A 144179-nucleotide genomic window follows, 5' to 3' on the forward strand; every position below is an offset into this window, starting at 1 on the left:
TGATGAGCAGTGTGATCTAGGCTATAAGCCTTCCTGCAAGTGCAGGCCCATCATATATTGTAATATCTCTTCATATGGCCAATGAATTGATATTGTGGGTCACAAATACCATCGTGGTTTTTCTTCATTGATGTTTTCCATGTATAAATCTGTGTGTTATGTTTCTCATTTATGTGTTTGGCTTATTGGTTGCATTACTTCTTTCAATTTTGTTTATATCGATATACCGGTTGGTGTATGAATGTTTTGTTAAGGATAAAATCTTCTATTCCGGTATAACACCGATTCACCCCCCACCCCCTCAGTGTTATTTGTTTCCAACACATAGATCCAGAGGTGGCGACACATGTCGTGAACAAAGAAGAGCTGATGAAATAGCTAGATGCAAACATGAAGGAGTCTCAACTCCTCAAAACATTGGTTGAACATGGAATAACAATAGGGCTACTTTTTGTACCTCAAGCTTCAATCACACCTATTCTACCAATAATTGGTATTGTTTCAAGAGAAGGCACATCACAAGCAAAAGGTACTAAACAACAAGATCCTCCCACTCAAGCCTCGACATCAACTGTAGATCCTTCTCATGAGTAGGTGACAATTCATAACATTGAGTCAAACTTTGAAGAAGATGATGAGCCCATCTCAATAGTTACACACAAAAAGAGAGGGGGAACAATGCAGAGATAAGCCACCTCCAAATTAGCTCAAGGATCTAAGTACTATTACAACAAGTGCACAATGTCCCTCATCATGAAGAACGAGTAGATTAACCAAAGGATCAAGAGGTGGACATCACCCAAATATAGGAATATAGAGGATACAAAGAAACCATAGATGTTGATGAATAAGATGGTGCTCACTCCGCAGGACCAAGAATTGCTCCTTAAGCAATTAGAAGGAGATCAACAAAAATAACAAGAAAAGGTTGATAAAGAGGCTTTTGAACATGAGGTGGATGAGAAGTTATAAGAGTTTGTTAAACAACAACAACAAAGTTATGAATAGGTGCTTCAAACAAACCTTGCTCAATAAATCTCACAACCTCCACCACACCATGAAGATCTTGCGCAACAACAATCACATTAGCAACTTGTGAACAAGGAGAAATAGGAAGAAGAAGGGCATGAAAAAAAAATGGAAACTCACATTGTAATCACTGAAGTCACCACTCAAGGGGAACAACAGGATTCTAGCATGTTGCATTGGTTGAATTTCAATTTTCAAAGGAAGAAGAAGATCGTTCTCCCAAGCATTACCTTGCAAGATGCAATAGTCGAGTCTCCAAGGAGAACCAAAAGGGCCAAAACTCTTCACCATCTTTTGACGATTGATTCAGGTGATGTAATAGCCAACATCGTTTCTCCAGTGCTTGAAGAACAAGAAGGTGACCAAGCCTCTCTGAAATATTAGATCTCTCAGGTTAACCTTGGTAAGCAAACCAAATGGGGAGAAATGGCCTCCCTTAATGCTGCTACATCTACAATAAAAACAATAATAGAAAAGGATCACAGGTCTAAAAGGAAGGTCAAGGCACAACTGCAACAATATAAATAATTTCTCATTGAAATGTCAAGGCCATTCAATTCAAGATTTGGTGATACTTTGCCTTCCACCTCATAGCTCCCAGAAGAAGAAGTTAAGGCAATACATGAAATGAGAAAAGTGGCGACCGTGGCCAAAAATTGGACTGGGGATCAACTGAGTAAGGTCAGGGCATTCTTAAAAAACATAATGGAAATATATGAAGATACTCATCTCCTCGAAAAGGGTCTCGTCTACCACTCTACATAATGGGAAACTTAGTCAAACAGGTTCTTAAAAGAAGCCAAATTGCTCAATAAAATCAAAGGATTAGGTGAAGATGTGATAAAGAACCGAGATTTCTTAGGAGGAGAGGACTTCAACAATCTATAATCATGTATTGATATCTTGGAGCTGAAGGTGGAAATGATTGATCAATGTACAACTAAAGTACTCAAGCAACACCCGCCTTTCTCAAATTTATTGAAACAATATATAATAAAGATGTTGAGTAAGTATGGGACAAATTTAATGTGGTTTGGTGCACTTTACTCAGAGGTGGTCCTGAAACAATGGGATGTATATGTAGTTGATTACTTCTCACTGACAGTTAAGTTTGATGTAGTAACAATAGATAGATATAGTCGCCTGCTTCTTTAGTGTTACCAAGCTACACAAATGGTAGATGAACTGATAGACAAGCTAGAGGAGGTGAAGGAAGTGCTAAGGGTTTCAGAATTCTAGATCAAATACATACCCAACCCACCTTCTGCTTCAATAGATTGCTACTTGGGGTACTACCACAACTATAGGAAGAGAAAGCAACAAATGGGAGGTTGACTCCTAGTGCACCCCCCTTGATAGTTGGAGTTTTTTAGAACACCTATCTTGCATGAGTACCACTACCTAGAAGGCATAGCATGCGTGGAGATTGCAGATACATTCACACTTTGAGAAGACTCACTGTTCTATAGCATGTAGTAGTAGTTAAGTGGAGTTCCAAGGCAACAAATTGCATGCTGAGTGTGACTCTCATCATTTTGTAAAGGGCTTATAGGCATGTTTTGTTCCTAGGAAATAGGGGGCATAGTACTATAAATGCAACTAATCAGGCCATTTCAAGGGTCCGAAAATTGAATATTAGAGGCCCTAGTTTAGGATTTTAATTGCAATATTTTTATTTTACAACATTATTTTCTTAGTTTCAACCTTTGTTAAACCCTTTTAGTATCAGTGCTCGTTGGTACCACTCTTTTCATGATTAATCAATGCAAGTTACTTTGTGGATCGCATGTTCCATGATCGTTGTTGAATGAAATTTGTATTTCTTTAGTCTAATATCTTCTCTCATTCTAGATAGCATAATTATTCTGAATGTTGTTAATTATGTTATTATGACAAGTTGATGATCAACTCTCTTTCCATGTAAGATCATAGACCTTGCATGTAGATAGAAATTCTGCCCTTTGCTACCTAGTTTGTTATCAATAATATCTGATTGTTTGAACTACTTACTTTCAAATTCAACAATCTTGCATGATTATGTTTATTTCCAACTTTCTCCCCTATATATTTTGCATTTTATTTCAAGCGATTCATGTGAGTATCTTTTGTAACCAGTTATACCACCTTGATTGAACAAGCCATTTAAACCTTGAGCTACTCGAGCACCATTGTGACCCAACAAATAGGACCTTGGGGAGCACAAATTTTGTAATCCAAGCTCTTTTTAGGAGAGGCTCTACCCTTCTGAAGCCTGCATGTAGGTGAGTATAGAAGGCCCATCAACATGAGTCTATAGAGAACTATAGATCCTATTAGATTTGGAAAGGTGGAACTAGAAAGTACAAGTTCTAAGTGATAAACAACCTAGAAAGTGCCCCCTAAGGGAGCAAATGACAACTGAGTGTTCAAAAATTAAGGAGTTTATAGACCTATGGAGAGTAGAGAATGTGTTGATGTAAGAGAGACAACTTATTCAATCCTTAAAGAGTGAGGGGATCGAGTGACAAATATAAAAGGCAAATTTGCATTGAATGGCAAGGATAATAGTAGGTTTGCCTATGTGTTTACAAGTGCTCAAAGTAAAGGTGGAAAAGATGGAGATAAGGTAGCGGCGATAGATGATATAATAAAATCTCGAGGAAGATGCAGGGCCTTTCATGATAGAAATGTCTATTGGGGAGAAGGTGAGCGAGCAATAGTTAGAATCTAGAGATTTAAATAAAGAGGAGCTTACTCAACTAAGGAATGAAGCTAAGGCTCTTAGCCAGGAAATTAATCAACAATTGTCATTAATCAAACTAGTAGAGAGTCAATTGGAAAGACTTTATGCAGATATTCTAGATATTATGTCTACTGAAGGAGTTTCTCTCTACAAAGATGTTGACAATAGAGAGGCATTAATAGATCCTTTTTTAGTTAAAGAATGAAATAAGTAAAAGGGGGGAGATAAGGATTTGATGTCACGAATCATATTTATCAATAAATATTTTATTAAGAAAATAATGTTTTCTTTTCGTTTATGCAATGAAATTGAAATGGAAATGAAATTTTCCTTTTAGTGAAATGAGATGACCAAAAAACAAAAAAAAGAAATTCAAATGCAATGAAATGATTTATATTAGGTTATATATGAAAATGCAATAGATTGATCAATATTATTTTTATTATGAAATTGGGAATTGTCATGGCTAATGAGCAATTGAGTGCAAGTGAATGCAAGAACATGAGAACGTGGATGAAGGCGATAACATGGTTCAAGTAGAGTTGTCTTAGCTCATGGACTTCTCTAGAATAGATGGAATCTCACACACCACTATTAGAACATATAAATTTATATATGATGGTTGTATGATTTGATCTTGTGATTGATTTAAAATTTGAATTGCATGAGTGCTTGCAAATGAGATACTTTATTTAAAGAAATATTTGTTGTTAAAAGAAGATTAACTATGGATATTGATCATAGATTTATACGTTCTTTGTATGCAGATACATGTAATTGATGAAATATCCTACTTATGTGTTCACTCTTGTGTTATGATAATAGTATACATATATATAACTATTATATATGTATATGTGTATGAGTTTGAATATCAATTTGATCATATATATGTATATATGTATATAATTATAATATATATATATATATCTTATTATCATTAAATTTAATCATTATTTTTTGAAATTATGTATATGTATACATATACATAATCATGCATATTATGTATATATATACACATACATAATCATGATGTATGTATTTACATATACATTATCTCTATGTTCATATTTTTATATATGTAATACACCGTTGTGTGTGAGGAGGTACATGGAAATTTCGATTGAAATAAGCCCCTTGGAGCTAAGTTGATTGTTAGAGATGCTGTGAGGTGGCGTAAGAAACCTTAACAATATAGTTTGTCAGCCCAAAACGATAGCCCGAGTTTAGCATAAAATAGAAACTTAGCTCATGATACAGGGGGGAAAAAATACGAGAAATCAGAGAATTCGTACACAGGCAACGACATTCTTGTAAACTTGGAAGAGATAGAAGAAGTTTTCAGAGCATTTGAAAAGAGAGGGAATGCAGTAAGAAGACTTCCATATATTTTTTTACATCTAGTATTTCAAATCTGAAGCTTGAATTCACAGGTAGGCTCTTAATCAAGCAATAGTTTATATATATCGAGAAGAAAAGAATGGTATTATTTTGAAATTTGCTTGTTTAGATCAATATAAAAGAAAATAATCAAACTTAGATTTAGTTTCATGCATTAGAATTCATAATGATTTTATTTAAAATTTCATTTCAAAAATCCATATAGGTATATGCATTATGAAATATCATCTTATTTAATACTCGTTGAAGGAAATTATTGAATTTAGATAGCTAAGTATGAAAATCATTGAAAACATAGATTAAGATCGAATTAAATATGTTATTTAAAAGAATGTGTACTCTTTTTTTTAAATCAATTATATATAAAAATACATACATGTGTTACACCTTCTTACTTTAATACTTGTCTTTGATTTACTTTTCAAAATAGAAGTGAAAGATTGTCTTTTTATATATATATATTTGTTTATCCATGAAAGATTGCTTTCCTGTCAGATATAATTGGTTGTAACGAAAGATTGATTCTTTCTATTTCTATTCAACAAAAGATTTGTTAGACAGTTCAGATAATCGAAAGACAACTAAGAGGGGTTGGGGGGGTGAATCAGTTGTCACAGATTACCAGAAGCATTAGCAATTTAAAACAACAATACCAGAACCTAAAATAATAATACTAGAATAACAGTTAATCTAATTAAGCATAAACAATAATCATAGAATAAAAGCTATCGACACAACAACAAGATTTGTACGTGGAAAACCCGGTAAAGGGAAAAACCACTGTGGGAAGCCTACCCACAATCAGATAATACTTCTGCAGTAAGTATGTGAATTTACAATGAAGGGGCCAGCATTTGCAAGAAGGCCAACAACCTAGAGCACATTGCTCATAAAAAAAGGAGCCTCGTTGACTACATACAAATCCAGACTACAATCCGGAGAAGTGTTGAACTGCAAAAGATAGCATCTCCTATGCCTGAGTACAATTTTGGTTAAGCTCAATACCGTAGGACTAAATCCTCTTACCCAAACCCAATTTTATCTCCAATGATTGACCAACTCCTCTACCTAAATGATATTACATTATTTGCACATTACATTCCTTGACCATGACCTCTTACATTAACCATGATGATATACAATGAGATCTTACATCTTATTTATACAAACCCTCGACCATAAACAATCAGGTTGGCCACTAGACAATAAACCAATTACATAATTACAAACTATGTCGGCCTTAGACCAAAACAAATAATATCCACACATAAGACATCTCAGAAATACAATAATAGGTCCTATCCACACGTTACATTAATGCCGGTCCATAACCTAGATCAACCGGGACCAAGTATAGGTCCACACGCTTCAGCAATGATCTCCAAATGCCAAGTCTCGAACATGATCACCAACAACATCCTGAAACTCCTTCAAAAGATGCACCAACACCAATTATGCAATGCATAAAAGATCTCCATGAAAAGCTCTGTCGGTGAAACCTTTACCGAAACCAGAAACCAATCTTCATAGCAAGCAAGATAGCATCCAATCACCAGACCAAAACCAATTGACCAAATATGAGTATAAGCATTATGAACAAGCCAATTCCATCACCCGATTATACCGGAGTCAACTAGATCATGCCAGATCCAAGTTAAGCAAAAACCACTCAACCAATCGGGACCAGAAGGGTGCTAGTAAAGTATCCAAACAACTAGTGTTGACATCAATGACAAAACATCAATGAAACACATAATCAATTCCACCAAATGGCCAACAAGATTGTCTTCTTTAACATTGTATTTTTATCATGCGAGAAATAGGAAGCTAGAATTGAAAAATGAAAGATTTTCTTCTATATATATTTATTTTAGATTCATATGAACAAAGCTAGATAGGCTTGTGTTTGTGGAAAGTTACCTTCCAGAACGAGTGTCGAATGTGGGTTATAGAGAGAGAGTTTTATTTTTCCAAACTATATTTTATTGATATGCATGGCATTATACTCGGCTGAGTAACCAATTGACCATTGAAATAGATGGATTTATTATTTATCCACTCTACCATATCCTTGATTGATATTGCTTGTTTCTTTATTGAATTAGAAAATTGAAAATGCATGTATCATTCTAGGCATGCACCAGATTCCATCTTGTCTATCGAATTCTTTTTGCTAAGCAATTTGTGCAGGGTCGGGTATTCTTGATTGACCAAGAATTCTAGGGAAGTGTAAACTTCAAGGTTGGGTGGAAAAAGCACCTGAATCTTTTTCTCGTCTTCATTCTAAAGATTGTATTGAAGATAGCTTGGATCACAGATCAATGGACGTATCTCATCCTTTACTTTATATTTAATTTTGTAATTTGAACTTAAGGCATTAGAAAGGCCTAAATATTGTATGTAGATATGAATAGGATACTACTACATTTTCTTATTGAATAAAGAATCTTTATCTCTTCATAGAAATTTCACGATTATTATGATATCATTGGAAACATCATTTATAGCTTAGAATGGAAAAGTGTATCAAAATAGACTTATTATAGGAATTATGAGTTTATTTAAGAATAAAGAGCATTTCATTTTATTATTGAATTTAGAATGAATTACGTCTTTACATTTTGGTATCAGAGCTATAGGTTATATAACACTAGGGCCTATGAGCCACTTCACAAATTAAACATTAAGGGTAACAACCTTTTGTGTAAACTTACATAAATGGTGTGAACAAAGCAAATAGCTCGTAAATCTGTAGAAGGATACGCACAATATCTGAGAGTCAAAAAGGATCCCATATCTTTTTCTAGACCTGTTGATGATAACCACCCGAGAGGAGGAGGATGGTTAAGTGAAGAAGAAATTGTCCCTTATGCTGAGAAACAAGTTCATGACCTTCTAGATGAAGGGAAAAAGGAATCAACTCCTGAACCAAATAGGAAATAAATACCTAATCATGTTGAGCTAGGAAAGGGAAGTTTACCTACCAAACCTCTTGGAAATAAGACTAGTATGACTATCCCTGTCAAGGAGAAAGAAGAAGAAGAATGTCTATCTGAGTATCTTCATTTTGAGTCGATTGTAATCAGTTCTGATGATTCAGAAGGATATACCCCACTTAGTTCTGATGAGTCAGAAGGATATACCCCCTTGACTCCATGACTAGAGTGATATAATTATGTAATGTCACTTATTACTATCAATAAATAAAGTTGCTATTTTATAATCAGTTTGGTGTCATATTATTAAGTGGAGATGAGCACTTTTAAGTATGTTTCTTATGATGAATAATTGTAGTTTAGACCTTAGTTTATATAACAATGATAATCATCATAAGAACCTAGAGTCAATGGATGTTTGATTTATTTAACTATGTCCTTTACTAACAATTATTCTATCTTGTTCCTTGCGAAAGATATAGATATTATTCTATTGTACTCTATGACCGTAGTGTATAAGGTAGATTTTATAGGATATTTTGTTTGGATAGAGACTATGGATATTGTAGCCCTTGCCGACATATTTCACTAAAGAAACATTCCTTGGTGCAGGAATTATTGAATTGCAATGGGTTCTATAACTACAAGAGCTGGATCAAGCAACGAAAATGAAAGAATTGATCAAATTCTTGATCTTTTGAATCAACAGAATGCTAGGATGGATGGGATCGAACAAGAAGTTCGAAGGGTTGGTGAGGTTCGAAATGAAATTCCTAGAGCTGAGGAACAACCTGATTATCGAGAAAGGATTGAAGGGGAGTTAGCCAAATATTTGAAAAGGATATCCCCACCTAAGTTCGATGGTAGGACCATTGGTGATGGTGCTGAAGCTTGGGTAATTGAGATAGAGAAGTATTTTGAGCTTCGTAACATGTCCAATGAAACTAAAGCAGTATGGGCTGCTTATCAGCTTATTGGAGAAGCTGTGACATGGTGGGACAATGAGAAATCTGAGAAGAAGTTACAACATGGTGACATTACTTGGGAAATATTTCTACAATCATTTAGAAAGAGGTGGCTTCCTCAGTTATTCTTCGAGAAGAAGATGACTGAATTCCATAATCTGACACAAGGTAGTATGACAGTTACTCAATACTGGGAAAAGTTTACCAATCTCCTAAAATATGTTCCACAGTACTAGATGGATGAACGATTCCACAATTGAAAGTTCATCTTGGGTTTAAGGACTCACATTGGAGAAAAAGTGGATATTCATAATCCATTAACTATGGATGAAGTTTTTGAGAAAGTAATTAAACAGGAACAGAAGTTGCAACAACTAGTGACTTTCCGAAAGCACGTGAATACCAAACCAAGTTTTGAAAATAGGATTTTTCAAGGCAATAAAAAACAAAAGGGAAACAACAACAAAAACCGATAGATAAGGAATATGAAAAGAGGGCCTAACACTCAAGAGAAAGGAAGAGTGAACCAGGATGGAAACAACAAAGTGAATATAACACCAACTTCACTAATCTCAATACTAGGCAGAACTTTGACAGGAATAGATCAGGTGGACACCCAGAACCTAAAGATGGATGTTACAATTGTGGGGGAAATAATCATGCTTCAAGTTGTCCACATCGTACCACTGCACAAAGAGGAGGAAATAAAAAAGGGGCTTCATAACATTAGATTCATGCAGCGGTTGACAACCGGCAGGCTAATTTTCAGCCTTCACTTATCCAGAAGATGGGTAAGATTTTTGGTCAATCAGTTTCTATTTTGATAGATATAGGAGCTACTGAATGCTTTATTGATCCTAAAGTAGTTTCTAGATTATCTATTAGACCTGGTTATATGTTAAATGCATGGATGGTTCAATATGGAAATCGAGCAGAGAAGAGGGTAGATTCATGTCTATTTTGCAGTGATTTAGAGCTTCCTATTTTCCAAACTCAAGTTAATTTATATGTGGCACCACTAGGATCGTATGATGTGATCTTAGGTATCAATTGGTTAATTGAGCACAAAGTTGTAGTAAACTGCGAGGATAAGGTTGTTAGTTGTATAGATGATTTTGGAAATCTAGTTGAGATTCTTAGATCTCAAAAGCCTCTTGAATTGAGACACATCTCAACAATGCAATTCAAGAAAGCCCAAAGGAAGGGATGTTACATCTTTGCTGTCATAGTAAGTGACTTGGATAATGCCAAAAAGAGCCCTAAGGATTATCCAGTTCTCAGAGAATTCTTGGATGTTTTTCCAAAAGACCTTACAAAGTTACCACCTAAAAGGGAATTTGATTCCTCTATAAAACTCTTACCTGGAACTGAGCCACAATCTAAGGCTCCATATATAATGACAATCACAAAATTGTATGAGCTTAAGGCTCAATTGCAGGAATTACTTATGCAAGGTTTCATAAGACCTAGTGTATCCTCGTGGGGTGTACCGGTGATCTTCGTAAAGAAGAAGGATGGTACTTTGAGGTTATGTATTGACTACAGGATGTTAAACCAGGTAACCATTAAGAATAGATATCCTTTGCCAAGGATAGATGAAATTTTTAACCAAATGAAGGGTGCAACAGTATTCTCTAAGATTGATCTTCGATCAGGTTACCACCAGCTGAGGATTAAGGATGAGGATATTCCTAAGACAACATTTTGAACTCGGTAAGGAAACTATGAATTCACAGTCGTACCTTTTGGTTTAACCAATGCCCCTGCAACATTCATGAACCATATGAACAACATTTTTAGAGAGTACGTAGATGATTTTGTGCTTATATTCATTGATGATATATTGATCTATTCCAAGAATGAAGAGGAACACAAGAAGCACTTAAGGACAGTCTTGCAACGATTAAGAGATCGAAAGATTTTTGGAAAGTTTTCAAAGTGTGCTTTCTTTCAAGAAAAGGTGTACTACTTAGGTCATGTTATATCTGCTGAAGGAATTTCAATTGATCCTGCAAAGATAGAGGTAATTTTGGATTGGCCAACACCTCAGAGTGTTACAAAGGTCAAAAGTTTTATGGGTCTTGCAGGATATTACATGAAGTATGTGGAAGTTTTTTTAAAGATAGCGGCACCTATTGCTTCACTTCAGAAGAAGGAAAATAAATTTGAGTGGACTAAGAAGTGCAAAGAAGCATTTCACCTTTTGAAGCAGAAGTTGACAACAACACCGGTATTGACTATACCAGATCCTAATGGACACTTCACAGTGATTATAGATGCTTCAAGTGAAGGTGTAGGAGTAGTGTTAATGCAGAAAGGAAAGGTGGTTGCTTTTGAGTCTTGGAAACTGAAACAATATGAATTGAATTATGCACCACATGACTTGGAGATTTTAGCTATAGTTCATGCATTACAAATGTGGAGGCATTACCTTCTAGGGAAGCCATTTGAGTTGAAGACAAACCACTTAGGACTGAAATATATCTTTACATAGCCTAACCTTAATGCAAGACAGAGAAGGTGGCTTGAATTCCTAAGTGAGTATGATTTTGGTATTGAATATATCAGAGGAAAGGAAAATAGGGTAGTAGATGCTCTCCGCAGAAGAAGACATCTATATGCTATGGTTACTACAAGGTCAAACTTGAAGCAACAAGTGTTGCAGGATATTTTTGAAGATGAGCATTACCTAAGGGTTAAGTAAGCCTTGGAAGTAGATCCTTCATATCATCGTTTTGACGGATATGAGTTGGAACCTGATGGAATTTTGAGATATCAAAGAAGGATGTATATTCCTGAAGGTGGAGACTTAAGGAAGTTAATATTGCATGAGGTGCATGATACACCTTATTCAGGACATCCTGGAGTGACAAAGATGGTAGCTGAATTGAGATATTTGTATTTTTGGCCTAAACTCAGGAAAGAGGTGATTGAGTATATGGCACAGTGTTTGGAATGTCAGCAAGTGAAAGCTGAGCATGTGCATCCGACAAGAATTTTATTTCAACATGTTATACCAGAGTATAAGTGGCAAATAATCAGTGTGGATCTTATTGAAGGATTACCTATGAGCAAAAACAAGCATGATACCATCTTAGTAGTTGTTGATAAGTTGACAAAAGTTGCACATTTCATACCTGGAAATCTCAAGGATGGATCATTTGTTCTTGCAAAGAAATTTGTGCAATAAATATTTCGATTGCATGGTGTACCAAAAACCATTATTTCGAATAGTGATATCAGGATGACATCTAGGTTTTGGACAACAATGAATGTAACTTTGGGAACCAGATTGAACTTTAGTTCAACATATCATCCTCAGATTGGTGGCCAAACAGAAAGGGTTAATCAGGTCATGGAAGATATTTTATGGATGTATTGCATGGATCAACAATACAAGTGGGAGGAGTATTTGCCTTTGGTTGAGTTTGCATATAACAACTCTTTTCACGCATCCTTAGGGATGACACCTTTTGAGGCACTCTATGGACGAAAGTGTCGCACACCCATTACTTGGGATAGAATGGAAGATAGGATCATTATTGGTCCCGATTTTCTCAAAGAAATGGATGAGCAGATGAAGTTGATCAGAACAAGATTAAAAGAGTCAGCCAATAGAGAGAAAAGCTATGCCGATAGAAACAAGACTTTCAGACAGTTTGTTGTAGGAGAAAGTCTTTTTGAGGGTCAAACCTCATAAGAGCTCTATCTCGTTTGGGAAATCATCAAAGTTGGCACCAAGATATGTGGGACCCTTTGATGTGCTGGAATTTATTAATCCAGTTGCTTATAGATTAGCTTTACCACTTGCTCTAGTTCCGATTCATAATGTGTTCCATGTTTCTTTGTTGAAACCTTATCACCCTGATGCATCTCATATTCTTGATTGGCGATCTTTATAGGTACATGATCCAGGGGTGGTTCTAGTGGAGCCCATCTGAATCCTAGATCAACATAGCGTGAAGCTACGTAGAAGAGATTTGACTCAATATAAGGTCCAATGGAACCAATATTCAGAGGATAGTGCTACATGGGAAGATCCTGAGATGATTGACCGTCATTTTCCTCATTTTCTTTCTTAGAGTAGTATTTATTTATTATATGAGATACCTTGATACTCTGATTTTGATTTACATGTTGTGAACTTGGATAGCATGGATGCTATTGTTATTGTTTATGTTTTGATTAAGACTATGATTTATGGTTCTGACTAATTAGAAAAATAGGTTTTCAGGACCCAAAACCTTTAACAAAGGAGATTAAAATAAGACACCAAAAAGTCCATACTATGTGCTTAATTTAATCTCCTTTGTTAAAGGTTTATGTTTTGATTAAGACTACGATTTATGGTTAATATTATATGATGTTGAGATACTATGTGCTTATTGATAGATAATAAGACATCGAGACAATAATGTTTACTTTTCGTTTATTCAATGAAATTGAAATGGAAATGAAAATTTTCTTTTAGTGAAATGAGATGACCAAAAAACAAAAATAGAAATTCAAATATAATGAAATGATTTAAATTATGTTATATATGAAAATGCAATAGATTGATCAATATTATTTTTATTGTGAAATTGGGAATTGTCATTGCTAATGAGCAATTGAGTGCAAGTGAATGCAGGAACAGGAGAACGTGGATGAAGGCGAGAACATGGTTCAGGTAGAGTTGTCCTAGCTCATGGACTTCGCTAGAATAGATGGAATCTCACACACCACTATTAGAACATATAAATTTATATATGATGGCTATATAATTTGATCTTGTGATTGATTTAAAATTAGAATTACATGAGTGCTTGCAAATGAGATACTTTATTTAAAGAAATATTTGTTGTTAAAAGAAGATTAACTATGGATATTGATCGTAGATTTATACATTCTTTGTATGGAGATACGTGTAATTGATGAAATATCCTACTTATGTGTTCACTCTTGTGTTACGATAATATTATACATATACATATATATATAACTATTATATATGTATGTATGAGTTTGAATATCAATTCGATCATATATATGTATATATATATATATAATTATAATGTATATATATCTTATTATCATGAAATTTAATTTCACTGCTTTTTGAAATTATGTATATGTATACATATACATAATCATGCATATTATGTATATATATACACATACATAATCATGACGTATGTATTTACATATACATTATCTCTATGTTCATATTTTCATATATGTAATCATTTGTTTTACCTATATATATATAGAGAGAGAGAGAGGTGGCAGATTTTTAGTAACAATCTTATTGCATGTCATATGGAAGTCGATAAAGAGAAGTCGATTTGGCATGAAGTTAATGCCACTATTAATTGGAAACTACTTGCTAAGGAAATGGTATTGTGACTCATAGAAAGCTATGCGTTAACAAGGAGTCGATAATAATATCTACCATGCAGCAAACAGACTTGTAGTGTTTGAAATAATCACGGACTCTCCAAGGAATAAAGCACAACGTGGAGTTTAGTTTAACTTAAACACTCTGCATGTAATACACCGCTGTGTGTGAGGAGATACATGGAAATTTTGGTTGAAATAAGTCCCTCGTGGCTAAGTTGACTGTTAGAGATGTTGCAAGGTGGCATAAGAAACCTTAACAATATAGTTTGTCAGCCCAAAAAGATAGGAGACAAAATAGCTCGAGTTTAGCATAAAATGGAAACTTAGCTCACGATACAGGGGGGGGGATACCAGAAATCAGAGAATTTGTACACAAGCATTGAAATTCTTGTGAACTTGGAAGAGATAGAAGAAGTTTTTAGAGCATTTGAAAAGAGAGGGAACACAGTAAGAAGACTTCCATAGGTGGTTTTGCATCTAGTATTTCAAATTTGAAGCTTGAATTCACAGGTAGGCTCTTAATCGAGCAATAGTTTATATATATTGAGAAGAAAAGAATGGTATTATTTTGAAATTTGCTTGTTTAGATCAATATAAAAGAAAATAATCAAACTTAGATTTAGTTCCATGCATTAGAAGTCATAATAATTTTATTTGAAATTTCATTTCAAAAATCCATATAGGTATATGCAATATGAAATATCATCTTATTTAATACTTGTTGAAGGAAATTATTGAATTTAGATAGCTAAGTATGAAAATCATTGAAAACATAGATTAAGATTGAATTAAATATGTTATTTAAAAGAATGTGTACTCATTTTTTTTAATCAATTATATATAAAAATACATACATGCATTACACCTTCTTACTTTAATACTTGTCTTTGATTTACTTTTCAAAATAGAAGTGAAAGATTGTCTTTTTTCAGATATATATTTGTTTATCCATGAAAGATTGCTTTCCTGTCAGATATAATTGGTTGTAACGAAAGATTGATTCTTTCTATTTCTATTCAACGAAAGTTTGTCTTCTTTAACATTGTATTTTTATCATGCGAGAAATAGGAAGCTAGAATTGAAAAATGAAATATTGTATTCTATATATATTTATTTTAGATTCATATGAACAAAGCTAAATAGGTTTGTGTTTGTGGAAAGTTACCTTCCAGGATGGGTGCCGAATGTGGGTTATAGAGAGAGAGTTTACTTTTTCCAAACTATATTTTATTGCTATGCATGGCATTATACTCGGCCGAGTCACTGATTGACCATTGAAATAGATGGATTTATTTATTTATCCACTCTACCATATCCTTTATTGACCTTTCTTGTTTCTTTATAAAATTAGAAAATTGAAAATGCATGTATCATTCTAGGCACGCACCAGATTCCATCTTGTCTATTGAATTCTTTTTGCTAAGCAATACGTGCAGGGTCGGGTATTCTTGATTGACCAAGAATTCCGAGGAAGTGTAAACTTCAAGGTTGGGTGGAAAAAGCACCCGAATCTTGTTCTCGTCTTCATTCTAAATAATGTATTGAAGATAGCTTGGATTGCAGATCAATGGACATATCTCATCATTTACTTTATATTTAATTTCGTAATTTGAACTTAAGGCATTGGAAAGGCCTAAATATTGTATGTAGATATGAATAGGATACTACTACATTTTCTTATTGAATAAATAATCTTTATCTCTTTATAGAAATTTTGCGATTATTATGATATCATTGGAAACATCATTTAGAGCTTAGAATGGAAAAGTGTATAAAAATAGACTTATTATAGGAATTATGAGTTTATTTAAGATTAAAGAGAATTTCATTTTATTATTGAATTTAGAATGAATTACGTCTTTACATTTGAATGATGGAGAGAATTCCAATCTTTCCCCAGAAATTGAAATAATTTCTGACCTTTTTAGGCATATCTCAACCCCAAACAGAGAAAAATAAGGATAAGTTGAAAGAAAAACAATTGCTAATTCACAAAATCTTGGAACTAGAGAAGGATGAGGAGGTCAATCAAGAAATGATTTTTGGAGAAGAATTTAATTAGGAATCTGAGGAAAGGGTCAAAGGGGAAGAAATATTGGAAATTTGCCAATGCTACACTAATAAGGACCAAATAGACTGTGGGAAATCCACAGGCAAGAGGAGAGGTAAGAAATATTTAGCATAGCTTAGACTGATGGATGGATTTACAATGGATCAAACCAAGATTACTAGTTTATTAAATGAAAGGAAGGGTAAGTTCCTTCCCAAGGGGACATGAGGCTCCTATCATGGAATGTTAGGGGCTTGAATGCTCCTAAAAAAAAGTGATTGGTCAAGCGTGGAATTTCTTTGGCCAAAGCAAAGGTAATTTTGTTGTAGGAAATAAAATTGACCAAAGAGGAATTGATTGGTTTTTAGAAAATTATTGGGATGTGGGTAGTAGCAGATGTTCAAGAAAAGGGAGCTTTAGGTGGGCTAGCTATCATTTGGAATCAAACTAGGGTTTCCTTTGAACCCCTTGTAGAGAGTAAGCATTGGTTGGGGGGTGGGGGGCGGAAGATTAGAAGTTCGGTTACCAATATAAGATTTGTATTAATTAATGTATATGGTCCTATTGCCACTAGCGAGAAAAAAGAGGTGTGGTTAGAATTAAAAGGATTTTTGAATTAGTCTCTTTCATCACACAAAATAATTTGGGGAGACTTCAATGATATTCTTCATTTGTTAAAGAAAAGAGGGGATATTTAGAGGGAATTGCAACCTTAGAAAGATTTTAAGGAATGGATCCATAGAAACAAACTACTGGAGGTGGCCTCAGATAATGGCATTTTTACTTGGCATAACAGAAGATTGGGCATCAGCCATATCACAGATAAGCTGGATAGATTTTTCTTTAAAGGAGATTTGACAACCTTCACCTTTGAGATGAAGTCTTCTATTTTAGCCTTTTAAAGATTGGACCATCATCTGATGGAGTTAACTTTGGTAGGGGATAAAAAACCTTTGAATTGCCCTTTCAAATTTGAAAAGATGTGGATGAAGGACAAACAATTCTTTGAGCTAATAGAGTATTAGTGGAAGGAGGAGCAATTTGAGGATTCAAAGCTCTTTTGCTTTGTTGCTAAATTAAAATCAATCAAGCAAAAACTTTAAAAATGGAATAGGTAACATTTCAAGAATATTTTTGAAATGAAGAATAACATTGAGGTAGCTTTGGAAGAATTGAATTCAGACCTATAAGAATCAAAGCTCATGAAAAATAAGGGTTATGCTTTCAACCAAACATACAAAGATGTAAAACATTTGTGAAATGGAGGGAATATGTTAGATCTATATTAGGCTTAGTTATATTTTTAGCTCTATACGCCAACAAATCCTAATACCAAAGCAATCAGACAGAGGAATAGGTATACTATTGATGATGGATCACAGAGTGTGATCATAACGTTGATGAAAAACATTCATGCAATCTAATTTGTAGGCAACAATAGATAAGTTTCATGGATTGTGGAAATCTACTAATATTGATTCTAGTTATTGACAAAATAAAATTTTAAAATGGAGAGTAGAAGTAAAAAATGGTTAATATTTAAAAGAAAAAATTCAATGATATGGGTATAATTATTACCCTCACTTTTGATGAAAATGGAGCCTAGGAAAATGAGGACATGATGGATATATAAAATGTTCATGCTACTCAATCCAAGATAATTGGCAACTTTTCCTTTCTAGTGGTGATTTTAACACTAATCTACATAACCACAATGGTTTCATTATCCCAAGTCTTAGCCTCTCACCATATAACTATCTTGGTTTAGCTTGTTGGGCATCAATTTTCACAATTTAACTTATATTTGGTGTATTTATAGATCCGATTTTGTGAGTTTTTCTCTCACCGATGTTTCCAATCATATTTCATGATCCATCATTAAGATGAGATAGCAAGAAAAGAGAAATGAAAGATATAATAATAGACCAATATTATTAAATATATCAAGCTAAATTATCATGGATTGTAAAAAATTAATGTATTTATAAAACTTTTATCCAAATCAAATATATAATCAAAATAAAGATAACATTTAAACTTAATTCCTAATTAGTTTCATTTTCCAACTCACATCAATAAGATTTTATTAGACCACAATTTAGTGAGTAGAAAGATAATTATTAAATGAAGTAAGTCAAAGAAGAAACAAGCCCAGGAGAATGTCTATAAATATTGATGCTACTATATTGAATAAAACAAGCATCTTATCAAATATAAAAAAAGAAAAAGAAAAAGTAAGCAAACATCTAGCTTCTTGAAAATTAAGCATAATAATGACAATCAAAAATATATTTCTAAAGTTTGCTGCACAACATGAATAATTTTTCAAAAGAAAATATGAAACTTTAATATTTTTGTAAAATAATTATTGGAATCGATACCTTGTAAGCCTAGAACTACCTTTACACCATAAAATCCATGTCAAATGAAATGGTACATTATTTGAAGTGTGGTAAGGTGACTCCTAATTGTCATGGTACAAAGAGAGATTTATTAAAGCAAATGATGTTTCTATTATAAAAAATATTGGGCAGAAATATAGAACACATAAAGATTTTACACACAGAATCATATTATTTCATTTCACATTACTCATTTAATAAACTATTATATATTTATAGGATTCTAATATCCTATTTTGTAGGAAACAACTCCTTAATATACTGAGTTGTTTTAACAACTCAACAAACGTACAAACAAACACTCCTTAAATATTTATTTTGTCACCTAGAATAGTTTCATGAGTTGTTACTACAACTCACTTTTATGTTCACTTCAAACACATTATTATACTTATAATGTGAACACTAACATGATTTCTAACATCCCCCCTAGTGTGAACATGATAAGAATTCACACCCTACATCTGTAGTAAGCCCAACTCTTGTAGGTCATGATCTTGATTCAAAATGAAAGGCACTTCCTTTCAACCTTTCATGGTTTTCACACAGGTTTATCACAAATCTGGACATGAACATGAACCCATCAACTATCCACCTCATGTGGTTTTCTAGATCCTCCCACAAACCCTTTGAAGATCCATGAACTGACTTACTCTGGTGCTGTTGTTCGCCACTATGCTTGTACATCAAGGAATTTATATAGAAATCAACATACATATCACAAATATGAAAAACCCATACTAGAAAATCACATTATAGTACATAAGAACATAATGTTCTTAATTGTAGTCATTGTTATAGATTGTTGCCACTTGATCTCGAACATCATAGACAACCGCCATTGTCATTGGAAGTTGCCCTTGACTTTAGTCATTTTGGCAGGAAATGGGAATGGAACATTGATTATTATCCCTCCCCCCCACCCCCACAATGTGAAATTTCCACTTATTCACACAACCAATAACACTGAAAAGTGAATCATATCATGTTGCATACTACTATCAAGATCTTGTTGCACATGATCACCATTGTCAATGAACTCATTCAATGAATGATCATCTTCCAACAAAGTATGTAACTTAGAGGATCACCGCAATCATAGGACCTCTGCAATCATTTGCTTTAATACAATTATTTTTAGCATTCACACCAAACTTAAAAGCTAAAAAAAAAACACATTACATATTGTACATTTGTCACCAGAGTTGATTAGCGGCCCCGTCATTGGTGATTGATGAGAGGTCACTAATTAACCTCCAACCTCTGATGCCTTCGTTTGCTACTTAACAAATTTGTCTTTGAGGCTCAAATTTACAATGCCCCCCTCAATATGGATGTTGCATACAAGCGATAGTGTGTCCAATTACAATTGAAGTAATTTTTATTTTTGATCATTTTGATACATCAATTAAAGAAATATTATTTAACCCCCTAGTAATCTAAAAGGTGTTGGATTCCATCGATAAGGCACCTTAACACTTTACAAATTTAACACAACAATCAAAATCATGAAAAAAAAACATGTTCTTCAACATACTATTACCACCACATGTTTTTGACTATTAGCGATAAGATCCTCCATGTCAGTTTTTGGAAGTACGGACTAGGGTTTGTAAAGGAGATGAAGTGATGAAACAAGGATAATGACCACTAAAACACACACTACCACGTCTCGGGGAGAACACAGAGAAGAGGGCAATCAATCTGGCAAAATGATCTAATTGTAGATCAATTTGAATAATTATGGCTACACAAATCATAAGCCAAGCTGTAAATATCATCTCGCCAAAGGTGTTTTGATAAGCTCAGACACTACAACCTGATTCAAAAAGAAGGAAGCCTTTCATCAACAAAATAATGAAACTACCCTTGACATGCAAAGACCAAACCAAAATATTGAAACTCCCCAAATCTAATATAAACCTCCTCATTGGGGGGGGGGAATCTAATATAAACCTCCTCACTGGGGGAGGGGGGGGCGCTCCAAGTCGCAACATGCAAAGCCTACCATACCGGTTCATCAAAATCCTTGAAGAGAATCTTGCGTCAGGCGAATAATCTTGGGCCATTTGACGAAGTGATATAGATCCTTCTTGTGTGGCAAATCAAACCTTTGTTATATCTACCATCAAATGGTTTATGAATTGACGTGACTAGAAGCTCGATGTGTATGAACACCATCCAGTGCAAAATTAATTAACTAAGACATATTAGAAGCATTAAACCCTGATTCACTTTTCATAAGATTCGACTTCACTTTTGACAAGATTATAAACCTTCTAAATATGTATCGATCATAGCTTCATACCCTGGAAGCAACAGAAATCTCTTCATTGTCGTTCACAAAAGTGTCCAAGTCATTTACGACCTCTGCCATGCCTTCCTTAAATACTTGCCACTATATATATATATATCTTATGTTGCAAGTTCTGATCATAATTTAACAAGCGTCTAGGAATAGCAATGTTCTAACGCCAACTCCCAACGCACAGGCTCCTAACATCAACTCTCCAACATCATCAATTACATCATCATCTATATTATATGTGAATTTCATATCAAAGATTTGGCTCTGATACCATATCAAAATTATTGGGCAGAAATATAGAAACAGAGAATATTTTATCCATAATCATATTCTTTTATTTCACACTGTTCATTCAATAAACTATTACATATTTATAGGATTCTAATATCCTATTTTGTAGGAAACAACTCCTTAATATGTTGAGTTGTTTTAACAACTCAATAAACTTACAAACAAACACTCCTTAAATAATTATTTTCTCCCCTAGAATAGTTTGGTGAGTTGTTACTACAACTCAATTTCATTTTCACTTCAAACACATTATTATACTTACCAATGTGAACACTAATATGATTTCTAACATCTATAATTTTCTTTCAAGATCTTAGCATTCTTTGAAATTTTAGATTGAAGAATTTTACTCCCATTGTTCTTCCGAATTTTTCAAATATTTAAGTTTCTAGTCCTCTCCATCATGATCTTTTCATTCCTTTTTGTTGAATTGATTTTCAATTTTCCATCTTCAAAATTTTAATTTTTTTTAGCATACAATCTTAAATTACCATTTTATTTTCCATCCAAAAAGTTGTATGGTCCTATATTCTCTTTATTTTATTGCATACAAGTTTTGTCATTTGTTTTTTTTGTTTGTTTGTATGTTGTAGCCTATTTTACTATTTTGTGCAAATTTGTCTTCATGTAGCTTCATGTTCTCACTTCATATTAGATAAAAGGATTTTATGGTTCTCCATTTTTGTTTATTTGTGTATTTTTTCTATTTTTATTTTTGAATTATGAGATTGCATACATACAATTCTGATTAAATTGTCGCTTCGCATATCTGTTATGTGGAAATTATAATTCACCAGTTCCATAATCTATCTCCTTTCCTTTTCCAATTTTTGTGCTCGAGGTTGTTTTATGGATTAGTTTTTTTGGCTCTCTGTGAGGGGAAGAGATTCAACCAAGCTATGGAGAAGTGGTCGAGGCTTCAAATGAATATCTTGACATGTGTTCACAAATGCTTCTCAAATTACATAAAATATGATCAACTATTTGTGGTTTAGAATTAAATGCATATTGAGTTTTCTATTGTGACTCTTAAATGCATATTGAGTTTTCTATTGTGACTCTTACATGTTTAGTCCACTTTTAAAGTTATAGAAAATTTAATCTAAATTAATAGATCAATTTTGTGTGGAATTTTTTATACCATATGGAGTTCAAGGTGACCTTTTTCTTTGAGCCATTATTTCAATTAAACTATATGAATTGCTACAATAAATAAAATTTGATCATCAATATAAAGTTAGAGTTTGGTATCAAATGGATCTTAAAAAGACATCCCCTCATTAAAATTGAAATGAATTCATTTCAATTAGTCTAGGGACATCTAACAATGAAACTAGTTTGTTGAATAACATCTTTGTATTGACTCTAGACAATATAGTTTTTGGGTCAAATTAGGGCTTATCAATTATATGAAAACTTTGTTCCATTTGTTTGGTTTGAACTTCATTTTAGGTTGGGAATCATAATCTTAGTGCAAAGTATTAGAATTATGTAGAATTGTTGTAGGTAAATTGGAAATGGTTGTACCATGATATTATATGCTTATTTCTTAAGGTCACAATAGTTATCAAACAAATTTTAAATATGCAATCAAGTTGTAGACACCTAAATTTGATTAATCTAATTAATTGAATTTATCTATCCTGAATGCTCTCAAATTAAATAACTATGCATTATTTAATTAATTAGTGTCCTTCCTTCTAGCTAATTAATTTTATTAATTATGCTTTAGTCCTCTTCTAATTAATTATTTGACAATCATAAATCATTTAATTAATTAAATTCACCCCCTTCTTCTATTAAATAAATAAAATTTGCATAATTTGACTATTTAATTCATTTTTTGTCCCTTTGCTCCTACTATCCCTTATGGAATTACTTAATTAAATTAATTAATTCTATTTCCTCACATGTCTCCTATCTCTAACCCTCATCTAACCCTTCCTCTAGCTCAACCCATTAACTAACCTTGGGTTTTAGTCAACCTTATCCCTTCTAACCTCTTTCCCTCCCCATATGTGTGCATTCCTAGACAATCCTAATTTTTGGAAATGAATCCTTTTATTTGGGTGTTTCTCTCCCAAATAGGAATATGTCTTCTAGGACACTTGTCATTCCTCTCCATGACACTTTCCCTTCTCAAGGACACTTGTCATTCGTCTCCATGACATTTTCCCTTCTCAAGGACAAGCGTCTCATTTTCAAGCCTCCTCTTCTCCTAGCCTATCCTATTTAATCCCCTCCATTTTCCTTGCAATTCATCCACTTTCATGCTATCATACCATTGTAATGCCGAATTATTCACTCATCCTTTTCATAACCATATAATTTGAGCATCCATTTTGCATCCCATTTTAGCATGATCTACATCTTGCATCAACCATTGTGGAGTGAAATTGAGCATCTGCAACATAGCGAGCACACATCAAACTAAAAGACAACCAAATTAAGGGTTTCAAGAGAGTTTTCAATTTTATTATTTATCATATACTTTTGAAATTCCCTTCTATCATCTTTATCATGAGTGTTGTCAAATTTTGTGTTTGCTTAGGTGGTTAGCTTAGCATTTCAATCTTCTTAGTTTTGTGAGCACAATTTTTTTCATACATTTCTAGGATGCCTGGGACTCACTTCATGGGCCAAATCTCATTTTGTTGTTGTTTTAATGTCTTACATTTCACATTTTGGAAACTTGCAGGCAAAAACGCAAGAATACAAGTGGATTTATGCCTTGGCAGAAGTTAGTTTTTACCTTTCCCTCAATTTCAAGAAATGGTGGGTTCGCTACATGAAACAATAGGATTGACATAAGAAACGACAAGAATGCATTCCTGCTAACCTGTTACAGGTATAAGTTTCAAATTTTTATTTTTGGGTTTCTATCTCCGTTAATTTCTTCTTTTTCAACAGTAGATGAACGAGATTGAGGGTAGAAATAGTAGGTTTTCTAGGAGAAATGGTGAGTTCCCTTTATTGTTTATGTTTTCTAGTTTTCTATCCTCTGTCAAATTTAATTTTGCCAGTAAAGTAGCGAGTTCATGGGTATGTAGTAGAAATAGTAGGTTTGCTTTGTAAAATGGAGAGAATGCTCTGTGTTTTATTTTCTTATCATTTCTCTAAATCTAAAATTTATCTATTGCTAACCTGCTAACATTTGTTGTTTGATTGGGTTTTACTAACGTTTGTGTAGTTACGTCGATTATCGAAGACCCCACAACTTAAACACCAACTTGTTTGTTATGGGACCACTAAAGAGGGGTGCTTTTGAAACAATCTTTGGGTTTAAAATTTCCATCATGTCCCCCTTTTAGTTAGTTACACACTTCAATTTTATAAGCAAAAGAACAAGTATTTTTTATGTTTGATGTGCTTGCATATTGTAAGGTTGACCCACCGTTACACTAATTATCCTCTTCCCTTGCCTTTGGGATCTTGGGTGGAAGAGAAAGGTGATTAACAACACCTAAATTTTTATTTTTAGAAAGGGACCAGCTCTCAGTGATATATGTCAGTGAGAGGGAACAAATCAAGTGGTACTTTCTTTTGGTCCACTATATAAATATTTGTGATTTCGGCGAAAGCCATAATTACCTGGTGTAGTTTTGTTATACCAACTGTTTCCCTTAGTATTTACATGTAAATACCTTCATGGTCTTGATGAAAGTCAAAATCCCTCGGTGCTTGTGTGATGAATGCATAAAAATCTATGTTCTATTGGTTGGGATACATCTTAAATGAGATAGCTGTCAAAGGTATAGCCACTAGATCTACCTCAAAAGTTCCCAACTACAAACAAATGTTTTTAGTAGCCCAAAATCTTTTATACTTGTTGGTGTAGGGATTGGACCTTTGAAGCTGCCCAAATTCATACTACTCATTGTAGAGATAGAAAATTCCTTAGTTCATAAGATCTTTAGGTCTTCGAGGTAAGAGATTTGGTATGCCTGTGTTGTGGTGGGTTAGCTAGTGCTACCAATATCTCTAGTTGTTCACTTGGTTTTAGTATATTAATTTATAACAAGTGGGGACTCAACAAGTAGTATCCGTATTCCAAGCCTAAGATTGTTTTGTTTGAATTGTCTTCATGTTTCGACCAGTAATTGCAAACACAGGCTAATTTTGGCCCTCATCATCTCCGTTGAGTCAGACACTTTGTGTTTATGCTTGATGTGCTTTTGTGCCACTCAAATCTTTTTCCAAAAGTCAAGTCCAAAGTTACCAAAAAACAACGAGTTTGCAGTATGAAATCCTCATTTTGACCATCTCACTCAGTTAGAATCTGCAACTTCATTGTCTTCCAACTGCGAGATTGCATCTTGAAGTGTTGAGAACACTATTTCCCCAATTCTATCTATCCTATTCATAAAATAGTGTGTTTGCACCTTGAAACGATAGAAACACTGTTGTATTACCAATGACCATTTACGAAGTCTAAAAATAGTGGGAACGCTTTTGTTTTTCCATAGTCTATTATCCAGTCTTGAAATAGTGGGATCACACTAATAAACAATGGGAAAATTGTTCTTTGTCCTTAGCCTTACCAAGTTTTGTCAAAACTGTGGGTTCGCTGTTGGAAACCATGGGATCGCCTTAATAGAGCAACGAGTTTGCACCCAAAAATGGTCAGAATGTTGTAAATGTCGCATTATTTTGCCCAAGTTTCTCTAGTATCAAGTCTATTTATCGGTTACAATGGGTTTACTTCTTACCCAAACTTGGTTCTGGTCCATTTACATCATCATTATCACCTACCAAGGTCTTGATTTGTGTCATCACCTTGATCATCCTATCTTTTGAGTTGTTATTTTGGTCATCATTTCAATCTTGCGTCATTATTATCACCAATTTTTGCCCTTCATTATCTTGCATCTTCATAATTTCATCATCATTATATTTTTATTAGGTTAGGGATGAATCTTGCAGCCAAATCAATCTTTTAATCCAATTAATTATGTCATCAATCAATCTACCCAATATCAATTGGAATCAGTCATCCAGTATAATTGAATTGAGTCATTCAATCATTCATTGTCAAGTCTTCTTGGCTAGTCATTTCATTGAATCGGTTATCCTTTTTCAATTGATCATTCAGTCCCTCCATCTAGTTCATCAAATCAATTGAATAAAAAACCAATCCCTCTTTTCATCTTCGGTCTCATATTCCAAAATTGCAATATAATCTACATCCTTTTTTAGCGACTATTATCACTAGCTCTTTGACATAGATATCATGTCTAGAGTTTAGTCTTATGCATCATTGTGGCCTTATCACCTCGAGCCAAAGCTTTGGTTCACATTAGTCCATATTGTTGCTTGAGTGTGTCCTCTTGAGTAGCTCCAGTGTCACATTGCTCAATTAGACTTTTCCATTTATAATTTGAGTACCAAATCTCTCAATCAATCTTTTTGTGGTTTAGTTGTTTCCTTCACCTCATCTATCATTTCATGAATTTGATTGAATCAATAAATTAATCCAATCCTTAACTTTAGTGTTGCTTTTTCATCATCATATCTCTTTGTTTAATGCCCATCACCACTCGGTCCCGATCTAGACAAGCAATGGAATAACAACCTTCTCTCAATTTTCACACTTTTATCGGTACAGTTTCCCCCCAAGTTATTCAACAGGGCTTTGGGGGTAGCACCCTCAAGACAAGGTCAAGGGGAAACATCCCTTATGGGGTACTTTTATTATTTTATAAATTTGTTGAGAGTTATTTTTCTATTGGCTGACATGTTCTAACCCTAATTTTGTAACTGATATTTTTTTTGATAAAACGTTTTGTAGCATTTTGCAGTATTATTGAGTTGCAAGGGTTTGCTGGTTGTAATCGGTTTGATTTACTGGATAATAATATTCGACTCTTTGTTTGGTGGATATAGCCCGAGTTTGGGTGAATCACATTAAAATTGTTTCCTATCTATTATTATCTTCGTGTTTTACATTCCTTTGTTTAATATCTATTTGCATAGAATTGATATTTTTTGCATGCAATTTCTAACAAGGTTTTCTAACTCACGATTGAATCCCGACTTGGGTGCCAATCCCATTATGTCAAAAAGTGTTCCTATCAGTTTTGATCCACTCAATCTGATTGTCTCTAAGGAGAATATGGTCAACCAACTTGATGAGACAAATGTCCAAGTCAATCTCGTCAATCAGTTCCTCTCAAATCCAGATAATGCTCAAATGGTAGATAAAATCATTGAAAGTTGCAAGAATCTCATCTTTGTGAATATGGTTGCCAAGGTATGATCATTGCATCACTGATACACCTATGCCTGCTAATCCACATGAACCTCCTCAACAACAAGTACCTCCATAACAATTCTCGATGATATCATTTCCAATTCAACAACAAATCCAAACTTCAATATCGCCACCACAATAGAGTACCCAATTTGCATCTATGGGTTTACCACCTCTAGGCACACTGGGAAAGCATTATCAACCTTTCTATGCCACCTTTTTAGGGCGTGTGCCACCTCCATATTCAGTGGGAGTTATCTACAATACACCAATCGTTGCACCATCTACACAACTTATAACTTCGATCCCCATGATGGTTCAAATTCCCATGACTTCCAGCATAGTGCATGTTAACCCTTTTGTCAATCTGGTCATGTGACTATTGAACTTACTTCTTGCACAAACACCAGCTTGGACATGAGAATTCCCAGCTACCCGCCACCTCCTAGTACACAAGATATGACCCGAGCATGAGTTATGTAGTGCTTACATCATCCATGCCTCCACCTGTACAATCCATGCCACAAGTTGTTAATGTACCTCAATATCAACCACAAGTGACTTTACCACCTGTCGTTTTGAGACCATGAATTAGTTACTTGCAAGTGCCACCTTCATCCTACATTGTTTTGAACATTCATAAATTGTCAGGTGATGCTAATCAAAATCCCTTGCTATACAAGGCACAACCAAACATATCTCATCCTAATTATAATAGGGGTTGTTATTTGGCAGGTGGTACTCCTCAAGTTCAACGACCTCAAAATGTGTCATATCAATAACAATACATTTCTCCATAATGGAATGTTGTAACCTACTCATGACCACCTTAATATCAACAACCACTGCTTGTCCAACAATAAATTCCTATCTATCAGAAGACGATAGGCTATCAATACCCACCATGTAACAATCAAACTATGTTCATCCATCTCAAGTGGCACATCAAACACCACGTTATCAGTTGGCTACACCGTCTCTTGATCTATTTTTGGTCAAAACTGAAAGGGAGGAAATGAAGGCAGCTCTCAAAACTTTACAAGATAGCAACTCCGAGTGAGTTTTAAAGTTTGATGAGCTTTGATCTTATCCATTCAACAAGTCAATAATGACAATGCCATTCCCCAAGCACTTTGAAATGCCAAAATTTAATAAATACAAGAGCAAGGGAGATCCAGGTTATCACATCAAGGAGATTTATATGCCTTTTCAAGAGGTACCATATTGTGATAACTATCTTCTACATTTGTTTCCCAAAAGTGTTAGCGAACCATTTCTAGAATGTTTTTCCAAGATGCCATTCGACTCTATCACTATGTTCATAAACTTATTAGAGAGATTTGTGGTTCATTATCATTACAATGTGAAAAATGGTATTTCCATGCTTGATCTTTGTCAGACCAAACAAAAAGGAGGATAAAGTCTCTAAGACTATATCCAAAGACGGAGAGCCCTTGCTAGTTGCCTCCCTTGCATAGTGCCCGATACTCAATTGCTCATAATAGTTATTAGTAATCTCCACCCAAAGTTTGCATATTATATACACTTAAATTGCATAGGCACATTTTGAGATATCATGTCTAACGGACCATTGGTAGAAAAGGCTTTGATTGATGAGAAATAATCAAACTCTACAAAGAATCTTGACAAGCCAAGTAGTGACAAACAAAGGCATTGGAACAAGAACAAGAATGTGGTAAGAGATGGGGTCACTGAATCTAAGATGATTCAAATGATTGTGGCTACAAAACCACCACTCTCGCAGACATATGTCGATTTCCTACATCAATCATATGCCAATTATCCTTCACCGACAATACATGTTAATTTTCCACTTTAGGCCTATCATAATCCTCAAATGCAGATGCCAAATGCACAGGCTAATCAGATAAATACCATCACCGTTTCTCAAGCTCCTCCTTGATAGATGAGCTATAATAACCCAAGACGTCAATTTACACCCATGGGGGAGCCCTTTGATATGATTTTAAAATGCATGAAGCTATTAGGGTTTAGGCAGATCCTGAGAAAATACAAATTAACAATTATAGGCAAATAAAAACACAAAAGATGAAGAAAAATGAATAACATAGAGATTTAACGTGGTTCACCCAAGATGGGATACATCCATAGAACACAGTCGTCCAATATTTTCTTATTATCTAATAAATCAGTACAACACCATTACAATACCTTTTTACATTCTAGCCGCTTATAACAAGCAATTTTAGGGCAATACTCAAAAATTGGTTATTTTTAGGGTTTTTTCAATGTTTTTTTTTCAACAAAAAAATGGAGTATCATAACGAGTGTACAATACTTGCATGATTAGTCACCACATATCAACATGGAGAAGCATAATATGGTTGTGTATCCAAAAACACAACCGTTTGATGAGTCCAAATCTAATCTTGATTGGTATAAGGAAAATGAGTATTGTGCTTATCATCATTAAAAGGGTCGTTATACAAACAAGTGCATGAAGGTAAAGCATCTAGTTTAGGATCTCATTGATTCGGGGAAAATTGATGTTGATGTCGTCACAAGAAAGTCACCCAATGAGAACCTAGCTATGTATAAAGATGCTCTTCCCAAGCATCAAGGGAAAACTAGTACGTCTAATGCTGATCAAATTAGATGACCAATAATATTAAATATAACAATGCCCCATTTGATTTTGGTAGTGTTGTCACAAGGAATTGCACCTGATGCAAAGATTAAAATTCTGCAATCCTGTGCAACATGGGGCTACTCTCAAGCTGTGGGTATCCTATGATGAGAGTAGACCTCCAGATTATGGGTTGGCTCCCTTTATATATTCTAAAACTAATGACATTGACAAGGAAAAGGGTAAAAAAAAATTAACTTGAAAATGAAACTAATGCTTAACCAACAGGTGATACACCAAAGATAAAACTTGTTAATGCTACTGAAAATCACAAAACCAGTCAATTAAAGAAACCACAATATCTCACAACTTAGTTGCACATGCCTACAAAGATGATTCTTATGAAAGGTTTAAGCCTTCTGATTTTCATAAAAAGGAAAACAATCATGCCTTCACAATTTTAATGCAACAAAATACAAAACACATTCATAGACTTGCACTATAACATGTTGTTCCTAAATCAAGCATTGAAGGAATGAAATAAAAATTAAGGATTTCAAGATGAAATCATTATATCCTTAACAAATTACTTACGTACAATACTGAAACAAAAATAATTGAGGAGGACCCAAGCTTCTTCTATTCAAAATCAAGATCTTTCTGCATTACCAATCTAAAAAATACTCATAAGCAAATGAGTTACAAAAGTATGAAAAATATGCTAGAGCAGATACAATACTTAGAACTAGAGAGAACTGAGAGAAGAAGAAAGACTTATACAAAAGGATCCAAAAATTCAAGTTTTGAATTTTGGGTCCAAAAGATGATGTGTTGTCAAAACTCCATCCTCCCCATAAATCAGGCATGCGACTGAAAGAAAACTCCTCCAAGAATACATTTAAAGATTTGTCAAATTGAAAACAACTTCAAGGGGTCTAATGCAACTGAAAATCCCTCCAAAATAAGGATGTAACTGCAAGAAACAAAGAGTCAAATACCTAAAAATCCTCCTTGACTCATACTGCATCCATTTGGGACTCTTAATTGAAGATGAATTGTCAATTAGGTGACCAAATCACCTATTTTTACTCCACATGTTGGCAAATCTCGTCAACTGCAAGCTAAGCTTTAAAGCTTAACACTATTCCTTTGTCCATGCTTTTCAATTTCAACGTAGCATCTAGTCTTGCATTAACAAATAGCATTTATCAAAGTGATTTATTTTATCACTTTAATAAAGTTTTGCAATTTTGAAGTGGATGCAAAAAACAAAAGAGTTTTTTGAAAAAACCATATAGTGCTTATTTGACTAAGTCTTTTAAAAGTGTAGCAACACTTAAAAGAATTAAAAAGTATAGAAATGCCACGACATAAACAGGTGAATGAAGCTTTTTAGAAAATAAAAGGGCAAAAGGCATTTCTTCTATCAGACCTCTTTAGAGTTTTCAAACACTATAACAAAAGTAAACAAAACACTTTGTATTCATTTAGTTTGCTTCTCTTTTCCCGTTTCTCTACACTGCCATGAGGATGCTTAGGTTTTTCTGCTGAAATGTACTTCATTTTCCATTGTGATTGATGATTTGTTGAAGATTAACATAGGGAAGAGACTGGTAAGTTTGCCCTGTTACATTTTTGCTCCTCTTGTCTTATTGCTGTAACATGCCCAAAGTTTTTTTTTATCACAACAACTCCATTGCTACTTTGTTTGATGATGAAGATCACTGTGAGTTTGACTTTAGAGATTGGACCCTATTTTTGTCTCTTTGTTGGCTATTATCTTCTAAGCACTATTTTGCTAGGGGGCTTTTGGACTGTATTATTGCTTTTGTATTTCAGTCATTGTGTTGTCTTATCTCACTTGACTATTTATGAACCTTTACACTGACCTTATTTGTTTTGAATACTCAACTGAGAACTCACATCATTGTTTTTTTGGGTGTTGCTACATACTTTATACTTTACTTCGAAGGTTAAAGGAGATGACTACTTTTTAAGATCTATGATTGACCTCTTTGTATGGAAATTTTGATCTCAAAATTGCATAATGAACCTACTTTATTCAAGGACTCAGTGTCTTCTTCTGATGATTCACTGCTATTGCTTGTCTCACTACTGTCATGGCCACCTCTATCGTGACTAATTTGTTGGTTGTGACTATATATTTCCATGGGGACTGAATCTTGGCATTGAAGTTGTCGTTGATGTCAACATGTGTGTGTGCATGGCTAAGTTGATGAAGTTTCAGAGAGACATACTAGATACCCACTGGATGAAGATGCAGCTGGCATGTAGAGTTGATTGATGTCATCAGTTAAGAAGTTGTAATGGTTACAGTGATGCAGGATGATGAGTTCTCAGAGGAATATTAGATTGGATCATATGGTGTTGCATTGGATGGTAGAGTTATGTAGGTCGAATGTATATGCATGGAGTTAATGAACTCAAATAATATTGAGAGGACAATGGAGTATGCTACTGGACCTATAGGTGATTAGAGGACCAAGGCCATAGAGTTGTAATGTCATGTCACAAAAATGATTGACCAAGAGCATAAGTGTTGTTGTAGCATCATATAACATACTATGTTATACAGACAAGAACATATAAAAGGAATGCATGAAGTTTGTCATTGGGACATAAAAATGGACAAGGTGAAAATAGGCAATTGTGTTGGAAATGTATTATGAAATATGGTCCGACTCAGAAAAAGTTAACTAAAGTTGTGTATAACACACCATGTTAGTCACATGCAGTTACAAGAAGTATCATTTGTAGTTTTCAATAACATGCAGTTTATCAAAAAGAAGATTAGAGTACAATGAGTGTGGAGCGGCAAGGAGAGCGGTGAGCGGGAATCCCAAATTTCAATCTGGGAATGGTGGATTTCCTGGGGAAGGCAGTCTTTCTGGGGGTGGAACTGACAATCAAGCTGGTTTCCAGGCATCCCAAGGTACATAAGAGGACAAGGAGACAGTCAAATCGATGGAAGACAAAGATTCCAAAACTAGGGACCCACACGATAGAGGTAAGAAAATAAAATGGTCTTCGCTTTTTGGAGTGAAGCCATAGGTAAAATCAAGACTTTTGGAAGTTACAAACATCTCTGATCTAGTTTCAAGGTTGGTTGCTATTTCTGTTCCGGATAAGCTGGTGGATCTCACTGTCGTTGGTTTAGCCATGACATTAATCGGACGATTTGTTGGTTTTAGGCCTAACATTGATGTTGTTAGGAATTTTATAAGGAGGAAATGGGTTCTCAAGGGTCAGGTGCATGTGGCGGCGTTGCCTAGGGGCTTTTTTTCCTTTGCTTTTAATTCTGAAGAAGAAATGAATAAGGCTCTATGTGAAGGCCCATGGATGTTCGGCAAGTCAACTTTGGGTCTACAGAAATGGGCTCTCAACCTCTCTCTTGATGAGTCTTTTTTTGTATTGACGCTTGTTTGGACGCGCCTCCCGGGCCTTCCTCTGGAATTCTGGAATGAAGAAGTCTTTAAGGGGATAGCGATATCTTTTGGAGAACTTCTCTCGATCGACCCAATGACTGTAGCTAAATCAAGGTTAGTCTTTGCTCGCATCTGTGTAAATGTTAATCAAATGACGGACATGCCCCAATCTATTGAGATTATTTCTAAATTAGGGAAATGGACCCAAGCGATTGAATATGAATCGCTCCCATTTGCTTGCTTCCATTGCAAAAAATTGGGCCATTGGGCAAAATCCTGTCCGCTTAAGAAGGGTAAGGAAAGCAAGACTGATAGCAGTGTGCAATAGAAGTAGAAATGGAAAACTAAAGAGAAAAAAGGACACCCATTAGTAGGGTGTGATCTTGATAAGGAAGTGATGGAGCCAAAAAAGGAGGTGAAGAAGGATGTGAATAGTAATAATGAAAAACCTGCTTGTGCTTGTGTATGTTCTAATAATCAAATAGAAAGTACTAAAGAAGATGAGCAAAGAAGAGAGTTAAATAATAAAAATGATCCAGAGGACCAGGAGGTTGGATCAGTCAGTCAGGAGAAAGTAGAGGAAAGTCCCGATGATGATGTGTCTGCATCATCTTACTCAAAAGCAATTGAGGAAGACTTTAATGAAGCGTAGGATTTTAACCTTTCTGATTTTGAGCCTTTGTTGCTTCTAACCAATGGAAGCCCAAAGCCGTCCCAATGCAAAACCCCATCACATAGTTTGGAAATGGAAATCCTGGAAGGAAATATTAGGATTAATGGCACAAAAGAGGGAAAATCGAATAAGGAGGGACCCAATGGAGGTATTGCAACTAGAAGCAAGAATAAGAAAAAGGCAGATGTTGGAAGCCAAAACAAAAAGCAGGGGAGACCATCTCTAAAACATCAGAGGGAACAAGAAAGTTGGAAGAACCGTGCTGATGGAACACAATGTTCCATTGAGTCAACCCTATCTCTGGTTAAAGTATGAAGATAATTTCCTGGAATATAAGAGGGTTGAATGCCCCTCACAAGCAGGATGTGTTACGTAACATTATAAGAGATCATAAACTAGATGTGGTCCTTGTTCGGGATACCAAGATGTGTAAGGATAAAGTTGAAAAGATCAGAATATTAAAAAATAATGGAGTAATAGGATCTAGCTCGGAGGGAGCCTCCGGAGGAACTGCCATTTTTTGGAACCAAAAAACTATAAAAGGGAAGGAAATCATCTCTGAATTTAATAGGATCTCTATGCAGATTGAGCATATCAAGGATAACTTTGTCTGGGTTTTATCCAATGTCTATGCGCCTAATACCAAAACTGGGAGAGCTAAATATTGGAGAAGCCTTGCTGAAGACAGACTTAATTTTGCTGATCAAAGTTGGATTATAATAGGAGATTTCAATACTCTGCTAAAAGAGGATGAGAAGATGGGAGGCCTTCCCTTGTAGCTTGATGGTAAACAAGATCTTATTGATTTCATTAATGATCAAGCTCTTATGGATGTGGATCTCCAAGGGATTAACTATACCTGGACTAATAGAAGAACTGGAGTTGATCTTATTCAAGTTAAGTTAGATAGCACTTTAATTTCTCTTGAGTGGTTATCTAAGTATAGTTGTTCTCTAGCATCTGTTATCAAGATTGGTTCTGATCATTACCCTATTTCTTTTACTGCCAATTCTTTTTCTGCTAAGAGAAACTTCCCTTTTAGATTTGAAAAAGTTTGGTTATCCCATCCTTCCCTGGAAGCTTGTGTTGCTGATTGGTGGAATTTTGAGGTTGAGGGAATGACTCTTTTCAGAATAGCTAAAAAGCTCAATATTATAAAGGCTAAAATCAAAATCTGGAACGATATCTTCAAGAGTAAAATTCAAATAAAATCTGAAATAAAAGAAGTTCAAGATAAAATCCAAGAGGAGGGGCTTTCTGAAGAGATGAGATCTGTGAAAAATGGTTTGTTATCTAAATACCACACTATTATTTCCAATGAAGAGACATTCTGGAGACAAAGATCAAGAGCCTTGTACTTGAAGGAAGGTGATAAAAATACCCGGTTTTTCCACTTAACTGCTCTTAAGCATAGGGCGGCTAAGAGGATATCTAGGTCATCCTGTAAAAAAGGGATTTTAACGGAGGATAATGATATAATAAAGGAAGCTCTGGATTATTTTGGTACCCTTCTGGGAGAAGTGGATAACCTTGACGCTAGTAACCAAAATCTCATGTTGCAAGCTATTCCTCCTACCTTGACTGAGGAAGACAATAAACATCTGTCTAGAATTGCTAATAATCAGGAAATCAAAAAGGCAGTGTTCTCTTTTCAAGGAGATAAGTCTACTGGACCGAATGGTTTCCCTATGTTTTTTTTCCAATCTTTTTGGCATATTGTGGAGATTGATATTTGTAAAGGTGTTAAAGAATTCTTTGGCTCTAGAAGGCTTCTCAAAGAACTGAATGCTACCTTCATTGTCCTTATTCCGAAGATCCCTGGAGCTGATTCTCTTAATAAGTTTAGACCCATTATTCTCTGCAACTCTGTTTACAAGATCTTGTCTAAGGTTCTTACCTCCAGACTGCTAGATATTCTTCCAAGAATTATCTTAGCCTAGCAGAATGGTTTTGTCCCCGGTAGATAGATTCTGGATTCCATTATTTCAGTTCATGAAAATATTCATCCTCTAAAGGCGGCTAACAATCAGGGTTTCTTTCTAAAGTTAGATATGGATAAAGCTTATGATAGAGTGAAATGCTAGTTTCTCTTAAGGATTATGAAAGCGTTTGGATTTGGAGAAAAATTTATTCAGCTTTGCTCTCAATTGATGGAAACTTCCTCTTCTGCTGTTATTGTCAATGGATCTTCTTCTAGTTTTTTCAAAAGTACCAGAGGTCTTAGACAGGGGGATCCCATTTCCCCTATCTTGTTTACCATTTTAGCTGAAAGTTTGGGTAGATTCATCTTTAAAAATGTGGAAGAAGGCAATCTCAGAGGACTAAAACCTTCCTCAGCCAATTTTACCTATACCCACGAATAGTTTGTTGATGATTCAATTACTATGGGGGAAGCTACCATTAGGGAAGCTAAAAATATGAAGAACATTTTGAATATTTATGAATATGCCTCTAGTCAAAAAATTAATTGGGATAAGAGCTCTTTGTTCTTCATCAATACCCCTGTTCAAAGATAATTAAGGATTGAAAGAATTCTTGGCTATAAAATTGATGAGCTTCCCTCTACTTATTTGGGTTTCCCCTTTGTATCAAGCCTATGGATAATTTTTGGATTAAGTTGGTTGATATATTCAACTCCAAACTGGCTAGTTGGAAAGGGGTTGTCCTTAGCCAAGCGGGCAAAGTTACTTTGCTCAAAGCTTCTCTCCAAAACCTGCTTGTTTATGCTCTCGGTTTGTTTAAAATTCCTAGAAAGTTTGCGGAAGCAATTGAAAGAATCGAAAAAAATTTTCTATGGTAGGGAGTGGAAGTCAAGAACATAATTCCCCTTATTGCCTGGAATAAAATATGTTCTCCTAAGGCCTCTAGAGGGTTGGGTTTAAGGAATATTATTTCTATGAACAATGCCTTATTAGCTAAACAAATTTGGAGAATGAAAGAGGAGGAAAGAGAGTGGAATTTAATTTGGAGAAACAAATATCTTCACATGCAACCCTTTGAGGAAGAATTCTTAAATAATTCTTTTATTGTTTAAGGTTTTGCAATATGGAATGCAGTTCAATCGACAAAAAGTTTGGCTACAACTGGCAGAATGTGGAATATGGGAAATGGTAGAAGTATAAGATTTGGGGAAGACAGATGGATAATGGATAAACCTCTGGAGGAAATTACAATCCTTTATGATTGGAAAGATTGGTTCAAAAGCAGGTTTGGGGGTCTGGTCATAGATTACTGGAGAAATGGGAAATGGATTGATTTTAGCCAGCAGAGTCCAGAGTTAAAGTTTCTCGAGGTTGTGATTTCTTCTAAAATTCTTAGAGACAACAAAGAGGATAGTTTGATATGGAAGGAAACCCCAGATGGGAAGTATTCTGTGTCCTCGGTCATGGCTATCCAAAACAAAGTGGAAGAAACTCCTATTTGGGCTAAAGATTGGAACAAAAAGTTAGTTCCTAAAGTTAATATTTTTTTGTGGATCTTTATCCAAAACAAGGTATTAACTTTGGACAACCTTCAAAAGCGAGGATTTGTTTTTCATAACAGGTGTTCTGTTTGTTGCAGGGAAGAAGAGTCTGCTTGCCATATCCTCCATCAATGTACCTTCAGTTAGGAAGTTTGGAAAATTATTTTAAGTAGGTGGAAGCTGAGTTGGGTCTTTCCGAACTCTCTTGGGGAATCTTGGCAGCAATGGCAATGCCCCAATTCCAACCCAAAGATAGTGGAGCTTTGGAAACTTATCTTCCCGAATGTTATCTAGAATATCTGGAAAGAGCATAATAATAGGATCTTTAGGGATAAAAGTGTCATCCCTGAAGTGGTGGTGGATAAAATTTACAGGAGTATCTTCGAATGCATCAATGGTATTGATGATGGACCAACTGCTAAAGAAGACTTCAATGACAGGTGGAACCTCTCAACTGCCAAACCTAGTAAGAAGAAGGGCAGAGAAGGTCTTGTTTGGTGTTTTCCACCTTAGGGATGGCTAAAGGCCAACTTTGATGGGGCTTCTAAGGGGAATCCGGGTAAAGCTGGTTACAGGGGCATTGTTAGGAATTTTGCTGGAAGTTGCCTAGTGGCGGTTGCTGGTCCTTTAGGGAGTCAAACTAGTCATTTTGTTGAAGCCTCAGCTACGCTGAACACTCTTATTATAGCTAAGGACCTAAATCATGATAAATTATAGCTTGAGGGAGACTCACTTAATATCATTAAGTGTTTGAAGGGGGAAACTGAGCCATCGTGGTCTATTGAAAACATTATTTTTAAAGCTAGAGAAATCATTGCTAGTTTTAAAGCTATTATCATTGAACATGCCTTTAGAGAGAAAAATATGGTGGCAGACTATCTGGCGAACCTAGGCGTTAACTCCGATTCTCAAATAATTTGGCACGGGGTTGATATTAATATGAGTATTAAAGAGCTCCTCAAAAAGGATAGATTTACGGGGAAAGAAGGACCGCATAATCATGATAGCTTATATGAGTAATTTATGCTTTGATGGAAAGGTTATGATTACCTTGCAAAGTGGCAGAATTCCGATCAAATATAATATCACTTTGCACACTTTGTGGGTCATCTTTTTCAAAATCTTGAGTGACAATGGGAAGAAAGTTTTGAATTTGCAGAAGAATAGAGGTGAAAGTTTGAAATTGAATATTGGAGGATATTTAAGGAGGGAAGAACTGGACAACACATCCAGATGGAAGGACATGCCGAAAGTCTGGGCAAAGCTAGAAAAAGGTTCCCTTACTAGTTTCATGGAGAAGCTGGTTGATTACGACAAAGGTAGGGTTAATCTCGTTGTCTCCAAAATCTCTGAAAATTGATGTAATGGGTCCTTTAAAATCTACGGTGTTAGGTTCAAATTGGACACGAGCCTCATCGCGACTGTGACAGGCATGCCCCACTCTGGGCTTAATTTCTTTAGAGATCTCAAGGTTTCCAATAATGTGGTAAATTTGTTCCCGCGTAAGGAAAAGGAGAGGGCTAAAATTGGAAAAGCCACAAGGGGTTATTACGAAGCCTCCAACATCAAGAAAATATGGGGTTGGGTTTTGAATGCCATAATGGAATATATAACTATTGAGGGTCACTTTTCCAGGGCCCACACTTATCACTTTATGTTATTAAACCACTTTAGACATGAGAAACGGGTATCCCTGCCCTACTATCTCTTCAGGTCCCTTTCTAGGTCTCTCAATAAACACAACAAGAATCCCTCGAATCCGGTACTCCATTGTGGGCTTTTGCTACTTATTTATGAGCACTATAAAACCCTTGCCATGCTGGAAAATAAGAGGTTATCCGCTTCTCCAGGGAAAGGTAAGAGGATGTAGGAGGAAGGGGAATCTAGCAAGGAGGAGGCTACTTCCAGGAAAAAAAGCAAGAGTGCCATTGGGATGAAAGTCCATGAAGATAAGAATGACACAGAGGAAATTGGAAAAGAGGGCAGTGAAATGGAAACGGATGAGTCAAAGGGTGAGGATAGCTGGAAAGATGAGGATACAAGAGCAGAGCATGAAGAAGGTGAGAACGAGTCTGACAATGATAGCCCAATTCACAGTGCTAGCCCTGGTAACGACAATAACCAACCCATGGTGGATGTGGATGACAAGAATAATAAGGAAAAAGATTTGAATTATAAGAGGGAGAAGAATAAGGAACCTAAGAAGGATATGGAAAAGGATAGTTTGAGTGAGGAAAAGGAAAGCGTTGGAGAAGGGTTATTCTTTGATAACCTTAAAAAACTTACTGAGGCCAGATTAGGTTATGACAAATGGACTTATGAACTATTGAAGAACCTGGAGAAAAATGGGAAACAAATGGATGAAAAAAGGAAGGAAGATGACATGGATCAGAAGCAGTGGAAGAAGGAAATGGAGGAGAAAGTTAATAAAATGGCTACTCAGATTAACTTGCTAGAAGAAGGGAAAGTAGCGATGAAAAACCTGCTGGGTATTATCCCGAATATCTTGTCTGTTGTCACTAAAAACCTTGAGGATATCTTGAAGGTCCTTGATAATTCCAATTCTCCCAAACCGGTGGTGGACCTCAACATGGATGAAGATGCTATCGAGATTGGAAGTGGTGAAGCTAATCTGGGTGGAGCTGGTAAGAGAGCCAGAGCGAGTGTTAAGAAAGCTGCTGCTGCGTCTACTAAGGAGATCCCTAATCTTAGGGAAACTATCAAAAACCTGTATGGGATTAGAAATAACTTGGCTAATGCCCTGAAAAATATTAATTAGTTTCTTTTGTCGGGTCTGGCCGGTTTTTGCTGGTTTTTTTGGGGCTTTAGCTAGTTTTCTCTAGTTATTTCACTGGCTTTTTTTGGGTTTGTTCCTCCTGGTTGCTTAATGCTTTTACCTTGTAAGGTCCTTTTGTAAAGGGTTTCGGGGTCCCTTCAAAACCTATTTTTACCTTAATAAAAAACATGCAGGTTATCACTATGAAGTTACAAGTCGATAAATGTTAAAAATCCTTTGTTTGGCAATTTTTCGGCATGACTGTGTTTTTGTCTCAACAACGTCATCTATTTCAGTGTGACTTAATCTATCATTGCGACTCATTTCAGGCTATGTAATCATTTTATATGCTATATTGATAGAGTCTCTTTTTTCGGTGAGATAGAGTGGATGTTTGGCCGACATGTCTTGATTTCAGTGTAACTTTGCCTTTCGGGAAGACCCTTTTTCCCTTTGGCTACCCCTTTGTGTTACATCAAAATATCTTATTTAAATGAGATGGTTTTTTGGTCTTGGCGAGAAGCTAAATGAGAGCCAGAAGTTCTTGTGGGGTAACACCAAACTGCGATAGAGAAGTCAATAACACGACAAATTATGTGCCCCCGCTATCTCATGCCCAAGGAGCTTAATAGAAGACTGGCTTATGGGATAACAAGAAGGTAGAAGAATGAGGTTACCCCTCCATCTTGCGGCATTTCATTCACAAGTAATATAACCCTATGAAGTGACACTTAACAAAGACAAACAATGCACCCTGCTATCCCGCATCATGTAGGTTTGAAGAAATATAGTCCTGCAGAGCAACATAAAATGGAGAAAGGTAATGCATCCCGCCAACCTGCATGGGTAAGATGGTCTAAGAGGAAACAATGCAGGATAATCAAAATAGTAGATGATGCATTCTCTCGCCAGCTTGCATGAAGGAAGAGTTATTGTTTCACAACGCGTATAACACACACGTTATTCGATCTGCGGAACACATTTGCACAACCCACGAATACAATGTGGATTTCTTTGTCATGTGAACCTTTTGTATGCAGATGTTATGTAGATGGGTCCCATCATTCATCAAGTGACAGAGTGACATGTGGATGCTTTATGAGCAAAATGTTTGATTAATCTTTGAAGCTAAGAGCACATGTATCGAAAGAAAATCTTTCAGTCAAGATGTTGAATAAATGTTGAATAGAATTAAAACTAAAAAATATATATTTCAAAATGGGGTTGTGTGCTCAAGACAAAGAGTTGTTAAAAGAATGTAGAGATTGTTGAAAGAAGGCATTTAATTTAGACAACTGCCAGACAAAATGAATAGACAAGGTGAATCATTTAGCAGCTCGAGAAGCTCAGAAAGAAGATATCACCACCATGAAAAAGATTTGAAATACTTCTAGTTGACAAGACAACACAACTACAGTTAGGTGAAGATTACTAAATATGGTAATCTGAACTAAAAGATTATTCTAAAGATGGAAGATGGTGCAATGAATGATGGCATCCAATCAGCCTGTAGGATAGATTTGTTAGGAGCTCGAAAAGATTTTTTTGAATATATGTTTTGGAGGGAAATTTTTTGAAGGATATGATGACCGCCAAGAAAAAAGATTAAGGTGTACGAGTTGCAGCTGTAGAGTGATGAGTTGTGTGAGCTGCAAAGTGTGTAGGTGTAGAAGCTTTGCAAAAATAGAGGCTGCAAAAAAGTATTTTTCCCAAGTGTTAATAACACGAAGCCCAAGTAGTCAATAACATCACATAAAAATTTTACTCAAAAAAATATGAAAGTGAAGAGGAGATTAGAGGCAGCGAGAAGCAGAAGTAGAGAGCAAGAAAAACAGAGAAAAGAGAGAGGTGTGAAGTAGAGAGTGTGTGATTGGAGTGCATAAGTTAAGAAGCTTTGAAAATATAGGTAATAGATCAGATGAAAGTGTAGAGGGCAATAGGTGTGCATAACACAAAGCCGATGCAAGTATAACACTACAAAAGAGACTGTATGCAGTACAATCAGAAGATGAAGAGGAGTTAAGTGGCAGAAGATATAGCATAATGCAACTATGAAGAGCAGAGACTGACAACTAGAGAGTGTAGAGCTGAGGTAGATAACACAGTGGTTATTTACATTGTGAGAGGCAAAGAAAAAGAAGTGATTAGAGAAGAAATTAGAGAGTTGGTTGCAGAGATAAGAAGGCAGAGAGAAAGGATTGACAATAGAGATAAGAGAGTAAAGAGAAGATATTGACAACAAAAGAGTCAAGTCAATCTCAAGTGCTAAAAGTATTGTGAGTTACAAAACCTCATTATAACAAGGTGCTTATTTGTATTTGAATACTTACTCATTGTAATCATCTGAGTGGGTGCTCAGATTAGGGGTTGTGTCTCCTTTGGGTTGGTGCCCATAAACTCTAGGGGTTGGTGCTCCTTTGGGTTGGTGCCCATAAACTACAAGGGTTGGTGCTCCTTGGGTTGGTGCCCTAAAATTTGTAATCAAATTTCATTGTGAGGCTGGATTGGAGTAGTAGACTGTAGCAACATTTCTCACTGAGGTTTTTCCCCACCGTGGGTTTTCCTCGTATATCTTGTGTTATAGGCTTGTCTCTATGTGTATGTGTGTTAATGTTTTTTATATCTCTTCTCATAGCATTATGATTATTGTGATTAGAGTTAGATCTTCTAAAAGTTAAAGTTTTTGATTACCATTGATTCAACCCTCTCTCAAAGATCCATTGCGTTCCTTCACTGCATTTGAATCTTATGTCACAGACATATATTTTATGGCTTTGTGGACTTGCAATCAAAGTGCTTTCTTTCAAGGGTGGTTCTCTGAGAATGATTCATAAAACTTGTTCAAGGTAGGTCACTATTTTGAAGTGGTATTTGTGCCAAATGAAAGGTTGACTGCATTCACCTTCATCATCTTATTCACTATATTTACCTTTGGACTATCCCCATGACTATATTTTGAAGATAATATAGTGTGACTGTGTTATGAAGCTTTCTCTGAACCATACTCTTCTCTTTCTGTCTTTTTGAACTATTCATTGCTCTATCATTTAGCTTTCAAATGTCATGCTTGATTTCCCCGTACAAGTTGTGTATGAAGATCTAACTATGATATTTTTTGTGATTGCTATCACTGTGTTTTTAGGAATGTACCTATCTTGAGACCTTCTCACACTTGCAAAGTATACTCATTGTAATATGAAGCTTACTATTTTTGAATGGCTTTAGAAGAATATATTACACCTTTCAAAATTGTCTCTGCAACCCTTAAGATGTCACTGTCCATCTTGCTTTGATCACTGTCTTCATACTATTCTAGACTATGAACACCCTTATGGATTGGGACCAATATGTTGCTCATTGTTATTTGTTGGCTCTTTGATTGTCAATGGTGACTATGCATACTTTAATCATTGCTCCTTGTCCTATGACCCTTGAAGTCCTTCCTTTCACAGTGCTCATTAGCTGCTTGAGGTTAGAAGCCATTATTGCCCTCATGACTGTTAGTTGTCAATGTCATTATGCCTTGTAGACTGCCTTTGGTTGTGGATTTTTGAAACACTGTCAAAATATAGTCATTATATTTCTCTTTGGGCATTGATTGTCACTAATGTGACCTTGTTTAATCTTCAAAATAACCAATATGATTGTTTAATAACCACTACTCTATCACCATAATCTTGGAGTGCTGCTACAGGGATGTTCATTTTTTTTTTATGTGAATGCTTCATTGATTGATTTTTCTAAGTTAGTGATATTATTTTGAAGCTCCTCTATGCCTTTCTTTTTAAATACCCATTTTAAAAATATAATTACTTTTCTTGAATCTTTGGCTATTGTAACAAAGCATGCTGGGGTCAACTATTAATGTTGTGTAGCTTTGGTCAGATAATTCTGATCGTCGAAATCAAATGCTTAAGTGGCCAATTGGCCTTAAGCATTTGATAGTTGCTTTATCCTTGAAAGTTATGTTAAATTAGCTTATATTTATTATCATCGAAGTATTTGTAATTGATGATTGGATTTAATACTCATGTATTAACATATATTAATGTGATGCTAAAAATGTGGTTAGTATAAGAGGCATACACATATAATGAGACAATAAAAACATAATTGAAAGGCTTAATTTCAAAACTAAATCAAAGATGCAAACCATAAGCCTTCCTTGAAATGTCCCATTTTCCTCTATTCTTGAGGACCTTGAAGGTGTTGGATTGATGGGCTCTCAGCAAAGAAATGACCTCCAAAGTGACAACTCAAGAGTTGAGTAGCTAATTGATCATGATTAACTATGAAGATGATATGAAATGCATGATTCAAGAAACTAGATTAACATGCTATGATAAATCCAAATGCTAATTACTAGATAATTGAAATGCAAATGCCTATAGTAACAATGCCTAAATTGATATGAGATGGGATCGATATGCCTATAATAAAAATGCATAAATTGATATGAGATGGGCCCCATATTGCTCCAAAATGAGGGGTATTTATAGGATTTCCAAGGCCAAAGCTGAGGTGGCAGGAATCGACGGTCCAGATTTGATCTGAAGATATCAAGGGCCAAGATTGAGGAAGTTGGAGAAGAGGTTGGAGGAAGGGACACTTGTCATCTATGTGGTGACAAGTGTCAAGGAGCCTTGCTCATGAGAGGGCAAGTGTCCAAGGCAGGAGACATGTGGGAAAAGTGCCATGTGTCTCAAGGAGAGAATATCCACACCATGAGAGGTTAGGATAAGGAGGTTAGAATGTGCAAGAGAGGATAGGGTTAGTTAGACCCAAGATTAGATTGAATGGGTTAAGTTAGGGGATGGTTAGGTTGGGTGGTTAAAGTTAGGAGCCATGTGCTCATTTGAAATTAGAAATTCAAATAATTGGAAAATGGTAATTAATCTCAACAAACTTGAGTTTGTTAATCTTAATTAGGGAGTAGAAGAATTGATTAATATGGGGAGACATTAATTAATTTAGAATTAATTAATCAAAGGGGGATGTGAGATGAATTATATAAATAAATCATTTAGATTTATTTACTAGTAGATGAATAGAGAAATTAATTAAATTGCTTGTGAATTCAATTAATTAGGAAGGTGAATTAATCAAATATCTACATATTTAATTAACTATCTTCAGACCATTTTTAGGTGTATACAATTACAAATGTATATATGTATCTATATATATATATATACAATAATGTTTTTCATTTACATTATTGATATATATGTATATATAATATATACATACATTTTTGTAATAAAGAAAAAGCTGATTATTAAATATGTTTATTAAAACCAATAGTCGATATAATCGACTTGTTACATTTAATCACTTGACACACATTAGTCGACTTAAAGTCAAATTGGTTAATTATACCATCTTGCATCTTAGCATATTGTCTTTAATGTTTATCGGTCTAACCCCCATGGTACGTGGATGCTATTACACGTAGAGGCATGCCTCTACGTAGACATGCCTCCACACCATTGTATATATGGTGTATAGTTGCGGCTAAGGGACAATATAAAAATCGGAAATATTGAACCAACTAGACTGCATAAAAAATGAACATTGCTGTTACATATTCATTGAAATACAAATCATAAAATTCTGATTGTTGTTTCTTACTTGCTTATATTCAAAAGAGATCAAATCAATATATGATAAAATAAGTACTTTGATAAATAAAATAACCCTTAGCATTCTCAAATTTGATCAAATTAACATGGTATTAGAGCGAGTCTAAGAAAAGATCATATCAGATTTAAAATCAAGGATGCAGCAGATGGCAGTATTGAAAAATATAAGGCAAGATTTGTTGCCAGAGGATTCTCTTAGAAAGAGGGAATAGACTATGAAGAGACTTTTGCCCCTATTTCTAGATATACCTCTGTGAGAACCATCATTGCCATAGCAACATCTAAAGGATGGAAAATTCACCAGATGGATGTGAAAACAACATTTCTAAATGAGATTATTGAAGAAGAAGTTTACCTAGAACAACCTGAAGGGTTCATTATACATGATGAAAAATCATATCTATGTAAATTGAAGAAAGCCTTATATGGGCTCAAACAAGCTCCCCAAGCCTGGTATGAAAGGATTGACAAATATCTCTTGGGTCTAAACTTCTTCGAGAATGATGTAGATCCAAACATATTGAGATTCCTTATCACTATGTTAGAGACATGGTTGAAAGGAATGCTATGTAGCTAAAATATGTGAGTACATGCAAGCAGACTACAAACATTGTCACGAAACCTTTGTCTAAAGAAAAGGTTGAGTACTTTCATAAGAAACTTGGCATGGTTGAAAATGTAAGTTAAATTGAGAATGTAATTTTTGATCTGTTGTACTATTTCTTATTTTCCATGTGTGAAACTATATGACTATTTAATCTTTGTGTGACTTTGAAAGATGACAATTTTTCAAGGTTTCACTTATTTTGGTTAATACCATAGAGTGATGACTTCACAGTACTGTAACCTCACTATAATGAATAGATATCATGAGACTTGATATCTGCAACTTTGTCATGATAGTTTGCATCTTTGTAGGCATTATGATTGATATCATGAGACTTGATATCTTGAGAAATCATAATGATTGAGATGATCATGGCAAATATTATCAGACGTAATATTCATGGATAGGCCATGATTTATATCCCCATGATAGGTATCATGCGACTTGATACCAATGCACATATCATGGATCTTGGATACTCTTTGAGAACCATGACAAAATATCATGAGACGTGATATTTGTGGCTATGTCATGATTCTTTGATATCACGAGAAGGTGATGTCATTTGTTTGGGATATAATTAATCCTCCCTCGCTAAGAGGGAGTGTTAATTTTGTGTAGCTTCGGTTGGATAATTCTGATCGTCGAAATCAAATGCTTTAGTGGCCAATTGGCCTTAAGCATTTGATAGTTGCTTTATCCTTGCAAGTTATTAAATTAGCTTATATTTATTGTCACCAAAGTATTTGTAATTGATGATTGGATTTAATACTCATATATTAATATATATTACAAATGTATATATGTATCTATATATCTATATATACAATAATGTTTGTGATTTACATTATTGATATATATGTATATATAATATACACATACATTTTTGTAATAAAGAAAAAGTTGATTATTAAATATGTTTATTAAAACCAATAGTCGATATAATTGACTTGTTACAATTTACTCACTTGACAAACATTAGTCGACTTAAAGTCGAATTGGTTAATTATACCATCTTGCATCTTAGCATATTGTCTTTAATGTTTATCGGTCTAACCCTCATAGGTTCATGGAGACATGTCTTCATAGAGACATGTCTCTACGTGGATGTTATTACATGTAGAGGCATGCCTCCACACCATTGTATATATGGTGTATAGTTGTGGCTAAGGGACAATATAAAAATCGGAAATATTGAACCAACTAGACTGCATAAAAAATGAACATTGTTGTTACATATTCATTGAAATACAAATCATAAAATTTTGATTGCTGTTTCTTATTTGCTTATATTCAAAAGAGATCAAATCAATATATGATAAAAGAAGTACTTTGATAAATAAAATAACCCTTAGCATTCTCAAATCTGATAAAATTAACATCAACCCTTGTGGGAGACACATTTTAACCCATATGCTATAATTTGATGAACAACATTAATTTCCCTGTACTTGCACAATGAAAAAACAAGTTAGATAAAAACAATGCATTTAATTATTTTTTCTTGATGATTTGATCTGATATTTGTTCTCCTAGAGTTATATGACATGCTAGCTGTTATAATGCATATGAGGATCCATTTGTTTGTTTATAGATGCATGTGCATATAATGAATGATAACCCTTAATGCTCTAACAACATTTTCTCTCTCAGATACGGACAAGGAGTAGCGAGGAAGAAACAACTAGATGCTGGGTGGGTGGAAAGTTAAAGATGATTCAAGGCAACTCAGTCAAGACACGTCATTCAGGAAATGACGAGTCACCCTTCCTTATGTGTGCCTTTATTTTTCCTTGCATCTACAAATATATAATTCTCTTTATCATTTCTATTATAAGAGTTAGTCTCAGGGGCTTGTGTGAGATATTATCCATTCATATTATCAATAGAAATAGAATTACTTTTCTTGAAACTTTGGCTATCGTAACAAAGCATGCTGGGGTCAACCCTTGTGGGAGCCACATTTTAACCCACAAGCTATAATTTGATGAACAAAAACATTAATTTACCTGTACCTACACAATGAAAAAACAAGTTAGATAAAAATAATGCATTTGATTATTTTTTCTTGATGATTTGATCTGACATTTGTTCTCCTAGAGTTATATGGCATGCTAGCTGTTATAATGAATATGAGGATCCGATTGTGTGCTTATAGATGCATGTGCATATAATGAATGATGACCCTTAATGCTCTAACAACATTTTCTCTCTCAGATGTAGACAAGGAGTGGCAAGGAAGAAACAACTAGATACTAGATGGGCAAAAAGTTAAATATGATTCAAGGCAACTCAGTCAGGATGTGTCATTCTGGAAATGACGAGTCAAGACACACCATTTAGGAAATGACGATTCACCCTTCCTTATGTGTGCATTTATTTTTCCTTGTATCTACAAATATATAATTCTCTCCATCATTTCCATTATAAGAGTTAGTCTCATGGCTTGTGTGAGACATTATCCATTCATATTATCAATAAAGATTACTTTTTCTCAGAAATGTGCACTCTCTCCTATGTCATATGCATCTACATAATGCAAGGTGATAGTGTAATCTTCTGTTCTTTATTTCTATGCATATGAATGTGATACAACATAATTAAAATGTACCTTACTATTCGTTCAAAAACATAAAATATCTACTTGATTGATCTTATTAGCGAAAATAGGTAACAGGCAGTATAGTAGGCTGCATTACCCATTTTGAGGATCATGTCAATATGATTTGTATCAAAGGAGTTGATACTCAATGTGCAAAAACCACCAGAAGGGCTCACATGACATTTCTTTGGGCCCAGATCCTACCACACCTCAAGTCCCTATGTCTATGTAGTACAACATTCTTGAGCACCTAGGAAAGACCCCTACACAGATCTCCATTCTAGACTTGATAAAAGCTTCACCTACTCATTAGAATATTCTCACCCATACGCTGCAAGAGGCTCATGTTCTTAGTAACATAGACCCTATGCAATTCCAAGCCATGGTAGCACACCTATCTTCCAAATACCATCTCAACTTCAACTAATCCGATGCTATGGTTCCCGATCCTAATCACATCCACCTGCTCAATATCAAGGCCATTATCAAATACTACAAGGTAAAGTGAGTCCTAATCGATAATGGTTATGTCCTAAATATTTGTACATTAAAGTTTGTTACACAAGTGGGGTACAATATCATGGATATGCACAATCAATGCATCACCATTAAGGCATATGATAATGTTGAGAGAAACTCGGTGGGGATGATCAACCTCCCTATTCAGGTGGGCCCGATAACACAAGACACTTTGTGCCACATCATTGATCTTGAACTTCCATTTATTATCCTCCTTGGTTACCCATAGATCCATGCCATGTAGGTAGTATCATCCACTTATCAATGCCTCAAATTTCCATATCAAGGTTGCAAAATCACTATTCATGGTGATGCTCAACCATTCAACTATTGTCGTGCTCTCAAGGATTCCTAACCATAATTACACCACTGCCCAAGTATCAACATTGGAATCCCTCATGCCACCTCATTGTCATATGTTGACCCCGATTCCATACTCACTACTGTTAAAGAGAAAACTTCTATCTCATCCACTTTTTACCAACTTAAGATCAATGACGTCAACTGTGGTGAGTATGCTCTAAAAGGAACCTTTGCAGTGGGTGCACTACCCCTAGATCCTCATTCTCATGGTGAACTCAATCACGAGGTTATAGGAGGTATCAACTAGTGGCTTTTCAGAGATGTTTTTGTGGATAATGATACCTTCCTTAATCACTTCAAAGAGAAATATTAAATGGCCCAAAAATTGGCTACCTAGAAATGGGATTATCAAGGCGGAGGATTGGGACAAGAAGAACATGGAATTAGAAGACCTGTTGATCATGTTCCTAATGTTCACCATCAAGGGCTTGGTTTTGGACGTCCCTATCATGAAGCTTCAACTTTGACAGGAACTTTCAAAAACAATGAAAATGTTCTGGTCAATATCAAAGACATGCTTAAGGAGGTTGTCAAATAAGCGTATGACGATATGGATAACTCCTTGACCTTTGGAACATCCACCCTCTTTGACACATCTGTTCTACTAATTGACCTCCCACTTTTCCACCCCAAACTCATCGATTGGGGCTGAACTGTTTCACACCTTGATACTTTCCAAAGTTATACAATGTTCTTACAATTCCTAGGGGCAACTGTGTGTGCACCATACTATCATCCAACTCATACCATAATATATAAGTTGGATCCTCAAGGCTACTTCAGGGAAGAGGGGATCCTTAACTCCAAAAATGAAAAAGAATTAAAAGATCAAGTGTCTACTGGTGAAAACCTTTCTGAGGCACCTCTTTTGGTGAAAACCTCTTTGAGACATGAAAAGATGAGAACTCTCATCTTCCTCTTATTGATATATAGGCCCCCGATAGATCACTATTACTTATTAATGAGACAAGAGAAAATAATTTGGGTATGACAGAAAATCCCCATATCACTTATGTGGCTACCTCACTATTTGACGAAAAGTTCTAGGCTTTTTTCCAAATTCTATACAAGTGGCCCATCAACTTCCCATGGTCTTATGCAGATATGCCATGACTCGATCCCGAGATTGTAGTGCATCACTTGGCCATTGATATAAATGCCAAACCTGTCAAGAAAAATCTCTACAAAGATGCATCCCTAGATTGCATTATTGGTCAAAACAGGGTTGGAAAAATTATTAGAAGTCAAGTTCATTCGACCAATTGATTATTCAGAATGTATATCCAACATGGTACCTATTTCCAAACCTAATAGGGCTATCTACATGTGTACAGATTTAAAAGATCTTAACACATCCTATTCAAAAGACGACTTTCCACTTCCCAACATTGACATTCTTATCGACTTGACAATAGGACATGAAATGATTTCCTTCATGGATGGTTTTTTGAGGTACAATCAGATAAAAAATACATAAGATGATCAAGGCAAAACAAGGTTTACCACTTTGAGGGAAACCTTTTGTTATCAAGTCATGCCATTTGGTCTAAAGAATGCAGACGTTACATATCAACATGCCATGAAAGTAATATTCCATGACCTCATGCATAAAATATTGGAGGATTATGTAGATGGCATACCAGTCAAATAAAAAACAAGAGAAAAACATCTAGCTATTCTTGAACGAATCTTTGAACGCTTGGCTAAGTATAAGTTCCGTCTCAATCCTAAAAAGTGTGTGTTTGGAGTTACATCAGGTAAGCTCCTAGGATTCATAATTTCTAGGTGTGGCATAGAGGTTAATCCCAAGAAGGTCAAAGAGATCCTAGAAATCCCTCCTCCTAAAACACTAAAGAATTTGTGCAACTTCCAAGGAAAGTTACAATCTGTCAGGCGCTTTATTGCTCAACTTGCAAATAAATGTCATCCATTTACACATCTTCTTAGAAAGGGTAAAAAATTTAAGTGGGATGTTCAATGCCAACAAGCATTTGATAAGATAAAGGAATATCTGACCCATTCCCTAGTATTAATGCCACCAATTCTAGGGTGACCTTTCCTTCTATATATCTCAACTACTCCAGTTGCAGTGGGGGCACTCCTTGCCCAACATAATGATCAGGTAAAAGAATGCGCCATTTACTATATTTTTCAAACCTTAGTGGGATATGAGCTCAATCACTCACCTATGGAAAAAGCATGTTTAGCTATTGTCTTTTATTTGCAAAAGCTCTGACATTGTATGCTAAGTCATACCATTAAGCTCATATATAAGATTGATCCACTGAAATACTTATTATCAAAGACAACCCTTGTCGGTCGTATGGCTAAATGGGTCATGTTGCTTAACGAATTTGATATTCAATATATAGACAAAAAGACCATCAAAGGATAGGTTATTGTAGATCGACTAGTAGAAACACCCTTGATGGATACTCATCCATTGATCTCCAATTGGAGTGTTCTCAATATACAATTTAACAATAATTATAATGCTTATAGAAAATTGCATTCTTTTTACATCTTGTAAAGAAGAAGGTTTAAGAAGGTCAAATGTTGAGGAAGGTGAAGAATCTCTCTAAGGTTCTCATGAACAAGTCAACCAATCCATAATGGTGGTGTTGAATGTCACTCAACCATGTGGTACCTGTAGGTCTACCCCACCATGATCATGGAGATAGTCACAAGGCCCAAACACTCAAGCAATTCAAACAATGATACATGATCTTACACTAACACCATACAAGGAATACACTATCAACCATATGAAATGCGATATCATGAGGGTTGATGCCAATCCATGACACCATCAAGAGTCTGTACTCAATCCACTCAATGAACTAGTTACTAAATTATAATCAAGAGAGTGTCATCTTGTATGCATGAAGGTATGGCATCACACAAAACCATGCATTCTCTCATATATATAAGAATGACGGTCATGCAAGATCCGACACCACATGTGCAGGCAAACCACTCTAGGTAAGGTTTGATGCCAAATGTATGAGCATGAATTCTTAATACATCATTGGCCTCATACTAGTGCTCAAGGTATGATTGAGGAATCCAATTATCTTATTTTATGTTTTTACCCCAATTCATTATTATGTTTTCACTTGTTAAGAGACTCCCCAAACATGATTGCCATTGTGCCACTTATGGGTTGGGGAACATTGGGAGCCACTCCCTACACCTAGTCTAGGACCTAATCATATGATCGTGCCACAAAATGGAATTCCAAACATCTCAATGCATATCAAAAGGGTCATATTTTCAATGCCAATATCATATAAAACTATGGCATACTTGTTTGGTCATAATACCAAGGAAATAGATCCAAATTGATCCAATAGTGAAAGTTTCATATATAAAATAATGATTACACATTATAATTTCACATTTTAAGCATCAAATTCTCATTTTCTCAAAAAACCTATTTACACCAAAACTAGTCTTGGACGCCATCCACCATTGATGGGCCTCCAAAAAGCTTGAATTTTCAAACATGCCCAATCAAAAATATAGAAAAACCCATTAGTCTATTACTAAAAAACACCCCAAAAATGAAATAAAAATAACATTTTGTGCATCCACAAAAATTTGGGCAAAGTTTCCCCTTATAAATCATGATTTTCAAGATTTAAACAACATATATAAATAATTAAAATAAAGATCAAATAAAAGCAATGTGAATGATCTAAATCATCCCATGAATCATTCCAAACTAGTTTTAATAATTCAAATTGACAAACAAGAGAGAAATCAAGAAAAAATACCTTCAACTTGATGAAACCTTCAAAATAAAAAAGCAAGCCAAATACAATGAGAGAGCTCACAAAATTGGACAGCCCAAAGAGTTTCCCCACACAATTATTTTAAGCTCTTACCCACAAAATTCCAAACCTCCAATCCTCCAATCTCAACAAATCAAATTTTCCATGTAGGGTTTGAGAGAAAAATGTAGGAGAAAAATAATACTAAGTGTCATGCATGTGAAGTGTGACACCTGCAACTGCAATACAAACACTCAATAGATCATTACAAACATGGTTAGCAAATAATAAGCAAATGAAAGATGAACCATGACAAAGTGACCTATCGCCTCCTAAGAGATGTGAGTATGGATTTGCTCTCGAATCTGGATAAGCAATCCCAGTGATTTGACTACACCTAGATGGAGGATTTATAATTATATGCAAAGATGAGATTGATTATGCTAGATTGATCCAAGAGACTAGTTAAGCTAATGATATGCATGATTAAGCTATGATGATGCAATTAAGCTAGAAAAGAGATTGATTAAGCTACATGATTCAACAATTATACTAGAAAATGATCAAATTAAGCTAATGCAATTGCCTGTAATAACAATGCTCAAAAATGATATGCCTATAGTAAAAATGCCTAAATTGATAATGAGATGGGATCCTTTGTGCACCAAAATAGGGGATATTTATAGGATTTCCAAGGCCAGGGGTGAGGTGGTAGGAATCGACAGTAAAGATTAAGTCTGAAGATATCAAGGGTGAAATTGGAGGAGGTTGGAGAAGAGGTTGGAGGAAGGGATACTTGTCATCTTTGTGGTGACAAGTGCCAAGGAGCTTTTCTCATAAAAGGGCAAGTGTCCAAGAGAGGAGACATGTGGCCAAAGTGCCATGTGTCTCAAGAAGAAAATATCCACACCATAGGAGGTTAGGATAAGGAGGTTAGAATGTGCAAGATAGGATAGGGTTAGGAAAACCCAACGTTAGGTGGAATGGGTCAGGCTAGAGGGATGGTTAGGTTAGGTGGTTAAAAGTTAGGAGGCATGTGGGTATTTGAATTTAAAAATTCAAATAATAGGAAAAGACATTAATTCTCAACAACTCATAAATTGATTTGTTTTAATTAATTAGAGGATTAGAAGAATTGATTTAAATGTGGGGGGGGGGGGGGGTGGAGGATTAATTAATTTGAATTAATTAATCAAAGGGGACTATTGAAATGAACCTAGTAAATAAATCCTTAGATTTATTAATAAGTAGATGAAAGGGAGAATTTAATCAAATTTCCTAATGAATTCAATTAAATTAGGAAGGGGAATTAATTAAATAATTGCTTATTTAATTAATTATCTACAAACCATTTTTAGGTGTATACACTAAGCGTTGAAAAATAAGCTCCAAGTACAAATTATATTTCACTTTTTGGAGTGAAAATATAAAAATAATAAAATTGAATTAAAATTATAAATCTATTAAACTCCCAAATGACAAATCATTTAAATCTCATTAAATTAAATACATATAAGACATAGTTCACATTTAAATGTTAAATTACCACTATATAAATAAAATATTATTAATAAACATATTTTAATAATGATAGTTAACAATTAACTGACTGTGCACATACAATATTTAAGTTAGTCATTCACAAACATGGATAAGGATAACTAGAAATTACCAAAATGGTAATTGGAGGTATAATCATAAAAAAATATGGGAAAATAATACAAATTAGGAATAATGGCTTAAGGATAGGTAATATATTTAGCCATTGTTCTATCTCCTATTACCATTGTTGGGGATATGGGTGGGCATGCTCACACTAGTGAAGCTAGGTGGAGTCGATGCCCTATACCTACATCAACCAAAATATACAAACACCTGTGCATACATATACATATAATATAATATAACATAAAGCATAATTAATCATTCCCCAATTAGGGTCATGTAATAATCATGGTTAGCAATATCATATCTCACTGAATCAACATCACATCAACAAATCATCATTAAGTGACCACATCATAATCAATATAACCAAAATATCCTCATAATATAATTTAGACATCATCATATAATATCATGTCATGTTATCGTAGAGTCATCATGCATATATAATCATCACTAAAACTACAAGTGTAACCTACTAACCACACCAACAGTGATACCATGAATAAAAGAATACAACTTTAAGTGTGTTGCACCCCATGGCGTCAATACAAAAGAATGATATATGCACAGTCATGATATAACATACAAAGAGTCAATATAAAATTGAAATAATCAAATGACATAATGAAAATGCTTGGGGAATTACACAAATCACAAGGACTAACACTAAATAAAGACACAATTAATATTGGTAAAACTAAAAGACGTGCCCTCACATTTACAACAATCTTTGGAGTCAAAACCATAGAAGTCCTTCGCAGAGAGCCTGCATTCTCTTTTGAGAACTATTCAAAAATGAAAAGGAATCCATGCAACATTATTAGAAAGAAAGAAGAAGATCACCTACAATTGCTCTCACAGTAGCAAGTTCAAGTATATACAATTACTTACACACTCATAAATTTATAGACTTCTAATTATAATTGTTAACATTTTTTTTTGTCAACACTTAGCCATGAAAATAATTGATTTGAGATAACCTAATGACTAAAACGTTGCATTCTTCCCCAAGGCCTAAAACCTTGAACCCTGGAGGCTTCTTGCCTTAATCATCTTTTCGACCTAGCTTCTAATCTTGCATTGACCAGCTCGATCAGTCATTTTTATTTTAAGTACCATCGACTAGAGTGTCCCTTATTTATCCCGAAACTGATCCTGCCCTATCTTACCCGCTATTGTGTCAGGTAGGACCGGTGAATAAGGTCAATTGTTACATTGATTGTTGGATCGTAGGTTTGCAGCGGTCAAGGTTAACTGCCACTTAACCTTGCAATACCACAATGAATCGATGGAGGTTATTGTCACATGTTAGTCACATCATTGCATCGGTCAGGAACAAATGCTATTTCAAATTCGTGATCTTGTGACTAACGGCTTACGGTTAAATGAAATGTTAATCGCACCTTCGTAGGTTTGATGTAACTATTTTGGCTAACCTACGATCCTGTGATATCTTGACATGTGTCCAGCCTAGTTGTTATAATGGTGGGGCCGATAGGGTTTCACATGCATGGGATAGCCATCCGATTTTGTGCATGGTGAAATATCTAGAGGTCGAAATTCAAACTTGGGATGAACGTTAGTTTTCAAATGGTTGTCTGGTTGCCCACCTATCAATTCGAATTGAATGAAGGTCTTGTCGACATGCTATTTTTTATCAAAATATGTTCCAACCACCCCTAGTTGACACAAAACAAGTGTCATTACGCCTTATAAGCTCTGAAGACATTTCCCAAGGCCACCCATGCCCATTTATGGCACATAGAAGACTTGGTTTGACAGAGGACATCAGACACCATTTCATGGACTGTGCAACCATATTTTCAAGTGATTGTTGGTCTTTCTCAGGTGCAGGCACATCTCAGAACTCCTCCCCAATTTTCCCCTCTTCCCAAGAAATTTTTAATTCCTTTTTCCTTTATTCTCTCCACACATCCCTTATTCTTGGAATTTTTAATTCCTCTCCTCATTCCCCAATGAATTTTATATTCCTTTTTCTCTTCCCAATGTACCTGGGGATCTCTTCCTCACGTACCTTGTGGGATGTGGAGACAAGAAATGCCTTTATGACTATCTCTTGAACCCCACACCTTGTCATATCAATATTCACCCACCTTCTTTCAATCTTCACCCTCCATTCCAAATCAATCTTGGCCCTTTATTTGGACCTCCTCCAATCTATAAAATGGAGTCTCCTCCCTTTACAATTCATCTCATCTCTTGTGCAGGTTTATGTTGTCCAAATAAGCCTTAGAATCATCCATAGCACCATTATGCTACCAAAATCACTTCACACTTAGACAACTACATATATCATCACATCCAACCATCAAGTTATCTTGTTGTTGCTGTAGTGGAGAGAAATCCACACCCTAATCTAATAACCAATCCAATCAAGTGAGGAAGGGGCACATTCCTTGCTTCACCAAAGGTTCAGTCTGAAGGAGAAGAGAAGGTATAAACATTTCATTTGCATGTTTGATGTTTATTTATGTTTTTGGTTTATTATATGCATTTGAATCATCTAACACCCTTTCCTCATCTCTAGGAAGGGTCAAAGCTTTAATCTTGGTGCATCACCTTTTTTTTTTACATTTTTCATCTCTTTCTCCCTTTTCCTCTACAAGTGATTATAGGTTTAGGAGTAGGTTTTACAAGTGTTGAGTTGGTTCAATGATGCATCCTGATTGAAAAGGAAGCTGACCTTCTCTTGAGACTTACCCTCACTTGTCAAGTCCCACACTTGGGAGGTTGTTTCCATGTTTCACAAGGTTGTTGGAAACTATTGTTCAACAAGGGTGAAAACTTTGGTGACAACAATAATCTTCTTTAATAGAGAAAAATTACTTGCTATTCCAAGTTTAGGTATGTGCAATTACTTGTACACTCTCATAAAGTTATAGACGTCTTATACTCTCTTCCTTGATAGAGGTTGTATTCTCTTTGGATAATTATTTCATGTTTTATTCTCGTTGGAAAACTATTCCTAAATTAAAAAGAATTCATACAACATTATTATAAATAAAGAATAAGCCCACCTACAATTTCTCTCACAATATCAAGTTTATTCCAATCTCTTCCAAAATAACCCCCTTCCATCGCAAGAGCAAAGCATCCTTCCTAATATCATTCATAGTCCACTCCCTTAGCAAGATCATGGTATACCTTCCACTTTATCCAATCATCCCATTAAAGATAAAAGAACCCTTAAAATGGACTCCAACAATCCTCTCCCATGTCAAGATAAAACTAATCCTTCACCCCTCTATCCACCTAAAGATCTCATTTCTCTATATTATCTTGTAGTCCCTCCCACTTTCCCTCATGACCCATTTCCTCGTATTTCCCTACATGATACCATTGTCCCTCTTAATCCTCCTCATGATCCTAATCCTTCCCATGATCCCATTACTTCTACCCAAGTTGTTTATGAACCCCTTACATACCAAATAAGTTCCTTTACTTTCATCAAATCTAATCTACTTCATGATATTGTCATTCCTTCCATACAATATCCTCCTCAAATTGGACTCGTGTCTTGTTTCAAAACTAGTCAGTATCCACTTGGTAAAAATATTTCATAAACCATGCATTATCAAGCCAAAGGGTTAATCCTCCATGAATAAGGTGTATTAGAACCCCTTCATATCAAAGCAAAGTATATTGATTGGCTACATAACTCACTCCCAAGATGTTGGTATCCTTTCTAAATCCCATATCCTTCATTTTAAACTGAAAAATAAACATCCCCCTTCATCCCTTGGATCCATTTTGGGTCCTTATATTAAAAAAAAAAAGCCTCTATTCCTTCCATCTATCCTAGGTCCTTATATCCCTTAACCAACTACATCTCCTCATCCACTTCATTCTCCTTTACCATTACACTACCAACATCTTTTAGCATACCTTCATAGTCATAGTTTATTGCAATACACATATTTCAAGGCTACTATCTAAAGAACAAGACACTTGAGTCCTTCCTCCATCTCCTATCATGCATCCATTATCTTCAAAAAAAGTTAAAAAAAAATCTTAAAAAAAATGAAAATAGGAAAGAAAAATAATCCATCCACTAGTGAAACCACCCCTTTTGGCACCTTGGGCAAGTACAGTGATGAAAACCTGACAAATAGGTGTCATGCATAATCCATTATACTTTTGCACTCTACACTTGGGGATAAGTGTCATCCATGATATCCTACCTACCACATCCTTCGTTATCCCATGTCATCCCGTATCCACTATCCTATCTACATCAATTATCCCTTTTTTGCAAATTTTTACCTTGACAAGGCTAAGGATCTCTATAAGCATCATTCATCCAATGTGCTTCACCTTATCCACACCCTTTAGTCCATATCCCTTATCCTATCCAATACTTACTTCCATCATCCATAAAAGGTATTCGCATAGAACTTGCATCCTCTTTTGAGCACTATTCAAAAATGAAAAAAATTCCACACAACATTATAAGAAAGAAGAAGATCACCTACAATTGCTCTCACAATAGAAAGTTCATGTATTTACAAGTATATGCCATTACTTCTAATTATTCTCTTCTTTGAAGAACACAAATGGACACTAAGAGGGGGGTGAATCAGTGTATTTTTTAAAATTTAACTATGTGTGCTAATAATGAGATTGTAAATGAATTAAGAACACACACACACACACACAAAACAAAGCACAACACCCAATTTATGAGGAAAACCCAAAGTGGGAAAAAACTCGATGAGAATAGCTGTTGGAGTCTACTGCTCCAATCCAACCTCACAATGAATAACAATTTTACAATGTTTAGGGCACCAACCCAAGGAGCACCAACCCCTTATTTTATGAGAACCTACTCAAAGGAGCACCTACCCCTACTCGTGAGAATGAATTTCTCTGCTTGTTGAATTTCCTTCTCTGTTTCTCCTTCTTTCTCTGTCTCTTTTTCTTCCTTTGTCTAGATTTTTTCTTCTCTTTTCTATTTGCTTACTCTCCCTATTTTTGGTGGATGTCTCCATTTTCTCTCTGGAACAACACTCTCTCTACTCTCAACAACAACACTCTTTTCTTCAGCACACACTCTCAACCTTGTTGACACACTCAAAGTTGAGATATTTTTACTTCCACTTCTATCTCTGTGTCAACAACCACACCTACCAATATTGAATCACATTTATAGCTTTGCTAGATTAGATCAACTATATATACATCATATTTTGTTCTACCACAATCCTGAATATTTTATTCAAGTTCATTTTCTTGGAGATCTGCACCTCTGGAGATTTTATTATTTGTCGTGAATTTGATCTCATATTTGCCGCCTGTAGTAAATGCATCCAATCTTTCTTCTGATCATTCTTTTTACTTAGATTACTAAGTTTAGTAATCTTTCTCTGCCCAAAACGATCTAGAATCCTTCCTTGAGCCACACAACCTGCCTACAACTTGGTCACCATTAATGCATTCTCCATCCTCTGTCAACCTACTCTGAAAAGATCGACAACTACTTCAATCATCATTGACTTTTGCATATTTGATTTGTTCTTTGTTCACCAGGGAGCCACATGTCTTTATATTTTTTTGTCCAGATTACTTTGTCAAGGTCAGTTGGCCCCCACATAAATCCCTTGTGCCAATCGACATGCGTAGGTATCGTCAAAAGTCTTCATAATCGACATCCAAGTCATCTGGTCAACCATAGTCAACCGCCACGTGGACTATTGTCCTTATCAGGTTGCCAACGTGTCGACATAAACACCTCAAATGGTCATGATGATCTTAAACTCTGTCACTGCAAGATGGCGGGATGCACACCATTTTACCTTTTAACTTGCCCCTCATCATTGTTCATACATCCATTTTTCTCATGGGGGTTGGCAGGATGCATCATCTTTTTGCCTTAACTTATCCCATGAGTTCCTTTTTACATCCATTTGCAGGTGCAGGATAGCGGGATCCTTCTCTCGCTTCATTGTCTTGTCCTGCTCGACCATCTCCCATCCATCTTGAATGGTGTGGGATAGCGGGAACCTTCTAGCACTATCATCATGTTTCCCCACGTGACCATCATCTTGTCTTACTTAGTATTGCGGGATATCGAGATACATATCTCGCACCTCCTTGTGTTGCCTCGCAAGACCATCGCTTCTCAATGCGGGATAGCGGGAAGCCAGATTCCTTCCTTTGTCCTTTTAACCCCGCTTGGTCACCTTTCACATGTCCAACATGTCGCGGGATAGCAGGAAGCAACTCTTGCTTCTCCTTGTGTTACCCCACAAGACCTCCAGTCTCAACGCAAACAAGCTGCGAGATAGAGGGGGGTCTTTGACCTCTATGAAACATTTATTCTGCACGACTCGTGCATCATTGTTTTCAACATTGCGGGGAGATGCAGATAGACTTTTCTTCGTTCAAGTGTTATCCCGCAAGGTCTCTTCCCTATATTTGAACACACCGCGGGACCCACGGATAATTGTGCACCAAACAACTGTTGCCACATAGAAATCATGGCTTAGAAACCCCAACTCAAGACTCGTTAACTGCTGTCGACATGTGGAGATGATGAATCTAATTGAAACCTCTACAACATAACGTGACATGTTATGCGTAATTGCATAGCATAATCTGCATGTTATGCACGACTACTATCTACTTCTCTGCAACCTCCTGGCAGCCCTTGACATCATGACTGCTACCTGCTTTTCTACCTACTTTTCTGCAACCATTTGACATCCCTTGACATCAATGACAATAATGCCGACATTCTTTAATAGAGAGAAATTACTTACAATAGCAACTTCAAGTATATGCAATTACTTGTACACTCTCATAAAGTTATAAACTTCCATTTATTCTCTTCGTTGATAACGGTTGCGTTCTCTTCGGAGTAGTATTTTAAAATTAAAAAGAACCCATACAACATTAGTAGAAAGAAAGAACAAGTTCACCTAGAATTGCTCTCCAATATCATGTTTAGGTATGTGAAATTAGCTGTCATAAAGTTCTAGACTTCTAATTATTCTTTTCATAAATAGAGAAAAAATATTTACAATAGCAAGTTGAAGTACATGCAACTAGTTGCAAACTCATAATGTTATCTAGACTTCTAATTGAATATTTAGAAATAATGGATTCCTAATTTGTTTCGATGCATTTGAATGTCAACATTTTTAAAAAGGAGCTACAAAAAAGACAAGAAGACATATGTATATGACCTTCATTCAACCACATTTGATGTTAATAGTTCAAAAGAATAAAGTTCTATCGAGCCAATAAGAAATTGAGCAAAAACTATGTACCTAATTGTATTACAACTGATACATATGTATAGCCATATATGTTAATATAATTCATTATGTAATGTTAAATTTCATTTATATCTTATGTTATTTACCTATTTGCTTATCCCTTGCACCTTCTATAAATATAAGTGTTAGTTTTATTTCAATCAATTATATCCCAAATTTACTTTCTTTGAAACATGGGAGGTTCAAACTAACTTTACCACCATTTTTATTATTTTCCATGTGGATGGAAGGTGGGAGCAGGAAGGAGTACCCATAAGGCTCTTTAAATTGCTGGGATAATTTGCTCGAAAAATAACTATATATTCGGACTAATGAAGCAGAAGAAGCAAAGAAATACCCATCACAGATAATGTGATCAAGAACCAGTTTTAATGCAAAAAGATGTGGAAACCGTGTATATAACCCTTGTCAGTGTATGTGTTGACCCTATGCTAATATCAGCCGGCTTGTGATGAAGTGATGATGAATGTGGAAACCATGTATATAACCCTTGTCAGCGTATGTGTTGACCCTATGCTAATATCAGACGGCTTGTGATGACGTGATGATGAATGTGGAAACTGTGTATATAACCCTTGTCAGCATATGTGTTGACCCTATGCTAATATCAGATGGCTTGTGATGAAGTGATGATGAATGTGGAAACCGTGTATATAACCCTTGTCAGCGTATGTGTTGACCCTATGCTAATATCAGACGGCTTGTGATGAAGTGATGATGAATGTGGAAACTATGTATATAACCCTTGTCAGCGTATGTGTTGACACTATGCTAATATCAGACGGCTTGTGATGAAGTGATGATGAATGTGGAAACCGTGTATATAACCCTTGTCAGCATATGTGTTGACCCTATGCTAATATCAGACAACTTGTGATGAAGTGATGATGAAGTTCCAACAAAGAGGAGCCACATTGCCTGCTACCTGATTATCCAGAGCTTTATAAGAACACCCAACTCAATTTCTATGCATTTTGCAGAGAAAGGTGGAGGAAAGCCAACGATAGGAGGTGGAGTTAATGGCAGATTTGGAGAAGATGCGGATGAGATTGTTAAAGCGTAGGAGTGGGGCTTGAGCAAGGGCTAAAATTTCTCCAATAATATCTAGTCGAATGTTGTCATGTGCAAGTGCAACCTCAAGATAGGTTTATATCTAACTCATCTAAAACTTGCAACCTAGTTACACCAACAATGCTGATATATTTTCCTATGCCCAAATCACATGCTTGATTAAAATTTAATTTTACAAATATCTAGCATATAACTCAAAAATTTGAGGCATTTCATGTGAAGATTCACAATCTTCATATTGCCTATTTATTTTTGTCCTTCTATACAAGATTTTTGGTAAGAAAATGTTTAATCATTTATTCTTCTTCTTCACCTTGTAGGCCAACAACTTCATCTACTTGAGAACACACAACACTAGCATTATCATGCTCAACTTAATATAAAAACTACACCCTCAACACAATCTTTATCAACAAAAAATGTTTCTCTAAGCCAAGCTTTAAAAATTTGTACATATCAAAATAATTAGTGTTGAAAGTAGTAGACTCTTGCACACTTTCATATTCATCTTTCTTACTTGCAACAAGGAAGGTGTGAGCTTCGTCAAGCTCTTGGATAGCAACTGGCCACCATATATTACCATCATATGTGTTGATGCATTCTTCATCAACACAAAAGTCACCATCATGAGACACTTCAATTGAAGATCCATGACCTTCAAATTGCCTCTTTGTTTCATGTTAAATCTGGTAATATTTTGTGTCGTGTGTGGTATTGGGATAAAACCCATGACACATATCTTTAAATTACAAACAAATAAAAATTAGTAGTTTTAATATTAGAAATATGAATAAAAGACTAGTCTCTTGTGCATATTTTACATCTTCTACATGTAAAGGTTGATTCATTTGACTATTCTTTTGTACACACATCTTCTTCATTGTTCATAAAATTGTTGGAAATATTAAGATCATTTACCTAATTATCAAACTATAGATCATCATCCATTTCTTCATTGCAATCACTCATAGATGAACATATCTAGCTATATATTAGTGCAAACACTAATTTCATCATTTGTATTGCTAACATATGATGCACTAACACCTTCTTCTACCTATTAACATATATAATCCACACAATTTTATGTGTCACTCACTCTATTTGGTACATCCATTTCAATAGTGCTAACAACCGGTTATTCTAAAATCTTCTCACACAACTCAAACTAGCCTCGTAGGCTTCAAATAAAATGTTCGTGAAAACAATTATAATAGGTCCGGAATCATTTAGAAATTTGGAAAGAATAATAGAGAAACTATGTGCAAGGTCCATTCTTTACTCTCCATCATGCCTTTTGATAGTTTCCAAGTCTCAAACAGAACTAATATGGTTAATATTAAGTGCAATTGCATCTTCAAATGCAATCATGAGATCATTCCAAGAAACAAAGGAATGTTCTAGAAAGAATTGATAGCATTTATATTCATTTCCATAAAAAAGAACTAACTAAGAATCTCATCCACATGTCCTTATCTTTGAACTAAAGCTTATCCATAAAATAATGAAATGCAAAAATATTAGCATCCCCTCTATGAATATCAAATCACCAAATTGAGGCATTTCATTGTAGATCTTGGGATTCATGACTTTCCTTTTATAATCAACCTAAGAGAGGTATAGCAATTTATAAATTGGGTCTAGCAAAAATGTAAGGGAAGGAAGGACCTATTTTTTTAACAATAGAGTAAGCATTGGATTACAATTGATTTGTTCTTCATATTCTCTTATCATTATTACAAGATCACTATATTTAATTTTCTCTTTTGTATGGATGCTTGTAAATTGTAGCAATGTTTTTATTTAATGTAAGGATGTATGAACAACATGAAGAAGCATCACAAATGTAGTCAAGGGTGGTCGGTTTACAATTGTAGACACCAAAAATGTCCACGACCTGTGAATGACATTTTTACTAATATTCTTCTCAATTAATTAAAGAATTTTAATTGTTTAATTAAACTAACTTTATTCTTTTGAGTTGAAAATTCAAATGCCAATTTTACCCTTTCTCATTATTTAATATTTTTAATTATTTAATTATTCTTATATTCTTCCAACATTAATTAAAAGACATATTATTTAATTAATTTCTTTTTCCACAAATGATTAAAAATGTTTATTATTTAATCATTTTAAGCATTATTCTCTCATGCATATTAATTGAATAATTTTAGTTATTTAATTAAATCTTTTTCTTCCACTTTCTTGCAATTAAATAATTATCTGGATAATTTAATTAGCTACATCTTCTATAATTAAATGAATTTTTTAATTTATTTAATTATTCACCACATGATTAAATTATTTTTAATTATTGAATACTAATTAAGTCTTCACTTCCACCTCTCAACTAACACTCACTTCGAGTTCAATGGATTAATCAATTCACTTAATTGATCAATCAATTTTGTCTATCTCCATCATGCAATCAGTTATCTCTCAATCAAGTCTTCCCATAAAATATCATCCATTGTCCTTCAATCTTTTTCATATGATCACCATTGTTGATTGATATCAATAAATCTATAAAAGCAACCTTCATCATCAATCATGGGCAATCACACTCTTCAAGCTTTCATGTGATCATGTTGTTGAAATAGTGCTAAGATACAATTCTAAGAGCAACATGCTATTCTACTTGAAAGTGAAGAAGAGCAACATAGGTAATAGTGCATGCTCGAAGGTATAATTGCTTCTTTTCATATGATTTCTTGCATTCATACATATATTCTCTATTGTTTGAGATCTAAAATAATAGTGTGTTTCCTATGGTTTGTTGTTGCCCATTGATGTTACACATTGATTTCCATTTTTTATCTCTACAACAATAACTCTTAGGATCATGATTTTGAAGGAGCACTAAAAAGGGCGTTGAAACTATACCAATCAATTATGATTAATCATGTACCATGCAAGATAGAAAAAAAGAGGCATCATAAACTATTATGCCTCATTTATAAAAGAAAAACTTTCTACCTTATAACCAATGGTTGTAGACTTTATATGTGTTATTGAAACACCAAGAGAAGTACAATATAAACAAATATTTTCTTTTGGATAGCATATTAATCACCTCTCTAAAATAGGAATCTTAAATCACCTTTATTCTAAGGCGATGAATTAATTTTGGGTTTAGCCCACCAATAGAGTTTTCAATTTTGTTCAACCTATTAATGTCAACAAGATCTATGTCCCTAGCAACATAGCCATTGTTAAGTTCCAAAATTTTGTGGGTCCATAATATTAGAACTTCTTCCTACCAAAAAGGCCCAGGATATGTCATTAATAATTTTAAATATGGGGTCATTAATAAATTAAGGATTGTTAAAGGCTTATTTTGTAAGTGGATAATATCTCCTACACTTTGGGCTTATCGTAAATTTGGGAGGGTGTTGCTAGAGGTATACCTTAACATATATTTAAATAATTTTTATATAATCATAATTGTAACAAATAGTGGCTATAACCATATGCAAATTAGAACCATATTTGTTACCAAGTCAAGATCAAATAGCTATATGTAACACCTCTATATAGTTGGTAACACACCTTGCACATTCACCAACATAAATAAACTTCATTAATATTCATTATATAACTATTATTATATATTTTCCTTCATTATATTTATGCCAAAAAGTGTGAAAAGAGAAAACATAAAACTACACTTCTATTTTGGATGAAAATGGAATCAGGTAGATTTAGGACCTAAAACCACTTTCAATATACATTGGAATAGGAAAGCGCCTAGAGGAGTGATCGTCCTTTACTAACTCTTGTGAAAGAGAGTCAAGGGATACTTCTAGGGTTTTTATTCCTTTTCTACTATGGAAATGGGTATGCAAAGTATAGGAGGGTGCAAAACTATGATGAAGGTACAAATAAAAGTGAATGTAAAGGTATTGTAGCATACTAACAGATAACAACATTGAGACAAAATGTATAGAAATGAAAGGATAATCTAAGTGTGCACCTATGATCAAAATATGGAGTAGAATTGACAAGACCAGGGGGTTGGACATCCTGGTCTATTGAGCTATGAACTAGGAATTTGAATCCTGGTAGAGTCTAAATAGGAACCCTAAAATTTGAGACTGAACCGGGAGGACTAGGGCGTTGGGCACCCTGCTCCTTGAGAACTAGGCCGAAACTTTGATTGAGAACATGTACCGACTACCTGAGAATTGTTGAAAACTTCCCACTCCGTCGGATACCTGTAACTATACCTGCAAATGTAAAATGCTAGGGTTATGGCTATATAGGCGCTTTCCTTAGTCAACTCCCTTGTTTTGGTGATTTCCACCTCCACAAATAATTGGTAGTGTAACTAAAAATGTGTGTGCGCTCATGAATCTTATGTGTATGTAAGATTTCTATGAGCTAAATACAAATTGGAGTTCTACCCAATTGTATTAGAGAAAACCCTAAATGATTGTAATGAAATTGGTTTAAACTACAATTAGGATACAAATCTAAAGCAATAATGTAAGTCTAAAAACTAATGTGATGTAGATATGAAGCTCAATGTAGAGGCATAAGAAAAACATGAAATCATATCAAATCCTTAGGAAGAGGTACAAGCCAAATTGACCAAAACATTTAAAGAAGGAGATAAATCCAGTAGATCTAGCCATAATTTGATTAGAAAAAGAGCTAAGAATACTGATCAAATTTATCAATTTTGGTGGGGTGTGAGTCTCCTTCTTTCTAAGTTGAATTTGGAATGTATTTGTAAAATTAGGGTAAAATGAGGTATTATTAAAGTAATTTGACAGAAACTGTAAGCTACAGATGTCCCATGGAGCAACCAACTAAGATCTAGGCAAAATGTGATGTTCATAACCTATCCTTACAAGTTTGACATGATTTTTTGGGACCAGGTAGCTTAGATCCGTCTTGGTCCTTTGAATTTTCCGTTGTCGAAAGCTGACCTATTTGTCACTATTGACCCTATCAAATTTCCTAGGTAAACTCTACATGTGTTTCTAGCACACCGAGAGAAAGGGAAAGATGTTGTGGATAGGGGTTTGCCTTAGGTGAAACCCTGGTTTTGGAATTAATCATGAATGTAATAATGAAAATACTAAAATAAATGTTAGGGAGATATACTTCAGATCTACAATTGTTGATAATGATGCAATGCTCTTTAAATGTAATCATGTCATTTATTTTCTTACTATTAAAATTTAGACATCAATTTGTTGTGGCTCCCAAAAATATCATAATAACAATTTTTTCACCTTGATTTAGGCAAATGTTGATATAACAACTAAAAATATTAGTCATTCAAAATATGAGTTAAGAAAATAAATTATTGGTCATTTTTAATATTATTTGTTAAAAATTGCATATAGACTTTTCTAAAAGATAAATATGGGTTTTATCTTACAATAACTTTTTCTTCTTCTTGATTTATGTGAAGTTTGATATAACAATTAAAAATATTAGCCAATCAAAATATGAGTTAAGAGATATTACAATTACATTATTGGAAGTTTTTTTTAATATTATTTGTTAAGATATATAATATTTCTAAAGGTAAATATTTGTTTGTCTTATAGTAACTACTTTTTCTCCTCAATTTATGTGAAGTTTGATATAACAACTAAAAATATTAGCCAATCACAATAAGAGTTAAGAGATATTAGCCAATCATAATTTATTTTTTAATATTATTTATTACAAATGTCAAGGTATAATTTATTCCTATATATAATTGAAAATAACTAATTAAATAAATATGATTACACTTACAAAATACTAATAATAATTTTGTTAAGAAATTACAATATTTTTGACTAAATATTTGATACCACCATGAATACTTTCATTAATAATTACTAATATTTTTAACAAATTAATTATCAACTATACTTTCTATATCACAACACTTAGTACAATATAGATAGAATTCCTAAAATACAATCATTATCTTTGAAAAGATTGTGTTACAAAGATAAACTTTAAACAATAAGAATTTAAATTTGATGGTTGTATGAGAGACTTTAAAAAAACACAATAGAATAGAATAGAAGACTTTTAACGTGTATGAGGGCAAGGATAGCCTGTGAGACAACAAAAACCATTGTTTTAGCATTGTGAAGTGTTGACGTTCAATTTAGTTTAGTAATGAGCTCTCTCATTCTCTCCACCAATCTTTGTTAAATTAATATTGAAAAGAAGTCACTATTAAACTATTTCTATAGATAATTTTGATGTCAATGTACATTTTGCAGTCTAACATAAAGTATTTTTATGTTTCTATAGCTACTACTGTGCACAATAACAAGCTCTCTCTTCCCAAAATTCTTTTGGTCTTTTCCACCGACTTGTTTTACACCAATGACAAAGCAAATCAATCCTCAACTTCGCCATAAAATCTTTGATCTCCATTGTATATTGACCTCTATAGAGACCTTTTGCTAATTATCCATTGGGGTTAAATACTTCTCAATAATAGTTTTTATTTCTCCCTATCATTTTTCCCACATAACCTTGCAAACTTTCTCAACAACAAAACCTTAATTTGTTTAATATTGTTAGTGTGAGGTAGGAATTAGGCATAAGGAGTCATAACATAAATTAAGCCAACCACAAAAGCCTAAATGCCATGAATTGCAATCCTAACACATTGAATGAAAGCATGAAGACAAGATTCTAAAACTAAAATTAAAACTAAGATGTTGGAATCTCCTTCATTGTTCTTCTTTCTGTTTCAAATTTGTGTTTTTTGATATCAAGTACAAAATGCAAGTATGTTTGCAAGCAAAATGATGGAAAAGGCAAATTGAAAATGATAGTGTAAGGATACTCGAAATATGGTTGAAAAACAATAAGAAAAGTGTTCAATTTATAAGACAAAAGACTCCAAAATTGATGAGCAATTGAAAAGGGAAATTTCATTCGAAATTGGCATGATAGGGAGACAAGACATGGCAAATGCTATGAAAAAATTCTAACAACTTGATATGCAAGGATATGACAAATTGCTATGCAAATTTCATGACCAATTGAGAGAGATTTATGCTCCATGATTATGCCAAAATTGAGCACAAAAAGAGGAGAAATTAGGGGAGAGAAAAGGGAAAATTTAATAATTTTCATTTATTAATTTCTTACAAAAAGGGATAAATTAGTCAATTATATATATAATTTAATCATGACTCAAAAAGACACTTAAGACAAATGAATAAACACATTTAACCTAAAATGGATGTTAGTATGATTTAATGATGAAATCATAAAAACCCTAGGAGATGACTTAGGAAATGAATTAGGTCATGATGCAATTAAGGCAATAAATACATGATGATGATCACAATCAAAAGGATAACTGACATGAATGTAACATTGATTGACAAAGATCGACGACGAATCAATCAAAGATAAAGGGACTGAATTGATTAATGACAATTGATGAGGGACCAATGACTGATTGATCCAAAATGATGAGGGTTTGATAATTGATTAAGATTGATGACAAAATGATCAAAGATTGACAAAAAGGTTGATTTGATGAAGATATATTTGATAAATATTGACAAAGATTGATGACAAATCGATCAAAATTGATAAAAAAGATTGATATTTGAAGATCCAAAATGATGAAAATTCATAGTTAATTGATCAAAGATGATTGATGTCACAAATGATAAGAGATTAGGACACAACCCTCATTGAAATTGATTAGGGTTACAATGATGTCGAATTGATATGATAGGTTGATCATGACCACTGATTGAGATTCAAAATTTATATTGAAAAGACCTAATTCAAATGCGAGGAATTGGAATCGAATAGGAATAGAATGCAGAAGAATGACACAATGTTGACAAATGATAAAGATTAAATGTGCAACATAGAGGAAAATGTTAGTAAGTGTGAAAACCCTAAAATAATGTCACATAGACATGTTAAAGTATGACACCATGAGTGTTGACCATTTTTAGATGCCTACATTTTGCCCCTCTTTGAGACTATACAATTTTGAGCGTTGTTTCAAAGAATAATCAAGAAATATGCGCTAGAAAACAACAAGGTATAGGTATGCCCCCCCCAAAAATTGGCCAAAAAAATTAGAAAAAGAAGCCAATTGATCGACAATGATGATGTTGAGAAAGTATACCTCAATCTTATTGGTTGAAACCTCTCATAAAGCACCAGCTTTAGAAAGATCAGTGTGACCTATTTAGTGTCTTGGCGAAGTCATGCAGAGTAGTGATTTCGATGTAACATTTGGGTTTGGTAAGACTCTTCAAGCAGTTCGCAGAAGTCACTCATCTTACCGATTTCGTCGAGATAGTTGATGGGTCTTGGCAACATCAATGAGTTCAGTGTGACATTTAAATTCACTAAGATACTTCTAGCTGGGGGTTGAAGTCACATTGTTTGGGCAATAAGCTGGTTTCAAGGAGATGTTGTCGAAGTCTTGGCAATGAGTAGTCTTTTTTGGTGTGACTTAAGAGTTCGGTAAGATGCTTCAGGGTTGGTAGCCAAAAGTCACACCTCATGCCGATAAGACCATGTCGGTGAGACTTTGTTAAGTCTTGGCGACTAGTTAAGAGTTTGATGAGAGTTCACCGAGACTTGGTCTCCCCCGCCATCCTGCAAGGCTCTTAGGAGCATAAAGAAAGACATGTGGGATATCAGGGAGAGAGGGATCTTTCTCTTCCCTGCTACCTCATGAGGAAGTTAGAAAGAAGAAAAATCATTGCGGGCCAGTGGGGGGAGGAGAGGGAAGGCTCTCCTTTCCATCTCGCAAGTAGATTAGAACCTCTTGTCGATAAGCCATGGAATGTGGTTGGAGCATGATGGACTCTGTAGCATCGTAAATTGTACGCACTTGCTAGGATGGTACAATTTCACACCTAGTTTAGCACCCGCCTTGGCGCATTTTGCATTTTGCACTGCATTTCCCCTTTAGCACTTAAATTAATCAAATTAATTAGGTCTAAGGTCCTATTTCATCATCTTCCACATCATAAAGTTGGGCCCTTTCATTAAAGTGTGCCCCTTTCATTTTATTCCTCTAATACATCATTTAATCAAAAACCCTAATTAGGTCCTATTTTGAACTTGGGGGCTTGATTTCGGGGTTCAAAACATCTCGAAATCACCTGTAACTTCGGGATTCTCTCTAAAATCATCATATCCGACGGCCCTGAAAATTTGGTGAAAAGTTGTCCGGACCATGGCGCCCGGAGTGCACACGGTCCCGGACATTTTTCCCAAAATTTTAGGAGCGCAATATAATCATAAAATAAAGCTTAACCCCGAGATATTGGTGGGAGATTCAATCTCTAGGTCGGCCAAAAGTTGAAATTAAGACCTAGGGTTTCATATATAAGAGCTCTCTTTCTTCATTTGAAAGGATCCAGATTTTGGTTTGAGGGACCTTCCATGTAGTGAAAAGAGCAGATCTTTGAAGACTTCAACAACATTCAACATTCATCCATGAGGCATTCATCAATTTCATTCATCCATTTAGGGCTTTGAAGATATTGAAAAGCAATAAGGGATCACCGATTGAAGATTGGCTTGTACCCCTCCCTTGGGGTTGGGTATGATTTCATGTTGTTTTCATGTGTTTGCATAAGCCTCATTATATCATTTGTATTCATGCTTTAGATCACTTTGCATCTTGATTTGGAGCATTTACATTATCATTTACAAGCAATTAGGGTTTACTTTCTAGGTTGCTCTAGTTTGCTTACTTGCATTTTAGGATCTTGCACACACACAGGGTCTGCACACACAATACTTTTACAATACAACTTGGCTATTCGTGGAGGTGGAAATCACTGAAGTAGGGGTTTGACTAAGGCAAAACCCTATATAGCCGCCCACCATACCTTTTCAGATATAAGTGCAGGTTTCGGGATTCGAACGACGTTGCAAGTTGCAGATTCGATGGAAGCGGACCGAGACAGAGCTTCACACCAAATTTCAGAGCAAAAGACTAGGACAGGGGCGTGGGGCACCCTGGTCCTACCAGGATAGGGGCACTAGGCGCCCTAGTCCCTGGGACAGGGGCACTGGGCACCCTGGTCCCTCTGTTAGACAACAATTTTTAGCATTTTCGACAGTTTTCCAGGTTGTAAAACAACAGTCTTAGGTGCAGTTTTAGGAGTAGAATCAGGACAGTGGCGCCCGCGCCCCCGTCCCGAACATTTTCACTCAGATTTTAACTCTGGGTACGCATCTGCATTCTTGTCTTGTACTTGTGTTTACAGCTTTCCATTGTTTAACTTCAATTCTGCAATTTTGTTAGTAGTTCATACTTGCACTTTGAGGTTAGGAATTGAACTTGCATCATTTTATCTTTCAATTACAACAAAGGAATAGAAACCCTAATAGGTAGCCCGTGGCTCTCTCTTTCACAAAAAATAAGTAGCCAATTGTGTGATACCTCTAGGCTCTTTTGTATTCCGCAATGTGTGTCAAAAGGTAGGATTAGGACATGTTAGCCTAGTCTCACTTTTTCCCCTACACATTTTGGTGAACCCGACGTGAACCTTATTATTGCTTTCTCTTGCATTGCATTTGTTAGATCTAGATCTAGATTTAGTGCATTTCATTTAAGTTCATTTTCAAAAAAGAAAAAAGAAAAAAAAGAAAGAAAAGAAAAAAAAAAGAGAGTATGTTTCTTTGTTTCTTTGCATTGTGTGTTTAAGTTTTATGCAACTTTTATTTCAAAATGTCGGATTTTTATTTGCAAGATGTTCATATTTATGATGATGTATGCAATTATGTTGATTATGAGTATAGCCAAGATGAATTATATGAAGCCTTAGATGAGTTTTTGAATCCTAAAGATGCCAAACCTTCATTTTACCAAAGACTCATGAACATTGTTACTATGCCATTTCGTTGTGATGAGAAAGATAAGTCAAATGGTTCCTCTCAAGGGTACATTCCTATCAACTCTTCCACTAAATCTAGTAACATGGTTGTTTTCAATGATCCCCTTTATGAAGAAATGTCTCCTTTTGAATCGAAAGATAAACCTTTTAATATATATGATCATGCTTTGTTGGATGATGCTCTTGATGACTTTGTGGCTTTATCGAAATCTTTAAACAAGAACAAAACTTCTAAATTAGTTAACATGATAAACCTCAAAGAGCATAATAAGCCTCTCTTTGAAGTCCAAGGTGCTTATCCTTCTCCCACCTTTCAAGTTCCTAAATCACCTCTCCTTACTGTCCAAGGAGGGTGTGGTCATGATTCCTTTCTTACTCCGAATAAACCTATCATCACTGTGCAAGGAAGAAAACCTATGAGTCCTTATAGTTACGCCAAGCAATTAACTAGAGAGAGTTATCATGCGGTTGCCCATACTTATCATACTAGAAATAATAGGCAGCCTAATCCTCCTCTTGTTACTCCAGTTTCTCTTCCTAATCCTCAACCAATTCTTCCGCAAGCTCCACGTATTTCACAGGTTCTTGGTAAGGAATATGATCTCATAGAACAACTTAAGGCTACCCCTGCTAAGATATCCCTTTGGGATTTGATCCAAACTTCTTCTGCTCATCATGGAATGTTACAAGATGCCTTGAAAGATTTGAATGTTCCTCCACCTAATGCATCTAGTAATATAGTGTCTTTGGTTAACTCTGTGATGAATCCTAAAGATCAAATTGTGTTTACTCAAGATGAATTGCCTACTAGTGAAATTCAACATCAATATGATCCCTTGATGATTGTGGTTATCATAAATGACACCGCTATAAGATGAACATTGGTAGATAATGGCTCTAGCCTTAATGTGTGTAGCATTAATCTATTGCATAAGATGAATGTGGATACATCCCTTATTGAGCCTGACTCTCGTCCCATTCGAGGCTTCGATAATGTGGCTAAATCTTCATTAGGTATTATCACCTTACCTCTCATAGTGGGACCTATTACTTTGCCTACTCCTATTCATGTTATGTCGGGAAATCTAACATACAACTTGTTATTAGGGAGACCTTGGATTCACAGTATCCAAGCTGTCCCCTCGACATTGCATAGACAAGTTAAATTTATTTATAACAATAAGACATATACCTTGATAGGTGATACTAATTTTCAAGCTTGTTTGCAAACATCTACTTCCAAAGGGGGTTCTCCTAAACCTTCCTCTTCTAGTGATGACTCTTTACCTATGGATGAATCATCACCCTCTGATAATCAAAATTCTTTGGATGAGTCTGAAGTTCTTGAAAAAGATTCTTCTAAGCTTGAATGTACACATGAAAAGGCTTTTGATCCTGAAGAAGTTCTTGCAGAAGATGACTGGGGATCTCTTGATTTTAATCCCACCTTTGTAGGTGAGTATAGGGTTCCTCCTAGAGAGCTTAAAGTGGAAAAGAAGGAAGAAACTAAAAATCAATCAATCTTACCTAAACCTATGAGCAATAATTTTGTGGCCGCTTCTCAAACTTCTTCTCCTCACACCTCTAATTCTGAAGGATTTGATTCTTTGTCTTATGAAAAACCACCTTCTCTTTCTGAAATGGCTGATCGTTATGGTCGTGGCTTTCATATTTTAGCTAAGCATGGGTATAATGGAAATGGTTGTGGCGCTCACGAACAAGGGATAAAGGTTCCTCTAGAGAATAATCTTTATGTTGTGACCTTTGGACTTGGTTATAATCCCTACAAACGCACTAAAGCTTCTAAGAGACCATGTATTAGTGTTAATGTTATTTCTACATCTCTACCAGTGAGACACCTTGAGTATATTGATGGGGATCCTTCGTGTGCCTATGCTTTGGATGTCTTTCCTACTGATGATGCTTTAGCTGAATTTTTGGGAGCATATGACACTCTTCCTCATTATCATCACAATAGGGGATTTCCTTATTGTTTGAACACTGAAGCTTATTTTGGAAGAGAGATTGATAATGATGAGATTGAAGGATACTCCTCAACAAAGTAATCTTCTCATAAGTGACACCATTGATGTTAAGATGGATCCTTGCAATGAAGAAAAAGTTATTAAAATTGGAAAATGTTTGGATGAAGAAGAACAAAAACAATATGCAGATTTATTGCATGAATTCCCTGAGATCTTTGCTTGGACATATTCTAATATGCCTGGTATAGATCCTAAGATTGTTACTCATAATATTGTCTTAGTCCCTGATGCTAAGCCTATGAAACAAAAGATTTGAAAAATGAATCCTAAGGTAGCTTTGCTTGTTAAGGCTGAGATTGAAAAATTATTGGAGGCTGGATTTATCCGCCCTATTGATTATTCCCCGTGGATTTCAAATATTGTTGCTGTGGCTAAATCAAATAATAAAATAAGAATGTGTACCGACTTTCAGGATTTAAATAAGGCTTCTTTAAAAGATGATTTCCCTCTCCCAAACATTGATATGATAGTTGATTCTACAGCAAGACATGCTTTGTTATCCTTCATGGATGGTTTTTCAGGATACAATCGAATTTTCATTAATCCTCAAGATCAATTCAAAACTGCTTTCACCACTCCTTGGGGTACGTTTTGTTGGGTGATGATGCCTTTTGGACTTAAAAATGCCGGTGCCACTTATCAACGAGCGATGACCCTTATCTTTCATGATTATATGCATAAGATTTTAGAAGATTATGTTGATGATATTTTAGCCAAATCCATTCTCTGTATAGATCATATTAAGATCCTTCGTCAAATCTTTGAAAGAATTCATAAATATCACATGCGCTTGAATCCCCAAAAATGTGTTTTTGGTGTGGATAGTGGAAAACTATTAGTATTCATAGTTTCACATCGTGGGATTGAGGTGGACACTAAGAAAATAGATGCTATTGTCAACATGCCACCTCCTAGAAATGTGTCTCAACTCAAAAGCTTACAAGGAAAGATTCAAGCTATTCGTAGGTTTGTATCTCAACTTGCGGATCATACTTTTCCTTTTACTCAACTTCTCAAAAAGAATATCACTTTTCAATGGAATGAAGATTGTCAGCAAGCATTTGAAGATTTAAAAGTATATTTGGCTAATCCTCCTATCCTTCAACCTGTCGAACCTTCTAAACCCTTTCTTCTTTATACAACTGCTTCCTCTCATGCTCTCGCAACATTATTGGCACAACATGATAAAGATGGTAAGGAGAGTCCGGTTTATTACATAAGTCGTACCTTACTCGATTATGAGACCCGATATTCTGCGATAGAAAGACAATGCTTGGCCTTGGTGTTTGAGACTCAGAAATTGAGACATTATCTTTTAAATTCAGAAGTCCACGTCATGGTAAAGTTTGATCCTTTGAAGCATCTTTTCTCTAAAACTGATTTATCAGGACGCCTAGCTAAGTGGGTTATGATGTTAACTGAATTTGACCTTAAATTTGTTTCACAAAGAGCAATTAAAGGGCAAGCGTTGAATGATCACTTAGTTGAGGCCCCTTCACCTTTCTCCTTCCCTAACCCTGAGTCTTTTCCTGATGACTTCATTCTTTGTACAGAGAAAGATGAAACTTGGGAGTTGTACTTTGATGGCTCTAAGTGTCGTACGGGATCGGGGGCAGGTGTTGTTCTGATTTCTCCTACAAAGAAATCCATTCCCTTATCTTATCATCTCAATTTCCTATGTACCAATAACATTGTTGAGTATGAGGCTCTTATAGCAGGAATAAAGGCAGCCTTGGCTCTGAATGTAAAGCACATACATATTTATGGAGATTCTCAATTGATTATAAGACAAGTAACAGGACCGTATCAATCAAAACAAGATAAATTATCACAATATAAAGACCTCACTATCTCTTTGTTACAAAAATTCAATTCTTATACCATGGAACCTGTTCCTCGAAAAGATAATTGACATGCGGACGCAATGGCATGTGTGGCTTCTCTTGTATCTTTAGAGGACCCTGTGGTTGATCTTAAATTTGTTATTCACAACCTTATTTCTCCAGCTATTGTAGATGATTCTAGCTTGATGACATGTTGTGACTTTATAGACTCAGATGAATGGTATTCGCATATCGTAAGATACTTGACCGATGGTACCTTTCTTGATTCCGCCAATAGGAACACTAGGGCTAGAATTCGCAAGCTATCTGCTAGATATATCATTCTTTCTAATGTTCTTTACCGAAGGGGTTTTAATGGTCTTCTCCTTCGCTATCTTAACAAATCGGAAATCCCTATTGCTCTTGAAGAGGCACATTCAGGTGCCTGTGGGGGGCATTTTGGAGGCAAATCCTTGGTTCAAAGGTTGCTTTGTATGGGATATTATTGACAAACTATGCAGAAGGATTCTTTTTCATTTGTTAAGAAATGTCATCAATGTCAACAACACAATAATCTGATTCATGCTCTTGCCCAAGAACTTTGTTCTCATGTAGCTTCTTGGCCTTTCTCTGCATGGGGGTTGGATCTCATCGGTAAAATCTCTCCTCCTTCATCTCAAGGACACACTTTCATTATAACCACAACAGATTACTTTACAAAGTGGGTAGAATTTGTTCCCCTTCGCTCTACTACTGCTGAAGTGATTTGTCGATTTCTTCTAGAAAACATTATTTCTCGATTCGGGATACCTTCCACTATAATCTCAGATAATGGGACATCATTTAAGAACAAGGACGTGAAGAAATTCCTCGAGAAATATCATATCAAACATCGATTTTCTACACCATACTATCCTCAATCAAATGGTCAAGCCGAATCATCCAATAAGATAATTGAACAAATTCTTTGCAAAACTGTGAATAAGCATGGTAAGGATTGGAGTACTCAGCTAATTTATGCTCTTTGGGCCTACTGAACGAGTGTACAAATTGCTACAGGAACCACCCCTTATAATCTTGTTTATGGTGCTGATGCTATTATGCCTTTAGAGTTAGAGATTCCATCACTTAGAGTTTCTCTCAAAGGTATAGTAGATGATGACTCTTATAGAGAACAAAGACTTCAATAGCTTGAGATGCTTGATGAACAGCGTATAAATGCTCTTGAGCATATTCAAGCGTATCACAAAACTCTACAACGAAGCTATAATGATAAGGTTATTCAACGTTCTTTCTCAGTAGGTGACTTAGTTCTCTATGAGAATCAACGCAATGTGAATGCCTTACCTAAAGAAAAGGGAAAATTTAGTCCTAATTGGCTTGGACCGTATATTGTTATTGAAGATTATGGATCAGGTGCTTACAAAATAGCAGATGTAGATGGTACGCCTCTTAAAGAACCTATAAATGCTATGCACTTGCGTAGATACTATGCTTAATTCCTCGTCCCTTATCTTTCATTTCATCTATCTTCTTTTTAGTTCTTCAAAATTGGATAATATGTTAGCATATCTTTGTTAGAGAAAATAGAATTAAATGATGTTTTGTTTAATCTATATTGCTTTATTCTTGACAATCGTGTTTCTTTACTCTATGGTTTGTCTTGAATTCATCTATGTAAATTGCAAAAGATTTACATTTTCATTATGCTGGCATATTATACAATGTCTTTATGTGTTCAGTAGAATTGTATCATGTTGTGTTTAAATTAAATCACATTACTTATATGATTCTTAGGCTTAACACATATTTCTTCTCTATCATCAATGTAGTACTTGATTAATTAAGTCACACATGTATCAATTTAATCATGGAGCATTGAAAAATCAATCACATGGAGTTTAAAATTCAGAACATACATGTACATCTACCAAATGTATTAACTTTAATCAAAATACACATTGTTTTAGGCATTAAAGATAACACATTTGAGATAAAGAGAAGCATGTATATATATATATGTGGATCAATATACAAAATTAGGTCACTATACATCCCAAAATGTGACATATCCTACATCATGAGATCATCTCCTATCCCTAGGGCTAGTGGCTGGAGAGTAACGACTAGACGCTCCCTCCTGATCTGGCTATGAAGGTGGACCCATAGGTGTATAGCGTGATATAGACCGTGAATGACTCCGAGAGGAACTCCTACGATCCCTATCCATAAGGATCACGCGATACGAGGTAGCCTCGGCCTGAGCTGCTGCTAGGTCACATTGTGCCCATTGAAGGTCCTTTGATAGAAATCTCTCTCTCTCCCTCCATATTTCCACCTGTGTTCGAAATGGGGAAAATAGGTCATCATGCCGACCCGCGTTCCCCTGAGGCCTATAAGCAACCTGTGAGGAACTAGGGATCTGTGCCATCATGGAAATATCTGTCACTGCTTGCTGGATCAAGGAACACCACTCCTACACATTAGCTGTAGCAGTAGAATAGATTTTGTATTAGTACCATTCTATGCCATCAAAACATTAATCAATCAATATAAACCTACTATACCTGGATCTCCCTCGCGCTAGTAGGGATCGTGATATGGTAGCATCTGTGATCGGGAACTACTAGGCTCCCCACGCTCAAATGATTTGTGCACGATGGGTACTGGTCTCCGTATCGCCTCGTGTTCCCCCTTTTGGGGAATATGAGGAGGATCCAAGGCTACGGTATCATCTCCTGAATGGTAAGGAGCTGCATCTGACTCCTCCTCATCATCTCTATCTTCCTCCTTCTCATCATCCTCATCCTCATCCGCATCCTCATTCTCCTCATCATCATCTCTATCTGTGTCATCCTCCTCTCCTTCCTCCTCCTCCTCAACACTAGGCTGATCTCCTATGGGTGGATCAGGATCTCCTGCCTCCTCATGACCCTCTCCCTCCTCTGGCTCCTCCGATCTAGATCCCTGATCCTCATCTCGGTCTCCATGTCTCCATGGACCTAGATGGCCTGTTGGGTAATTTGGTGGAAAGATAGGCCCTGGGTATGTCCTCACAAACCATGAGAGATACCTGCGCTATGCTCCGGGATCTGCGGCGTAATCAGTGACCACATCCTGATTGGACCCCTCTATATCTGTAATCTCAATATCATCTATCGTAGGTCTCGCTACTGCTCTGGGTCTGGGAAGGACTCGTGAGTGTCGAGTATAGATGGGTACATCGGCTGGAACACACTGCTCTAGCCCAAACTGCCTCCGTACTCGGTCAAAGTAGAATGGGACTATGATATGTGAGTATCATCCTCTCAGTAGGCGGTTCCTCTGTAAGCATGCTAGCTGCCTCTCCATTCCATCCCATCTGTGCATCCGCAGATATGGTCTCCATACTGTCACCTCAGCTATCAATCTATCAAATGTCACTCTCCAATATAGTAGATCCCCAAATCTCCACTCGCTAGTAAGTGGATAGGCAAACACCCTAGGTCACTTGCTAGCCGCACTCATCAGATAGCCGACAGGCCTGGTGCATGTGAAGTGCTCAAATATCCACACTTGCAGAAGTGTGCATGTCATCAAGCTACAACCCTGTCCAAAAATATACTCCTCGAGGTCATGATAGAGATGTGCAAGCATACTCTGACCCCAGGCATATACTCTCCTATGTCTCTCCATAGCCTGATGCACCATGTGAGACCCCCATGCATGTGCGTACCTCGCCCATTAGGGTAGACGGCTAGTGCAATGATGGCAATCATAAGACGTCTCACGAGGGGCACCTCTCCTGTAGGATGTAAGAGCCAACTGACCATGATGCGACCTCTCATCTCACTCGGCATGACTCTCCCTATGCAGTATATCTACTCCCTCTGATGGTCCTCCACTGACCGATCAGTCACGTATGTCACGGTAGCTCCTCTGATAGGTAGGCGAAGTATGCGGTACACATCCTCGAGTGTAACCATCATCTCTCCTACTGGGAGAAGGAATGTACATGCGTCAGGATCCCATCGCTCCATAAGTGCCATCAACATCGCAGGATGGAATCGAATGGCCGACATAAGGATAGTATACCACAAACCTACTATCAATAGTGTGTCCCTCTCTGCTTGAGTCAGCTGGGGAATTTGATCTCGCAGACTGCGAAGAATCTGCCCCGCAGTGTGCTCTCTCATGTATGGGAGACCATGCGATGCAAAAACATTAGTGTAATCAATACTCAATCATCAAAATCATCTATGCGAAAAATGAAAACTGTCGAACATCGAAAGCTAACCCTGACACCCCTTGCCAAATCCTGATTGGGACCATGGCGCCCTCAGAGGACAATGGCGCCCTTCAGGGACCATGGAGCCCTGAGAGGACCATGGCGCCCTGATAGGACCATGGCGCCCTGGGTGGGACCCAGGGTCAGATTCTAGGGCCCACATTCGATCACAGAAACTCAAAGTCAACATAAATGTAGAAAGTCAAAGTTTAGTCAACTCACCTCGTCGAGTGGCTTGTTGCCAATCATGACCTGTCACATGATCTCCATCCTCGTGGGATGCTCCGATCATCGTGAAGGCATGATGATGGCTATGTGGGCTCTGCTGCAATGAACAATACTCAGAAATCAACAAAGTGACAAATGCAATAGTCACTTTCAAGGTATATACTTTCATTCCTTTACCTTTGATTTCAAAACCCTAATTTTCCTCTATCACTCATTTCATCATAACTTGAGTTTGGGAGATGCTATTTTCGAACCATTTGTTGTGTAGGAATCGTATTTTTGTTCCCTTACTCCTTGGATGTTTCAAAATGTGCTCTGATGAAGCCTTTTCAGTGAACATCTCTCATCAATAATCTCTCACATAATTTGTCATAAGTAAACATGCTACCCTGTTTCACCTCCCTAATAAGCAAGCCAAAACAGGGGGGACATATAGCTACTTGCAAATTTCATCACTTTCCTTAGTAAGCATTAGGTTATTTTGTGATCTAACGTGTGTTTTGTAGGGTGCGGTTCCTAACTGTGTACTGCAGATACCGCTGGGGGCTTCATTCGACGGACTTATGGATATATCCTTTTTGAAATAATGTTTACTTTCCTATACTTTAACTTGCATCTGCACGTAGTACTCATATGACCGCTAAAGTGGGGGCTGAATGTAGCGTCGTAAATTGTATGCACTTGCTAGGATGGTACAATTTCACACCTAGTTTAGCACCCGCCTTGGCGCATTTTGCATTTTGCACTGCATTTCCCCTTTAGCACTTAATTAATCAAATTAATTAGGTCTAAGGTCCTATTTCATCATCTTCCACATCATAAAGTTGGGCCCTTTCATTAAAGTGTGCCCCTTTCATTTTATTCCTCTAATACATCATTTAATCAAAAACCCTAATTAGGTCCTATTTTGAACTTGGGGGCTTGATTTCGGGGGTCAAAACATCTCGAAATCACCTGTAACTTCGGGATTCTCTCTAAAATCATCATATCCGACGGCCCTGAAAATTTGGTGAAAAGTTGTCAGGACCATGGCACCCGGAGTGCACACGGTCCCGGACATTTTTCCCAAAATTTTAGGAGCGCAATCCAATCATAAAATAAAGCTTAACCCCGAGATATTGGCGGGAGATTCAATCTCTAGGTCGGCCAAAAGTTGAAATTAAGACCTAGGGTTTCATATATAAGAGCTCTCTTTCTTCATTTGAAAGGATCCGGATTTTGGTTTGAGGGACCTTCTATGCAGTGAAAAGAGCAGATCTTTGAAGACTTCAACAACATTCAACATTCATCCATGAGGCATACATCAATTTCATTCATCCATTTAGGGCTTTGAAGATATTGAAGAGCAATAAGGGATCACCGACTGAAGATTGGCTTGTACCCCTCCCTTGGGGTTGGGTATGATTTCATGTCGTTTTCATGTCTTTGCATAAGCCTCATTATATCATTTGTATTCATGCTTTAGATCACTTTGCATCTTGATTTGGAGCATTTACATTATCATTTACAAGCAATTAGGGTTTACTTTCTAGGTTGCTCTAGTTTGCTTATTTGCATTTTAGGATCTTGCACACACACAAGGTCTGCACACACAATACTTTTACAATACAACTTGGCTATTCGTGGAGGTGGAAATCACTGAAGCGGGGGTTTGACTAAGGCAAAACTCTATATAGCCGCCCACCATACCTTTTCAGATATAAGTGCAGGTTTCGAGATTCGGACAACGCCGCAAGTTGCAGATCTGACGGAAGCGGACCGAGACAGAGCTTCACACCAAATTTTAGAGAAAAAGACCAGGACAGGGGCGTGGGGTGCCCTGGTCCTACCAGGACAGGGGCACTCGGTGCCCTGGTCCCTGGGACAGGGGGGCTGGGCGCCTTGGTCCCTCTGTTAGATAGCAATTTTTAGCATTTCCGACAGTTTTCCAGGTTGTAAAACAGCAGTCTCAGGTGCAGTTTCAGGAGCAGAATCAGGACAGTGGCGCCTGCGCCCCCATCCCAAACATTTTCACTCAGATTTTAACTCTGGGTATGCATCTGCATTCTTGTCTTGTCCTTATGTTTACAGCTTTCCATTGTTTAACTTCAATTTTGCAATTTTGTTAGTAGTTCATACTTGCACTTTGAGGTTAGGAATTGAGCTTGCATCATTTTATCTTTCAATTACAACAAAGGAATAGAAACCCTAATAGGTAGCCCGTGGCTCTCTCTTTCACAAAAAAGAAGTAGCCAATTGTGTGATACCTCTAGGCTCTTTCGTATTCCGCAATGTGTGTCAAAAGGTAGGATTAGGACATGTTAGCCTAGTCTCACTTTTTCCCCTACACAGACTCATGTTGACCTATTGAGTTGTCTATCAATGATTGGTCCAAGCTAGAGCATTGGGAATTTATTGAGAGTTCTCTATATCTATTTGATAGCTCGTGGGTCAGATGGTTGGAAGCCATGGAAACTGAATCAAACTAGTTTGGAGAAGAGAGATATAAACTTTTGAAGAAATAACTATAGATGATGGTGGTCGATTGATGGTTCTATTGGATGTCGAAGTGCAAACCGATTGTGTTTGTAATCCATGTGTTTTGAAACTATTCTATAATTTGTATTGTTTTCTGAATAGGGGCTAGGTCAGAGCATGAAATCTTATATCTTGTATGTAATTACTTTTTACTACAATACAAGTGGGTAGTGCTTTGTTGTGTGGGTTTTTCACCCGTAAGGGTTTTGCCACATGAAAATATTGTGTTCATTCTGTGTTTGAAAATTCTTTATGTTGCTTTGTTTCCTACATTGTACATCTTAATGACTGTAATTGGATTAAAAGTAATCCCTATTGGATATTGTTGCTACTAGGATATGTTGTTGTCATTGATGTCAACATATTATTGTGTTTTGGTGCTTCGGTGATTGCAGAAAGTTGATCTGGTTGGTTTATTTGTTTGATATGCTAGAGATACTTGATTCAGTGTTGATTTCATGATGATATATGGTGATTTGATCAAGTTATGGATTCCAGTATGATGATTGTTTTTTTAGTGTTTAGTGTTGCAATTGTGTGAGCTTGAATTTCATCCTCAGAATGTTACTTGCAATAAGTTAGTTTCACAAAATACAAATAGAAATGCATACAGGAAATCCAAATTCAACCAATGAAACTACATGAAGTACATATGAAATAAAAATGCTATTTTTACCTTCATGGTTTATGTCTCATTGTGTCCTAACTCCATTGTTCCTGGTTGCAGATGGTGTCCTCTCAGACAATGCACTGTTGGCTTCTAAGATGGCATATGAAGAATGGACTGATAACTTGTAGTTAACTGATACTATGATATGCAATGCTACATGATTATGCTAAATGATTATGCTATAATGCTATATGATATTTTCTATTTTGCTATTTGCTTCAAAACTAAAAACTCACGGATCCATATGATTAGCTTGGAAAATGCACTTGAAGTCTAACTTGAAGATTTACTTGAAGATTAACTCTCTCAACTGAAGCTCTGGATTTTATAAACTTTGAGAGGATTAGATGATGTGGCTTAGATCAGCAGTCATGATTAAATCTACAGATTTGGATGGTTGTGAGCAAAGGTGAAGGTTGAGAGAAAGGGGGAAGGAGAAGACAAGTGTCACTCATCTCACCTTGACCGGGTTGCTGACTGAGAGAATCTAGGAATGGTTGGAGGAAATTTAGGCATGAGAGGACAAGTGGACTCAAGTCCTTCCTAAGATGTAGAGGGTGTTAGAGAGAATATAGGAAATGGTTATGAAATATGTGTACGTACGCAATTTTCATTAATTTTGGAAGTTGAAGATAAATGATGAATTAATATTTAATAAATATTAAATTCTTTAGCCACATGTTTGATGAGTTGGCAAAGGGAAGATGAAGTGGAGATGGAGGGTGAGTTGGAAAAGAAATTAAATAATTTAAGAAATTATTTAATATTTGAGACTATAGGATAGGAGAATAACTATTATAAATTAGATATTTAATTGCTTGGAGAAGATAATTAAATATTAGATATTTAATTAACTTGGTTAGAGGATTAATTAAATATTAGATATTTAATTAATTAGAAGAATAGGATAGATGAATTAATTAATACAATAGTAATTAATAGAAAGACATGAAAATGAATTAAATAAATTAATCTTTTCAAATTAATTATTTAATAGAAGAATAATTATTAAATAAATATAAAATATTTATTTAATTGCTCATAGCAAATTTTTATGTATATACATTTTGCCCCTCTTTGAAATGATGTCGAGACAACATTGTTTCAAAGATTAAATCAAGTCTCGATAATGTCTGATAGAGATTGAAAATCCTGATTGTGTGCCCCCTCAGGAGATTGATCGTGAATTTATTGAAAATTTTGGTTTGAACGATTAATCTCATGATAATTGATTAAAATTTAGTCAATTAAATTCATTTGGAAAAAACAAACTAAATTGCCCCATTGAAATTAATTACTCTTCAAAATAGTAAATATAAAATTAACCAAGGCTAATTTTAACTTCATTGTTATCCTTGTCAGCTTTTGGAGAAAATATTCTTGCTGAGGTGGCGAAATGTTGATTTCGATGGAGTGTCATCGATTTGAGCGTGTTTGGCGTTATCAGCGACCTGTCGAGTATGGGTATCCGGTATGTATTGTATCTCGAGCCTTGTTTTCAAGTTTTCGTTCAAAGTTTCATGTTTTTAGGCGCTTTTTGGGATTTTTTTGATTTTTTTCATTTTTTCAGCATTATTTTAGCGCTTTTGCAATTTGTTTTAGCGTATATGCAATTAGGTTTAGCGCAGATGCCTAGATTAGCGCATATGCTTTATATGTTAGCGCATATGTTCAAGATGTTAGCGCATATGCATAGGGTAGTGCAAATGCGTTGTTTGTTAGCGCTTTTGCATGGGTTAGCATGTATGCTTGTAGATTTGACGCTTTTGTTAAAAAGGATAGTGCATATGCACTAAGTTAGCGCATTTGCATTTAGTTTTAGTGCATTTGTTGTAGTTTAGCGCAAATGTTCAATAGGATAGCGCTTTTGCTTAAATTTGATATTTTTGATAAATGCAAAAGCTAAAAATCACTTTGATAAGTAGATTTAACATGTGTAATACGTAGTGATGATGAAATTGAGACTTGATTGAGTGATTGTATGCCTGATAGGTGGATAGATAGGTTGATTGATTGATTTGATTGCTTTGATTGATAGATTTGATTAATAGATTGGATCGATATATTTGATTGCTTTGATTAACTTGATTGATAGATTTGATTGTTTTGATTGATTTGATTGAGTAGCTCTAAGAAATCAATTTAGTTTCTGATGTAAGAGCTTAGTAGAGTTTTTGAGTAAATCTAGTGTTTGATAGAAAACCATGATTGATAGGTTTTTAAAAATGATGTGATAGCTTAAGTTGCTTCAATTTGATTTGATAGATTTGATGATTCAGTTTTGATTTGATAGATAGATAGATTTGATGATTTGATTAATAGATAACATAGATTGCTTCAGTTTGATTTGATAGATAGATTTAATTGTTGATCGATTTGATAGATTGATTGGTAATTGATTGCTTCAATTTGATTTTGATAAATAGATAGCATAGATTGCTTCAGTTTGATTTGATAGATGGATAGATTTGATGGATAGCTTTGATTTGATGATTGATTTGATAGATTGATTGATTGATTTCTCTTGATAAAATAGGAGAAACTTGATGTTCTCCAGTGTCGGGAGAAATTACCAGTGGTGCGTCATTTAGTTCCAAAGCTTACCTAGGCTGAGATTAGACACATAGATGCCTGTGGTTTATGCCATTTGTTATATATGCCTGAGATTACACATAACAGAGGTTTGTTGACAACATTGGCTGAGAGATGGCACAATGAGCATAACACTTTCCACCTACTGATGGGTGAGATTAGTGTGACTCTTGAGGATGTCTACAGGATTCTGCATATCCCAGTGACTGGAGAGCTAGTGCAGTATGATTATCAGGATCGGGTTGGTACAGAGGCTTGCAGAGTTGTATTTGTTGATGAGAGCATTGGTAGAGGAGAGATCCGATGGGTAGATATGGTGATGTATTACGAGGCTCTTCCTGTTATGCTTGTAGATTTAGCGCTTTTGTTAAAAAGGATAGTGCATATGCACTAAGTTAGCGCATTTGCATTTAGTTTTAGCGCATTTGTTGTAATTTAGCGCAAATGCTCAATAGGATAGCGCTTTTGCTTAAATTTGATATTTTTGATAAGTGCAAAAGCTAAAAATCACTTTGATAAGTAGATTTAACATGTGTAATACATAGTGATGATGAAATTAAGACTTGATTGAGTGATTGCATGCCTGATAGATGGATAGATAGGTTGATTAATTGATTTGATTGCTTTGATTGATATATTTGATTGATATATTGGATCGATATATTTGATTGCTTTGATTAGCTTGATTGATAGATTTGATTGCTTTGATTGATTTGATTGAGTATCTCTAAGAAACTGATTTAGTTTCTGATGTAAGAGCTTAGCAGAGTTTTTGAGTAAACCCAGTGTTTGATAGAAAACCATGATTGATAGGTTTTTAAAAATGATTTGATAGCTTAAGTTGCTTCAATTTGATTTGATAGATTTGATGATTCAGTTTTGATTTGATAGATAGATAGATTTGATGATTTGATTGATAGATAGCATAGATTGCTTCAGTTTGATTTGATAGATAGATTGATAATTGATTGCTTCAATTTGATTTTGATAGATAGATAGCATAGATTGCTTCAGTTTGATTTGATAGATAGATAGATTTGATGGATAGCTTTGATTTGATAAATTGATTGATTGATTTCTCCTGACAAAATAGGAGAAACTTGATGTTCTCTAGTGTCAGGAGAAATTATCGGCGGTGTGTTATTTAGTTCTAGAGCTTACCTAGGTTGAGATTAGACACATAGATGCCTGTGGTTTATGCCATTTATTATATATGCCTAAGATTACGCATAACAGAGGTTTGTTGACAACATTGGCCGAGAGATAGCACAACAAGCATAACACTTTCTACCTACTGACGGGTGAGATTAGTGTGACTCTTGAGGATGTCTACAGGATTCTACATATCCTAGTGATCGGCGATCTAGTGCAATATGATTATCAGGATCGGGTTGGTACATAGGCTTGCAGAGTTGTGTTTGCTGATGAGAGCATTGGTAGAGGAGAGATCCGATGGGTAGATATGGTGATGTATTACGAGGCTCTTCCTATTATTCTTGCTGGTTTGATTGGAGGATTTATATGTCCTGATAGGAGATCATGAGGTTTTTCCGTTGGATGGGGTGAGATTCTCCTTAGTATGATGCAACATCGTACTCAATATGCATGGGGTGTTTGCATGTTGGCACACTTATACCATGATCTTCATCAGGTAGTGTATGATGAGAGTGTGAGTTTATCTACTAGATGCACTTTTTTGCAGATCTGGTGCTGGGAGCACATTGCTATTACTCAGCCTATCCATCATAGAGTTTGTGGAGAGAGGCAGCCATATGTATATTTCTATGCAGGTATCCTTACTCAGCATAAGCTGGGTAAGTTGGAGTATTGGTGTTGGGTGCTTGATTCATTGGATAACATCACTTGGAGACCATATCTTGATTGTGAGCCATGGATGGATGACGCACAGACATTACCATGTATTATGCAGAGTAGATATCTCATTGGGCGGACACCTTTTACTGTTGAGCGACAATTGATTGGTCAGATTTTGAGACAATTTGGTATCATCCAGCCTATGCCTACTGGTGTGACGATATATGCTCAGCGGTACAGAGATAGGCGAGATTGGGGACCGTTGTTGTCATTTGAGATTGCTCGTGCAAAGTTTGTTGCTACTCCAAGAGTGGCTTATGATATGAGATTACACATTATTGATCCCGGGGTTACTGCAGATTATGCTCAGTATATATTAGCTCATCCTTTTCCTCACATTACTAATCCAGCAGATCCTCCTCCTAGTTCAGGAGATGATGATGATAATTTAGATGATCCAGTTACTAGGAGACACAGATGGAGATGAGAGCTTAGAGCTTCTCATGAGGCTGGGGGAGGTGGAGATGATGGTGGGGATGGATGTGGTGGTGGTAGGAGACCTGGACAAAGGGGAGGTCGATTGAGAGTCTGTGGAGGACCATTTGGACCAGCTAGCAAGATTGAGAGACCACATCCTATGGGTGGGAGAGATGTTGGATGGATTGGGAGAGAGCATGGTAGGACTGGTATGAGATCACCAAGAGGGTTACCATTGATAGGAGGCAGGGTGATTGGACTGGATGGGGGTTGCAGAAGAGGCATTGATTTTGGATAGATTCAGCCAGATCCTTGAGTTATTCCAGCGCATGGTGGAGATGATGAGGATTATGAGGATCATGTTCCCCTGATTAGATGATGGGTTTGAAGAGTTACTCGGACCAAGATTCCAGCAGTTGGACAGGTTGGTGGTGAGGGGATTGGGATTCATGCACCACAACAGGATGTACCAGAGCAGGTTGCACTAGTGCATGATATGTCAAATGTGGTTATACCAGAGCATGATGTGCCAGGGCAAGATACTATTAACAATATGAGAGCACAAATTGATCAGCTTTGAGCACATGTGCAGACTCTTATTACTGAGCGGGATAGAGCTGTTAGGAGACAACAGGATACTCAGGGCCTTCTTGATCACATTTAGCAGGTTGGATCAAGTACTCTCTCAGCGGACACTATTAGAGAATTATTTTGGGCTGGGAAGGAGACTTCCTACTGGCGATGACATGAGGAGGCAGTTGCAGAGAGCCAGAGAGCGGGTATTTATCATACCACCGTGTTGATGGATACTAGCAGTGGTGGGGTCATGGGACCTCCTCAGAGGAGTGGGGATCATGGGAGACAGGCATTTGGAGGATCTTCTCGCCCACAACCATAGAGATGGACAGAGTCAGGTGGTAGTGGTACAGGACAACCTTGACTTGATTTGTATTTGATGAGGCATTTGTATTGTTTATTTGATATCATTGTATACTTGGACTTTTATTGTTTTATGATGATGTATATGCAAACATGGATTCTATATGATGATGATATTTATTATTATGCTTATGTGTTACTTTATTTGATGATGATGCAATGATAAATGCTTTTGTTGATTTTCAATGATCATGAATGCAAATGGAAATGATTTCTAACTTAAATGATATGAATGCAATGATCTACATGGAATGTTTTTTATTTCATATGTAATGTTTATGATGATTATGAATCTAAGTGCAAAGATGCAACTAAATGATCATTATAAAATGATAATGCAAATAATAATGATGATACACTACATGATAAATGAAATGCACTTAATTGAATGCAAATTAATGTAATGATAAAATGCAACTAAATGAAATGGATAAAGATTAAAATGATTCTTAAAAAATGAATGCACCTATAATGATTAAATGCAAATTGTTTTTGTTTGTCGAAGTATACTCAATCTTTATTTATGACCGTTGATCTGTTAATGAAATGATATGCTTATAATGCAATTGACCATGAATGCTTATAATGCAGATGATTAATGAGCTAATCCAAAATCATCTAACTAAAAATTGTACTGCCATTCTTCATATGCTATCTTTGTAACAGTGCTTGATTTCATCATTGAGCTTTAAAATGTTGTAAGAAAATACAAGCAACTCGACATAATGATTCAAGATGACCTGAGCATTCCTTACATGGATTTTGATATAGAAAGTTAATACAAGCAACGTGATATAATGGATCAAGTTGACTTGATTATTGCTTGCAGAACATACAAGGAGTATCTCCTTTCACGCATGACTTGGAACGTCCTCCTTGATCTTTTGTTGATCATATCCTAAAACAAGTTCATACCGTAGTAAGAGATAAACCACAGACAACAATCAAAGAAAATAATCATGCCCCATCATAGCTTATCTAGTCATGGACATCCTTGAGTCACATAGAGTACATGATTAACAATAAAATCAAGATATAAACACTGAATCTTGTATGTCATTCACATGTTCTAAAGGTCATTAATTGATATAATCATCTTAATGAATGATCTTTGATAATCCTTTATATCTTGCTGGTTGATTCTTCATTTTCTAAGTTTGACGATTCAGTTGTTATGAAATGCCTTGATTTTCGTTGCTTTGTTGCTCGTTATCTGTTTCAAAATCCTAGGTGTTTTTGGATTTTCTAAGTGTTTCGAATGTTTTGGGATTTTTAAAGATTCAAAAGATCACCTTAGCAAAAAGGAATTAGGATTTTGCTCCCAATGGAAACAAAAATTTATTATGGATGTATGACTTGATCAAGATCCAAACCATGACAGGAATATAAATGCAGATTGATTGATTTTGATAAGATTTAAGATAGTGACTACGACAAGTATGTCAAAGATTAGTTAACTGTTGGTAAGCTGCATATTTCTTGCTAAATGGTTCAGAGCAATGGATGCGAAAGACGAAATGGATAAGCTAGTGATAGATAGCAATGATAGATGCGATAGGATGGAGTGGATAGGTGCACAAAGCGATCTCATAGAGGGAGGAACTCATGTTTTAGATAGCGACTGTTTACTAGGTTTTCACCATCTAAATTTATTGCATTTTTTTTGGATTTTATATGCTTTTTTTTTTTAGGACTTTATATGCTTTTTATTGATTTTTTTTTCTTCAAGACTTTATATCTCAAGCATAGAATTTCTTGAGATGGATAGAATTGATAGGTTCATCAAACCAATCACCTTCAGGGGTAGATAACTTGTATGCTCATGATCCATATGTTGCTACTATGACGAAAGGTCCTAGCCAATTTGGTTCAAATTTTCCCTTCTTTTCTCGGTCTTGCTGATTTATTGGATTCTCCCTTAGAACTATATCCCCAATCTGGAAAATACGCGGCTTGACTTTGTGATTATAGCTTCTTTCCATTCTTTGTTGGTATACTTTCAAATATTCTGTTGCATTTTGACGACGTTCCTGAATCAGTTCTAGTTCTTGGAGTCGAGAGACTCGTTGTTCTTCTTCAGGTATAAGACCTTGCAAGGACACACATAGGGAAGGTATCTCTACTTCTATAGGTAATATAGCTTCTGATCCATAGACTAAACAATATGGAGTTGCTCTTGTTGGAGTGCAGACGCTAGTTCGATATGCCCAAAGAGCAGGATTTAGCTGAATGTGCCAATCTTTTCCAGCTTCATTGACTGTTTTCCTCAAGATTTTTAAGATAGTTTTGTTTGATGCCTCAGCTTGACCATTACCTTGTGGATAATATGGATTAGAGAACCTATGTTGCATATGAAACCGTTCACATAGCTCTTTCACATCTTGATTTTTGAATGGTCTTCCATTATCAGTGATAATGGTCATAGGAACACCATAGCGGCAGATTATATAATTCAAGATGAATGATGATATTTGTTTTCCTATCACTATTGTTAAAGGCACTGCTTCAATCCACTTAGTAAAATATTCAGTAGCTATCAGAATGAACTTATGTCCATTAGAAGATGAGGGATTGATCTTTCCTACCAAATCAAGGCCCCACTATGAAAATGGCCATGATCTCATCATAGGATATAACTCTTGTGCTAGTGCATGGATTAGATTTCCATGGATCTGACATTGTTTACATTTTCTAGCATAGGTGAATGAATCTCTTTCCAAAGTAGGGCAAAAGTAACCCATACGAATAAGTTTCTTAGCCAATGTTAAACAACTTGAGTGTGTACTGCAAATACCCGCATGAATGTCATTAAGAACTCTCTTAGATTCATCTTTTTCAAAACATCTCAACAAAGTACCATCTAGACCACGCCTATATAGGATATCAGCAATAATGGTATATCGAGAGGACTGACAGATAAATTTTCTTCATTGATTATGAGATAATTCAAGAGGAAGGATATGATCTTTCAAATATTGGTAAATTTGATCGTACAAGGATTGACTGGTTCCTGATATATGGCAAATTCGATAGGTATGCTGGGATTGGATGGTAGGGGTTAAGATATCTTCCATGAGAAATTCATAACGCTGTTGATTCTCTTTATTTTTCAAGAGAGATTCTATTGTAGCCATTGCATCTGCTGCTTTATTCTCATTTCCGGAATCTAGGTGAAAGTTATTTCTTTAAAATGTCCTTTAAATTCCTCTATCAACTATTTGTATGGCATAAGCTTATCATCCTTTGTTTGATATTCATCATTTATTTGATTGATGACAAGTTGTGAATCACCATAGACATGTAGTTCTTTTACATTCCACTCAATGGTCATTTTTAGCCCTATAGCCAATGCTTCGTACTTTGCAGTATTATTTCTGCATGAAAATCACAGTCTATACGATTTTAGAATTATGTGTCCTTGAGGTGTGATGAAAAAGATTCCTATGCCTGAACCATATCGGGTATAAGAACCATCAAAGTACAATTCCCAAAAGTTTGTACCTACTGTCAAGATACCTGCATCAGGAAATTCGATGTGCAAAGGCATGTTATTTTGTAAAGGTGCATCAGCCAATTGATCAACGATGACTTTCCCCTTGATAGATTTTTGATCAACATATTCTATGTCAAATTCACTCAATATCATAACCCATTTGGCTAGTCTCCCTGTCAATGTTGACTTGCTCAATAGATATTTGAGAGGATATATCTTTGCTATTAGTTTTACAAAATGAATCAACATATAATGTCGTAGCTTCTGAGTTGCAAATACAACTGCTAGACATATCTTTTCAATTGAGGAATAATTTAATTCATAGCCAACAAGTGTTCTGCTGATATAATAAACTGCTCTTTCTTTTCCTTCATCATCGTGTTGAGCTAGGAGAGCGCCTAATGATACACTTGTTGCTGAGACATAGAGTAACAATGGTTTCCCCTTGGTTGGTGATATCAGTACAGGAGGACTCATAAGATATTCTTTTATTTGCAAGAAAGCTTCTTCACATTTTGTATCCCATTTGAATGGAACATTTTTTATGTAAAAGATGGGTAAATGGAAGACATTTATCGGCCAATTGAGAAACAAATCTCCTAATTGATTGCAACCTTCCTTGTAAAGATCGCAATTGACTTATGTTCTTAGGTGACTCCATCTCCATGATAGCTTTAACTTTTCCAGGATCTACTTCAATGCCACGAGCTGATATAATGTACCCAAGGAGCTTTCCAGAGGTTACTCCAAATGCACATTTATTTGGATTTAATCTCAATTGATATCTTTCTAGCCTGTCAAAAATCTTTCTTAAAATGTTCAAATGTTCTTTTCTTGTGTGAGATTTTGTAAGTATGTCATCGACATAGTCTTCCATGAATGTATGCATCATATCATGGAAAATTATCATCATAGCCCTTTGATAAGTTGCTCCTGCATTCTTAAGCCCAAATGGCATAACATTCTAGCAATATTTTGCCCATGCACAAGTGAAAGTTGTCTTCTCTTGATCTTCAGGTGCGATTCTTATTTGATTATATCCTGAGAAGCCATCCATTAATGAAAACATCTCATGGCTTGCTGATAAGTCCACTATGATATCAATGTTTGGTAGCAAGAAATCATCTTTTGGACATGCTTTATTCAGATCTCTGAAATCTATGTAGACTCTTATGCTCTTATCTGGCTTTGATACCAGTACAATACTTGAGACCCATTCTGGATAAGCAACTGGTCTTATGAAACCCACTTCTAATAGTTTCTTGAGCTCGGTTTTGACAAGAAGAGCAATATGCAGATGCATCTTTCTTAGCTTCTACTTAACAGGTTTTTCTTTTAAATCCACATTAAGATGATGCATGATAAGATCTGGGTTAAATCCCAGCATATCTGCATAAGACCAAGCAAATTTTATTTGTCTTTGCTTAAAGAATTCCATGTATTCTTTCCTCTCTCTTTCTGATAATGAGGTAGCAAAATGAAGTATTTTAGGATCTTTTGATGTATCAATGTTTACTACTTCTGTTGGTTCTATCAGGATAGTAGATCTCTCTTGAAAATATGCAAGAAGAATGTCAAACTTTCCATCTTCTGGTGCCTCAAGGAGGTTTTCACCATCAGATACGCCCTTTGTTTTCTCTTTTGATTGATCTAATGTTGCCATGTAATGGTTTTCAACAATAGGTCTCTTTCCTTGTTTTATTTCGTTTTTGTGACTAGAAAGTTTGGCATTCTCCCAATTATCAGAAACATCACTTGATTCTGCAATGAAAGATATCTTAGGATGGATGGGTTCAACAATGTTAAGGTATACGGCTAAGTCATGATCATTGGAAAACACATTCAGTTCAGGGTTGTCTAAATTATCCCAATCGATTAGTTCAGGATGTAGAAGGGGTAAATCATAATCACTGTCATCATTAGGTGTTTCAACATTCATGACATAATGATCATAACTTGGCATAGAATAGGTACTGTCATAGATTAAATGGTTTTGAGAATTGTCTGTCTCAAGCGTTTCCAATTTAGTCTTAACAAAATTAATATTAGCATTTTGTAGTTCACACTCAAGTGGTTCTTCAATCGATGTTTGTCCCTTAAATGAATGGATTATATCCACACACACATCTTTGATACTACAAATTCCTTCTTGATTGACCTCATTTGCATTTAGAAGTTGACATATTTGTGCACATGGTAAAGTGGATTCTTTTAATAGATTTTGTCTCCTTTCAAAATCAACTTCTTCTGGACTAATAGTTAGTCTAACTTGACTATCTCTTAGTTTTTCTATGGTTCTTCCATATCTGGTCTTTGTTTGCACTTCTTGTGGCATTGCTTCTCTATTTTTGTCATTCCCTTTTCTTTTTGCAAATGCCTCTTTTCTCTGAATTCTGAGTTTCTCTTTTCTTCTTTCTAACTTCATCTTTTGCTCTACAATAGACAATTCTTCTTTCATGATAGCTGTTTGATCTTCATTGTGTTCTTTACTTGATGTAGTGGATAAGGTACCTGGACTCCATTTATATTCATTGGAATCTTTCTCTGAATCCTGATCTAAGATTACTCCACTATACCATACTGGAATGTCATGTGGTGCAAAAAGTTCCCTGATTTCTACCATCTCTTTTTTTACTGCTTCTGGAATATCTTGTTCGGATTTTGCCTTTGTTTGTATGTTGAGAACTTGTTGACAAGATTTTTCCTCACCTTTGATGGTAGTCTCTTCTTCTTTCTTTTCATGTTCTTCTTGCTTCTTTTGCTTATTGGCTACTATTTCGGTCGCTTGATGTAGCTTTTCTTGCCAATTTCCTTCGTTAGAAACTGATTTCTTTCTCCATTTTTGTTGTTGATGATTATGTTGCTTTTGATTAGACTTTAGATATCCTAGCCTGGATTTATCTTATGTGGATTGTGAGTGTGGACAAATGGGTTATGAAATACCTTGATGTTTCTTACTAATTGGTCCTTTTCCTTCATATCCCATGTTTTGTATAATTTCATATCCTTTGCCATATTGTTTTATGGGAATATTGACTTCTACTAATGTTGCTATAGTTTTATCTTCATCCTTGTACAACCAACCAAGAATGTCTTTGTCTTCATTTTCTTCTTCAAGAGTTCCAACACTAACAAAGGTTCCTTTAAACATATGTTTTGATTTTTCTGATGCCTTTGATTGAATATCTGTAGGTTTCCCATATGACTTAGGGGAAAGTGGAAAATTTTGCAAAGAATACTTTCCCATTCCTTCATCATTTAATTTGAGCTTTTCTTCAAAAGTTTCCCATAACTTTGCTTGAATTTATTTGGTAGGATATACCGATTCTCTATTATGTGGAACCCTTGTATCTTGTGTTGGCTTCAAATTATTGCAATATTGACTGGAATCTGCAATTCTAGTGATCTCTTTTCCTTCATGAGAAAATTTTACACATTGATGATATGTAGAAGGAACTGCTTGCATTTTGTGAATCCATGGTCTTCCTAGAAGAACGTTGTAGGAGAGGTTTAAATCTAAAACCTGACATAATGTATCTTTTTCCACAGGTCCTATCTTTATTGGTAGCACAATAGTTCCTTTAGAAGAATGCTCTGCTTCATCATAAGCTTTGATAGTTATTTTTTTTTTCAGATCTACTGCATTCTCTGAATATCCCAAAGCTTTATCAAACTTAACGCACAAATGTTTAATCAAGCTCCTCCATCTTGGAGCACACGTTTGACATGAGTTTTATTTATGGAGCCTTTATCATGTAAGGGAGCATTGTGAGGATGTTGTAAGGACACATCATCATTTTTTGAAAATGAGAAGTAATGAGGAGCTATAAGGTGTCCTACCATGTTTTGAAACTGATCTACATCCAAATCTTTTGAAACTATTATTTCCACTAAAGCTTTTCCCAAAATTTCCTTATGCATAGGTGAAATCTTGAGAAGTTCCAGAATTGATATTTGAGCAGGTATTCATTGTAATTTCTCTACTAAATTGTATTGTTATGGATTGGGTGTTGGATCTTTTGCTACACCTAGAAAGGTAACCTTTGCTTTGCTTCTCGTGATAACATTGATTGGTTCTGAAGATGAATTTTCATTAACAATGATTACATTTACCACATCATCATATGTATAAGTGTAATTCACTTTGGTTTTTCCTTTGTCATCTTTTAATTGGGACGATTCGCCTTTGTCATAATTTGGGAGTGGAGTTTTGAAAGCCAAGTGTGATTCGTTCGTTTTATTGCTATCCACTGTAATGGTTCCAATATTGATTAGATCTTGGATAAGGTGTTTCAATCTCTGACAATCATTTGTTAGGTGTCCTTTATTTCGATGATAGTTGCAAAAATGATTGCCATTCCACCAATTGGTCTTGACTGGTGGTTCATAATTTCTTGTTTCTGGAAAAACAATCAATTTATTAGCAAGTAAAGTTTTTAGAGCTGATTCTTAAGATTCCCCAATGTTTGTGAATTTTCTTCGAGGATTGGAGAAAAAGGACTTAGCTTTATTGTTTTCTGGATTGTTATTGCTTGGGTTTTGACTTGATAGATTGAAAATTGGTTGTTGTTGTTTTGTATTACTATTATCGTCATTCCCTTCATTGCCGACATTCCTATTCTTTGACCAGAACTTGGGTTTGTCATTGATGATGTTGTTGTTGTTGTTGTTGTATGAATTATTGTAAAGTTTTAGTTCTCCTTTCTTTACCATTGCGTTCTCTATTTTTAGACCATTCTCAATCATTTTGGCAAAAGAGGGAGGGCATTTCATCCTTAGTCGATAACTCATTTCACTAATAAGATTATCAATGAATATGCCCATTTTTTCTTGATCAGGTACATCTCTAAGATATCTATTAAACATGCGTTTCCTTCGTTGCAATAAAATCATAAAGGATTCACCGTTCTTTTGTTTAACATTGCAAAGATCCAGTATTGTTATTTCATTCCTTATATTGTAGGAATATTGTGAAATAAACCTATTCACAAGTTCTTCAAAGGATTTGATTCCGGATGGTAATCTTGAAAACCACTCTATTGATTATCCATTTAAACTCCTAGGAAAAAGACGCATAAGGTAAGTTTCATCATGATCAAATTCCATGCTCATAGTACAAAACTCCCTAATGTGATCTTGAGGATCATATTTTCTATCGTATTTGTCATATTTAGGAATCTCACAATGTTGCGGAAATGGTATCATATTCAGATTTTTATCAAAAGGATATGGGCATATATCTTCTAATGAATATTTCTTGGATCTTGTCCCATTTTGCATGTCTTGTATCTGTTGTTGAAGAATTTGTATTTGTTGAGTAAGGTTTGATAAGGGATTATCTACATAGTTTCTCCTTGTTTCTTCATGAGTCTTTTTGTCACTACGTTCTTTTCTTTTATCATCCCTTTCTTTCCTTGTTTCTTCGTTACTTTCTTTGTTCATATCTTCATTATTTTGCTCGTCTGTGTTTTGGGTATTACTTGTCTCTGCATCTTGTTTCAAGCTTTCTATGTTAAAGTCTTGTGGTAGTTTAGCTCCAGATTTTGCCAACATCAAGAGATATTTTTCTTTTTGTTTTGCTAACAATTTTTTCATTAGCCTATCAAATTTGAAATCTTGCTCAAGGTCTCTAATGGTTCTATTGACAGCTTCTTCGTCAACAGCAGCAAATCCAAAAGTGTGGAATACAAAAGTATCTTCTTCCTCCATTTGTTGTTGTTTTCTAAGTTGTTCGTGTTGGGCTCTAGTCCAAATTGGCATGTGTTTATTTCAAAGTTGTTGAAAGTTCCAAAGGACAAAGTCAATAGGTGATTATTGGTTTAGGAAGATATGCTTTGTTGATCTTACCACTATTGTTTGTTCATTGGGATAAAGCATCTCTTTGTTGAAAGGCACGTCTTTGTAAAGTTTCACCGTCAAATTTTGTACCGTAACCACGTAAGTAGTGACGAAAATGGTGTAGGAATGTCCTATGTTTCAATAAGATCTTGCGATTGATATACAAGAATCTTATCCTTTTCTGAGTAGCTTTATAACTGGGTTTTCTTTTCTTAAGGTGATACTTAAAAGTCATATAAGCATTGACAATTCACAAGTTTGTTTGATTCCAATGTTGGTGTGATTTTGGTTTTGATATAACCTAGTTTCAAAATAGGAAAGATATATCCAAGATTAGGAACCTACTATAGATTTGATCAAGCTTCGTGATAGAGGATTTGATTATGTAGTACCCCTGCCCTAATCAATTTCTATTCTCAGCTTAATCTTGTTCAGTTTATCTTAATATAATGTTATAGTCAGATGTTTGATTAACGCATAGCTGTTGATGTGGGTCCCACACTAGTTGTATGCAAGTTGTTTAGTGTTCCTATTTCGTGGTACTAATAGCGGACTAATGCTTTCATTAAATTTTATATATGTATGCATGTATGACTCTTGGTTGCAGGAGATTTCAGGTACAACGCCGCATGAGTGCGAGGTTCGTCTTCACCTGGATTTGCAGGTTTGAGTGTACCTCTTTAATCCTTAGAGTTGGATTAGGTGGTCGTAAGACCCTAGTTGACCCTAGTCGTGCTCAGGTGAGCTTCGTCAGTCGTCGTCGGTAATCCCTTTTTGTTCGGGTTTGCGAGTCATCTGGTTGGTTGACTTTCTCGATCTGCGTGCTTGGTGTGTATGGTTAAATTGATTAATTAGTCCTTAGTAATTATTTTGATTATATATGTGTTTGTGCATTGAAGATTAATGGACTAAATTAATCGAGATTTCGTTATGCGATTATCGTTGATTTTGGATTGCTCGTTTTAAATTGGGAGCAAGTTCAGTTAAATAGTTAATTTAAATATTAAATGCATTTTGGATATGATGTTGAAAAGAAAGTTTTGTATTTAAGTGCAATAGATTTAATTGTATTCTGTTGGCTTTTTAAATTTGAAAGGTTAAATTTCAGTTGAGTGAGAAAATCAATTTTCAATGGGAGAAGCAATTCAATTTATTGATATAGTTAGAAAAGAATTAATTTTGAGAATTTTTTTTAAATAAAAATTTTAATTCCAAAAATGGAATTTTGGTCAACTCTCCCTTATAACCTAATATTTTTGGGGAATTTTAGAGGATGGACATTTTTGGAAAATATTTTGTTGGAGAAAGTTTTTGGATGAAATTTGGGGGTTTTGGGAAGAAGGAGATATTCTGGATCTGGCAGGTGGGCTCTCCTTCAGTTCTTCCAGAAATGCGTATGAAGGTAGGAATTACCTTAACTGTTCTTCATTGTTGCCATGGAAACATATTCTGTTGGTAGAAAACAAAATGCTTCCTGTTAAAGAATCAATCTTTAAAAAAAAAAAAAATCGATCTTAGATTTAAGCTGGATATGTGATTGAAAAATTATGCATGGCTGGTGTTCTTGCAAAATAGTTGAATCATTGTGTATAAAAAAAAAAAAAAAATGGTTCTTTTGGCCCAATATGGGTTTTGCTAGAAATTTATTGAGATTTGTGTTTTCCTCAATTTTTTTTTTGGGTGTTTGAAACCCATTTGTGTTGGGAGGAAGAATACCCACCAAAGAAATAAAATAATAGGAAACCAAATCATATTCTTACTAACTGTGTTTTTTTTTGGCAATTCGAAATTTAAAGGAAAAAGAAATTGAAACCATTCATTTTTTTTGCATTTCAAAATTTTTATCGAAAGTTTTTTTATGAACAAAAAATTTGATTGGGGTTTGGAGGGAGGGGAGCGGAGCTCCACCCACCTCCTCCTCCCCCCTCTCGCGCAGGCCGCGGCCATGGAAACCGCAGGGAGCGGCGTCCCCCGTGGTGGTTGCAGGGCGCTGCGTTCCCTGCGTGGGAGCCGCAGGCCCTGTGCCCATCGCGGCGGCGCCGCTGCGGCTAGGGTTTAGGCGCCCAGCCTTCACTGCCCCCGCCTCATAAATATGTTTTTTTGGTTAGTTTTTAAAATGTGGTTTTTTTTTTAATGTATTTTTTTTGTTATTCAAAAAAAATGCATATATTATAATATTTTAATATTAATTAATAAGACAATTTAATTTAATTTAATGATAATGTTTTAATGTTAAATGTTATTCATTAAATTATTAATTAATGTATATAATTAAATTAATGAGTAATTAATATATATGTTAATTGATTAAATTGCATTTTGATGTAATTGCAAGGATTCATGTAGGCTTTTGCAGATTGAAAGGAAGGATAAAACCAGATGTTTATTGGTTGTTAATTCTTTGAAATTAACCCCTATGTTAATAGGTTTTTGTGGGAGTAAAATATTAAGTTAATTCGGAAAATGTTCTCTTATTTTGTTTTAGTTCCCTTCTAAGGATAATTTCATTTTTTTAAAAGTATATACTTATTCGAAGGAGTGAGATTGAGTGACTTTATTTCAAGAGGGTATCAATGATGTTTTAATTGGAGATTAAATATCTTAGTTAATTGATTAATGGTTGTCTGAGTTTTATTAATATGAACTTGGTTTAAGAACTCATTATGGCTTAATATGTCTGTTCGATGCTTTGAACCTTAGAGAGTTAGAAAACCAAGAACAACCTATTCCTAGATGAGGTAGATAACTGTAATCTGATGTAGATCTTGTAGAAAACTTGATCAACTTTTAATGTTTAGACCAATTCGAAAAGATTGTATCTGTTGAATATTACCTATGCGAGTTTAATTTCTGTATTCGCTTTTGCTTATGTAATGGCAATTCGTGCTTTGTTTGATAGGTCCCTGTCGTATGGATTGACTTGGGGTACCTGTTTCAGTCCTCGGTTCCGAGTTGACTGTTGTTTTGTGGTAGTGTCGTAGTTGGTCATATCCTTTGTGTGGGTGTCAAATGTTGAGTTGTGGGTGACCTTAGTTGGTCGGGTCTCTAGTTAGAGTATCGTCAGTAGTGTACCTCCTTTGAGTTGTGTTTGACCAGATGGTGGTGCCCTCCTTCTTGAATTCCGTTCGTCTGATCATGTGTATTCCTTGGGTTTTTGAGTTCGTCTGAGTATAGTCTAGTGTCGTATGGGAAAGTGGCTTTCGATTGGGGGCCGCGCCCAAAGTGGCTGTTGGGTAACCCATCGAAAGTGAGTCTAATAAGTGATAACCTATCAGTAGATTTGAATGTTAATCTCTAAGTAAGATAATTGTGCCTCACACATGGGATGAGTGCTAACACAGACCCGACATGCTGTGAGAAGGTCTGAAATGGCAAACCATCATCCTTGTCTTCACGAGAGGATGTGTGGGTCCACATGAGGCTTGGATGGGCCGGAAGCTCGGATTAGGTTGCCAGGGTAACCCAGTGTATGGGGCCGGGACCTATGAAGACTTGCCATGGTAACCATACCAGGTTGTGTGATGACACTTGTCCCTACGTTCGCTAGTGTGTTGTCGTTTTGTCCTGTTAGGAGCACTTTTGTCAGTCGTCCTATTGTCTTTGCCCTTGTGAGTACCTAGTTTCATGTTAGACCTTGGGTGGTGATGACTCAGTTTTGTGGATGCTCTCCTGGACCTTTGTATTAGCTTTGATTATGTTCAGCTGGATCCTTTTCTTTTCCAGGATCGTTTATGTATTAATTGACCGATGTGGTCATTTGTATATTGTTTATATTTCGCCTTGATGGCCAGATTGTAAAGGTGTAACCTCATGTATTCTTAACTTTATTATTTATCAGAGGGGTCTTGCAGTTGAGCAGACCCGGAGATGTAGCCCTTTAGGGGTGAACTCCGAGATCATTATGGTGTTATGTGATGTTATTCTCTTATGTTTCCTTTATTCAGCTTTATCATGTATGATTAGCTTATGTTAGAATGGATAAGTGGATAAATGGAATTAACTTTAAATGCTTATATGCAGTCCTTTCTTGAATGCCATTTTGATCGAATGCATAAGTGGTTTAGATGAGATTTATTGTAGATGCATGTATGCAATCATCTTTTAAAATGTATTAAATTGGAATATGAAGGAATGTCACTTAGAGTAATGGAATATATTCAGTTGTTGTTAAGGAAATTAAGTATGCTTGAAAAGATCTCATATGTATATGATGAAATTCTAGTGTGTTAGAATATTAGATGTTTGGCTTGTAATTTTAAATGAAAAGCTTGAATGAAGATTATGAATAGATATTAATGGATGAATCTTTGCTTGTGTTTTATATTTCCATCTTCTAAAAGAAATTATCCTGATTAAGAATTATCTCGTTATTAAGGTAATCAGCTTATTGGATTAATTGTGCGAGTTAAGTGAATTGTGAAATTTAAGTAATCTCGTTGGGAAACTCTTTAGGTGTTAGTTGATGTCTTCCGCTATGTAATCTGAATCTTTGATATCTTGTTGTATCTTATGTGGTGTAACTAAAAATAAAAAAAAAAAAAAATTGCACTCTATTCTTGTGTTATGGCTTCATCCCTTCGGGGTTTCCTGGCGGGGCATTACAGATTATCTTGATGAGAAACTTGACAAAGATGTTGATTTTTGCACTTAAGATGGTTGAATCGATAGCTTATTAAATGTTGATGTTTACATAACCTTTTGAGTATAACTTGTTGGATTAGCAACCTAGTTGTTTGAGCTAGTTTGAAAATACGTGATGATTTAGAGACAAACCTACTTCAAGAATTATTTTGATATTGATGTTTTGACACTTTGAATTTGATCTGGTGTTTCAAGTGTTGGAAAGCTTTTGTATTACCCTTTTGATCAAACTTTTTCAGCAATTTGTTGGATTTTTACTCACTCATAGATGATAATTTTCTTCAATTTTTGACCATTTGGAACATGTTATAGACATAGAAGACACAATGTTTAATAAACAAAATGCACAAGCAAGTACAATCCCTATGGTAGGCTGAGACAATAGTTGTTGAATCTCACATGGGGTTTCCCTCGAGGATACGCTATTCAAAGCGGATATTTAGATGCTTGACCCCACTGGCTCCACCCTCGGCACTCACTTCTTTGAGGCAGCCAAGCACCACTTTCCATGAAATCTCCCCATGGAAAACTTTATATCTCTACTAGGAACCGTATGTATGTGAGCCGCTTCAGAGGTCCGACCTCCTGCACCAACAACTAGAAGGATTTTGGCAACTAGTACAAGTAGTTTTTAGTAAAGGCTTCTAGTCATGTGGCCATACATGTGGCACTTTTAGCTCTGTAAATATAGAAGGTTCCCAGCCTATAGAGGTTACGCTCCATAGGGTTTATGGGGAAACATAGTGTCGGTATGAACTTATCAGCACATGTTTCTTGTGACTTTCATCACAAACATGATTTATTTATGGTGGATTGGAAGGACTTTGTATTAGCCCATTTCCACTTTAGGTTGTTCCCCTCTCACTGGCCCCCTCAAGGAAGCTCGGGAAGGCAGACCCTCTAAAGGATTTAATTGCTTGAAAGTAAAGAAAGCATAAAAGAGTGGGTTTGGCTTTTTGGTCACCCAATTAAGGGGAGATCATATACCTACCACTTTCGAGACATGAAATATAAGTGTTCTTTTTAACCTTTTCAAAGCAATTGTTGGCTAAGTCCTATTTGGAGATGTTGCTCCAACAAGCATGGTGTTCATTTTAGCCTTTTTAAAAGTCTATGTGCAACTATTTTAGAGAAAATACCAAAAATGCAAGTTGCATGTTGTCAATCCATCCTCTTAGTTAAACTAGATGAACAAGATATGATATATTACTTCCCAAATGAAGACTTTTAATTAGGTAGATGATAAAATGCATAAAATTTGCCTTAAATGTCATCCTGCACACGCATGTTAGTAATTTGAAAAATCTGATTTCTTGGACATTCAGACCTGCAAGAAAATTTTGTCAGTTTTATAGACAGAAGCGCTAATCTAACATATGCGTTATCTTTTTGCTCAAAAGCGCTAACCTACAAATCAAAAGCACTAACCTAGACTACAAAAGTGTTGCTCTATGGATACAAAAGCACGATTTCCTTGACATATGCGCTAACCTAAGACACAAATGTATGAACCTGTAATGCAAATGCATAGAATTTAAGATAGAAACGCTAACCTACATGACATATGCGCTAACCTATAATGCAAATGCACAATTTTTCAGACAAAAACACTAACCTACATGACATATGTGCTAACCTATGATGCAAATGCACTAACCTGTCGAATAAAAGCACCGTCAAAATTCAAACATGTGTGAATCTGCATTACAAATGTGTTAATTTCGCTTTTTGTGAGATTTTTAAAGGTATATGCCAAGTATATGAGCCCCACGGTGGGTGCCAAAATGTGTGAGCTTGAATTTCATCCTCAGAATGTTACCTGCAATAAGTTAGTTTCACAAAATACAAATGGAAATGCATACAGGAAATCCAAATTCAACCAATGAAACTACATGAAGTACATATGAAATAAAGATGTTATTTTTACCTTCATGGTTTATGTCTCATTGTGTCCTAACTCCACTGTTCCTGGTTGCAGATGATATGCTCTCAGACAATGCAGTGTTGGCTTCCAAGATGGAATATGAAGAATGGACTGATAACTTGTAGTTAACTGATACTATGATACGCAATGTTGCATGATTATGCTATAATGCTATATGATATTTGCTATTTTGCTATTTGCTTCAAAACTAAAAACTCACAGATGCGTATGATTAGCTTGCAAAATGCACTTGAAGTCTAACTTGAAGATTTACTTGAAGATTAACTCTCTCAACTGAAGCTCTAGATTTTATAGACTTTGAAAGGATTAGATGATGTGGCTTAGATCAACGGTCATGATCAGATCTATAGATTTGGATGGGTGTGAGCAAAGGTGAAGGTTGAGAGAAAGGGGGAAGGAGAAAACAAGTGTCACTCATCTCACCTTGATTGGGTTGCTAACTGAGAGAATCTAGGAATGGTTGGGGGAAATTTAGGCATGAGAGGACAAGTGGACTCAAGTCCTTCCTAAGATGTAGAGGGTGTTGGAGAGAATATAGGAAATGGTTATGAAATATGTGTATGTACACAATTTTCATTAATTTTGGAAGTTGAAGATAAATGACGAATTAATATTTAATAAATATTAATTTCTTTAGCCACATGTTTGATGAGTTGGCAAAGGGAAGATGAAGTGGAGATGGAGGGTGAGTGGGAAAAGAAATTAAATAATTTAAGAAATTATTTAATATTTGAGACTATAAGATAGGAGAATAACTATTAAATATTAGATATTTAATTGTTTGGAGAAGATAATTAAATATTAGATATTTAATTAACTTGGTTAGAGGATTAATTAAATATTAGATATTTAATTAACTTGGTTAGAGGATTAATTAAATATTAGATATCTAATTAATTAGAAGAATAGGATAGATGAATTAATTAATAGAAAGACATGAAAATGAATTAAATAAATTAATCTTTTCAAATTAATTATTTAATAGAAGAATAATTATTAAATAAATATAAAATATCTATTTAATTGCTCATAGCTAATTTTTATGTGTATACAACATTGTTCTGGTATTTGATCTGTTGTACTCCAGAATGATTATATCTTGAGTTGCGGATTTGAGAGAATGTTTGAGATGTTCATGTGTATCTTCAATTCAGATGGTTCATGATTTGGTGCTCTGCAAGTTATCTTTCTACTCCCAGTTGTTGTTGTTGAGTATTTTTCAGTATCAGTGTGTTGATCGATGGAGATTTGATTAAGTGGTGTTGGTACAACTATTGCAGATGGTTCTAACATGCTTGTTGGTGTTTCCTAATCATGTCCTATTTGTTTTGGTGGTCTGCATTGATCATTGTGCATGTTATTGAAGATCATATGGGTCTGATGATGTTCTTCGTGTTATGCGACATTTTCGGTGGTGTAGCATGTTGCAAATGATCTTGGTGAGATTTCTGGTGGTGTTGCATCTTCGGTGGAGTTTATTTGGGTCCATACTATGTCGTCATGGCATTGTATTGGTTTGGTGATTGATTTATGTATCATGTGATGTAATTTTGTAATTAGGTGTTAAGGGTTGAGTTGACCTTGTAGTCAAGATTGATGATTTGTATAAATAGGTGTTATATTCATGTAATTGGTGTATAGGTGTGGTGTCTACATTATCAGAGAGTGGTGTATGTGCAAATAATCGAATTTATCTTTTAGTATGAAGTGTAGAGTAGAGTGTGTTGCAGAGCAAACAATTGTGTTTAACTGGAACTGTCATCAGGCATTTCGAGGTGCTAATCTTTCAGTTCATCTAAACTGGATTGTTGTTTGAATGTTATTGTAAGGTAGTGAACCTTACCTGAGGGTTGTAGCCTTCCAGGTTATTATATTTTGAGCAAAGAGCTCTAGGTCATGTGTCTAAATGCATGTGCATTCCCCATTGTAATATTTTTACATACTACTGTAAAGTATCATCTTATTGTGGGTAGATTCCCACCGTGGTTTTTCCCTTAACCAGGTTTTCGACGTCAAAATATTTGTGTTATGTGTGTTGTTGTTATTGTGTATGTTCTTTTTCTTGCTACAATTCATCAGATTTGAAGTTGTGCTTAAATTTTTTAATCCGGTGAAAACTGATTCACCCCCCCCTCAGTTTTCCTTCATTGTTATTGACAACAATCCCTACTTCTCTCCTCTAAGAAATTGACATTTTGGAAGATGTTTCCGCACTTTGATTTCCTCAAAAGTTGTATCAGATCCTAGCCAGTTGTGTTATCCTTGTGGGTAGGATGGGTCTTTTGTGTTAATTCTACAGTGGGAGTTTTGCAGAGGACCGGTGTGTGAAATTGCAGATTGAAGAAGGCAAGCACATTAGGGAGAGTAGACATTGAGAAGTTTAATGGTGGAAACTACGAGTTATGGAAACTCAAGATGGAAGACCTATTGGTGGACAAAGACCTTTGGGTTGCAGTGTTTGAAACTAAACCATTAGGCATAAAACAAGAATATTTGGATCTCATAGATAGAAAATCCAAAGGGCTAATTAGAGTCCATTCTATTAAATGTTCATGAGGAGAAGACAACAAATTCTGGCATTTATCAAAGAAAGTCTCTAGTAAATAATTTATTCTTGAGGAAGAATTTTTACTCCTTGAAGACAAGCGAAGGGACATCTGTGGCAAACCATCTGAATGCTTTTAACATGATCATTGCACAAGTTAACTTATGTGGGAGTCAAGATTGAGGATGAGGATTGTTGTATGCTTTTCTTGTGTTCCATGCCACCTTCAAAATGGAAGATGTGGTTGCTTCATTGCTATAAGAAGAGGCACAAAGGAAATATTTTGAGATGGCCAAGGAGGCTCTTGTTGTTCAAGGCAAATCAAAGGAAAAAGGAAAGCAGAAGGACAAGAAGGCCAAATCCAAATCGAAGGAGAGATCAAAGTCTTTTGGGAAGAAGTCCAAGGTGAAGTGCAGGAATTGTGGGTAGATTGGCCATATTCAGAAGGATTGAAAAGAGGAGAAAAAAGAAGAAGAAGAACTCTTCTGACACTAAATCTTCTCAGAGTGATGCATATGCCTTCATTGCTGCCTTGGAAACTCAAACAACTGATAATGTCTGGTTAATTGATTCAGGTGCATCATTCCATATGACATCTCATAGAGAACGGTTCTCAAAGTATGAGGAATATGATGGTGGAAAGGTATACCTAACTAGTGACTCATCTCTTGAAATTGTTGGTTGAGGAAGAGTCAAAATTCAATTTCCTAATGAAATAATTAAGGGAATTGATGGTGTAATGCACATACTAGGTTTGGCTTGAAATTTGCTTTCTACTAGTAAACTAAATGTTGTTGGTGTACACGTTACATTCTTGGGTGGTGGTTGTAAGATGACTAGAGGATCCATAGTGTTGGCTAAGGGTGCATGACTTGGTACTCCATTCAATGTAACAATTCCTCTAAAAAATTTTAAAAACCTACCTAGAAGGAGAACGTTGCAAGCTCAATGAGGTCAAACTTCTTGCCGAGAAAACAATTTTATGGCATTATAGACTCGGTCACATAGGATAGAAGGGCTTAAAAGCTCTGAAAAATAAAAAACTAGTTGAGGGGCTTGAAGATTGAAATTTTGAATTTAAATTTTGTGAACTTTGCATATATAGAAAGCAACACTATGTTTCATTTTACTCTAGTCCTCATAAATCTTTTGGTTTGTTGGATTATGTTCACTATGATTTATTTCATCTAGTTAATGTTCCTTCGTTATCGAAATCAAGATATTATGTTTCTTTCATAGATGATTATTTGAGAAGGACATTTGTGTATTTTCTAGAAAAGTAAATCAGAAGTGTTCAGTCGGTTTAGAGAATTTAAAAAATTGGTTGAAAATCAAATTGGTAGAAAAATTAAATGCTTAAGGACTGATAATGGCAGTGAGTTTTGTTCTATGAAGTTTGAACAATATTACAAAGGCCATGGAATTAAAAGGCATAAGACTACACCTTACACTCTGATGGTATGATGAAAGAATAAGAATCCAGTAGATTAATGAGAGGGGGAGGGCGTGAATCAGTAAACTAAAAAACTAATACAAACTTCCCAATCTTAAATTCAAACTCACAAAGTAAACTTTCACTATCAAGATCAATACTCATAAGAATACTCAACATCAACCGGTTAACTATTATGACAACTTAATAGTAAACAACTTCAATCTTGTAAACAAAATGCTTAATCATATCTCAACATACTTCATCTCTCGATGCTTCTAGTTATCATGCCTTAGTAGAAGTTAATAAAATAAACAAATAAGATCACAACCGCAAAAACATTCACCACTTGACACAAATGTTTATACGTAGAAAACCCAAATAGGGAAAAACCACAGTGAGATGAGACTCACAAAATAGCTATCTGAACTCTTTTGAATTTCGCCCTGTTAGGAGCCAAGCTTGTTAAAGCTTTTACAATAAGTCCTATTAAGAACTGATTATGTTAGGAATCACTCGGTTAAGAGATTTATAAAATTCCTTGATGAAAATAAAAATACCATGTTAGGAGTAACCTCGGTAGAGGGTTTGAGAATCCAAGCTAATGGATCACCTTGTTAGAGGATTTAATAAGTAACCAAGCTTGTTAGAGCTTACCCAGTTAAGGGATTTCAATTATGTTGTAATTGTTAGAAAACAATAGGTTTTCTTGATATGTCTAAATAGCACTACATTTGCTTGATCAGATCCTTTTAAGCTTCAATATGCTTCTACAAAAATTGCAGATCCATTCTCCGGTTAGGCAACTACACACTCAACTGGTTTCTGCCAATCTTGCCAACAAATTTTACAAACAACATCATCGACCTTAAATATAAATCAATTAGGTCGGTAACACAAAAAATCCTAATTCTCTCATAGAGATTACAAACAAGTCGGTTCAATCTTGACCGTTAGAAATCATAACAATCTCTTCACATTCTTCAAGAAAATTCCAACCGCTCCATGATCACCGCTTCATTAGACTTTGTAACTCATCACGCACTATGCATTAGATGCAATCCACTTTGCTCATTCCCTAGACAATCAAACAAACATGCCAAAACAATCTGAACTTATCCTCATACAATGATCACACGTGTATCCATCATTACCGCTAATCATTAGATCTTAAACCAACAAACTTGATCGGTTAGGGTTTAACAAAAAACAACAGATAGGGTTTATCGGTTACATTGCATAGAAAAGGGTTTAACCTTATACACCGGTTTACCGGTTCAACTCACAAACTAACATACCGGTTTGCAACATCTTCCACAAAGCTCTTCCTACCGGTTACAAGCCAATATCAATAATAACAACAATATCATAAATACCGTTACCGGTTCAATTGACATCAATGACAACATAACATATCATTAATGCAATCTTTATGCAAATGCCAACAATCTCCCCCTTTGGCATTGATGGAAATACAAATATCAACACCTCTGATTGTTGTTGTGATTGGTGAATAGGAATCCTCATTTACATTACCAAGTATTCACCATGCTCTATCTGTCTTCAACCCGTCACTAGTTTCCCTTTGCCAGTCACATAATTCTTCTCCTCATTCACATAATTCTTCTCCCCCTTTGGCAACAATGCCAAATTGAAAGTAAAACATGTATAATCAAAATTTCACCATGCATTAACAACATAGTGCAACTTGATGCTCCCCCTATGGAATACATCCACTTCTTCATCAATCCATGTAAAATTCTACAAGTAATTCAAGGACTGATGCAATCAACATCACGCTTAACTAACTTCATGAAGAGGGACAACCCCCAACTGACTTCTAAGATACTCAAAAGTAGTCTTAGGCAGAGGTTTGGTAAAGATATCTGCAAGCTGCTCCTGGGTAGAAACATGCTCTAAGATAATATTTTACTTTGAACTTTTTCCCTCAAAAGTGATACTTCAATTAAATGTGCTTGGTGCGAGTGTGCAAAACAAGATTCTTAGAAATATTAATGGCACTTGTATTATCACATAAAATCTTGATAGGTTCTGAGATCTTCATCTTAAAACCTTCCAAAATGTGCCTTATCCAAATAGCTTGGGTCCAATTCATATAAGCTGCAACATACTCAACTTCAGCAGTAGATTGTGAAGTACAACTCTTCTTCTTACTACTCCATGAAACTAACCTTTCTCCTAGAAAGAATGCTCCACTGGTAGTACTTTTCTAGTCATCAACATTTCCTGCCCAATAAGCATCAGTGTATGCCTTCAAATCAAAGTTTACTCCATATGGATACCATAATCCATAGTCAACTGTACCTTTCAGATATCTAAAAATTCTCTTGGTCGCCATCAGATGTGCTTCCTTTGGATTCTTCTGAAATCTAGCAACTACACCAACTGCATGGGCAATATTTGGTCTGCTCTGAACAACATAGTGTAATTTGCCAATCATTGACCTGTATTCCTTGTCATCAACAAACTAAGATGCATCCTCCTTGGACAACTTACAACCTGTAACCATTGGTGTTCCAACTGATTTATAGTCACTCATGCCAAAAGTCTTCAAAACCTCTTTCACATACTTAGACTGAGTAATGAAAATACCATTCTTCATTTGATGTATTTGCAAGCCTATGGATTTTTTTATTTCCCCTACTAAAGACATTTCAAACTCATTTTTCATTTCATCTGCAAAACTATTGCTCATGACTTCATTACCTCCAAAAATAATATCATCAGCAAATACTTCACTGACCAGTATTTCATCTCCTTCAGACTTGAGATAAATATTACTATCATCACTGGTTCTTGCAAAGCCTATCTTCATCAGATGTGTATGAAGTCATTCATACCAGGCTCTGGGTGCCTGCTTTAATCCATACAAATCTTTATGCAATCTACATACCATGTCTTTCTCATCTATCAATGCATAACCATCAGGCTACTCTATGTATACCTCTTCTTCCAATATCCCATTCAAAAATGAATACTTAACATCCATCTGGTATACCTTGAACTTCTTATGTGCTGCAAATGCAAGTAAATTTCTGACACCTTCCAATCTTGCTACTAGTGCAAAAGTTTCTCCATAATCCTCTCCTTCTTCTTGTGCATAACCCTTGCAGACTAATCTTGCCTTGTTGCGAACTGCAACACCATCTTCATTTAACTTGATTCTGAACACCCATTTAGTACCTATAACATTCTTGTTTACCAGTCGGGGTACCAGGGTCCAAGTTTTGTTCTTCTCAATTTGATCCAATTCCTCCTCCATAGCTTTAACCCAATGATCATCACAAAATGCCTCTTTAGCACTTCTAGGTTCAATGGTGGAGATCATGCAAGAGTTCTGTCTTATTCTCCTTCTAGTTAGTACTCCAGCATCCTTATCCCCAATAATCTGCTCAGGACTGTGATTCAGTCTCACATACCTAGGAATAACATGATCATTCTCTTCAGGTTCAGCTTCTTCATTATCATCTTCTTCTGAATTTATTTGTTCCGGTTGAACAAGTACATCAGAATTTGCTTTATCATTTTATGATTTAACAGTTTCAGGTTCCAAAAGCAAAATGCAAGGATCTTCATCCTTTTTCTCTAAACTAGTTCTATCTGAGACTTTAGGACATTCATCTACACGAACATCAGCACTCTCAAAAATTCTTTGTGTCCAGTTGTTGAAGCATTTGTAGGTCTTACTCTTGGTGGAATAGCTAAGAAATATGCCTTCATCACTCTTAGATTCAAACTTGCTTATGTAATCATCTATTTTAATAAAACATTTGCTACCAAATATTTTTAAATAACTAGCATTAGGTGATCTCCCATACCAATATTCATAAGGGGTCTTGTCCTTACCTCTTTTCATCACAACTCAGTTCATTGTGTAGACTGTTGTACTTACAACTTATTTCCAAAATGTTTTCACTACATCTCCTTGTATCAACATTGTCCTAGTAGCTTCAACCACTGACCTGTTGTTCCTCTCTGCTATACCATTCTGTTGTGGTGTCCTTGGTGTAGAAAGTTGTCGCTTGATACCATTCTCATCATAGTACTTAGTGAATTCCTCAAAAGTAAATTCACTGCCTTGATCTATTCTCAAAAATTTTATCTTTTTGCCACTCTCTTTCTCAGCTAAGGCCCTGAATGTCTTGAAATTAACAAAAGCTTAATTCTTATCCTTGAAGAATGTGACCCACATCATCCTTGAACAATCATCAGTGAAGATCATGAAATATCTATCACCTTGAATGCTTCTTGTTCTTATTGGTCCACATAGATCTATATGAACCAAATCTAACAAGTGCTCTATTGAGAAGGACTTGCTCTTGAAAGTTGAAGAAGTCATCTTTCCTAACTAACATTCTTTACAAAGAGCATTAACTGGTTTGTCTAGCTGAGGCAGACCTCTTACTATCTTGGACTTTCTCACTTTAACACTGTTATCAAAGTTTATATGACAAAATATCCTATGCCAAAGCCAGCTATCGTCTATCTTTGCAATCAAACAATTGCTAACTTTAGGATTAAGATGAAATAAATTACCTCTGGTTTGTTTCCCAGTTGCAATCAATTCACCTTTGTTGTCAAAGATTTTGCACATACCATTTCTAAACTCTAGTGGGTATCTTATGTCATTAAGTTGTGCCACACTCAGAAGATTGTGCTTTAGACCTTCAACCCAATAGAGATCACCAGCACTGCTCTTCCCATTAAGAGAAATGTCCCTTACCTTTAACCATACAGGGTGAGTCATTGCCAAATCTGACAACACAGCCATCAAATTTCTTCAAGGAAATAAATTTGTTCTGATCACTAGTCATGTGATGTGAACAACCACTATCAATGATCCAATCATTAGAGTTATCCATCCTGGACACTAGTGCCTTCTGATCTGATATCTCTTCCTTAATAGCTACAAACACAATATCTTCACTAGCATCATCATTAGATTCTTCATTGGTAATACCACTGTCAATAGCAATAAGACAATCTCTCTTGCCTTTGCCCTTATACTTCTTGAATTTGTCTCTCTTGTATTCATTTTCACCATTAGCTACTATATGACCAATATTGTTGCATGCAAAACATTTTAAAAGTCATTTACCTCTATATTTCCTAGTGCCTCTAGGTAGTCGTTTTGCCAACAATGCTTCAAGTTCCACTAAGTTGTCTTCATCATCAACATCTCTGCTAGATCTAGATTCATAACCATGATACGTATCTCTAATTTTTCTCACAGATGGGTTAGAGACAAAAGCACTGAATGCAGATTCTGATTTCTATACACTACCATCATAGCCATTTAATTAAAAAGCAATAAGTTTTCCAATAATAGAGTCAAGAATTACCTTAGTTTTGTCATTAGACTTCATCTCTTGAATAGCTGCAACTCAGATAGCATAGACTAGTAGCAGGGTTCTCAGTACCTTACTGATCATTGTGGCATCTTCCACTTTCCCTCTTACACTCTTTATTTCACTAGCTATCTCTTTTATCCTTTGACCATACTGTTGAATATTCTCACCTTTAGACATTCTCATGTCATCAAACTTTCCTCTTAAACTCTCCTCTTTAGCAATCTTAACATGTTCATCACCGCTATAAATCTCTTCAATTTTTTTCCATACTCCATATGTAGTTTCAAGACCATGAACATCTACATATTCAACATCAAACAAGGAACTAATAATAGCCTCCAATACTTGATTATTTTCTTGTTGTTCTTTCTTCTGATCATTAGTCAAAGTTCCAGTAGTTGCAATATACTTATTTTCTACATGATCCCAGTACTGACTTCCTAGACTCTTAATGTAAATCTTCATTTTGTCACTCCATATCCTATAGTTATCTTTGTTGAACTTTGGACCTTCTTTCTTCATCATGATCTACAAGATCTTTTCCTCAAGTTTTTAGGCCTTTAGGTTAAAGAGGACTTGAGATGCTCTAATACCAAGTGATGATATGATGATAGAATAAGTATCTAGTAGATTACTAAGAGGGGGGGTGAATCAGTAAACTAAAAAACTGATACAAACTTCCCAATCTCAAATTCAAACTCACAAAGTAAACTTTCACTATCAAGATCAGTACTCATAAGAATACTCAACATCATCCGGTTAACTGTTATGACAACTTAGCAATAAACAACTTCAATCTTGTAAACAAAATGCTTAATCATATCTCAACATACTTCATCTCTCAATGCTTATATTTATCATGCCTTATCAGAAGTTAATCAAATCAACAAATAAGATCATAACCACAAAAACATTCACCACTTGACACAAATGTTTATACGTGGAAAACCCAAATAGGTAAAAACCATGGCGAGATGAGACTCACAAGATAGCTATCTGAACTCTTTTGAAGTTCACCCTGTTAGGAGCCAAGCCTCTTAAAGCTTTTACAATAAGTCTTGTTAAGAATTGATTATGTTAGAAATCACATGGTTATGGGATTTACAAAATACCTTGATGAAAATCAAAATACCCTATTAGGAGTAACCTTGGTAGAGGGTTTGAGAATCCAAGCTAATGGATTACCTTGTTAGAGCTTACCCAGTTAAGGGATTTCAATTTTGTTGTAATTGTTAGAAAACAACAGGTTTTCTTGATCTGTCTGAATAGAAATACATTTGCTTGATCAGATCCTTTTAAGCTTCAATTTGCTTCTACACAAACTGCAGATCGATTCTCTGGTTAGGCAACTACACACTCAACTGGTTTCTGCCAATCTTGCCATCAACTTTTATAAACAACATCATCAACCTTACATACAAATCAATTAGGTCGGTAACACAACAAAAACCTTATTCTCTCATAGAGATTACAAACAAGTCAGTTCAATCTTGACAGTTAGAAATCATAACAATATCTTCACATTCTTCAATAAATTTCCAACCGCTTCATCGGACTTTGTAACTCATCACGCGCTATGCATTAGATGCAATCCACTTTGCTCATTCCCTAGACAATCAAATGAACATGCCAAAACAATCTGAACTTATCCTCATACAATGATCACACATGTCTCCATAATTACCGCTCATCATTAGATCTTAAACCAACAAACTTGATCAGTTAGGATTTAACAAAAAACAACTGGTAGGGTTTACCGGTTACATTGCATAGAAAAGGGTTTAACCTTATACACCAGTTTACCGATTCAACTACAAACTAACATACCAGTTTACAACATCTTCCACAAAGCTCTTCCTACTGGTTACATGCCAATATCAATAATAACAACAATATCAACAATATCATAAATACCATTACCGGTTCAATTGACATCAATGACAACATAACATATAATTAATGCAATCTTCATGCAAATGCCAACACACTCCACAAAAAAATGGAGTTTCTAAAAGGTTGAATCAAACTTTGATGGAAAAGGTGAGAAGTATGTTAAGTGGTGCTCGCCTGGAGCAGAAATTCTGGGCTGAAGCTATATCCATGATGTGCTATTTACAAAATAGATCTCCCACTTTAGTGTTGTTAGAAAAAATGCCTATGGAAGCATGGTCTGGTAAGAAGCCCTCTCTAAGACATATTCGTGTCTTTGGTTGTGAGGCATATTCTTATGTGCCTAATGTAAATATATCCAAAGTGGAAAACAAATATATTGTGTCTTCATTGGCTATGGATTGGGTGTGAAGGAATAAAAAAATTGGAATCCTATAAATGAGAAGGTATTGTATAGTAGAAGTGTAATTTTTCCTCAGATGAAGCCTACCTTAGTTGATCTATAGTGTGTAAAGACAGAGAAAGAGGAAGCAATGGTTATAATTCCTTTAACTCCAAAAAAGGAGGAACTACAAACTCCAAGTGTACCTGAAAGTGATGAGAGCTCAAGCAACTTTGAGAGTTCTGATCAAGAGGAAGAACAAGAACTTCCACCTCATCCATTGAGGAGGTTTACATGAGAGAGAAGACAAATAGATAGGTATGGTTATTCAATGTTGGATTTGAATTGTCCCTATGCTTTGATTACTAATGCTGGTGAGCCTAGGACTATGAAGGAGGTGATTAATATGTCTGACTCATATTCTTGGTTGGAGGCCATGAATGAAGAAATGGCTTCATTGAAGAAGAATGAAACCTGGGATCTAGTGCCCTTGCCTGAAGGTAGAAAAAAAGTTGGTTGTAAATGTATATTTAAGAAGAAAATTGGTCTAGATGGTAGTGTTGAAAAGTACAAAGCTAGGTTGGTCGCAAAAGGTTATTCCCAGGTAGAGGGAATTGATTATGGAGAAATATTTTCTCTTGTAGCAAAGCTGACATTTGTCAGATTTATTTTGTCACTTGCATGAGAATATGAATTTGAGATTGAGAAGATGGATGTGAAGACAACGTTCCTTCATGGTGACTTGAAGGAAGAGATTTATATGTCCCAGCCTGAGCACTTTGTTGAAAAAGTTAAAGAATCTTTGGTTATGTAAGTTGAAAAAATCTCTCTATTATTTAAAACAATCACCTAGAATGTGGTACCAGAAGTTTGACACCTTTGTATTGTCTTTGGGATTTGTAAGATCAAAATCTGATCATTGTGTGTATTACAAAACTAAAAATAGTCATTTTCTTATCATTGCTCTATATGTGGATGACATGTTATTCATTGTGAATGATAAGGGTATGATTTCTGATTTAAAATCTCAGTTGTCAACACGTTTCAAAATGAAAGACTTAGGTTTAGCTAGGTATAATCTTGGAATGGAAATCAGGAGGGGTAGGAAGAGTAGCAATATTTGGCTCAGCCAAAGCAAGTACATTAGTATTGTCCTTGAGAGGTTTAATATGTCAAATTGCAAGCAGCTAGTTGGAACAAAGCTTTCTGTTGAAAATTGTCCAAAATCTCCTACTAAGATGGAGGACATGACCAAGGTGCCTTATGCAAGTGCATTTGGTATCTTGATGTATGAAATGGTTTGTACTAGGCTAGAAAATGCCCAATCAGTGGGAGTATTAAGCTAGTTTATGGCAAATCTAGGAAGACCGCATTGGGATGTTGTGAAGAGAGTGTTTAGATACCTGAGAGGAACTTCTTAGTATGCTTTGTGATACCATGGAAATTGGTTGGACTGCAGAGAACTGTCAGCATTTATGGATATACAGATTCTAATTGGGCAGGGGATATTGACAACAGAAGGTCCACCAATGGTTATGTATTCATATTGAACGGTGGTGCAATCAGTTGGATGAGCAAGCGGCACGCTACAATTACTTTGTCCACTACAGAGGAAAAGTACATGGTAACAACTCATGCCTATCAAGAGACTCTTTGGCTTAAGTGTTTGTGTTTTGATGTTGAGTTTAATGTAGTTCAAATTTATATCTATTGTGATAGACAGAGTGCCATTTATTTGGTGAAAAAACCCACTTTCCATGCTAGGATGAAACATGTTGATGTGGAGTATCACTTTGTTCGTAACATGGTGGAAGATTGAAAGGTTAATCTGGAAAAGGTGGATACTCTGAAGAATGTTGCAGATGCATTCACAAAGACTGCGAGCACAACTAAGTTCAAATGGTGTGCTAATTCTATGAGCCTTAGAGCCCATGATTATCAGTATTCTCTAAGTGTTCTAGAGGTACCATTAAGTTCTTCATCAAGTGGGAGAATATTGAGAAAGTATGCCTCAATCTTACTAGTTGAAACCTCTCATAAAGGACTAGTTTTAGAAAGATTAGTGTGAATTATTTAGTGTCTTGGAGAAGTCAAGTAGAGTAGTGATTTCGGTGTAACATCTAGGTTAGGTCAGACTCTTCAAGCAGTTTGCAGAAGTCACTCATCTTACCAATTTTGAAGGGGACAGTTGATGGGTCTTAGCGACATCAAGGAGTTTTGTGTGACATTCGAATTTGTTAAGATACTTCTGGCTGGTGGCCAAAGTCACATTATTTGGGCGATAAGTTGGTTTCAAGGAGAAGTTGCCAAAGTCTTAGCGACGAGCAGTCTTTTTGGTGTGACTTAAGATTTCGGTAAGATGCTTGAGGACCGATGGCCGAAATCACACCTCATGTTGATAAGACAATGTCGGTGAGACTTTGTTAAGTCTTGGCAACCAGTTAAGAGTTCTATGAGATTTCACCAAGAATTGGTCTCCCCTGCCATCCCACAAAGAACTTAGGAGGATAAAGAAAGACATGCGAGAGAGTGAGGAGAGAGGGATATTTCTCTTCCCTGCTACCCCACGAGGAAGTTAGAAAGAAGAAAAATCATTGCGAGCCAATGGGGGTAGGAGGGGGAAGGATCTCCCTACCATCCCACAAGTATATTAGAACCTTTTTCTGATAAGCCATGAAATATGGTGGGACCACGATGGACTCGTGCTAACCTATTGAGTTGTTTATCGATGATTGGTCCAAGCTGGAGCATTGGGAATTTGTTGAGAGTTATTTGTATTTGTTTGACAGCTCATTGGTCAGATGGTTAGAAGCCATGGAAATTGAATCGAACTAGTTTGCAAAAGAGAGAAACTTTTGAAGAAATAGTTGTAGATGATGATGGTCGATTGATGGTTTTGTTGGATGCTGAAGTGTAGACTAACTGTGTTTGTAATCCATGTGTTTTGTAACTATTTTGTAATCTGCACTGCTTCCTGAACAGAGGCTAAGTTAGAGCATGAAATCTTGTATCTTGTATGTAATTACTTTTTACCACAATACAAGTGGTTAGTGCTTTGGTTTGTGGGTTTTTAACTCGTAAGGGTTTTCCCATATGAAAATATTGTGTTTATTTTGTGTTTGAAAATTATTTGTGTTGCTCTATTTCCTACATTGTGCATCTTAATGTCTGTAATTGGATTAAAAGTAATCCATGCTTCTCTCCTCTAATAAATTGACATTTTGGAAGGTGTTTTCACACTTTTCTTTCCTTACAAATGATAGGAAGCCACTAGTTCAGACGGAATGAAAATCGGAGGTCGAATGCAAAAGATACAAGCATTGCAAGGCGAAATAGACCATGACCAACACAACAAGGAGAGGGTGCACATCCATCTAGACACATCAAAAGGCTATAAGAGGAGGTGAAAGGGGTGAAAATTGCTCATTTTTACCTTCCAATTTGGTTAATTTATAGATTTGGAGCAAAGGAGACTACAACAGGATGGTGAACAGTCTAGCAAAGGATCACCTTGGGGAACACATGTGCACATTTGGACAACCGAATGATGTGAGAGCACAAGTAAGCGAGATATATTTCTTTCTTGTTGTAGATACTTTTTGTTATTTTGTGCTTAGCCTACGAGCCATACCTGATACAATATGATATGCATGTTGTTTGTTTCTATATGATGTTATGTATGAATGTCTTATATGCTCTTCATGTGATGCAATGAATGATTATATGCATAATGTGTTAATCAGAATGCAAGAGGCAACATGATTTTGGTGTACCATAGCACTAGACCAAATTGACTATTATCATCTCACAAAATGAGATAAGTTTTTTCCTTGATCCTTAAGAGCTTGATTATTTTCGCATTATTGTCTAAAAATCATACTATTTTCCCACTACTATCTAAAAATTATATTATTTTCCCACTATTGTCCTATCATTCTCCACTACTATCCTATTATTTTCCAACTACTGTCTAATCTTCCTCCTAGAGTCAAACAAGTCAAATCCATAAAGAAACCCTTGAGTGTCATAAAATAGAATATGGAGGGAAAAAATCTTATTGAAATCATGTTTGAACTACTTATACCATTATATATATGCATCCATAAAGAATAAAATAAAGTCCCTATGTTATTTAGAATTTGAATGATATTTTGCCAAGACTCCTTATATGTTATAGCAAACATAATCATTTTGGCATAGAACTGAAGGCTGACAAGATGTAAATTGTTCTTTGCCAAAGAGAAAGGTCACACTGAAAACTAATTTATCGAGGAGACACGTCTTAAGTCTCATGGAAATATAAATATCGATGTGACATTAAGAATCTACTAAGATTGAGAGAGGTCTTGCCGAAAGGCAAAGCCATGCCAAAAGAAGCAATATCGAAGAAGCATGTCAAGGTCTCATCGAAATATTGAAATTTGATGTGACAGTGGATACCGAACAAGAGAGAAAGGGATCTCATAGAAAGGATATATCACATTGAAAATATGAAGGATTCTGAACATCGATAAGAAAAGTTGCCCAGTCTCTCTGACATAGAATAATTAATGTCGCGCCAAGTAGATGTTGTGTCCACATGAGTTTTCAAATTAGAGCAATTAATGACCATTTTGGGATGGTTTTAAAATGGCACAAACACAACTTCCCAATTTGGATTCAAAGGCTAACTCTATGTATAATTGACGACTCTAAATGAATTCAAAGGCTACCAATGCAAAGGTGAAGATAATTAGGGGTCAGACACCATTGGAGCACTCATAATTACTCACTGAGGACCAAGGAAGTATCTAAAAAGGTGAAGCATCATGCATACTTGGTTGATTGATTTCCTTTGAAAACAATGGAGGGGTCATTGAAGAAACCTAGTGTTAGGAAGAAAAAGGAAAAAGTAACATAGGAAGAAACTGAAGAAGAAACTAAAGCCAAAAGCCATAAGAGAGAAGGAAGACATTTAAACCAGGATTTCATGGATCAATTCTTGAAATCTGGTCCTAAATCCAAAAGGGCAATCCAGTTAAAACCTCATATGGAGTGATTAGTAGATAAATTTGAAAACTTAGGGGATATATGGACTCCTTAGAGGGGGTACGAGTTGTTCCTGTACCATTACAAGAGAAGACATAGAGTAGAGTCAATATGTAACCCATGGGTCTATATTGTGGGAAAACTAGTAGTCCCTAACATTTTCATGAATGTGGATTTGATAGTGACCATAGCTAAGATTAATAAAATAGAGGCAAGAACTATATATGACGTTGTCAGGGAACCATTATTGCCCATAACAAGGGATTACATTTTTAGGGTGTTTGACCTAGACCTTTCCTATGATAGGCCAATTGACTTCACTATTCTAACTGATGAATACAACGGACTAGAGAAAGTGTAAAGTGGTGGAGGCTACCAACTCATAGACCCAAGGAAGACGATAAACTCAAGATATTTGATACCAATGAGGAACAACTATTCAATGTAGAATTGTTTGAAGAGTATTTCAAATATTCTATTATTTAATTTTCCAGGTCTTAGGTGTGGAAGCCAACCCACTTATGAGTATTTCACCTATAGTACTCACTGTATGCATTCAAACACATGATGCTCACTCATTTGATTATGTTTAAAAAATAGTGGACCAAATACATTACGAATTGGAAATGATAAAAAACAATCCCAATAAAATTTATTTTAAATATCATTTTGTACTTTTGCATATGCTCTTATATGTTGGACAAGTGATTAATTTATGGACAGATGATCTTAGAATCAGGGAATATGACAGACAGGGGTTGAGAAAACCTGTACAAATCTAGACACCCATATGGGACAATAGATATTCATGGTCCCAATATTTGTACTTTGAAGAGCACTTTGCAAAACCATTATATCATCTTTTGGGTCATCCATGCCATTATACGCTTACCCTAGAAATTCAAAAGTTCCTTAGGCTAAGAGATTATGATGAGAGGCAAATAGTGAATCACAATTGGGGAGACTAGTATGCCTTCGAAGATTACAAAAAAATAGGGTCTATGGATTTGAAGATGCCCTAGAATAGTTCCCAATAGAATTGCTTACTTAGAAATTATGAGGCAATTGGTTGTTTGTAGTTCTATGCATCTCAATTAACATGGAAAATAGACTCTTATGCTAGGAGCATTGTGTTTTGGAGAATTTTTAGTGGCTACTACCAAACGATATGATCTCATTGAGTCTAAGTTGACCTATTATGGCCTGGCACATGGTAAGCCAAGGAAGAATTTTGATCCAGAAGGATTCATCATCCAAGCAAATAAATCCTAGAGATTACGCTCATACGAGCATGTGCCACTTGAACAGGATGACATTAAGAAAAATTTGGATGAAGTGCAGGCAATGGAAAAATTAGAAGCATGTGACAAGGTTGAAGAATGGAAGAAAAACCATAACTTGACAAGTTTCGATACTTTCTCAAGAATTGAGGATTCTATTACTAGAATGAATGAAAAAATTGCTCATGTAGATGAAATAATCAAGGGAGTACCATGATATGTTTTTAAAAGAGAGTCTCACAGGCCAATGGGAAAAAAACATTTAGGTTTTAACTCCTCTCATGCATTTGTCTCCATAATTTACCCCTATGATACAAAGTGATATTGAAGAAATATCTGAACAAAATAGAGGCTACATTCCAAAAGCCAACTTAGATCAAGACAAGAGTGATTGTGATAGAACCTCCCCCAATCGATAAGAAGGATGACATCAGGAAACTAGCTTGCAAAGAATTTATTTCAGATAATGAGTTTGTCCATACTCTAGAATTTAGGTCATTTTTGTATAAATATAGAGGAAGGTTACTAAGATGAGAGGTCAATGAAATTACTTTTGAGAATGAAAATGATTTGTTAAAAAGGCTCCAGGAGGATGTAGATACAGAGATGAACACCATGACCCTTGCTAAAGGAAGACAGCTCCTACAAGACTCTGGTGTTATTAGTATACTTGTATGGGACATGAATTTTGCTATTGTATTTGATAGCTTTGTAAGAGACCCAGATACAAAAAGGAAGATGCTACCAAAAGATGTAGATAGGATATACTTCGGCTCTAGTTTTGATCCAGATAAGAAAACCTTGTTACAGTGGGTATTGTACCCAAAAGATAAAATGACTACTCTTATAGACACAAACAAGGTTTTTGGTCATATCATGGTACATAGGGTTGGAGAAATCGATCCCATTGTTACTACAGATCTGAACATCAACGTTGCAAAGCTCACCAAAGTACAGATAGAGAAATTGATCAAAGAAAGAGATACTTTCAAAGCTAAGTATGAAAAATTAGAAGATGAAAAGTTGAAAATAGAAGATAGATTAAAATTAGTCACTGAGGAAGGAGAGCTCTCATTCAACAGTGATCAACAAGTTGTCCTGGCATTGCGGGATACCACCTATTGGAGGTTGAGGGTGCAAAATTTTGAGAAGATGCTTAAAGAAAAGGAGCAACAGGACAATAAAGTTGTATATGATATGAAGTCTGAACTTGTCACTCATCAATTGAATGAGATGATTCTCTACTCTAACAATTATTGGAATACCTATGTAGGCACCTTTAAATCGCTTAAGGAACATAGAAGTTTTAGTGATAGGATGAAAGAAAAAATGGAGGAATTAAAAGATCAAGCATCTTCAGATAATTCTAAAAAGATCAAAATGTTGCTCGCAAAACACCAATAATTTCAGGAAGAGCTTGTGGAGGATATAAAATGCCTAGACAAAGAAGACACAAAGAGCCTCCCAACCATTCTGCATGGTGATGATGGTTCACTAATTCCATCTGACCAGTAGAGAGATATTCTAGCGAAAGAGATGCCTCGAGCTTTGGAGAAAATCAATGATGAAGTGCATATACTGGACAACATGAAGATCATCAGGAATGAGTGGTATATGAAGGAATATGTCATGAGACATTTGATTACCAACATTGAAACTTACAAAGCACAAGATTATATTGAGCATTTGGGATTTGTTAATCTTTTCTTATTAGAAAGATAAAGACAATGGTATTTCTTAACAAGCTTTGTAATTAAGACATGTTGTTTGAAACTAAGTGGTCATTCCTTATAAAAGGAAGTATGTTTTTTTTTGGGGGGGGGGGATGAATATTAAAAAAAATTTGAACACAAGTAATCTAAAAAAAATCTTGTCTTCTCTTTATACTGTGCAAGCAAGTGTTGTTGAGTTCCTTTGATATTCAGTTTCACTTATTATTTTGGTTAGGGTAGCTAAGGATTGCTCAGATATTTTCTACACATTGTGATTATCTTATTATTTTAGTTTATAATATCAAGGATGTTTAATATTGATCAAAGAATTATTTGTCTTTGACTGATTGTTGTGCTTGGTTCTCTCAAGGAGAGATTAAATGCGTGCGAAATGGTTATTGTAATAAAGATAAATCATTAAGTATAAGAAATTGAATAGTTGACAGACTCATATTAGGTGTGAGGTTAAAAATTGTCTAATAGGGAAACATAAGGATTGTCATAAGGAACCAAATTGACTCTGCACCCAATAGTAGTAAGGCACTAATCCATTAAGTATCCATTTTTTGTATGTGTTATTTAGTTTACCCAATAGGCCACAATTGTACATAATTTAACCTTATAAATTTGCTATAATTTATTTGAGGTAGATCCGCCTAGGTATTAGTATAACTTGAAGTGTAGGGATTAGCAACCATATTTGGTTCAATCTATTAGTTGGCCAATACTGATTGTTGAACTTGATCATAGAACTTCACCTATTCTTAGATTTCAACAAAACCTGCAATTTTGAGCTCTAAAACTGACTATAAGGACTGATGGAAGAAATGTTAGTAAGAGGAAATTAGACAAACAAAAATTAGTGGTGAAGAAAAACTTGCTTTCACAAATGCTACTAGTAGGTGAGAACCTTTATTTGATATGGCAAAACGGATGCGGTGCACCATGGCAATGAAGGCCAAGGCAATAATGCAATCCCTTTGCGTAAATAGACACATCACAGACAAGGAATGGTTCAACCATCTTAAGATATTATGTGTGTCAAAGGTTGAGTAATGTGTGATAGCCACTATGTGAATGTACCAACATAGACACCCAAGACATACATGCCCCAGAATGTTATGAAAAAAAATGGTAAACAAAAAACAACAAAAATGACCATGAGCCATCCCAACCACTCTAAATCACTCGGTGACATCGTCGAGTAACATAGGAACATGGTCAAAGATAAATTTATAAAAGATAAGACAAAAATCCAAACAAGTCAAACAACCTTCTCGATCTTCATTGTCAAAGTGATAATTTCCATTTGATGGTAGGACGATCATATTGCCTAGTTTCAAGGAATGTAGTACCCCATCTAAGATAGGACACGGTCTGTTTCGAGTATACCACACCCTGTATAAGACCCATGATAGCGTTGATGTTGATGGTGATTGACGTGACAATTTCAATTGGTTTGAAAGCTTGGTTGATTGAACAGTTCATTTGTTAATGTGTGATTTGCGAAGTGTAGTGTTTGTTGTGTTTTCTGTCTAGCACCCGCTCAAATGTTTATTTATGTACAAAAGGGATGATTTATTAATGAGATGAAATGAAAGCGATTGTTTTTGAATTTTGATGTTTTCCCATTTTTTAGGGTTTTTGGATAAATTTGATTTTTTGTGTTTTTTTAGGAGATTTTCAAATGTTTTTGAGTTATTTCAGGATGTTTTATGAATGATTTTGGATTATTTCAGGACATTTTATGATTTTTTTTTGGATTATTTCAAGATATTTTTCAATTTTTAATGCTTTTTTCAGGATCATATTTGATTTTTAGTGATTTTTTTAGGACTTTATTTGATTTTTTATTATTTTTTCAAGACTTTATCTGATATTTAGGGTTTTTTCAAGACATTATTTGATTTTTTTAGGCTCATTAGATTTTTTAACTTGGTTTTTTCAGGATATTTAAAAATTAATTTTCCCCTAGTGTCTAGAAAGGCAAGGAATATGACAAATAGATAAATAGGCTTCTGAAATGTTGATGGATAGGGGGAAGACATATGCCATTTATTATGGAGACAAAGTGGATTCAATTTCCAAGGGTTATTGTGTGATGGGATAAGGACTAGATATGACAATTTAAAGCAATGGCATGACATGAGGGACATGTCAAGAGGTTTTTTTGAAACCATGTTTTGCATTTTACATCTTATGTCAGATCAAGATCAAGGGACAAAAAAGAGTGTATGGATGGTGATAGGATATGGATAGGATAAGTAAGATAAAAATTGGATAAGGGATATGGACTGAAGGTTGTGATAGGCTAAGGGATAGTGACAAAAGGTTGCAATAAGTCAAAGAATATGCACAAAAGGTTGTAATAATCCAATGGATAAAGACCAAAAGTTGTGATAGACTGAAAGTGGTGAGCAGGATGCGTGACATTCATGAAGATCCTTAGCCTTGTAAAGATCAAAGGTGGAAAAGGGAATATGGATAATGGATAATGGAGGGTATGGCAAGGGGTATAGTAGGACAATGGAGGGTATGACAGGGGTACGATAGGATAATGGAGGATATGACGGGGGTACGATAGAATAATGGAGGGTATGACGGAGGTACAATAGGATAATGGAGGGTATGATGGGGGTATGATAGGATAGCGTGAAATGGATGAAACCTTCCCCCAAGTATGACATGCAAGAAGATGAAATACTATGTATGACACCTCTTTGCCAGGTTTTCATCATGGTACTTGCCCAAGGCACTTGTTTACTGAGTTTTCACTAGAGGACAAATGAATTTTGTTTAATTTTTCTCCTTTCTTATATTTTTATTTTTCATATTTTTTTACTTTTTTTATTTCACACAAGGAGATTGTTTACCAGGTTTTCACCAAGGTGATGCTTTTTTTTGTTACTCTTTTTTGTGTTTTGACTTTTTAGCAAAAAATGGACACATGATAGGAGATGAAAGAAGGACTCAAGCATCTTCTTGTTGGAATATTAGCTTTGAAAAATGGACCATGACTATTAAAATTATGCTCAAAGACGTTGGTACGATGATGACATGGAAATGAAATGGGACTAATGTAAGGATTTATGCAAAAGATTGGATCAAAGGGACAAAAGGATGAAAAATATGCATTCGATAATGGATAGGGTATTGGAAGAATTGTGCCTGAGTGGATGGAAATATTGGCAAGATCAACATTGGTACACACCTTGAGGGGTGGTGGACTAATGGAGGAAAAGTGGATTTTGGATATTGAGATTTTGATAGAGGAAAGGCTATGGATTTTGGGACATAAGGACCCAAAATGGATGAAGGAGGTGATGGAGGAATATATTTGAAAGGTTTGGATGGAGGAATAGAAATTTTGGATGCCAATTTTGTTGCTTATTTTTGTGCTTCTATGAGTCACTTGGGAATCCACATTGTTTTTAATTTTTCATGCTTTTATGATTCCTTGGAATGCATTGTTTGGACAAGGGATTTAGGAACCCACATAGCTTTTGACTTTTATTTTTGAGCAATTGGCATTTGTGGCCTTTTGGATTTTTATTTTTCTTTTTGGATCATATTTTTCTTTGCTTTGACATGTCGATTAGATTGGACATGTTAATTCTCGGTTCTATGTGGATTTTTGGACTTAAGGACTATATTCTTAGCATCCAAATTGCTTGGAGAAGGAAATGAATTTATGGATGGATAGGAATGATATGAAGGTATTTTGGATGGATGGAAGGTTCTCAAAGATGTGTGCCTTTGTTGATCCTGCATAGTGGGTGGAGGGATATAAAGACCTAAAATGGATGGAAGGGATGAAGGGGAAGGTTTATGTTTGAATTTAGGTTTGATAGGGATACCAACATCTTGAGGAATGTCAACCGAGTCCATGACCCTTAATATTTTCTTTAGCATAGAGGGGTTTTTGCTTGTGAATGTCTACCCCTTTGCCTTTATAAATATTTTGACCTGTAGGATACTCTTTTCTTCGGGAAGAAGATGGAAGTCCATTATGAGGTAGATATGATATGAAAAAATGATGGAATCATGAAGTGGATCAAACTAGACCAAAGTGGAGGAAACCATTATGCATGTAGGGGATTCATGAACATATTGCACCAACATGTTAGGACCATGAGGGGGATCAGGATCAACGACAGGCTCTTCATGAGATGGAATGGAAGGAATAATGGGATCATCAAAAGAAATAAGATCTTGGAGTGTATATGGAGGATTAGGACATGGAGATGGAGGAACAGAGGGATCTTATGGAGGATTTAAAGGGATGATAGGGTCTTGTGGTGATCAAGAATTTGAAAGGAGACTTTGATCTGGACAAGGAGGAAGATCATTGTATTCCTCTTTAAAGGTGCTCTTCTCTTGACTTTCAATGGGATTATTAGGAAGAATGGAAGGGATATCTTGATATTTCTTAGGAAGTGGAATGTTAATAGGACTTGAAAAGGTGTTATGTTCTTAGATAGAATGGATAGGAATAAGGGGATCACCATGAGTGTCTAGGAAGATAAGATCTTGGTCAACAATTGGATGGAATGATAAGGTTTCGGGATCTTGAATCTTGATTTTTTTTAGGACTCATTTCTTTATGCTCTAAATTATCTTCTTGACATGGGGTTGGACTTTGGGTATACACAAGGGATTTTGGCAAGGAATCAATATTTTGAGATGAGGGAGATGGGCTTTGAATGGGATCCTCTAAAATAGGTTTGATGGGGAATTAAGCACACAAGGGCATTGGGTCTATAATTTTTTAAGCATGGCAGGGACTTGCATCATGAATTGGATTAGCTTGTTAATCTATTGTGCATAGCCCTTAGGAAATTTCATCTTTGGGTGTACCATTTGATGAGGATGATAAGGAAGGATCTTGCAAATTTTCAAAAGGTGTAGGAATAGAGGCCACTAGAGATCCAATTTTCTTATGGGGGGATGAGCCATTTCAAGACATGGGTATATGATTTTGATCTTTCTCAAAAGAATCACTTAGGATTCTCTTTAGGAAATGTTGGAAAGAGCTATCTTTCTTTGGAGAAGCATTTGAATCCTTGCGAAGTTTTGACATGGTTAGGTTTTGATTTTGGATTTGTTTGAAAGTGATTTGATTTTGGTTGGTGCTACATTTTGATTTTGTATTAGGTTTTGGTTGAATGGGATTTGATTTAGGACTTGGTTGAATTGGTTTGACATGTTTGAAATTTGGCCTGGTGTGAGTTGTAACTTTTGTTTTTGAATTTTTGGTTGTACTTATTGATATTGATTTGTTGACTGAGTTTGTTGTTGATACTCCACAGTTGGTTGAACCAATTGTTGACATTGTGTGTTTGGTTGAGCATATTGTTGAAATTGCACTGTTGATTGCATTGGTTGGATATGTTGGACCCTTGGTTGTGTTGGTTAGAAATGTTGGACCATTGGTTGCGTTAGATTGAATAAGTTTTGATTCAAGATTTGATTGAATGTAGTTTGATAAAAGGAGGTTTGACTTGTGATTTGATCAAACGAGGTTTGATTTGGGACAATCAAATGAGACATGATTTGGGACTTGGTTAAATTTTGTGCTCATTGCTTGAAAGTGTTTCATCATGTCTAATTGTGAGATGAGAGTTGGTATGTTTGATCATTCAATGAGAGATTTTATGTCAATGGGCTCAATATTTGGATTTGAACCTTTAAATTTTTGAAATGTTTTCGACATTTGATATCTAATATTTTCATTGTTTTTCACTTTTTGTTCTAAGGACTCTATTTCGTGAGCTAGTTTCTCCTCTAATTTTTAAATTTGGACACTTGTTTGGTCATAAAAAGTTTGATACAATATTTGGGACATGTATAAATTGGGTTGACATGATCGATTGTTCAATTGTGATGACATGGTCTCATAAGAAACTTAGGATCTCATTTCAACAGGCATGCCACTATGCAATGCAACAATGGAATTGATAAATGCAACCTAAAAGGATGGCTATGAAACTTTTGTTTTTAGACTTTTGAGTTTTTGGGAATGATAATGAAATGCAACTAAGTGCAACCTATGACAAGAATGTGACCTTTTTTTTTTACTTTTGAATTTTTAAAATGATATGCAATCTTAAGTTATGATAATGCAACTAGTGTTTTTAGTCTTTTTAAAGATTTGGGCAAAATCTCAAAATGAAAAGCTAAAGATGTAACCTTGGGAAATTGAAATGAAGTCTAGATCTTAAAAGGACAAGGGACCAAAGGACCAAATGATAATAGGAAAAGTGACAATGTCTCTCCTATGCGCTTGGATACTAAGCTAGGTTTGACAAAATGACGTTGATGCCCAAAAGACAAGGTTTTAATCAAGGTAAAGTCTTCCTAACAACAACTTAGGGTTTAATGTAAGTTTCAATTTTTCAAGTTTGGAAAACCTAATTTTGAGACTAAATGCAAATTGGCAATGATAATTATTAAAGACTAAGGATGTGATATGAATATGATATGATCTTAAGATATGATATTATAAAAGTTTTAGAGTACAACCTCACAGAACCCAGTGAACACTTGTATGCAAATAACCTGTCACAACAATGGAAGATTCACAAAACACAAAGATTGCTTTGAAAACCTAGAGCAAGAATATGCAATAGTAATCAAATTCATTAAGGAATACAAAGGGATCAGTCCTTATAAAAGGAGATCAAACCTAAAAGGTAAAACCCTAAAAGCAATTAATAATTAATAATAAATTAATTATTAATATTCCTAAGTTTAGCTTCCTAAATTTAGCTTAAGTGAAATGGAGAAAAGGTTACTTAATTATTAAATCAATATGATTTAATTAATTAAGTAAACTAATACCTTTTACTCTAACACCCCCCTTTAATATGAAGTTAGGGAGAAGGTAAAAAACAACTAAGGACTAGATGCATGAAAGCCAAAATGGGTCCTGGCAACAAGGCCTGATGAGGTACCCAAGTACAATGAAATCTCTGTAAAATGGAGAAAAAAGAGAAAACCCTGTGGGAACAAAAATCCTCTCCAAGAAGAGATGAAAGCTCAAGTGAAGGAATAAGAAGCCCCCAAACAAGAAAATTCCAAAAGATAGGAACAAAAGATAGGAACAGAAGATGAGCATGAAGAAGCCGCAAACTCTTTCATAGAATGACTACTAAGATGTTGTAGTAAGAACCTCCTCTAAAACAAAAGATGATCAGGATCAAGAAGACATGAATCTGCATGAGTGCCCTCAATGAAACTACTCGAATCCGAATTAGATGGCAAACACAGGCAAAACATTTGGAATCTGAAGATACAAATGGCATGAGTATCAACAGTCTGAAGAACTGATCAAATAAAAAATGGAAGGTCACCTCTGAAAAAGGAATGCAAGAGTGTCCATATGGTAAGTGTTCCATCTCACTGAAATGCATGGGTAACCAGCCGCTGCATCCACCTAGTACATAGGAACAATTACTGAATACATAGCTCACTCCAACGTGAAACCAAGGAAGCATTAGCACCAACTATAGAAACCCCCCATAATGCTGACAAGGGAGAGGTGTGACGGGTATATTGAATATGAAAGACATAATGTAGTGCATGAAGAAGAACCAAGAACATCTGACTGTGCGGACATGAAAGTAGAAGCAAATACAAAGGGTGTGCAAACCAAGGCACACACACATGAGAAAGTTATGAAGGCAAACAAAGGAAAACATCAAACCCCCATAGCACTTTATATCATAGTGTGAGTATAATAAGGCATAAAAATGATATGCAAGATCCCATAATACATGTGCAATACAAAGGCACTTTATCTCAGTGCGATTATCAAATCATAAAAGCTTACAATGAAATCTTAGAATATAAAAAAAGACATAATACTATAAATACATGAAGAACAACCAAAAAAAAGTCATCCCATGCAAACTAGAAGTTTCCACGAGCTCATATGTCCAAGTAATTCACCAGAGTGTGAAAACACAAAAAACTGAATAAAATGTACTTGGAGTAAAATCTGGAAAAAGTGTATGGATGGTTGTGAAGAGCTCAAAAACACCATCCTAACTCTGCTAGAATCGTGAAAAATAGAGAAACTGACAAAAAGTTATGACTTCGAGACTGAAAACATCACTTATGGCTTCAAATGGCTATAAAATGTACCAGCAGCAAAAACAAGTGATGAAACCTACAAATCTGGAAAGTAGACGAAACTGGCTTTTCGACGATATCTCATTTGTAAAAAATGGATATCGTATGTCCAAGTTATGGGCAAAAGGAAAAACAAAACCTCTCTTTTAGGGCATAAAGAGGGTCTCACGGGCCATGCAAGTTGTCTGTACTACTGACTGTACCACTGATGTAATGTACTTTTTCTGCAAAGGGTTGACTTCTTTTTTTTTAATTAATTTTTTTTATATAACAACATGCACCAACTTGATTCTTTTTTTTTTAACAAAAAAAATTAAAAACCTAGCAATCAATTTTTTATTTATTTATTTTTTTCAAAAAATTTATGACGCAGGTGCAGGTACTGCCATATGGATTTTCGTGTCTCAAAAAATGTGCCAATAAAAAATCATGCCCCAGATGCCCCTGTCACCGAAAATAGGCAAACTATATATCAAAATTCATGGAATTGGCCTTCTGAATCCATATGTGAGGTCCTTTTGGGCCTAAATTGCTCTAAAAAATAGGTTCCCTCTGGATCACAAAAAAAAGTTGAGTCTTCGAACCCTCACAGATCTGGCCCTGTGAATAAAAAATTGACAAACAAAAGGTCAATCTTGACTATTTCCCACGTGACAAATTCAATGGTGAGGTTCAAAGAAACCCAAATTGCACAAAAGACCTACTCTGGTAGAATCTCCCAATCAGAAGAACAAGAAAGCCTAAGGTCTGAAGCTCTGATACCATGTTAAAGTTGTAGAATACAACCTCACAGAACCCAGTGAACACCTATATGCAAATAACCTGTCACAACAATGGAAGATTCACAAAACACAAAGATTACTTTGAAAACCTAGAGCAAGAATATGCAATAATAATAATCAAATTGATTAAGGAATACAAAGGGATCAATCCTTACAAAAGGAGATCAAACCTAAAAGGTAAAAACCTAAAAGCAATTAATAATTAATAATAAATTAATTATTAATATACCTAAGTTTATTTTCTTAAATTTAGCTTAAGTGAAATAGAGAAAAGGTGACTCTATTATTAAATCAATATGATTTAATTAACTAAGTAAACTAATACCTTTTACTCTAATAGATATGATCTAAGGGACCTAAGATGACAAACCAATCTAGGACAAGACTAGGGTTTTGGATTATGGAATGACAAGGATTAATGCAATGAGAATATATGATGGACCAATAATTTGGAATATGCAAAATGCAACTTAATACAAGACCTAATTTTGGGATAATGATAGTGCAATGAATGATGAAGACCTAGGAAAAATATTTTGAACCTAAGTGCAAAAGGGGATAATGACTATGTAATTGATTAAATATGAAAGGCAATTAATACGTCCTAAGACCTAAGTTTGGACTATGAAACACCTAACCCTAAGTGATATGAATTTTGAAACCAAGGTATCCAATTTTTTGACAAGCCATGTTATTGAGAACTTTTTGAAGTTGGATGATAACTTGGAGTGTTTTGAGACAAGTTTTGACTATGTTTGAACTTTTTTTTCTTTGGGACACATTTTGGACTTTGGAATTTTTTTTTTTTATATAACCAAGGTTGTTTATGAACTTTTGGCTTGCTTGTGATGTTTGTGACCTTTGTTTTTAATGTGAACTTTTAACAAGCACGGAAAATAGAATGGTTGTTTAATTTTTGCATGAAACAAAACACATTCAAGCACAACCCTAAAGTTTGGTTGTGACAATACTTGTTGAATCCCCTTTCCCAAAATACCACATTCAATTGGATAGATAGAAACTTGGTAGCACTAGCTCCCCTCCATGACACTCACTTCTCGGGCATACCAAGCTTTGAATTTCTAAAGACCCGAATATCTTGAGAAATTTTCTATCTCAAGTTGAAGGGTACATGAGGGGTTTCTTCGGCATGGACACATCACAATGCCTAAGTCAACAAGTAGAAGGTAAGGTTGCTAAAACAATTTGGCTCTTAGTGGGAGAACTTCAGCGGAACTTGGTGTCTATCATGCGGCGGTGACTCGCATAAGAGCTTATCCTAGTCCTCATAAGAGGATTTTTACACATCTCACACAAGTGTGGATACCGAGGGAACCCGTTGAATAGATGAACTTCACCAAGTAGTCATGAATTTTGCTTGACTTATTAATTTGTATAGCAGGCTAAAGAAGTACCACTTGGGTTGTTCACTCTCACCAACCAAAATGGCACTGTACCAAAAAAGAAAAAAAATTGAGCATCGCTAACACTTTTCTCTTGCACCCAAGACCACGAGAGCTAGAGGAGAGGATAGCGTGTGTTAGTAGTGGGTCCACTCACATGCACAAGTGTTCCCAATCATATAAAATAGAAACTTATTTTAAACCCAAATCGTAATGTTGTCTAACTACTAAAATCAAAGACAATCTATTTCAAAGTTTAGTCTTCAACAACATCCTGCACCAAGTGTGTTAGTAGTTTGATTTTAGGTCTTCTCCCAATGAGAACCAAGTTACTGCATAGATTATCGATACCACAAAATCCATAGCATCTAATAATAAACTGATTTTGAACTAATTCAAAACTAAATTCCAAAATTATACCTGACATTTTGCCTCTGCAAGGGCACAAAACAAAGAGATAAGGGTACAAAATAGAGGGTACTAGGGCGCAAAATAGAGGGTACAAGGGAACAATTTGATCTTACACCTATGCAAATTTATAGTACACATATAAAATCAGTGATGAAAAGTCAAACAAAGACTAATCTCTACCAATTTGAAGCTAATATGACCATATAAACCCTAATTTTGATGAAAATGACCCTTTTTGTCTTCAAAATTTTGCATGATTGCAATGCCTCGCTCAAATTTCAAGCATCATATGATGAATCCATGCCTAAGAAAGTGCTTGAAAATACTAAGCAAAAAAAATTGAAAGGTTCTAAGCCTTCTCAAGTGAAATGCAAGACTTGCTCTCCTAGAAACCCTAATTGACCTAATGTGAATATTTGTTGTTCATTCCCATGCTATTTAGATTATATGAGTTCATTTAGCCTTTATAAACCTTAATTAGCCTTTATTCAATCAATTTCAAAGGAATTTGTAAATTTTGAGTTCATTTTGAACCCAAATTGTGATAAGATTTGTTGTTCTTTTTAACCAATTGCATAAAAGTAAATGTGAAAATTTGTTGTTCATTAGCCAAGGCCTAATTAAAGCTATCTAAGTTCATTTTAGGCCTTATCAAACACTTTTAAAACCTAATTTAACCCTTCAATCACAAAAGATGAGTAAATCTGCAAATTGAAGACAAGTTTTACAAGTGCACCAAACAAAGGCACAAGGGCATTGCTCTAAGCCACAAGGGCACTGATCTAGCCCACAAGGGTGAAAATGTGGCCCACAAGTGCATAGAAACTCTGATCTAATCTTGATAAGTCCTTTTTCCTTCAAATTTTGATCTACAATCAATCAAAACACTCAAAAGACACAAGGTTAAGCATGATTCACGTCGGGTTCACCAAGAAATGTGAGGTAGGAACTAGGCATGAGGATTCATAACATAAATTAGGCCAACCAAACAAGCCTAAATGCTATGAATTTCAATCCTAACACATTCAATGAAAGCATGAAGACAAGATTCTAAAACTAAAATACAAACCAAGATGTTGGAATCTCCTTCATTGTTCCTCCATTGTTCTTCTTTCTCCTTCAAATTTGTGTTTGTGGATCTCACCTACAAAATGCAAGTGTGATTGCATGCAAAATGAGAGAAAAGATGGATTGAAATGACAGTGTAAGGATACTCAAAATATGGTTGAAAAAGAATAAGAAATATGCTCAATTTATAGGACAAAATCTCCAAAATTGATGAGCAATTGGAAAAGGAAATTTTATTGAAATTGGCATGATAGGGAGACAAGATATGAAAAAAACTATGCAAAACTTATGACAACTTTCTATGCAAGGATATGACCAATTTCTATGCAAATTTCATGACAAATTGAGAGAGATTTATGCTTCATGATTATGACAAAATTGAGCACAAAAAGAGGAGAAATTAGTGGGAATAATCTGGGGAGAGAAAAGGTGGGAAAAATTAATAATTTTCATTTATTAATTTCTCTCACAAAAAGGGACAAACTAGTCAATTAAATATGTAATTTAATTGTGACTCAAAAAGACACTTAGGATAAATGAATAAAGACATTTACCTAAAAGGGATGTTAGTAGGATTTAATGTTTAAATCATTAAAACCCTAGGAGATGACTTAGGAAATGAATCAGGTCACGATGCAATTGAGGTAATAAATACACGATGATGATCACAATCAAAAGGATAACTGACAAGGATCTAACATTGATTGGAAGATCGATGATGAATCGATCAAAGATGATAAAGGGACCGAATTGATAAATGACAATTGATGAGGGACCAATGACTGATTGATCCAAAATGATGAGGGTTTGATAATTGATTGAGATTGATGACAAATCGATCAAAGATTGACAAAAAGGTTGATTAGATAAAGATTGGCAAAGATCGATGACAAATTGATCAAAATTGATAAAAAGATTGATAATCGAAGATTGGAAATGATCCAAAATGATGCAAATTGATAGTTTTTTTTTATCAAAGATGATTGATATTGCAAATGATGAGAGATTAGGACAAAACCCTAATTGACATCGATTAAGGTTACAACTATGTCAAATTGATATGACATGTTGATCACGACCACTGATTGAGATTCAAAATTGATATTGACAAGACATGATTCAAATATGAGGAATTGGAATCAAATAGGAATAGAATGCAGAAGAATGACACAATGTCGACAAATGATAAAGATCGAATGTGCGACATAGAGGAAAACATTAGTAAGTGTGAAAACCCTAAAATAAGGTCACACGAACATGTTAAAGTATGACACCACAAGCATTAACCATTTTATATGCCTACAATTGGGACAAGTATTCGAGTAAATGTGCCAAGTTTTCATCCACCTATAATTTTGCCTCATCCAAGTCTTCTCTCTTTTATCCAAGATATATTTACAAAAAACATTGGGTTGGTGATTTGTTTTCATTTGGTCAAAAAATTTCAAATATGTTTAAAGATGGACCACAACAATTGCTTCAATAAAAATTACACGTGTTTGAACCAACAAAATCTCATAAGGAACTAATTATTTTAGGTTGAATTTTCTTACAATCAAACACTATTGAATTCTCTCTATTTGCAACCATTTGACATCAAATATACTACAATAAAAAAACATTTCATAAAACCTCAAGTTTATTGATCAAGATCCACAATAGAAAAACCAACATTGAAAGGAACTTCAAAAATTTTAACAATAATACTCCTAGTCCCATAAACAAATAGTGTCATAGATGCCATTAAAACTCATCCATTCTAGTTACCCAAATTTCACACCCATAAAACACCACTGAAATCTTGAGATATTAGGGGAGAGGAGCCAATACCTGCGCAGGGTCCTAAACATGCAATGGTAATGGGGTGGTTAGGGGCCCATAGGGGTTCACCTAATCACCCAAGACATGTCACCTTATTATCCAAAAGTCAATTATTTTCAACCTAATTATAAATCAACTTTCATTTGCACACATTTTGGTTAATATTTGATTTTAATATATATTAATATAAAACATTTGAGTATAAAACAAAGCGGTCAAACAAGTACGACTAAATAAATCACCAACTATTTATATCAGTGATAGCTTTCATTGTACACATCAATGGGCCCTATGCAGAACTTATACGTGCCCACATAAACCAAAATTAAGTAGACCATTTCTTGTCATTTGAGGCCCGCCACCCTACTTATAAACCAAAGTGTCAAAAATAGACTGCCACATGAAAAACCATTGACACAAAACTTGCCCACCATAGGCAACTACACCCTACAACTAAGACCACATATGCCTATGATTACATGATCAAGTCCACATGTTATTGAACCCTTTTTTCCCATTTGTCCAACTCTACACCATACCTACTAGTCACCTCAATGCACATCCACTGGTCACTTCACCACTTCTCCAACTTGCATCCATAGCAAAAAAGGTATAAGGCCACCATTTTCCATTAAAAAACAATCAACTTAGAAATAAATGGCAGAATCAAATTAGCACTACAAATTCAATGAACATTCAAAATTTGAAATGGTACAAGTGCAAAAAATTAAAGAGACCACACCAACAAATGATACATTTATATCATACAAAAAGCCATGAAATCATCTCATTTGAGTCACAAAGAAGACACAAAAAGCATTGAATAATTGGAATAAGACACGACAAGCATCCAGATATTTATATTGTTCCAATTTATAACTGATCTTATTGTTAAACCCTTTCTTTTCTTTCCTCAAGGAAATGTTTGTTGTATTGTTTCCTTGATGTTCCAATATTGCCTTGTTTACTTTCTTAAATTATATCCACCCCTTTTACAGTCTTAGTTTAGTAAACCTTTCTTACTGTTTTATGGTCTTGAGGAATTATTCTCTCTTATTTACTTCAAGTTGATATCCCTTAAACCCTTACTGTTTTACATCGTCATGGTTTATTTAGTTTCTTAAACCCTTACTGCTTCATTTTGTTTTTGATTTACTAAACCCTTACTATTTTACATCCTCATGGTTTATTTAGTTCCTTCATCCATTACTTATTGTTTCACATCCTTAACAATTTACAGTCTTAATTTTCTGACTTACATAGTCATGGTTTCTTTAGTCCCTTAAACCCTCACTGTTTCAAGGAAATGTCCTTTTCATTATTTCCTTCATGTTCATTTTATTTTCAGTTTTCTAAACCCTTATTGTTTTCAAGTTTTGATGTTTATTCCAATATGTTCATTTGATATTCTATTGTTTCCTTCATGTTTATTTCCTTTATAGTTTTATAAACCCTTACTATTTTCCATCCTCATTGTTTATTTACTTCCCTCATCCCTTTCTGTTTCACATCCTTCACAATTTATCTTCATGTTCTTACTTACTCACAATTTATTTAGTCCATTAACACTTACTGTTTCAATGAAATGTACTTTATATCATTTCCTTGATGTTAGGGTTATGTTCAGTTTTCTAAACCATTATTGTTTTCATGTTTTGATGTCCATTCCAATATGATCCTTTGGTATTCTATTATTTCCTTCTTGTTCATTTCCTTTTTAGCTTTCTAAACCCTTACTATTTTACATCCTCGTGGTTTATTTACTTCCTTCATCCCTTACTTATTGTTTCACATCCTTCACAATTTACATGTTCATGCATCACTGACAATACAAAAAAATAATATGGAAACCATACTTCTTCTGATCAAGCTTCATTGTCATTATACACAAGTTTTTGTCTTCATAATTTTAAAATGCATAATAGTTACTCATACTTGTTAATATTGATTATCAACCATCATTGTATATTGTGGTATTTTCATAATTACCCATATTCTACCATACTGATTCTACTTACTATCTGCAAATGTCGAAGCCTGGTTGAAAGAAAAGAGCATCAACAAAGTTGCCTAGTCATAAAAGAGGAGTCACATTGCCCCAAGTCATAGAAAATCTGAATCTAATTGTGACAAATCCACAACCTATTGAACCAGTAGTGGAGGCTATTACACCTCAGAGGTCACCAAAAGTTACATTGCAATAGAAATAGTGGTTTGTAGGTGACATGAAAGGGGCATTGAAAGATGTTGAGGAAAATGACATGTCAGTAAGGGCGGCATAAAAAAATGGTGCATCCCAATAGCCACACTCTTGAAATGGTCAGGTACTCTCATAACCACCTCCAAGAAAGGTCCCCCAACAATCCTCACCAGTCATGAAGAGGATATAATTGTTGAATGGTACAAAGAGATGAAAGTAGTTGGTCATGGACTTGAGATTGTCAAATTGAAGGTAGAGGTTACTCAAATTTGTGAAACTAGAACCAACCCCTTCAAGAATGAGCTTCCTGGGAAGTCTCGGTG

At 35.3% G+C, this 144179-nt stretch overlaps 1 protein-coding gene across 1 annotated transcript; it reads left to right on the forward strand.

Moving 5' to 3' along the window:
• The first annotated feature begins 10836 nt into the window (after positions 1-10836).
• LOC131860221 (uncharacterized mitochondrial protein AtMg00860-like) lies at positions 10837-11547 on the forward strand. Its single transcript, XM_059214604.1, has one exon. It carries the CDS (start codon positions 10837-10839, stop codon positions 11545-11547), a length of 711 nt encoding a protein of 236 aa, XP_059070587.1.
• Positions 11548-144179: the final 132632 nt, after the last annotated feature.

The sequence above is a fragment of the Cryptomeria japonica genome, chromosome 11, assembly GCF_030272615.1.
Source record: "Cryptomeria japonica chromosome 11, Sugi_1.0, whole genome shotgun sequence".
NCBI lineage: Eukaryota > Viridiplantae > Streptophyta > Pinopsida > Cupressales > Cupressaceae > Cryptomeria > Cryptomeria japonica.

What these genes read in the sequence shown, in the direction of transcription:
- LOC131860221 (XM_059214604.1), top strand. Translation starts at nt 10,837, where the DNA reads ATGAACAACATTTTTAGAGAGTACGTAGATGATTTTGTGCTTATATTC.